The sequence below is a fragment of the Halichoerus grypus genome, chromosome 2, assembly GCF_964656455.1.
Source record: "Halichoerus grypus chromosome 2, mHalGry1.hap1.1, whole genome shotgun sequence".
In the NCBI taxonomy this organism is placed as follows: Eukaryota; Metazoa; Chordata; class Mammalia; order Carnivora; family Phocidae; genus Halichoerus; species Halichoerus grypus.
In genome coordinates, this window is record NC_135713.1 from 142,305,242 (window position 1) to 142,449,420 (window position 144,179).

The following is a 144,179-nucleotide window of genomic DNA, read 5'->3' on the forward strand; positions in this document are numbered from 1 at the left end:
ATACCATCCTCTTTTTTCAAAGAAATGGAACAAATAATCCTAAAATTTGCATGGAACCAGAAAAGACCCCGAATAGCCAGAGGAATGTTGGAAAAGAAAAGCAAAGCTGGTGGCATCACAATTCCGGACTTCAAGCTCTATTACAAAGCTCTCATCATCAAGACAGTATGGTACTGGCACAAAAACAGACACATAGATCAATGGAACAGAATAGAGAGCCCAGAAATGGACCCTCCACTCTATGGTCAACTAATCTTTGACAAAGCAGGAAAGAATGTCCAATGGAAAAAAGACAGTCTCTTCAACAAATGGTGTTGGGAAAATTGGACAGCCACATACAGAAGAATGAAACTGGACCATTTCCTTACACCACACACAAAAATAGACTCAAAATGGTTGAAAGACCTAAATGTGAGACAGGAGTCCATCAAAATCCTAAAGGAGAACACAGGCAGCAACCTCTTCGACCTCAGCCGCAGCAACTTCTTCCTAGAAACATCGCCAAAGGCAAGGGAAGCAAGGCAAAAATGAACTATTGGGACTTCATCAAGATAAACAGCTTTTGCACAGCAAAAGAAACAGTCAACAAAACCAAAAGACAACCAACAGAATGGGAGAAGATATTTGCACATGACATATCAGATAAAGGGCTAGTATCCAAAATCTATAAAGAACTTATCAAACTCAACACCCAAAGAACAAAGAATCCAATCAAGAAACGGGCAGAAGACATGAACAGACATTTTTCCAAAGAAGACATCCAAATGGCCAACAGACACATGAAAAAGTGCTCAACATCACTCGGCATCAGGGAAATCCAAATCAAAACCTCAATGAGATACCACCTCACACCAGTCAGAATGGCTAAAATTAACAAGTCAGGAAATGACAGATGTCAGCAGGGATGCAGAGAAAGGGGAACCCTCCTACACTGTTGGTGGGAATGCAAGCTGGTGCAACTACTCTGGAAAACAGTATGGAGGTTCCTCAAAAAGTTGAAAATAGAGCTACCATACGACCAGCAATTGGACTACTGGGTATTTACCCCAAAGATACAAATGTAGGGATCCGAAGGGGTATGTGCACCCCGATGTTTATAGCAGCAATGTCCACAATAGCCAAACTGTGGAAAGAGCCAAGATGTCCATCGACAGATGAATGGATAAAGAAGAGGTGGTATATACATACAATGGAATATTATGCAGCCATCAAAAGGAATGAGATCTTGCCATTTGCAATGACGTGGATGGAACTGGAGGGTGTTATGCTGAGTGAAATAAGTCAATCAGAGAAAGACATGTATCATATGACCTCACTGATATGAGGAATTCTTAATCTCAGGAAACAAACTGAGAGTTGCTGGAGTGGGGGGTGGGGTGGGAGGGATGGGGTGGCTGGGTGATAGACATTGGGGAGGTTATGTGCTATGGTGAGTGCTGTGAATTGTGCAAGACTGTTGAATCATAGATCTGTACAAATAATGCAATATATGTTAAGAAAAAAGAAGAAGAAGAAGAAGAAGATAGCAGGAGGGGAAGAATGAAGGGGGGGAAATCGGAGGGGGAGCCAAACCATGAGAGACGATGGACTCTGAAAAACAAACTGAGGGTTCTAGAGGGGAGGGGGGTGGAAGGATGGGTTAGCCTGGTGATGGGTATTAAAGAGGGCACGTTCTGCATGGAGCACTGGGTGTTATGCAGAAACAATGAATCATGGAACACTACATCAAAAAATAATAATGTAATGTATGGTGATTAACATAACAATAAAAAATTAAAAGAAAAAAAAAGAGAAGGCTGGGGGCGAAGGGGCTACATTCTCCAGTTAAGACAGACCTTGTTGCTGTAAGAAAACAAACTGACCTTAAGAGTCTTGACTCCTTTGCATTCAATGTCAGGGCACGGAGAAGGTCTCTAACTTATGATAAGGGACCAATTTAATCTTATCTAAGGCCTGTTCAGCCTAATTAATCAATTAATATGAATTGGGTTTAGCTCACTAAGTCAAAGACGCTCTTCAACCTTGCCCATTCTTATCAGAAAGCACACCACCTGAATACACAAAGCAATGTAGTCCAAGGTGACTGCTTCCCTTGCAAACCTCCCCACCCAAACCAGCTTCTACTCTAAATCAGAACAGACTTGATACAATTTCATTTTCCCGGTTTCCTTCTCAAACAAGATACACCCTTTCTTTTAGACCCCCAGATTCTTATTCTGTATCCTCAGCAACACAGAAGGTCAGGACACCTTTCCCAACCTGAAGAAGCTCTGAGAAAAAGGAACGTAGGTAAGACAGTAAGATTTCACTGTGGGGTCCCCCGTAAAATAGGAAATTGGAATAAAGGGACTGCAAGGTGGCTTGAAGGGGTGTAGAGGGGGTTTGAGCGGAGTCTTATCTCAGGTGCTCTAATTCGGTTTCCTGGCTTCCTTCCATAGTCTACAGTAGGCGCATACTCAGTGACACATTCCCTTTTCTGCAAGAACTTCCCTGAAGACTAGAGGCATCCGCTCTCCTAAATACTGTTTAAGAACCTGCAGTGTGGACCAAACCAAATTATTTTATCTCCTAAACCCCATCTCTTTGACGGAGTCTCCCTTCTTCCTGCTGCTGCCCCGAATCCTTACTATTTGGAGCAAAATAATGTTAGACCCTGTTAGAAATAATACAACGAAGTATTGCAATCATGGTCCCTGATTTCCTGTCTCCCCGCCAGCACCCCTGTGTGACGTCACAACAGAAACCACGCCCCCCAGGCTTAAAGAGGTTGAGACGCACAGGAAATTTACAGGTTGATTTTCAGAGACCTGTTTCTCCCTGATCAGCTCTTGTTTCTTTCCAGACCCCACTAGCTGTCTGAGCAGAGGCCTGAACTGACACAAACGAGGGTCCCTGGTAAGATTCCAGCCTATGAGCAAGCAAGGCCCTGCATTCCTTACCAGGGACAGGGAGCCCAAGATTCCATCCAGCTTACACCAGCTCTTGGAGCATGCGCACAGCCTCCTCCTTGTTCTACCCGCGACCTCGTGGAGGCTGTTGGAAGGGGAGCAAATTTTGCCTCATTTTAATGTTAAGTGTCCACGCCAAAGTGGACACAGGATGTATGTTATATAGGTGCTTGCTCAATGCGCATGTGCCATCATTCTTCCTGAGTAACTATCAATGTACCCGCCCTTTCCCAACCCCTGTGCTTATAAAAAACTTGTTCTACTCTCAGTTGGGGGTGACAGATTTGAGCCAGCCTCCTGTCTCTTCTTGTATGACCACTTTGCAATAAATCTCTCTCTCCGCGAAAGACAGTGTTTGGCTTTCCCTTGCACGCCGCCAACGAACTCTTTCCAGTTGGGACAACCATCCTGCTCTGCAGGAAGGTAAAAAGAAGGTAGAAAGACAAAAAAATAGAACAAAAGGACCGAGATCTTTCATAGGCTCTTCTATAAAGGAAATATAGGTAGAGAGAAAAACAGATGCAAGCCTAGATCCTCCAAATTTTGCTGGAATTCCGGGGCAATATTGATAGGGAATCTCACAAGCTATAAATAACCTGAGACTTCTCCACTATCATCATATTAGCAAATCCTGCCTTCTTCTACGTAGTTTCCAGCAGCAAAAATTATTTTTGAAAGTTTTGTGGTGGCTTGAGAGAGCTGAGAGCTTGGGGGGGGTGGCACCTCACCTCAAAGAGGACAGCCCATGGAGCTGAGGACCTAGGAGCTAGGGGAGGCAGGGTGGCTGGGAGCCATGGGGGGTGGCTGAGCTCTGGGAGTGCAGAGTGACAGAAGGGCCAGTGGAGAGCTGCAGAGAGCTACAGGGGGCCAGTCACTCAGTTCTTTCCACAGATATTTATTGAGATCCTACTATGTGCCTGTCGCTATTCTAGGCATGGAGGATAGAACAGTGAACAAAGCAGACACAACCTCCCTCGGATGGAGCTGATACTCTGTTTTGGAGCAGAGGTGGAGAAAAAAAAAAAGATTGAGACAGTACATTTTAGAATCTGAGAGAAAAATAATGGGGAGAGGACCAGGCAATTTTAGATGGGGTGTCCAGGGATGGCCTCCCTGAAAAAGTGTCACTTGAGATGTTAAAAAGAAAACCAGAGGCACAAAAATGGCATCACTTAAGTTAAGGCCCCAAGGCAATAAACTAAGACTTAGTACTTAGCCTGACTGCAGTTTCAGCCCCCTCCCCTGCCCCCAGGAATGTAACCTTTAACCAACCAAACTAGAATTTCCTGGTTAACAACTAGGAGGTAACCCACTGACCTACCCTTCCATTCCCCTTAGGGGAGGGCCACCCTGCCTTAAACAATGGATTCTTTGCTAATAACCGCCCCCCACCCCAACCTCACTCCCTCCACCATTCCCACCCCACCCCCAACCATCCCCTCTTATCCTGGGGGGGGGGGGGGCCACCCCACCCCTCACTCCCTCCACCCCTCACTCCCTCTGCCCCTGCCTTGGAAAACCTTTCCTTTTCTGCAGCCTCACAGAGCTCCCCTCCACTTGCTAGATGGGATGCGGCCCAATTCATGATTCATTTATTAAAGACAATTAGATCTTCAGATTTACTCGGTTGAATTTTTTTTTTTTACCTATACATATTTTTATTATGCTGCTTGCTTTAGCTATTAAGTATTAATGCAGTGTACCATTATTTTAACATATAATGTATTATTTGTTTCAGAGGTACAGATCTGTGATTCAACAGTCTTACACAATTCACAGCGCTCACCATAGCACACACCCTCCCCAATGTCTATAACCCAGCCACCCCATCCCTCCCACCCCCCACCACTCCAGCAACCCTCAGTTTGTTTCCTGAGATTAAGAATTCCTCATATCAGTGAGGACATATGATACATGTCTTTCTCTGATTGACTTATTATATCGGTTGAATTTTTTTTTCTTTTTTTAAGGGTAAAGACCAGAAGGAAGTGAGTGGGTGGGCCATGTGATGCTCCGGGCCAGGGCCACGGAGGCAGGGAAAATTAAAAGTGCAAAGGCCCTGGGGTAGGAGCATGGGCATGCACTAAGGAACAGCCCAGCAGCCAGTGTGGCTGGGACAGATCAGGAGAGCCCCAAACTGTGAGTGGCGCATGCCGGACACTAACCTGCGTCCCTGAATTCCAAACTATTTTTGCACTCATACACGCCCTGCAGAGAATTCTGCTGCTGGTTCGGCTTCAGCTCCACTGGCCCAGGAGCAGGATTTCTACAGCAGTGCATCCCTTTTCATAGAACAAATGCAATGGACTAATGGGAGGAAAAATTCCTTTGCTCCAACTGGGGTCTTGGAAAATGAGATGGACAAAAAACAGATTAACAAGAAAAAAAACACAGACCGAAGTTTATTAACGTGTGCATTGCGTGAACCCCTGGAAGTATGCAGCAGAGATGAGTAAGGCTAAGGCGTTGTTAGAATTTGGGCTTCTCTAGTATCTTCCATGTTTGCTGGGAAGTGACAAGGCAAAGGAAAAGGGTCATCAGCTTTCAAAGGTGGCACGCGGCGGGGAGGTAAATATATAGGGGAAACTAAGTAAAAATTGTTTATTCTTATTTAAAGATTGTCCATCTTTGTGCTGCTTCTTCATGGCCATATACTTTTACCAGAAGAGGAGATAAATGGCAACCCCCTCCCCCCATTTTCCAGAAGTTTCTGCTTTTAGTCAAATGAAGGAAGGCTCGGAAAGACATCTTTCTCCCTCCAGCTCCAAATCCTTATGCCAAACGGCATCTTTTGGGGTAGTATTTCGTCCCCCAGCTGGTAGAATGGAACCAGCACCCCACTTCCCTGCTGCTGTACCCCTTTATCAGTGCAGACTCTCACCTCTCACAGATACAGGGGCGAGGGCCCCTTGACTTGGTAAATCTTGCCAATTCAGCTTGAAGCTTAACAAGCTTACAAGGCCCGGTCCATAATGATTTATATGCTGACAACTTATTAAATGTTCCCTAGCATTTCTGTTCTTTCAACGTGAAGCTCTCCATAGATTCTTTCCCCATGCAAATTTAATCGGCTGTTAGCTCAAAGTAACAAGCATGAAGTTGTAAAAAGGTCTTTCGAAGCAAGGGAGAGGTTCCTCCAAGAGGCTAGTGGGGGTAAAAGAAACTGTTTAAAATCATCACTGCTTTTATCCTCACTTACCAAATTAAGGAAAAAAAGAGCTTTTGGTGTGAGCAAAAATGCTACCAAAATCCTAGGTGATTGATTTTCAGTGTCAGGACAGAGACATGAAAGGGAGAGAAAATTCTTTCCTCTTTTCATGGAGAAATGGAAATTTGCCAATTACCACAGCGAGGGAAGGAAGCTGTTTTGACCAAGATCTCACAAGAGGTTGGTTACTACAACTTTGAATTCACTTATCCTATCCAACTTGTGTTTATTGAAGCTTACTGTCGAAAAGTGGCTCAAAGCAAACTCAAGTCCCCCAAAGAAATAAAGTTTTCAATCCACAGTGAAATTTCTCTGGTCCTTCCTAAATTGCCTGGGGCCAATTATGCCCAGCTTTCCTAGAATGAAAGCTTTTGGTGTAGCACCTTTATTTAGAAGGAGTCATTGATTAGAAAAGTAAAAGTGATGGAGGCCTTCTTTCCCCTCCCCCACTCTTCAGGAATCCTGGTTTATAAGCTGATTGAAAACATAATATATGGACACATGGAAGTTTATAAAGCATATGCATACTAAATAATGACCTAAGACAACAGTGTAAAAGATACCACAAGATAAGCTATAAGGGTCGAATACATGACATTATGCATTCATAGGAGGGAGAGATCTTTGTGGGTTGGTACAATCGCGGAGGGGATCCAGGTGGAGGTGCAGAAGATCCAGGGGTTGTGACAAGTCCAGAAAACAGAGGCAGAGCATCAAGGAGAATTGCTCTTAAAGAGGCAAGTAATGACCCCTCCCTCCAAGGGCTAGAGGAAATGCTTGGGGGGATTTGGGGTTATCACCAAGAATGGGAAAGACCCTCTGCTTTCAAGTGGGTGAATGGAGGCCAGGGGGAGTTAAATCTCCTGAGATCCAGGAAGTCCCATGCCAGGGAGGGCTGTCCTCCCAAATTTCCACCAGCACCCCTCCGTTGAGAAACATTACGGAACCAAGAAGAGATGTTCTGGAACTAAGAGCTTACATTTTAGAAAATAACAGGCAAGCCATTAAATGTTTGGGAGCAAGCAGGTAACTCCTTCCCACCAACCTCCCAAAAAAGTATAAATCACCCAAAAAGACTCATGGAAAATTGCATGATTTTCCTCTGTGTAGGCCAATGCCAAATCACCACTCAAAGGATCCTAAGGGTTCAAGCAAACAAATGTCTCCTTAAAGCAGTGGTCTCCAAATACCTTTTAGTTTGCACCTTTAATTAATATGTTTTAATGTATTATGGCTATTGCTTAAAAAATACAGAAAAAATTAAAAATAAGATACAAAGTAAATAGACATTTCTAACTTTCTTTTGACAACTCAATGGATTCTCTTGCCCACCCAACCTTGGAGATCACTCTCCAAAACCATTAGGCAGTCCTGGTCTAAATTGGTTGGTTCTCATTATGGTTCCATTGATAATTCTATTTTTATTTTATTTGGTCACTGTGCTAACGTGGAAGAGAAAAGGGAAACCCAAAGGAACCTTTACTATCATTTTTTAAAACTAGTAAATGAAGGGTGCCTGGGTGGCTCAGTCAGTTAAGCATCTGCCTTCAGCTCAGGTCATGATCTCAGGGTCCTGGGATTGAGCCCTGCATCGGGCTCTCTGCTCAGTGGGGAGTCTGTTTCTCCCTCTCACTCTTCCTCTGTTCCCTCTCTTTCTCTCTCTAATAAATAAATAAAATCTTTTAAAAAATAAGATAAAATAAAACTAGTAAATGAGGCCAGGAACACTCTGGGCCAAGGACCCATGGCCCCCACACCTGGGAGTACACAGTTCTACAACCTGACTTTCTTTTTTAGGGCAGGTATAGCAAAGCCCTCCCAGAGTCCTCAGGGGAGAACCAGATGATTCCCCAGCAGGGTATAATCTGGCCCCCTGCCCACATAGCCTTCCTAGGGTGTGTAGGATCAAGGGCACAATGAATATTGAGGAGGTTGTCATCCCAAGAAGCGATTCGAGACGATGGCTGGTAGGCTGAAGAGAAAGGAATTCAATGACCACACATGGATTGCCTGCCAAAAAATGGTACGAGTTCATCACACCTGTAGTCCATGGCATATTAGCATCATGAGTCCACATGATGCTCCTCTGTTGCTCTTATTCTCATAAAATCTATGTTGTTTTATAAATGAAGTTTTATTCGACATAATGCTAAGACGCTCTCTGCTACTTCAGTCATCAACATGCTCTTACGATCCATCTATGTCGCTGTTTGTGTACCCACCACATTTTGCCTATCCACTCCTCCAGTAATTGACTTCCAAACTGCCTCCAACTCCCCACTGAAGGATATCAGAATACATCCCCCCAAAAAGATGCCTCTCTGACAGCAAAAATATTGTGAACTGAAGGTAATTAAGAAACAGCAAACACTGAGAAAGCTTCCCCTTTGCTTCCTAAAGGTAAGACAGTCGGCTTCCCCCGGAGGCTTAAAATCGCTTTCCTTTATCCTGTCATTTTCCTACAAATGTACTGCTTTGAGTTTTCACTGAGGTTTCTCCCACGTGCCTTGCACTGCACAAGTTAAGAAACTGTTTTTCTCTCGTCAATCTGTCTTTTTGTTAAAGAACTGAAAACCCGATGTTATCGGTAAAGGTCAAGTTCTACTTCCCCTACGTCATCATCCCATACAACATCACGATGAACCCCCTTCTACATGTCCCCTCCACATTATAATTAAGAGTGGGATTCCTGGGGCGCCTGGGTGGCTCAGATGGTTAAGCGTCTGCCTTCGGCTCAGGTCATGATCCCGGGGTCCTGGGATCGAGTCCCGCATCGGGCTCCCGGCTCAGCGGGGAGCCTGCTTCTCCCTCTGCTTCTCTCATTCTCTGTCTCTTATGAATAAATAAATAAAATCTTAAAAAAAAAAAAAAAGAGTGGGATTCCTGCGTCATAGAATGGAACAACCGTAAGTGGAGAGAAGAGTGAAGGAAGGTCCTATTTTCCTAATTATTATGAACATGCTATGCAAAGTGATCAACTGTTTTAGAAACTCCACATCCAGGAGGATGGAGAAGAGCATGCCACTATCTGCAGTGTCCAAAGAAATGAGGAAGAGAGAGTAAGCAAAGCGGGACACAGAGAAAGGGAAAACAAAGAAGAAAAAATTATCAGAGGCACTCAAAGGGGGCTGGAGTAAGAGGGAAGAGGCTAGTGCTCAAAATTGCCCTTTAAACCCAGCACCTCCTACAACCCACGAAAGAAGCTCCTTGTGCTGAACCCTATGCTTTAAAGTGCCCCACTCTTGCCCTCCTCCATCCATACCCCTACCATCCATACCATCTGCAGGCTGGGTCTCCCCTTCTCTGTAACGCTTGGGGTACAGGGACTCTGCAATTCCTGCTCCGGTGGTCCTAATTCCAATTCCAGGTCCTGCGTGGGTCTCTCCCCAATCCAGCTTCCTGAAAGGCCACCACTGTGTATACCCTTGGCCCAAGAGACAGGCAAAGACAGCTATTGCAATGTGTGTGGGTAGAGCTTGGACCTACAGGCTGGCACGTCCAGCACAAGAAACTCTATTTCAGGGCAGAGTCAGCTACGGAGAGTCAAGGAGATAGACCATGGCCTTCCAGTTTCAGGTTTCTTTGAACCAACCAGTGAAGGAGAAATCTCTCCTTTCTCTCTCCTAGATCAGTGGCAGTGAGTCTTCCTGGAAAGAATCCTGGTCTTCAGCAATGATGAAATGAAATTAATTTGAAATCTGTGCCATCCACAATTATTTGTTAGGAACTTTTGCTTTACACAGTTTTGAGCTCTTCGCTGGGAAGGTATATTTGCCAATCTAGAAGTCTATGACATATGTATTTAAGTTTGCTTATTTGATTTAGAACTTTGAAGAATTTAGACGTGTGGGGCACAGGCTTCCCTTTGCACTCTTGCCTTGGAACCCGCAGAGGGGAAATAAGAATGGCCTGCCATTCTCATCTGGAGGAGCCAAGTGCCAGTCTGTGAGCATCTGTGATGGGCGAGCAACTGGGCTATACTTATGTCATTTCACTTCAACATCCTAGCAATTTTCTGAGATGGAGTAGGCACCTGACCTGAGGACCAAAGAGGTCAAGATGCATAGCTAATAAGCAAGGATCTGGACCTCCAACAAAATTCCTGCCAAGCACAAAGATTTTCTTTCCACTCAATTATGCCTCAATTTAAGTCCAGCCTTGAGATGTGGATACAAATGGCAGTTTACTTGCTCTTGCGTTTTGTTTTCATTTGGAATGGGCAAATGACACCAACAACCATCTGCTAATCCCAATAGAGTGTCTGCTTGGAGAGACCCAGAGTCCAGGAGCTGTGAGCTTGTCTTTCTTTCTTACTCAAGGCTCTGCTGGGAACAGTGTGTTAGACATAGTTCCCTCCCCTCTAGGTCATAATCATCCTCTCCTTCACCAACATCCTTAAAAAGTATCCTCTTATGCAGAGAAAGGGGAACCCTCCTACACTGTTGGTAGGAATGCAAGCTGGTGCAGCCACTCTGGAGAACAGTATGGAGGTTCCTCAAAAAGTTGAAAATAGAGCTACCCTACGACCCAGCAATTGCACTACTGGGTATTTACCCCAAAGATACAAATGTAGTGATCCAAAGTGGCTATGTCCACAATAGCCAAACTGTGGAAAGAGCCTAGATGTCCATCAACAGATGATGGATAAAGAAGATGTGGTATATATACATATACATATACACACACACACACACACACACACACACACACACACACACACAATGGAATATTATGCAGACATCCAAAAAATGAAATCTTGGGGCACCTGGGTGGCTCAGTCGTTAAGCGTCTGCCTTCGGCTCAGGTCATGATCCCAGGGTCCTGGGATCGAGCCCCACATCGGGCTCCCTGCTCAGCAGGGATCCTGCTTCTCCGTCTCGCTCTGCCTCTCCCATATGCTTGTTCTCTCTCTCAATAAAATCTTTAAAAAAAAAAAAAAATGAAATCTTGCCATTTGCAACGACGTGGATGGAACTAGAGGCTATTATGCTAGGTGAAATAAGTCAATCAGAGAAAGACAATTATCATATGATCTCACTGATATGAGGAATTTGAGAAACAAGACAGAGGATCATAGGGGAAGGGAGGGAAAAATGAAACAAGATGAAACCAGAGAGGGAGACAAACCATAAGAGACTCTTAATCTCAGGAAACAAACTGAGGGTTGCTGGAGTGGAGGGGGGTGGGAGGGATGGGGTGGCTGGGTAACGGACATTGGGGAGGGTATGTGCTATGGTGAGCGCTGTGAATTCTGTAAGACTGATGAATCTCAGACTTGTACCCCTGAAACAAATAATACATTATATGTTAACAAAAAATTTTTTTTAAAAAGTATCCTCTTGCTCACCTGTAGGCTTCAAGGGGATTTCACAAAAGGAGAACTTCATCTGTCCTTTGAGGTCTGCTGGACGTCAGTTGGGATGCTGTCAGCTACAGATAATGTAATAGCCTGACTCAAACTAGATGAAACAGAAAGGTAATGTACTGGCTCACATAACTGAAAAGGTGCTCAGGTAAAGCTTGATTCAGCAGCTCACTGATGACACCCTGGACCTGACCTCTTCCTATCTTGCCACTCTGCCTTCAGCATGGGTTTCCTCATCTGGCACCAGCCCCGCTTTGTGGTCTTGAGAGACACGGCGATCCGTAGCTCCACGTGCTATGGGCTCTTTCCTCTTCATCTTGCCGAAAAGAAAATCATAATTGCCCTAACACTCCCACAAATTCAATCTAATTATAATAGTTTAGGTTACCTGGCCACATTTGAACTGCGGCCAGTAGAATAAAATTCACTGATTGCCTGATTGGAATCTCGAAGCTAGAGATAGACCCAGTTTTCCAGGAAACATGTCAATACCCACATGGAAATCTGGGGTGACTGGGAAGAAACAAAGGGGCAGTCGTGGTTGGCAGCCAATGTCCATCATAGTCTGTACAGTGATAATTTTCCCTGAGATCATGACCTGAGCCAAAGGCAGACGCTTAACTGACTGAGCCACCCAGGCGCCCCCGTACAGTGATAATTTTTCTGAAGACACACGTATCCCGAAAAACGTTAAAAGACTTTAACCAATATACTTAACGGCTGTTTAAAAATCTCTCTCTCCAAAGAATGATGCCCTCCAAAACTCATATCCCACCCCCACCCACAAAAGGCAGCCACATTATTCTTTAACAAAGGAGAACTTAAAGATCCCTTCTAGAAAAAGATGGATAATGATAAAGGAGCCCTTTTAGGAGCTGACCCAGAAAGTAATGATTAATTATATTCTTGTAGGCTGAGCTGTCCAATGTCCTGGAGGGCATCATCTCTCTTCCAGCTTCTAAGGAGGTCAAGAGAGTCTTTGCCTGTGGCAGTGAGATATGAATGGAAGGTTAGTCACTTGATCCTTCCACAGAAGCAATAATTCACTGCTTCCAAGGCAAGCTCTCCAAAGGAGCACTTTTGAGGGACTGTATAAGACCTATCCACTCAGCTGAAATGGACAGATTCTTGGACACTGTTGTAATGGGCGCCTGCTTTTACCTGAAGAATTCAGACTGGCTGCCCATCTAGACTAAATTCCCCAGACAAATGCTTCAAGGTGGACCATCATGATCTAAGAAATGATGAAGGTTTATAATCTTAAAAAGATAGCAAGACTCCAGGTGTATTTGTCCCACAACTTTAGGTTGAGATTTCAACTCCAGGTAAAATTGTAATGACACTTGGGGCGCCTGGGTGGCTCAGTCAGTTAAGGATTGATTTCTCAGGGTCCTGCGATCAAGCCCTGTATCCCCCAGATCGGGCTCCCTGCTCAGTGGGAAGTCTGCTTCTCTCTCTCTCCCTCTGCCCTTCCCCCTGCTCATGCTCTCTCTCTCACAAATAAATAAAATCTTTCAAAAAATAAAATAAAATTTTAATTACCCTTGGGGTAAACAATGTTAAAAATGGTGCCTGTGAATTTAGTCTCCCTGTATCCATGCCCATTGGCTATTCCCCTCACCCCCCACCCCCCCCCCACACACACCCAGGTACACTGAGCTTGGCCATGTGACTTGCTTTGGCCAATGGAATGTTAGCAAACGTGATACAATAGAGGCTTGAAGAGTGCTTGCCTGCAAGGAACTCTTCTACCATCATGGCAAAAAGCCCAGGTAGCTTCTTGGGAGATGTGGAGTATGTAGAGTGAGGTCTCTGCTGTTCCAGCTGACCCAGCTATGCCTGGCATCTGAACCAAAGCCCAACTGCATGTGTGAGCCCAGCCTTCAACATGTGGTGCAGAAATGAATTGTCCCAAGTTGAGCCCCGCCCATATTGCCAACCTACAGAATTAAAAGCAAATAAATTGTTTTGAGCCACTAAGTCTTGTTATATTGACATGTGTGCTATGATTGGTAAAACCCTCAGACCTTTGAAGGGGATTAAAGAGTATACTTATGGGGTGCCTGGGTGGCTCAGTCTGTTAAGTGTCTGCCTTAGGCTCAAGTCAAGATCTCAGGGTCCTGGGATCAAGCCCCACATCAGGCTACCTGCTCAGTGGGGAGTCTGCTTCTTCCTCTCCCTCTACTCCTCCCCTGGCTTGTGTTCTCTCTCTGTCAAATAAATTTTTTAAAAAATAATAAAAAAAAATAAAGAGTATGCTTATGATGAGCACTGAGGAATGTATAGAAGTGTTAAATCACCATATTGTACACCTGGAAACTAATATAACACTGTATGTTAACTATAATGGTATCAAAATTAAAAACTTGAAAAAAAAAACCCTCAGACCTTAAAGCACCTACACCCCTTAGTGTACATAGTAGGTGACCAATAAATGCCTACTGAGTTTCTTAAATAAAATAATCTAATTGTGCTGGTCATCCATTTGAATCACATTAAACATATCTGTAAAAAGATTTTCTCATAGAATGTCAGAAAAGATATAACATTTTACTGCAAAATTAATTTTGGTCCCCTTGTTTTATTCAGAAAAAGACATATAGGATATCATCTTTCAGTTAGTCTAGCAAGGCTATAAAATAGGGCTCCAAGAGTAAATGAAGTAATTGACCTAAAATGCTTAGCTCAGTTTCTGACCCTTGAGATATGTTCTCGCTGATGATGTGGAGAATGACTGAATATAATGATGATGACTGTGAACTCCCCAAGTGGAGGGGCTATTTTAGTCCATATTTTATTCATGGTACATTACTTATAATATCACAGATATATATATTTTAAGGTAGGCTCAAAGCCCAGTAGGGGGCCTGATGCAGGGCTTGAACTTACAACCCTGAGATCAAGACCTGAGCTGAAATCAAGAGTCAGATGCTTAACTGACTGAGCCACCCAGGCACCCATATCACGGACATATTTTTTAAAATATGAGGTCTGTGGGGCTCCTGGGTGGTTAAGCGTCTGCCTTTGGTTCAGGTCATGATCCCAGGGTCCTGGGATCGAGTCCCGCATCAGGCTCCACTGAGCAAGGAGCCTGCTTCTCCCTCTGCCTCTCACCCTGGCTTGTGCGCTCTCTCTCTCTCTTTCTCGCTCACTCTCTCTCAAATAAATTAAATCTTTAAAAGAATTTAAAATTTTTTTAAAAAAATATGAGGTCTGCAATGAAGAGGATAATATTAAATAACACAAGAATAGGGAAAGGGTTTTTTTTAATTCTACTTGGAATATACTGTGATTCTCCAATATGACTTACATCTTTTTTCAGTTATAAAAAATTCTTATCCCTTCTGACATTACCTCTTCTCCATTCTCTTTCTTGCATACTTTATACTGCGTATCCTGTCATCTTTATCTATGAACTGCTCTTTAAAAAAAAAAAAATTGAGTCGACATACAATGTATGTTAGTTTCAGGTATACAATGTAGTGAATTGAAAAGTTCGCACGTTACACTGTGCTCTCCACGAGCATAGCCACCATCTGTCCCCATGCAATGCTATTACAATACCATTGACTATACTCCCTATACCGTACATTTTATTCCTGTGACTTATTTACCTATTGATTGCTCTTTCGCTCTTTCCATCTTATCATCTCTATGTCAGACATCCTAGGGATTTTCCCTTTAATGGTGTTAGTTTGACTAATTCTCTCTTCTTCTATACCTAATCCCCTCAGTAAATCACCTCTCCTGCTGTGAATTTCAAGGACTGCTTTTTTTTTTTTTTTTTTTTTTTTTTGCTAGGCATCTGTTTGGTTCCTCTTCTCTAATCCACCTGCTCTTTTTCATACTATTTTGTTCCTTCATTGTGTTTTCTACTATATTTTTTACCTCTACACTCATACAAAATATTCACATTTTATAACATCTCTCTGATTTAAATTGTTTACATCTTTTTTTTTCCTAAGATTTTATTTATTTGTCAGAGAGAGAGAAAGCACAAGCAGGGGGAGAAGCAGAGGGAGAGGGAGAAGCAGACTCCTTGCCAAGCAAGGAGCCCAATGTGGGACTCGATCCCAGGACCCCGGGATCATGACCTGAGCCGAAGGCAGATGCTTAACCAACTGAGCCACCCAGGCATCCCTAAATTGTTTACATCTTTGGGGGCACCTGGGTGGCTCAGTCGGTTAAGCAGCTGGCTCTTGGTTTCAGCTCAGTTCATGATCTCAGGGTCCTGGGATGGAGCCCTGAGCTGGGAGCCTCAGCAGGGAGCCTGCTTGAGGACTCTCTCTCTCCCTCTGTCCCTCCCCATGCTAGCTCTCTCTCTCAAATAAATAAATAAATCTTTTTTAAAAAATGTGTGTCTTTGGATACTAATTATTTTATTGGTTGCATCTGCTGGATCTCCCTTATGTAATTTGTCTATTTTAAACATGAGTTCATCTTCAAGGATGAATAATTATTCCTTAGGAGTCCTTGGGAGTGCTCTGGTTTATAAAATTACTAGAACAGAGGGATTTTGGCCTTGCTTATGCTTAGAGAGTAAAAGGTTTCAATGGTTCTGAATCAGTTGTAATGCCTAAGTACCTAGTAGAATGCCAGGTCCTTTTTGGCTAAACTCTGGACACAACTCCCAGGCTCCATTCAAATTGCACACCTCCATAGTGATCTAACATAGACAAACGTATTCCTCCTCTTCCCCAGATCACATAACTTTTTTTTTAAGATTTTATTTATTTATATGAGAGAGAGAGCACAAGCAGGGGGAGCTGCAGCTGCAGAGGGAGAGGGAGAAGCAGACTCCCGCTGAGCAGGGAGCTCGATGCAGGGCTCGATCCCAGGACCCTGCGATCATGACCCAAGCCAAAGGCAGACGCTTAACGACTGAGATCACATACTTTACACCTGTTGTAATTCCTAAACACACAGTCTGAATCAATTTCTACAACAATGACCCTTCCTCGCATGCTTTATTCAGTTCTCTCTTCTCCACCATCTTAATCTTTTCCCTTCATTTCCCTCCTTTTGGTAACAAGTTTATCCAAACTTCGTCTTCAGCTTTACCTCTGCAGCCTCCTCAAATTCTTCCTACTCCATCTGCATTGCAATGACTTACTAAAATTCTATTTTAGAATGAAGAAGTGAAGATATAATCAAATGACTGATCTTAAATAGGAGTGCACACAGAACACACATAGAATCTGGGAGACTTATATAATGTACTTCATGGCAAGATTTATTTACAAATCTAAAACTAAGTTTTCTGAAAGAATCCAATTAATAAAATCGGTCTTCAGAACATTAGCCTTCAATCTACTTCATAGAGATATTGCCAAAATAATGGTTCTACGGTATTCTAAATTTTAAGGGGTAGAAGAATGATAGTAGCTCCAGAAAAACTAAAAACAGTTTCCTTGTTCTAGCAAGATTCCTGTAAAAGCCGGGGGCGGGGGGGGGGGGTGCGGTGCCTGGGTGGCTCAGTTGGTTAAGCGTCTGTTTTCAGCTCAGGTCATGATCCCAGGGTCCCGGGATCAAGCCCCACATCAGGCTCCCTACTCCGGTGGGGAGCCTGTTTCTCACTCTCATTCTCCCTCAGTGCTCTCTCTCTCTCAAATAATAATAATAAAATAAATAAAATGTTTAAAAAATAAAAAATAAAAATAAAGATTCCTAAAAAAAAAATTGCAGTGTCATGAAAAAAGGGGCCTAATTCTCTAAAAGGATGACAGTTGTATTTCCCATTAAGCAAACTCACTAGAAATATAATAAGCATAGTTTGTTCTGTTTGGGCAGCGAAAAAAATTTTTTTTACTGAGTTTCTGAACTTAGAAAAGAGAAGACTGATGGGCACAAAGCTCCAGGTCTGGAGGACCGCCTTGAGATTTCTCTTTACTAGACACGTCCTAGAAGAAGAGAGTGAATACGTGAGTGAGGGGTTGTCAGGAGCAAAGCAGAGATCTCCACGCCATGACTCACCACATCTCAGAGGAAGAGAGATTGTGGGCAGAAACCCTACTTGTGCAATCTTAGCTACTGGGAAAGATCCAGAAAGGGAAGGATCCAGAGATGGCCAGGGATGTGTCCATTCATTTAGCACCATTTACTGAGAACCTACTGTGTGTGAGGCAGGACACACTAAGCAGGACAGCAGAAGTAAAGCTGTTTCAGATTCAGGGGCGCCTGGGTGGCTCAGTCAGTTGAACAGCTGCCTTCAGGTCATGATCCCAGGGTCCTGGGATCGAGTCCCATGTCGGGGTCCCTGCTCAGCAGGGAGTTTGCTTCTCTCTCTCCCTCTGCCTCTCTGCCCCTGCTCATGCTCTCTCTCTCTCTCTCTCCCTCTGCCTCTCTGCCCCTGCTCATGCTCTCTCTCTCTCTCTCTCCCCCTCTGCCTCTCTGCCCCTGCCCATGCTCTCTCTCTTTCTCCCCCTCTGCCTCTCTGCCCCTGCTCATGCTCTCTCTCTCTCTCTCTCTCCCTCTGCCTCTCTGCCCCTGCTCATGCTCACTCGCTCTCTCTCTCTCTCCCTCATGCTCTCCCTCTCACAAATAAATAAGTAAAATCTTAAAAAAAAAAAAGCTGTTTCGGATTGAGGCTCTACCCTCTTTGATATTCGTATCTAGTGTAAAACAAAAATGAGATCAAATGGCACATAGAAGTCCCATGTGAGTAATACTAATAAAGAGTTTAAGACACCCAGCAGATTAAGAAAACTTTTTTTTTTTTAATTTTTAAAAACTTGATTCCGGTTAAAGGAATGAAGAAAGCATAGGTTTATCGGTGGTACTCCACCCCTCCAGGCCAGAAATTCCCCCAAAGAAGTCAAGTTTTCTTAAACGTGTTGGAAGGAGGAAGAAGGAAGCATCAGAGGAAGAACAGAAGCCTCAAATCCTTATACCCCCCATTCATACCATCAGCACAAAAAAGGGCGCTCTAAACCTTGGAAGCCATAAGGCATCCTCACCACCCCACATGTCCCGTGACCATATTCTAGAACAAGCAGGTGCTTTGTCAAGAAAGCAGCTTGCAGGGCTGTTTCAGCAACTGCTCACATTGGGCCCTAAAATCACCATGGTCAATTTCTTGGGTCTCACGGGAAATAAATAAAATGCCACACAGAGCTTGTAAAATTCTGCAAGATCCGATTCGATACCACCCACCTGCCGGCAACCGTCCACCCTGCTGGGACCTCAAACAACCTGCCAGCAAAACTCAGCCTTGACTCCTCCACCGTCCAGATGTGCCCCCGCCAGACATGGCCTTAAACCTCTCAGCTTTCCTGCCTACGGAGCGAACGGCAGCAGAGCCTAGACGGTCTCTAAAATCCATCTCGTCCTAGATTTTAGGAGACTAGGAGGTTTTCCAGTAGCCAAGTATCTTCCCCTCTCTTGCTGCTCATTTGGTGACAAGTTAATTTCAGGAAAATCAGAGCTACTGAAACTCTCTTAAACAGGACGTTACCATAGATTTGCTCTTTTCTGCTTTTTCCTGGATGTGCTTAGCCCCTGCACTGCCCTCTACTACGGGGTCAATGAGTATCATCTCTCTCCCTTAATCATCACACGGAAAGTCTCCAAATCCAAGTGCAAAATGGTGGCTCCTCAGAGGCGACGACATGCAATTATGGGTCTGCAGCTCTGCATATTCCAAGCAAGCAATTTACAATGTCAAATAGGGAGCAGTTTCTTTGTGCTCCATAAAAAGACACCCTCTAATTCCCCCAGACAATCCGTTTGCAGATTTGCTAGTAAATCAACATAATTTGTTTTCCCTGAGCCTGTGTTCTGCTAGGGAAACCTCCTTCAGAACTGCTGAAGCTGCTGCAATTATATAAAATTATTGCATCTCGCAATGAGGAACTTCCCTATAATTGGTCATGCAAATGAAGGACAATAATACATACATAATTTAGAACAGAGGATTATCCTTGAAAAAGCAGTCTGTTGTTCTCAACTTAATTTCTCCAGTGTCCCCTCAGCTTCATAAAATCCCTAAATTCTACAATTCAGCAGATATTAGCAGGGAAACACGCTCTGCTTGGGTGAAATATATTCAAATATTGAGGATATAACGTATGTCAAGTATTTGCAGTATTTTGAACGCAAATACGCTATCACTGTGACGTCTGTCACTGCAGAATGGAGAATAATTAGGCCTCATTTTGAAGCAGCTGACTTTTTTTTCCCAAAAGTCTAACAGAAAGCCCCCAGGCAAGTCAATAGTATCTAATTCCGCACACCTGGTGCCACCAAAGAAAATGGATCAGAGCCCATGGAGGAGCCCTTTGTAATGCACTTTCCCAGAGAGAGCTGCCCCAAGACAAGGAAAGATTCACCCTTCCTTGTACCATGTTTGTTTATAGATCTGGATATGGCTTTCATCAAAGAATGTCCTTGAAATTCAAAAAGGCAGTTTATTCTGGGGGCAAGAAGTCTGGATCCTGGCATAGCCTTTTGATTAACTAGCTCTGTGATCACTATCAAGTCAACTTGCTTTCATACCCCATCTCCTCAAGTACAGAATGAACGAATTGAATTACACAATCCCTGTGCTCTTCCTTCACTATAAAATATCATGAATCTACCTATGATAAATGTTCGCTATCACACAAAGGGTCACTAAGGGGTTACAGTAGGAAGGTGGCCTTATGACTAACAGGTCGGGCGCGGGATCCCAGTTAAGGTATTAGCTGTATGAATCTATATACAAGGGACCTCTCCAAACCTTAGCTTCTTCATCTAAGAAATGAATTTGTGGGAGAATTAGGTGTTCACCTGATATACAGTTCCCATTAAAAATCTGAGCCCACACCCCGGAATAATTAAAGCAACCCTAGGCAAAATTATGCAATGAGTCAAGATTACCTAGAGCCCCTTCTCCCTGCATTTTTTCATTTTTCTTTAAGCTTACACTCTGGCCTTCATGCTGCTTCCTTCTTGCAAACATGATTACCAAGCCTCACCGAAGTTAGGGGGATACAATGTATGAGCAGCATTTTTTTTATTTGAGTGCTGTTGACATACAATGTTACATTAGTCTTGGGTGTACAACATGGTTCAACATCTCTATACCTTATGCTATGTCTGAACAGTATTTATATGCAACGTAGTACAGAAGCTAATTGCACAATATCTAGATTCTGACAGATCTGGGTTCAAATCCCAACTTCATCCTTGACTAGTCACGTCTCCCTGGGAAAGTTAGTTAATATCCCAAATGTCAATTTCGCCATTTGTAAAAAATGAGGATAATTATATCTACCCGTATACATTTGATGTAAGGACTAATGATGTTGACGTTCATCAATATCATCACGATAATGACAGTGATGTACATGCCACAATATTATGTTAGATACTAACAAGCATCTGATAAAACAATGGTGCTGGTTATATTTATTCTTTGCTGATAATGGCTCAAGTTCAGCCTGTAAATAAAATACAAACTTTCTATCTTTACACAGGAACTTGAACCACACTTCCCCTCTCCTGCCTAACTGATTTGTAAAAATTCATTGCAGTCTTCACATTCTACCTCTTTCAAATTTGCTTTCTTTTGACCCCTCTGTTTGCTTCCCTTACTCTTCCAGCTTTCTGGTGAAAGGGGAGGAGGGGCAGCCTCTCCAGTCCATTTATGTAGGATTCCACCCTCAAATTTCTAGAATCACTAGTCCTTTCTCATTCCTTCCTCCACCCATCCAGTCATGCAACAATCTTTGAAGGAGTACCTCGCATTTGCCAGTCTTGGTTAGGAGCTGGGAATACAAAAACAGCAGAGATTGGGTAACGGGCAGAATTGGCAAAAGCGGCATATTTGAGAGACATCAAGGAGGCAATATCAACAGGGCCTGAGGATCGATAGATATGGCAGATCAGGAGGGAAGTTCACTCCCTTTGATTCCTCCCCAGGTTCTTCTCGAAACTTTTGTATGAATATGCTTCTGTCTGCGTATTCTCCTCCACTAAGCACCCCTATCGGGTAGATTGTGCAATATCAGGAATATTCATGTGATAGGGAGAAATTTAACTTTTGGCAATTCTGAGAAACAAATTTTTCACCTGCTGAAACTGGCAGAAATTGATCTGGGGAAAGACAAGTTTCAAGTACTTGACTCCACTTACTAATTTGGTTTGGGACCTTCAAAGTCTTTAAGAATAACTCATCCTTTTAAGAGCCAGGGCTGTGCTGGTGAAAAGTACAAAACGGAAGGAACACCTGGTGTGCTTTACTCTACAAAGGAAAACAAAGGCTATTCTGGAACCACACAGTTAAGTCAACAAGCAGCCAAACTTAAACTGTAAAAAGCTGATGATTAGGAGGTGATTTGTTTATTGCTTTCTTCTAAGGCAAATCAGGAAGCGGGTTGGGGCCTTGAGACCCCCAAAAGCAGAAGTGAGAAAGTGCACGAGAAATCAATGGCCGCCAGCAACATGGCCGAAATCCAGAACCAAGAAGAAAAACGGTCAGAAGGGGGCCTGTAGGTTGTGCATGGACAGACTCCAGAAGCAAAATAATGTGTATCCAATTTTGTTTTCCTTTTCTGCAGTATAATCCATCTCTCCCGCTCCTCCTTGTTGCCCTACGCTCAGTAAAGCCAATTAAAACCTTCCAGCACAGGGAAGCAGCTCAACAATATGGAAAAGCTTTCCGGAGGCAGAAAAAAAAAAAATTGCAAGAGAACCCCTTACCAGTGACATCCCTTAGAGATGCAGGATGTGCTCCCATTCCCGGAGAACCCCATTAAAGAATGACAGAACCTCACATGCCTGCCAACGCTTTGGCTAAATGTAAGATGGGAAATCTCTCATTTTTCTTCATCACTTCCAGCCAAAAGCTCTTCTTATCAACCCCATTTCTCTGACAGCAATTCTAGCCCCGCTCTTCTTCCTCCGGTCTTGCATGGGGATGAAGAGCCGCTAGTCAACCTTCTCCCTGTACTTCTTTATAGACATGACTACAAGGATCTTACACAGGCTACATAACATCATGAAATGTGCCCCACGGAACCATTCCTCTAATTCACCCCTTTGAGAATCTCTACCATTCTAGTCTCCCTGGTTGCCTGTGCCATTTTTCAATAAAAGAGCAAACTGGAGACCATAGGTTTGGAACCAGTAAAAAGGCATACTAAGATAATGCATGGCTTCACTTTTCGATCACAGTTGTACCCATGGCATGCTCGTTCCGAAACCTTCTTAAAACTGTCATCGTTCTGGGTGCCTGGGTGGCTCAGTTAGTTGAGCATTTACTTTGGAGGCCCTTAGTGACCTGACCAGAACAAGAGTAGCTTGCTGGACCAGAACTCTGCTTTCAGTTTTGAAGGTCATTTTCAGTCCTGTGTGGCAGATTCCTTGAGCAACAACTCCAACACCTGGATTTTTTTTTTTTTTAGAACAGAACATTGTTTGACAGAATTGAAAATTTAACTGTTTCAGCACAAGGCAGATTCATAGGACTGACAGAGGTTTCCAACACTGAGCATTAATGAAAGATGACTTTTTTATTTTTATTTTTTTTAATTTTTTTATTGTTATGTTAATCCCCATACATTACATCATTAGTTTTAGATATAGTGTTCCCTGATTCATTGTTTGTGCATAACACCCAGTGCTCCATGCAGAACGTGCCCTCCTCAATACCCATCACCAGGCTAACCCATCCTCCCACCCCCCTCCCCTCTAGAACCCTCAGTTTGTTTTTCAGAGTCCATCGTCTCTCATGGTTCTTCTCCCCCTCCGATTTCCCCCCCTTCATTCTTCCCCTCCTGCTACATTCTTCTTCTTTTTTTCTTTCTTAACATATATTGCATTATTTGTTTCAGAGGTGAAAGATGACTTTTTTAAAGATTTTTTTATTTTTATTTGAGAGAGAGAGGGTGTGTGTGCACACACAAGCAGGGGGGGAGCAGAGGCAGAGGGAGAAGCAGGCTCCCCGCTGAGCAGGGAGCCCGATGTGGGACTCGATCCCAGGACCCTGAGATCATGACCTGAGCCGAAGGCAGATGTTTAACTGACTGAGCCACCCAGGCGCCCCAAGAATTGTAAGATTTCTAAATGAGTGAGAAATAAACCCTAATTGTGTTAAGCCACGGAACCCTTGGTTTTTGTTTTCTGTGGTTTTTTATTGTGGTTTTTTTTTATCAGAACACAGTTTAGTCCATCCTGACTAATAGCCCATTTAGTTGCATTGTTAGTCAATCTTCTGTCATCTTGTGTTGTTTGATGACTGGCACCTAGCACATTGTCTGACGTCTAATGGGCCCTGAGAAAATATGTGTTGAATAAGTAAATAAGTGGGTAAAATACCAGAGGGTACAGACTGACAGTGATTTCCTTTCGGAGAGAGTTTAAAAAAAAAGATTGAAGACAACAAAGTATAATTCTTTGTTCGCGTTCATAGAAGACTCTGTGGAGATTTAGGGTCACCTGCAATAGGACCTGACACCTTCCTCTTCTTCCTGGGGTTAGGGAGGATAAAACACAGGGAGTTATAATTCCCTGAGAGATTCCCTTTCCAGAAGATAGACTAGAAGGGCATCAGAACAACTGTATCTTATGCTTGCTTTGCACAATGACGTGTCTAGATTAACAACGCTCAGAGAGATTTCGTGAGTGAGGGGGAGAAAATTATTCACATCCCTTTTCAGCTACAGACACAAATATAGAAGACTATGAATGAAAGAAATCATGTTTTCTTCTTCTTTCCTTTATTAAGATATCAGCTTAATAAAATAGCTCATCGATCATCTTAATAAGACGATAATAAATAATAGAAATAAATACCAATCCTTTTTTTGGCTTGAACATGGTACAAATTCTAATTGTACCTCGGCATCTTATTTCTGTAAATGGTTACTTTAAAAGCGCCATCTCGGTTTATTTTTACGTTGGGTCATTCTAGTCGTTTCTTTTTTTTTTTTTTTTTTATTTTATTTATTTATTTGACAGAGAGAGAGACAGCGAGAGAGGGAACACAAGCAGGGGGAGTGGGAGAGGGAGAAGCAGGCTTCCTGCTGAGCAGGGAGCCCGATGCGGGGCTCGATCCCAGGACCCTGAGATCATGACCTGAGCTGAAGGCAGATACTTAACTGACTGAGCCACCCAGGTGCCCCATAGTTGTTTCATTTTTAAAAAGTAGTATTTCTAGTGTGAAGATACAGGGGAGCAGCCTCCACTAGCTCTGGGAGGCCACCCGCCAAATCTTCAGGTGGGCAGAGGCCTGGCTGTGCACCTACGTCCCGGGGCTCTGTCTGGCCCTCTGGAAAAGCACCAGGAAGTCAGAAGAGCAGCTCCCTAAAGGCAAAATCTGCAAAATTAAGATGGCAAAATGACAGTTCATGTCACAGTCAAGACCCAGAAAATAAAATTAAGAGAATTACTATGAGAAAAACTATGGCAATTACAAGCCACATCAGCCTGAAAGGACATCACATCAAAGGCTGTCTGGCTCATGTTAAATGTCCACAACCTCAGGGGTACCTGGGTGGCTCAGTCGGTTTAGCGGCTGCCTTTGGCTCAGGTCATGATCCTGGAGTCCTGGGATCGAGTCCCGCATCAGGCTCCTTGCTCAGCAGGGGGTCTGCTTCTCCCTCTCCCTCTGCCATTCCCCCTGCTTTTTGCTTGCTCTCTCTCAAATAAATAAATAAAATCTTTTTAAAAAATTGTCCACAACCTCAAGAGGGTACAGAATCCATGCATCCTTGACATCTATGAGCAAACAGCATGGGCAGCTCTCCTGCCTCAGCACCACGAGAAGTAAATATACCATGGAGGCAGCCTATGCATAGAGAACATTTGCAGTGAAAAGTATAAATAGCCTAAGCTATGATATGGCAGCAAGGGAAGATGGGAAGACCATGAGACCGGGAATGAGGAGACTTGGCTTTGAACATGGAGTAGCCACCAGCTCCTCGGGTGACCTTGAACAGTAGACTTCTACTCAACTGGTTCTTGGTTTCCCTGTGTGCACAAGGAGAGCCTTTAAAAGGATCCACGGTTTTAAAACTGTGTTCCCACAGCTCCAGCCCAAAAGTCCTTGGAGGCCTCCATACTCCCTTTCCCCTTCACCCAGAGCAGCTCCATCTTCACATGTGAAGACCTAGAGCTCAAGGTGAAACTTCCTTTGAACAAAGGATGTTTACATAAGATTGACTTGCTTCCATCCCCTTTGGCCTCATACAACCAGTGGGCAGAATCTGCTCTGTTGGCTGGCTGAGTTGAGTCAGATTCAGTTCAATTGTGCCAGCCCTCCAAAAGAAGCCCCAAAGAGGACACCATACCAGTGAGGTAGTTTGCTTTTTGATTTCAATCTGTACGGGCAAGCAAGCATCTTCCTACCAGCAAGCTGCCCGGGGCAGCAAACAAAGGTGTAAAGATTATCCAAGCAAGCCTACATTACTGAGAGGTCCCACCTGTGCTGTGTATCTTCTGTTTGCTTTTTCATGTCCTCTCTCCAACCTTCTCTACCCCACTCTCTGCTCTAAGAGGCTGACTTGCTGGGTACCAATAGCCCTTGCTCTCCGCTTCTCATTGGATGTGGCAGTCCCAGCAGGAGGTGATATTCAGAGAGGAAAGAGACATTGGAATAGGTATCTTCCATCTTCCTCCTTGTAGGGTAGAACAAAAAGTCACAACTCCTCTCAAGGTGGCCTTTTCTAAATGACTCTCTTCTTCTGGTTCCAATGGTAGTTCCTTTACCTTCTTACTTTTTCAATTTTTATTTTATTGTGGCAATGACACTGAACATGAGATCTGTCTTCTTCACAAATTTTTAGTAACAAACTGTACAATACTGTATTGTTAGTTACAGGCACACCATCGTACACCAGATTTCTAGAAATTATTCATCTGTCAAAACTGAAACTGTGTATCTGTAGATTACTAACTCCCCATTTCCTCCTCCCCCAATCCCGGCAAACACCTTACACTCTCTGGTACTATGAGTTTGACTATTTTAAATACTTTATTTATTTGAGAGAGAGCAAGCGAGCACGCATGTGCGCGCACATGCTTGTGTGGGTGGGAGGGGCACAAGACGAGGAAGAGAGAGAATCCCAAGCAGATTCCCCACTGAACACAGAGCCCAACGCAGAGCTTGATCTCACGACCCTGAGATCATGACCTGAGCTGAAATCAAGAATCAGATGTTTAACCTACTGAGCCACCCAGGCACTCGAGTTTGATTATTTTAGATATCTCATATATTTGCCCTTCTGTGACTGCCTTATTTCACTTAGTATAACATGCTCATCCATGTTGTTGCATATTATAGAATTTCCTTCTTTTTTAAGGTTGAATTATATATATATATTTTTTATCCATTCATCTGTTTATGAATATTTCGATTGTTTCCACCTCTTGGCTATTATGAATAACACTGCAATGAACACGAGCTTGCTAATATCCCTTTGGGATTTTGATTTCAATACTCATGGATCAATACCCTGGATCATATAATAGTTCTATTTTTAATGTTTTGAAGAAACCTCCATACTGTTTTCCATAGCAGCTGTACCACTTTGCATTCCCACCAACAGTGTACAAGTTTCCAATTTCTGCAGGTCCTTACCGACATGTGTTGTTTCTTGTGTTGATTTTAGCCATTCTGACAGGTGTGAGGTGATCCCATTGTGGTTTTGATTTGCATTTTCCTGATGTTTAGAGACAATGAGCATTTTTTCATATACCTTCTGGCCATTTGTATGTTTTCTTTGGAGAAATGTCTATTCAAGTCTTTAGCACATTTTTAAATCAGGTTATTAGGAGTGTTTTACTATTGAGTTGTAAGTGTTCCTTGTGTACTTTGAAATTAACCCTTTATCAGATATGTGGTTTGCAAATATTTTCTCCCATTCAGTAGGTTGTCTTCATTTTGTTAATGATTTCCTTTGTTGCGTAGAAGCTTTTTAGTTTGACATAGTCCCACTTGCTTATTTTTGCTTTTGTTCCCTTTGCTTCTGGTATCATTCCAAAAAATCAGTGCCTTGACTGATGTCAAGGAGTTCAGCCCTATGTTTCTTCTAGAAGTTTTAGGCTCAGGTCTTAAATTTAAATCCGTAATCTATTTTCAGTTGATTTTGGTGTAGGGTGTAAGACAGGAGTCCAGATTCATTCTATTGTATGTAGCTGTCCAGTTTTCCCAACACCATTTATTAAAGAGACTACTTTTTCCTCATTTATTAAAGAGACTACATGTTGTGGGCTTTTCATATATGGCCTTTATAATTTGGAGGTAATCTTCTATTTCCAGCGTTGTTGGGTTTGAGTTTTTATCATGAAAAGGTGTTGAATTTTTTCACATGCTTTTTCTTCATCTATTGAGATGGTCATGTGGATTTTTATCCTTCATTCTATTCATGTGATATATCATGTTTACTGATTTACATTTATGATTTCCTTGAATCCCAGGAATAAATCCCACTTGGTCATGGTGAATGATCCTTTTAATATACTGTTGAATTTGGTTTGCTAGTATTTTGTTGAGGACAGCTAGTATTTTTATTAACTACTATTTTGGATTTGTGTTCATCAGAAATAGTGGCCTGCACTTTTCTCTGTGTAATGTTGTCTGGCTTTGGTATCAGATAATGCTGGCCTCATAAAATGAGTCTAGGGTGTTCCCTCCTTTTCGATTTTCTGGAAGAGTCTGAGAAGGATTGCTGTTAATACATCTAAAAATATTTGATAGAATTCACAAGTGAAGCCATCTGGCCTTGGGCTTTTCTTTTCTGGAAGGTTTGGAATCACTGAATCCATCTCCTTACTTATTATGGGTCTGTTCAGACTTTATTTATGATTCAGTCTTAGACAGTTGATGTTTCTAGCAATTTGCACATTTCTTAGAGGGTGTCCAGTTTGTCAGGGTATAACTGTTCACTGGAGTCTCTCGGGATCCTTTTTAATTTCTGTGTTATCAGGTGCAATGTCTCCTCTTTCCTTTCTGAATTATTTAGCCTTCTCATTCTTTTTCTTAGTCTAGCTAAAGTTTTGTTAATGTTCTTACCAAAAAAAAAAAAAAAAAAAACCCTCCCTGTTCTGTTGACTTTTTCTACTGTCTCCTATTCTCTATTTCATTTATTTCTGCTCTAAATTTTATGATCTCCTTCTACTGACCCTGGGTTTAGTTTGCTCTCTGTGTTCCTTGAGGTATAAGTTGTGTACCTGAGATCTTTTTTTTTTAATTGAGACATAGTTGCCATATGACATGACATTACTTTCAGGTGTACAACATATCGATTCAACAACTCTATACATTACTCAGTGCTCACCACAAGTGTAGCCACCATCTGTCACCATACCATGTTATTACTATATTATTGACTATATTCCCTAGGCTATACTTTTCATCCAGGTGACTTACGTATTTTATAACTGGAAGTGTGTACCTCCTGATCCCCTCCCCCTATCTCACCCATCCCCCCCATTCCACCCCCCTCTGGCAGCCACCACTTTGTTCTCTGCATTTATGAGTCTGTTTCTGTTTAGTCCGTATGTTTGCTTTTAGATTCCACATGTTTATTGATTCCTGTTTTAATTTTTTTTTTACATCTTTTCTTCCGATTTCCCATGGTAGGTTTTTTCAAATTTCTTGGGTAGAATGCATATTTTATTTCCATTCTTCATTGTTTAGGAAGACTGTACAGCTACAAATTCTCCTTTGAACTCATTAGTGGTCTTCGCTATGAGTTTCTATAGGTAATATGACAATTACAACTATATTCTTAATGTTGTAATAATACTTTGAATTTTCTCTTCTCGTTCAGTAGGTCTCCTGGATTTTGAAATTTTCAACTGGTTGGGAGGGGTTTTTGTTTGTTCCTATTTTTGTCATTAACTCCTACTTTTATTGCATTGTGATCTGAGAGTAAGCTCTGACAATTTCTACGTTTTAAAAAATTTATCAAGGTTTTCTTTGTGACCTAACAGAACCAGCAAGGGTAGACCAGGAGGCTGGAGATCCAGAGAGAACCAGCAGTTTGAGTCTGAACCCCCCTCAGGGGAGGCCAGTCCTTCCTCTGTTAAGGCCTTCAACTGACTAGATTAGGTCCACCCCCATTAGGAGGGTAATCTGCTTTACTCACAGCCCACTGATCTAAACGTTAATCTCATCTAAATACGGCTTCACAGAAACATCTAGAATAATGTTGAACCAAGTATCTGGGTACCGTGTTCTAGCCAAGTGGAGATACAAAATTAACCATCACATCCATACTTCAGAACAATCTAAAGAAGATAATATTCTTCTAGGCCTGTGGTTTTCAAACTTTACCACATGTAAGATCTATCTAGGAAATGTGTTCAATGCATATTCCCAGGCCTAGAAGATGCATAAGCCCGTTAGTGTCAGCTACCATCAAGTTATTATGTTTTAGTGCTGAGGTGGAGCCCAGGAATCAGAATTTTATTTCCTCAGACATTTCTGACTCAGATGATTTGATGACAGATTTGTGAAAAACAGCTCCAAGATCTCCTCCTAAGTGTTTTCAAAGGGGCCTGAGAATATTCCTGGGGATAGAGGAAAGCCCAGGAGAAAACTCTATTTCCTCAACATTTTCATACACATGAAGTGAGGTTAAAACAAATACTGAGTTTAGGGGCACCTGGCTGGCTGTCAGTAGAGCATGTGACTCTTGATCTCAGGGTCTTTAGTTCAAGGCTCACATTGGGCATGGAGCCTACTTAATTTAAGAAATCAATTTTTTTTTTTTTTAGTTTTATTTTTACTTAAGTAATCTCTACACCCCATGTGGGGCTAAACTCACAACCCCAAGATCAAGAGTCACACACTCTTCTGACTGAGCCAACCACGTGCCCGGAGCCCACTTAATTTAAAAAACAAAAACAAAGATAAATTTTGAGCTTGGACTTAAAAAGTCAACAAGTCAGGAAGGACAATATGCAATCAGGCAGGAAGTAGAGAAAAGTAGTTTTACACCATCTTATCTCAAGATAGAAAGGACTTAAGAGTCATTCATATACATAGGAGTGTCTCCAGATTCTTCTTGTAGAATCCCGTTGGAAAAAATACATCCTTCCCATCTGCTGCTCCACCTTGAGAGGCTCAGTCCAAAACTAATGGCTCTGGAGAATTGAAGGCTGTGCTATGTGCCACAGATCTTCCTATGGGACCGAAGTATCTGATGCTCTGGGGGAGCATGGAAGCTGACAGCTCCCCATGGTCAGCTCCAGAAATTGGCTGAAGACAGCTCCTTACCCCAGGCCACACCTCCTTCTGGGAGCAGCATGAATCCAGTGACTGGTCAGCACAGGAACACATAGGGGATGTCCTTTGCCATGTGGAATAACACCCTGTTGGTTTCAGAACTTCCTGTGAGGTTAGCTGAGAATTTCTTAAGATTGCTTTGCAGCCCAACTTCCTCTGACCACTCCCGCTTCCTTCCCTTTTTCTCTCTTCCCCTAGTGTGCAGTATTCCCTAAGAAATCTTCCACACACCAATATCCATCTTGGGGTCTGCTGGGACATGGACATGGGTGGGGAACCCAATCCGTAATGACAGGGAAAGGCTTGCAGGATGGCGGTCCTTTCTGCCCCAAACAGGATCCTCTTCCTCCGCCTCTAGAGTTAATCAGCTACTTCCACTGAATCAGAATATTCCTTCCTGCAGTTGCAAATGAAGTTGTCTCACTGGAGACACTAAAGGGAGGAGGTGACAGAACACCATCTGATTTGCATCAAGGACCAGAAGCTGCATTCAGGGAGACCCACTCTGCTTGCTTCCCAAAGCACAAGTCAAGTCGTAGGGTGCAACAGTTGCCCCGAGGTGCATGTGTACTGATCGAGATGATGCGGACAGTAGACCCTGCATTGAAGGATGCAGGTCTTCGCACACTGGGAAACCAACAACCTCTACTCTAATAACTAAAATGGAAACCCTTAAGCTAGCTGTTGATATTATCTTATTATTTCACATTTAGATAGCTCCAGAGAGCAAAGGCCTTTAACACATCTGCGAAAATGGAAATAATCCTCCTTTACTGCCAGTGACATTCGCAGAGCCATTAAAAATTCAGTTGTCAAATGAATAAAGGCTCGCTGACGTCCTAGTTCAGAAGAAGCAGGGCAGGAGGTACTATTTAAATCTCTTTGCTGGAAATCTGTCTTATCAGCTTTCAATGACATTGGATTGATGTGTTTATCTGGAAATCAGAAGTGATTTCTGTCGATCCCTTGTTACAGTCACATTTCAATTAAAAGCCTGAAGGAGCCCTCTTATCAGGCCCCAGCATTTGGTCTGAGTCATCACCAAATACACTTTCCCTGGAAACAGGATTTGTATTTTCCCTTTCATTGACTACAGAAGTTATTCCAGCTTAAGTGTGGTTTTGCTCACCAACTTTTCAAAATGAGAGATAAGGTTTTTATAGTTAGCAGGATACCTTGCCTTCCTCTACCAACATAAACTCAACAGCTCATGATTAGATTTTCCATACACACCAGAAAAATTGAGATTCACTTAATAGTGATTTGTTGAATAAATTAGTTTCTATTAGGGGTGCCTGGGTGGCTCAGTCGGTTGAGCGTCAGACTCTTGATTTTGGCTCAGGTCATGAACTCAGGGTTGTGAGATGGAGCCCCACACTGGGCTCTGCACTCAGCATGGAGTCTGCTGGAGAATCTCTCTCTCCCTCTCCCTCTGCCCCTCCCTCAGCTCGTGCATGCTCTCTCTCGTTCTCTCAATAAATAAAAATCTTTAAAAATAACAATAATAAATACATTAGTTTTTATTAGAGCATTTAAATGCTGGCCCATAGTAAAGCCCATCAATCCAATAAATAAAAATGATTATTAATGAGATTATTTATTCTATCTCACAGAAAATGTACCTAATATTTGTAATGTCCATTACCAAATAATAACCAAAATATTTTCTATAGTTCCAAGGAAAGCTACTGTTAATGGCACTTTGAGGGGGGTGCAGTTTCTAAACCTCACAACTTCTAAAATCTTGGTTAAGCTTCTAAATATTCAGGGGCGCCTGGGTGGCTCAGTCGTTAAGCATCTGCCTTCGGCTCAGGTCATGATCCCAGGGTCCTGGGATCGAGCCCCGCATCGGGCTCCCTGCTCTGCAGCAAGCCTGCCTCTCCCTCTCCCACTCCCCCTGCTTGTGTTCCCTCTCTCGCTGTGTCTGTCCGTCAAATAAATAGATAAAATCTTTGAAGAAAAAAAAAAGCTTCTAAATATTCAATAGTAAAGAAGATATTCTATATATCTATATTCATATATAAACATATGTACATATTCACATGTAAGTAAAGTCCTTTTCTTTTAAACATACCCACTTTATCCAATGTATTTAAATCAGGAGTAGGGATGCCAAGAATTTTATTTCCCTGTAAGATTTTGATTAATCTTAGAATTCATAAAATTTAGAGTGTCAAGGCATGGAAATCTCTTGGTGAGCTTACTGGCCAACTTCAGTTTAACAACAAGAATGTGGAGACTCAGCAAGATCATATTTGAGATACAGTCCAAAAAGAGCAGCTTTAAAGCCTCAAGTACCTACCTGGGTTCAAGTCCTTCATCTACCACTTAGTTTGAACAAGTTACTAAAACCCCTTGACCTCAGTTTCCTCATCTATAAAATGGGACTCATAAAAGTTCACTTAGGGGGTGCCTGGGTGGCTCAGTCAGTTAAGTATCTGACTCTTGGTTTCCACTCAGGTCATGATCTCAGATTCCTGAGATCAAGCCCTACGTTGGGCTCCATGCTCAGTGGGGAGTCGGCTAGAGATTCTCTCTCTCTCTCTCTCCCTCTCCCTCTGCTCCTCCCCTGGCTTGCTCTCTCTCTCTCTCTCTAAAATAAATAAAATCATTTTTTTTAAGTTAACTTAGAAAGCATTTTAAGATGAGTGTGAACATTACACATCAATTAATTATGGTACCAATTATTATTACATATGCCTAGTAACTTAGTAGGTGCTGCAAAATGTAAATGTAAAGTGAGGTTAACTTAATTTTTTTTGAGGGATAATTGACACTCAATGACATTAGTTTCGCATGTACAACACAGTGATTCAACAGTCTACAGGTAATGTTGTGCTCACCGCAAGTGTAGCTCCCATCTGTCACCATACAACGCTATTACAACCCTCCTGACTATATTCCACAGTTAAGGTATATTTAAAGGGTCCAAAGTTGAGAAAATACTGGATAAACTGTGAAATGGGGTGGTGACCCTGGACTAGGGCAGTAACTTTGAGACAGGGAGGAGAAATGTTTTTTCAGTTGATACAAAAAGCTCAAGAGATCAGGCCTAAAACCCATAGAGCCTCTGATTAAAACAAGAGCAGACTGACTTCCACCCCTGTGTGCACATACATTCCCCAACCTCCTAGGGACCCACATGAGCTCATTTTCCCTCCAGCACTATGCATCATGTTTCTCATTAACCGTGTTTCTCATGAGCCACAATTTTACCAGGATTAAAATCTTAGAAAGAGGTTGGGTAACCTGCAGTATGATATATACAGGCCCTGAACCTGATCATTTTTCAGCCTATTGATCCGATTTCCATCAGGTACTTTATCACCGATCCTAGTGGAAATTTTGCAGAGCCATTAAAATCATGGAAGAACTGAATGTACTTTTCAATTATTTGCAAAAGTGCTAATAAATGAATCTATACGTTGTGTGAAGTCAGAAGACTGTAACACTCCAAAATAAAGGATTTTTTTTCAACAAGGACTTTTATCTGTAAAAGATGCTTTTTATTTTTTATTCATTTGAGAGAGACTGAGAGAGCACAAGCAGGGGGAGAGGCAGAGGGAGAAGGAGAAGCAGACTCCCCAACAAGCTGGGTGCCCGACGTGGGGCTCGATCCCAGGACCCAGAGATCATGACCCGAGCCAAAGGCAGATGCTCAACCATCTGAGCCACCAGGCACCTCTAAAAGATGCTTTCTAAATACTACCATCAACTAAACATTTAGAACATACTCTGGGCCCAATATTCTAGCAAATATAGATCACAGAAGGATAAGCGCTTACAGGATGTTTACAACCCAACTGGAAATTTGACTAACACACATAAAACCATTATTGAACTAGTAAACTCATTAGGATGTCCGTGTGAGCTGAGGAGATCAGACAATAATGATACCCCTTTCCATAGCTCTTTTATAGGTACAATTTCAGCTGCCATACAGAGAGATCCAGTGAGCAGAGCATTACTATTCCCACTTGACAGGCGATAAACTGAAACTCAAAAGCACTTAAGGCTGTGACTCCAGTCTCACGACACCCAGCTCTATAGGGACCCCATAATGCAAACACGGAGCTTTCCTACCCAGCATCCATTTCCCCCTTTTTCTCTCTAAAGCCAGGATTTTGTGCACAGATGGGTCTTCTGGGAAGCTGGTCCCAGTTCCACCTCCAGGGGACACCTGTTGGGTTTGTGATGATGCATTTCCCTTGCAGGCAATTGGATTAGGAGCAGACTCTCCACCCAATTCTGTCCAGTTCTGTTGTGATGCCTGCCAAGGGCCTCCTGAAAAACAGCATGTGAGTCCTGAGAAAGAATTGAGAGATACATAGTCTCTCTCTTCCCCCGGTCACTGCTGTATGTGAATGTTAGGTGTGGGAACGGCACGGCCGCCTAGCTGCTGGTCTGCCGATGAAGCTGACACAAAGGTAGAAGAATGGAGGGATGGCAGGACCTACGTTCTCGATGGCGTCCCAGCACCTCCAAAGCCCTTCCCGCTTTTGAAAGACCCATTAGGTGAAATGAGCAATTAATTACCTTATTGGTACACCAACTGAGAGCATTTTGGGGTGTTCTGATTTTTATTTTAACTCGCCACAAAAAGCATCCTAAAAATGCCTTTGAAACACAGAATCAGGATTCAAATGCAGGCCCTTCAGAGGGCCTTCCACCTGTTTTCCCACTGTGCCATGTTCTTCCTCCTCCTCCTTGGAGGAAACAGGACTCTCACTGGTGGGTCGGGACTGAGAATTTCCTGGGGAGCAGCAGTTGGCTGGGAATGAGTTGGGAACATGAAGCCACACCCACAATGCTCTGCTCCTACGACCAGCTGAGCATTTCCTTTATCCTGATTTTAGTATTCTGAGTGACGGGCAATATTATGTGCTCCAAAATTCTGTTTGTTACCATCGCCAGAATATTACAGTCTTTCTTACTCCTCCCCCTCCTCCTCTACCTTCTCTTTCATGATCCGGCTGGACAGATTGTGTTCCTGTTCTGCAGAACTAAGGTCCCGGGTTAGTTCGTTCATCCACCAGTCACTGATCCCACAGTATTTCTTAACACCCAGAGCTCCCATTCAGCGCTATGATGACTATTATAGAGAACACGGCCTGTACCTTCGGGGAGACCATACTGTGCTCAAGACACAAAATAGAGATGAGAATAAAAATAACTATCATTTATTGGTTCATATCAAGTGCCCGATATAATACCAGATGTTTTACTGACACTTCTCCCCTATACACTTGGGTAAGTAGAAAGTATTAGAAGAATATATATAAGCATTTAACAAAATGGCTCTTCATACTGATATTTAGCAAAAAAAAAAAAAGAAAAAGAAAAGAAAATCAACATCTATTCCCAAAAATACGTATTGCATAAGGGCACTGAGATAATGAGCGATTCACTACTTCCTTTGTCCAAATCTTCTGTAATGTTTTAAAATTGTTTTTAAAACTAAAAAATGCATGAGTCTGATTCAATGTATGAGTAAATTTTTCTGAGTCTATCTCATTTGAAAAATGAAGAGGACTCAGCTACGTACGGGGTCTATGTGAGGACAATTTTAAATGATAAACTACACACAGAGAGCTTATCTAAGAATAGTGAATTCTTAATCAACATTAACTCCCTTTCCTCTCTGGCAAACGAGTGCATTTCATTATTCTGCCTAGCAAAATGCCAGGACTAAAATTTGGATAACCCAATCTTATTGATTCCTAATGGAAAGCATTAGCATAGATGAAAGGAAAATCCAACTTTTTTTTTTTAATCCACTGCAATAGTTTAAAGCCACGAAGCACATCAGAGGGAAATAGTCTATGACACAAAGAGGTTTTTTTGATCATAAATGATCGTTCCATTTTTTAAATTGCCTCTCAAGTCAGAAGGTAATTTCTCTTACCCAAGCAAAGCTGCTAGAACATCAACACCAACAATAATATATACAAATGCCGAAAAACCATAGGATCATCTCAACAGGCGCAGAAAAAGCATCTGACAAAATTCAATACCCACAAGAGGTAAAAATCTTTCAGCAAAGCAGAATAGATGGGAACTACCGGAATCTGATAATGACTACCTTAAAAAAAACTTCAGCTAATATCGTACTTAACGGTGAAAGACTGAATTCTCTTCCCCTACGAGCAGGAAGAAGATGCCTGCTCAAAACACTTCTACTTAACATTGTATTCGAATTTCTAGTCACTGGGTAGCTCAGTCGGTTAAGTGTCGGACTCTTAGTTTCAGCTCAGGTCATGATCTCATGGGTCATGGGATCCAGCCCCACATCGGGCTCAACAGGGAGTCAGCTTGAAGATTCCCTCCCTCTCCCCCTGTCCCTCCCCCCATGTTCTTGAGCATATGCGTGCACGCACAGGCTAATAAATAATCTTAAAAAAAAATTTCTAGTCACCGTAATAAAGCATGAAAAAAAAGACATACAGATTGGAAAGAAAGAGGTGAAGAGGTGAAACTATCTTTATTCCCAGACAGCATGTCTACATGTAAAATCCTAACACGTCAACAAAAAAACTTTTTAGACCTATTATACAAGTTAGTAAGGTCACTGGATACTAGGTGAATACATGAAGAGCAATTTATATAGGCTAGCAAAATTTGAATTAAAACAGGAATTTAAAAAATACTATTACCAATATAATCAGCATCAAAAAACAAGAAATATTTGGGGGCAAATTTAACAAACTATGTGTAAGAGCTACACCCTGAAAACCAAAAAACCTTTTTTTTCCAGTAAGAAATTTTAAAAGACCTAAACAAATGGAGAGTTCTGTTCGTGAATGTTAATAGTCAGTGTTATCAATTCTCCACAAATCGATCTGAAGATTCAACACCCCAATCAAAGTGCCAGGAGGCTGTTTTCGTAGCTACTGACAACTTGATTCTAATATGTCTGTGAAAATATCAAGAACTTAGAATAGCCAGGATCATTTTGAAAAAAAAAAGTTGGAGAACTGACACAGTAACTGAGTTATGAAAAAGCTCCATTAGTCAAGACAGTTTGGCAGCAGGGAGAGATCTGACACAGAGATCAACAGAACAGAGCTCAGAAATAGACCTGCATATTTACAAGCAACTGATTTTGACCAAGATGTAAAGGTAATTCCATGGATAAAGTCTGCTGTAACAACTGGATCTGCCAAAAAAATAAAAAATAAAAATATAGAGCATTGATCCTTACCTCACCCTCATTGCTCGGCTTCCAAAACAACCCCGTTGTGACTTGAGGAAACAACTCCAATCACTGGAGCCTGATTCTCAAGTTGTTTAAACAGAAAGACCTTTCTCTTGCTCTTCTTTCTTAAGTTTTTAAAGTATGCCTCACTTGCTTGACATTTAACGTCGTCACATACCTTCTCTCCTGTTGCTTTGTTTTTTTCAAAAATGCAAATAAAAAAAGCCCAGGCAATATGTTTGAGTAACCAGGTATTTTCACAAATTACCATAATGCTGAAGGGCATGTCTCCTCCTCGGGCTTTGTTTTTCACCCACATAGGGAGATGGTGAAGCAGACCCCCAGATGTCCTCTCTTAAACTAACTCACAGACTGGCCCACCTGGTCATCAGGAGTTAAATTCGTCCCTGCTCTTTCTTTGGTGTGACCCTCTGAGTGGGTACTTTCCTGACAATCAGAATCAGCTGAGGTGCTTTTATTTTTTTTTTTTAAGATTTTATTTTTGAGTAATGTCTACACCCAACGTGCGGCTCGAACCCACAACCCGGAGATCAAGAGTCGCATGCTCTATTGACTGAGCCAGCCAGGCGCCCCCAGCTGTGGTGCTTTTAAAAAAGAGCCCATCTGAGCTCCGCCCAGAGTTACCGAATCAGAATCTCTGGGGATGGCTTCAGGAATCTCCATTTACGACGAGTTTTTCAGAGAGTTGCTCTTACTCAGTAAGGTTTGAAAATCACCAGAAGGTTGGATATATAAAGACTGTGATTACGTGAAATGATCTGATTTTAAATATTTTTCTAACAAACGTAAAACCATAATAACAGAAAGCAGACTATAGAGTGAGTACTCTATTGGTGGGACTCGGTGAGGGGACTAGGCTCTCCAGTTTGGACCACCTGGAGGGCTTGTTCAAATATAGACTGCTGAATCCCATGCCCAGAGTTTCTGATTTAATAGGCCTGGGGTTAAGTCAGGTCATTTGCATTTCTAACGAGTTCCAGGTGGTGCTGAAGCTGTGGGTCTGGGGGACCACACTTTGAGAACCACTGAGATGCTTTAAGATACTAAGAGTGAGAGTAACATAGGGGCGCCTGGGTGGCTCAGTCGCTTCTTCCTCTCCCACTCACCCCTGTTTGTGTTCCCTCTCTTGCTGTCTCTCTCTCTCTGTCAAATAAATAAATAAAATCTTTGAAAAAAAAAGAGTGAGAGTGGCATAATCAAATTTACATTTAAAAACCCCTCTGGTGCAGTAATTTTCAACTTTGGCTGCACATTATAATCATCTAGGACAGGAGACCCAAGAGCTCTTAAACAGAAGCTCTTAGGGGTGGGGGGGGGCAAGTCTCAAGCATCAGTATTTTTTTTTTTTTAAGCATCAGTATTTTTTAAAGCTTGCAGGTGATTTCAGTAAGTATCCAAGTATACCAATCGTGCTTTGGTGATCTATAGCAAAGGTGTTGGAGACAAGCGAGACTGGGAAGCCACCTGAGACAGTGCTTTATAAACCTAGTTACCGGGAGGGGAGGGGGACAACCCTGGGTGGTTCCACCGGTTAAGTGACCGACTCTTGGTTTTGCGGCGGGTCATGATTTCATGGGTCATGGGTTCCAGCCGTGTTGGGACTCCACGCTCCCAAGGGAGTCTGCTTGAGCGTCTCTCTCTCTCTCTCTCTCTCCTTCTGCCCCTCCCCTCCACCTGCTCACACATGCACGTGCTCTCTCTCACTCGCTCACTCTCTCAAATAAATACATCTTTTTAAAAAATAAAAATAAAGGGGCGCCTGTGTGGCTCAGTCGTTAAGTGTCTGCCTTTGGCTCAGGTCATGATCTCAGGGTCCTGGGATCAAGCCCCACGTCGGGCTCCCTGCTCAGTGGGAAGCCTGCTTCTCCCTCTCCCACTCCCCCTGCTTGTGTTCCCTCTCTAGCTGTGTCTCTGTCAAATAAATAAATAAAATCTTTAAAAAAAAATAAAATAAAATAAATAAAAATAAACCGAGCAGCCCAGAACTTAAGGATAGGCAAGTGGGCAGGACTCCAGGCCCCCTTCCCTGATGACAATAAAGCAACTATGCTTTCATCTTTTCAACTGTTCATTTAAAGGGAAAAAAGCAAAAGGTTCTGCGGCTCTAAAATAAAATACACAGGTTCGGGCAATTACTGAGTTAGGAGTGCACATAAATCAGCTTGGCTCCAATCTTGTCGGGAGTCACTGAGAGTGGCGCAGGGTGGCCGGGATTTTATGTCGCCCGAAAGGTCAAGCAGCAAATGGTAGCTGCCAAGTGAGAAACGTCGTGTGGAATGAGGAGCTTGGGCAGGCTACCCTCAGGGTCTGGCTCGGGTGCTATACTTTATTAGGATTCCCTAGGGAGGAGCATCAGCGCTAATGGAACCGGAGTCTGATGTTGGAAGGGAGGGGTTGGAGATTTCATGTCTACGACTGGGGTCATTCATCCAGGAACCACGTGGAGATGTTGTTATGGGGGGTGTTTTCAGGGTACACTCCATGGAAAGCAGAAATTCCTCTGGAGCCAGGAATATGACCATTTTTCCTTCTCATGAAACAAGTGAAGATAAATTCTGTGAGCATTGTTCATCATTCCCAAGGAAAGGATGCCAAAAAGTCACACAGAACTTGTTATGAATGGTAATTATGTATTTACCTTGAAGAAAACATATAACAAATATGGATATTAAGGATTTTGGTGGCATGCCCTCGAGGTGTGCCCTTTCCAACTGGAAAACACAGACTTCCAGAGGGCCATTAAGTATTCCCAAGGGAACATAAGCATGGTTGGTTTTGAGGGAATCAATTCCAGGCTCCACTCTTATCTCTTCCTTCGTAAGTGGATCAGCTGACCGCCGTATATACAAATATTGGATTATTATGTTGTACACCTGAAACAAATAAAATGTTCTGTTAATGAGATCGCAATAAAAAAATGGAGCAGCTGAGAATGTCTCTGGAGTGGAGACATCTTGCTGATTCTCCCCACTTCCTAGTCACCCTTTGCCCTTTACAATAGGAAAGAGTACCTCTCTCCCCCAGTCCTACCAGGGTGCATCACTTTAGGGTTTCAAAAGTTCCAGGAGGCCCAAGGATCTGACCTCTTCCACACCCCACAATTATGTCTCCTCCCTGAGAGGGAGTCCCTGGAGTTCAAAGCCAGGAGCACACCAGTACAGAAGTGACAAAAATGTTCGTAAATGAATAATATCTCTGTTTCCCAACCCTTTCTGAGGATATATTCAACAAGGTCCCTAAGAGTCAAGAATCATGGGTACAATTAATAATCATTGGTAAGTCTTGATAAAACTTTTTTGACATACATTCCAGAAATGGGGAAGGAGGGTGGTTCTGATGAGTTGGTAACAAATCCCCTTGGAAATCGGATGGTTTTCCATGCCTTAATTTCAACAAAACTGAAGGAGCACCGAATCAAGTTATTGGCTGATATATTATTAAAATCATTTTTGATGATATGTAACTGTGTGATTTGGATGCATAATTTGGAAGGAGTTCAAAAATTCATTGCAACTTGCATAATGTGACTCCTTCCACTTCCATATACTTTATTTATATGGGGATATGGCTTTTGGTACTCATATCTAGAAAACAAAAATATAAATAAAAGTGATGTTCAGCCCTATTTTGATTCCAGCAATGAGTAATATTTATCTATGGACTCATAAACTAACTGGACAACAAGTCCTAGTAGTTTTATCAAGAGATACGTGTCCTCAAAAATTTTACCATTTGTGTCTAAAAGTCACTCATCAAAATTTTTATTTATTTTATTTTGATTAATTGTGCAGGAATAATTGGTTGTTATGGTAATCCAATCCAGAAGAAACTTTTTTTCCCCCCAGAAATCATCTACAAAAAATATCACAGTAAAGTCAAGTTTGGGAAGAACAATTTAAATTCCAATTTATATAAATATTTTTCTTGCACAGACATGTGGTAGAATGATCAATAATAGGATTCCAAGCCTGAAATATATTATCTTGGTATAAAATTCTCTGCAGGAAGTAGAATGGAAATATGAGTCCAGGATAAATGGAATGATGTAAAATTTCTGTTAAAGGAAACTTCTTACATATCTTGTAAATTGATAAGAGAATCAAATCACCAAGGCTAGAAACATTTGCGAGCAATGGAACAATCACAGTGCACCAGAAATTACAAATCATTTCAAATATTTAAACTGATATTGGAAAAAAAGAGTTATCAACATAAAAACGGTAGGGTGCAGTTACATAATTTTTCAAAATTCTTTTAGTGGCTATGTGAGGAAAAAAATGAAACTGTCATTCTAGTGAATGTTTCTCCCCACTATTCTATTTAGAAAGAGGTGAATCGTTGGCTGGTCAAACAAGACTGTCTTTTTTTTTTTTTTAAGATTTTATTTATTTATTTATTTTTAGAGAGAGAGAGTAGGGGGAAGGGCAGAGGGAGAGAATCTCAAGGAGACTCCCCACGGAGCATGGAGCCCAACGTAGGGCTCCATCTCCTGACCCTGAGATCATGACCTGAGCCGAAATCAAGAGTCAGATGCCCAACTGACTGAGCCACCCAGGCGCCCCCAAACAAGACTGTCTTGGATGGCATTTGTCTAATGGATTTAAGCCCAAGAGGAGGGGAATAAATTTCAATTTTAAACTACCACCCTGCCTTCTGATGCCCAGGAAGGATGTCTTGTTGTAAAGACATGAGGAACCATGATCAGAAATCCCACGTGGAGGCTCAGCTGGAGGCCAAGAGCATTGAAACTTTCCATTTCAGAGGCTGGAAGCAAGGAGGTAGTATTTAAGGATTGTTTAGATACTGCACTTACTGAGAAATAAACAGGGCTCATTCTCAAAGAGATTTAAAAACCTGGAGCAGTCTGACACAGAGAAAGGGAGCCCCCCCAAATTTGGGCAGTATGTAGATTTAGGAAGGCATTTTGGTTTGAAGGTGGGGGCCATTTTGAAGTCTCCTACTGAAGGACAGAGCCTGTGCAGATGATCCGAAGGACAAGCTTACCTCTTCCAAATGGCAGAGTCATTTTGGAATTCTTGGGAATCTTGAGTTTCACCCATCTATAAAACCTGTGGCTCGTAGAGGTTAAAGGTCTTGCCCAAGGTCACGTGGTATTTTAGTGACAGATATAAGAACAGAGTCCATGTCCTCTCTTCTCAGCCTTTTGCTATTTCTACAGTATGACCAGAAAAATGAAGCCAAAAACTGTGTCTCTAGTCCTAATTTCCCACATCATGTAATATTTTACACATAAGGAAATGTTGTTAAGATCCCCTTAAATGCAGCTAGCATAGCTTACAAAGCTTAAGGAGAAAGATGCCAGGTCCCTGAGTGCATGATGCATTCCCTCACTGGATGTGAGGAAGAAAATCGCTTTTAAAACAATAATGAAGGCGTGCCCGGGTGGCTCAGTCGGTTAAGTGTCTGCCTTCTGCTCTTCGCTGGTGTCTTGATCCCAGAGTCCTGGAATCGAGTCCCACATCAGGCTCCCTGTTCAGCAGGGAGTCTGCTTCTCCTTCTCCCTCTGCCCCTCCCCCTGCTTGTGCTCTCTCTCTCTCTCTCAAATAAATAAATAAGATCTTAAAAAAAAAAAAAACACTATTAGAAACCCCTCTTTCTAATGAATACTTGTACTCCTGTTGAGATAAAAGCTTGGTCTGGCAAAATTTCCCTCTTCTTTTTCCTGGAGATAGGGGAAGCATGGGGCTTCCTTGCCTACCCTTGCTGCCGTTCACAGCAGAGGAAAATTCCCCTGTGGTTGTATTGCTGCAGACGACACACAGCACTCTGCCACACGCAAGGCTGAAGAAGAGGATACAGGATGCGCTTGTAATTAAATCTGTAGATTACAGGTCAAGAAAAATAAATCCAAACCTTCATCAGAAGACTGAACGGACGGGGGAGGGGGGGGAAGATGGCGGAGGAGTAGGGGACCCTATTCCAACTGGTCCCCGGAACTGAGCTGGATATCTACCAGACCACTCTGAGCACCCACGAAACCAGCCTGAGATGTAAGAAGATCTGGATCTCTACGAACAGAATATCGCAGGCAGTTGGTTTTGAGGTACGAAGCAGAGAGCCGTGATTCTGCGGGCAGATATCGGAGGATAAACGGCAGCAGGAAGGTGCCTGGCCGTGGGAATCCTACACCGCCGGTGAGTGACAGCCTCGCGCGCTGCGGACGGGGCACAGACTCGCAGACCGGTAGCGGCAGGAAAGGACTTTAGGGCAGCCCCCGGGGGGAAAACCAGACCGGCAGGGTCGTGCGCACGCGAACTGCAGCCCCCCGGACAGAAACCGGAGCGACGCTCACACGCATGCGAACTGCAGCCTCTGAGACGGAAACCCGGTGCACTGGGGTCAGGCCGGTGAACTGCAACCCCCAGGGTGGGAACCCCGAGCGGCGGAGTCCCGCGCGCGAACTGGGAGCGGCTGGCGGTTTTAGAGGCACAAAGGGCAGAGACATGCCCGACCTGGAGGCAGGACTGGGGGCGCTGCGGAGGGGCGCACAACCCAGGCCGCTGCAGTTTATAGCAGCACGGACAGAAACGGAGACGGTGTGGCCTGGAGAGCTCACTGAAGAACAGACTGCGATCTCTCTGCTCTGAGGCAGAGGGTTGGAAACAGTCTCTTCTGCTTTGACTCGCGGAAGAGACGCGGAAAGTCTCCAGGGAAAGGCGCCAGAGAACAAAAGCCCCAAAGACTGATTCCCACTGAGCCCATCCCCCGCCACAGGGGCGCAGGGCAACTCCGCCCGAACAGGGTTGCCTGAGTAACAGCACGGCAGGCCCCACCCGCAGAAGACAGGCTGGGAAAACAAGAGGCCAGCAACCCTAAGGTCCCAAGAAAACAGGTGCATCTTGCTTGGGTTCTGGTCAATAATTTGGACTCTATACATTCCCTCAAACACCTATCAACAGAATGACTAGGAGGAAGAGGCCCCAAAATAGAAATGACTCAGAGATTATGACTCATGCTGCAGATTTACAAATGGATGCAGATATAACCAAGATGTCAGAGATGGAATTCAGGCTAGCAATTGTGAAGACAATGGCTAGAATGGAGAAATCAATTAATGGCAACATAGAGTCTCTAAGGGCAGAAATAAAAGGGGAATTGGCAGAACTTAAAAATGCTATCAATGAGATCCAATCCAATCTAGATAATCTAACAGCTAGGGTAACTGAGGCAGAAGAACGAATAAGCGACCTGGAAGACAATATAATAGATAAAAAGGGAAAAGAGGAGGCCAGGGAAAAACAACTCAGAATCCATGAAAATAGAATCAGAGAAATAAGTGACACCATGAGGCGTTCCAATGTCAGAATAATTGGAATCCCGGAGGGAGTGGAGAGAGAGAGAGGACTAGAAGATGTATTTGAGCAAATCGTAGCTGAGAACTTCCCTAATCTGGGGAATGAAACAAACATTCGAGTCCTAGAGGCAGAAAGGACCCCTCCCAAGATCAAGGAAAACAGGCCAACACCCCGGCATGTAATAGTAAAGCTTGCAAATCTTAGAACCAAGGAAACCATCTTAAGGGCAGTTAGGGGGAAGAGATTCCTTACGTACAGAGGGAGGAACATCAGAAAAACTTCAGACCTATCCACAGAGACCTGGCAAGCCAGAAAGGCCTGGCAAGACATATTCAGGGTACTAAATGAGAAGAACATGCAGCCAAGAATACTTTATCCAGCAAGGCTTTCATTTAGAATGGATGGAGAGATGCAGAGCTTCCACGACCAGCAGAAGTTGAAAGAATATGTGACCACTAAGCCGGCCCTGCAAGAAATATTAAGGGGGGTTCTATAAAAGGAGAAAGACCCCAAGAGTGATCTACAACACAAATTTACAGGGACAATCTATAAAAACAATGTCTTCACAGGCAACATGATGACAATTAATTCATATCTTTCAATAATCACTCTCAACATGAATGGCCTAAACACTCCCATAAAACGGCACAGGGTTGCAGATTGGATAAAAAGACAGGACCCATCCATATGCTGTCTACAAGAGACTCATTTTGAACTTAAAGATACATCCAGACTGAAAGTGAAGGGATGGAGATCTATCTTCCATGCCAGCGAACCTCAAAAGAAAGCTGGGGTAGCAATTCTTATATCAAACAAATTAGATTTTAAACTAAAGTCTGTAATAAGAGACACAGAAGGACACTATATCATTCTTAAAGGGTCTATCCAACAAGAAGATCTAACAATTGTAAATATCTATGCCCCCAACATGGGAGCAGCCATCTACATAAGCCAACTGTTAACCAAAATAAAGAGTCATATTGATAACAATACGTTAATTGTAGGAGACCTCAATACTCCACTCTCAGCAATGGACAGATCATCTAAGCAGAAAATCAACAAGGAAACAAGAGCTTTGAATGATACGTTGGACCAGATGGACCTCATAGATATTTACAGAACACTCCACCCTAAAACAACAGAATACTCATTCTTCTCGAGCGCACATGGAACTTTCTCCAGAATAGACCATATACTGGGTCACAAATCAGGTCTCAACCGATACCAAAAGATTGAGATGATTCCCTGCATATTCTCAGACCACAATGCTCTAAAACTGGAACTCAATCACAAGAAAAAATTTGGCAGAAATTCAAACACTTGGAAGCTAAAGACCACTCTGCTCAAGAATGTTTGGGTCAACCAAGAAATCAAAGAACTTAAACAATTCATGGAAACCAATGAGAATGAAAACACATCGGTCCAAAACCTATGGGATACTGCAAAGATGGTCCTAAGGGGGAAATATATAGCCATCCAAGCCTCACTCAAAAAAATAGAAAAATCCCGAATTCACCAACTAACTCTACACCTTAAAGAACTAGAGAAAAAGCAACAAACGACGCCTAAGCCACGCATTAGAAGAGAAATAATTAAAATTAGAGCAGAAATCAATGAATTAGAAACCAGAAACACAGTAGATCAGATCAATGAAACTAGAAGTTGGTTCTTTGAAAGAATTAATAAGATCGATAAACCACTGGCCAGACTTATCCAAAAGAAAAGAGAAAGGACCCAAATTAATAAAATTATGAATGAAAGGGGAGAGATCACGACTAACGCCAAGGAAATAGAACAATTATTAGAAATTATTATCAACAACTATATGCCAATAAACTGAGCAATCTGGATGAAATGGAGGCCTTCCTGGAAACCTATAAGCTGCCAAGACTGAAACAGGAAGAAATTGACAACCTGAATAGGCCAATAACCAGTAACGAGATTGAAGCAGTGATCAAAAACCTCCCAAAAAACAAGAGTCCAGGGCCTGATGGATTCCCTGGGGAATTCTACCAAACATTCAAAGAAGAAATAATACCTATTCTACTGGAGCTGTTTCAAAAAATAGAAACAGAAGGAAAACTTCCAAACTCATTCTATGAGGCCAGCATTACCTTAATCCCCAAACCAGGCAAAGACCCCATCAAAAAGGAGAATTTCAGACCGATATCCCTAATGAATATGGATTCCAAAATCCTCAACAAAATCCTAGCTAATAGGATCCAACAATACATTAAAAGGATCATCCACCATGACCAAGTGGGATTTATCCCCGGGATGCAAGGGTGGTTCAACATCTGCAAATCAATCAATGTGATAGAACACATTAATAAGAGGAGGGAGAAGAACCATATGGTCCTCTCAATTGATGCAGAAAAAGCATTTGACAAAATACAACATCCTTTCCTGATTAAAACTCTCCAGAGTATAGGGATAGAGGGAACATTCCTCAAGCTCATAAAATCCATCTATGAAAAACCCACAGTGAATATCATCCTCAACGGGGAAAAGCTGAGAGCCTTTCCCTTAAGATCAGGAACACGTCAAGGGTGCCCACTCTCACCACTGTTGTTCAACATAGTACTAGAAGTCCTAGCAACAGCAATCAGACAACAAAAAGAAATAAAAGGTATTCAAATTGGCAAAGAAGAAGTCAAACTCTCTCTTTTCGCAGACGACATGATACTTTATGTGGAAAACCCAATATACTCCACCCCCAAATTACTAGAACTCATCCAGCAATTCAGTAATGTGGCAGGATACAAAATCAATGCACAGAAATCAGTTGCTTTCTTATACACTAACAACGCAACTGTAGAAAGAGAAATTAGAGAAACGATTCCATTTACAATAGCACCAAAAACCATAAGATACCTCGGAATAAACCTAACCAAAGAGGTAAAAGATCTATACTCTAGGAACTACAAAACACTCATGAAAGAAATTGAAGAAGACACAAAAAGATGGAAAAATATTCCATGTTCATGGATCGGAAGAATAAACATTGTTAAAATGTCTATGCTACCCAGAGCAATCTATACCTTCAATGCCATCCCGATCAAAATTCCAATGCCATTTTTCAAAGTGCTGGAACAAACAATCCTAAAATTTGTATGGAATCAGAAAAGACCCCGAATCGCCAAGGAAATGTTGAAAAAGAAAAACAAAGCTGGGGGCATCACGTTGCCCAATTTCAAGCTATATTACAAAGCTGTGATCACCAAGACAACATGGTACTGGCACAAAAACAGACATACAGACCAATGGAACAGAATAGAGAACCCAGATATGGACCCTCAACTCTATGGTCAAATAATCTTTGACAAAGCAGGAAAAAACATGCAATAGAAAAAAGTCTCTTCAATAAATGGTGCTGGGAAAATTGGACAGCCACATGCAGAAGAATGAAACTCGACCATTCTCTAACACCATTCACAAAGATAAACTCAAAGTGGATGAAAGACCTCAATGTGAGACAGGAATCCATCAAAATCCTAGAGGAGAACATAGGCAGTAACCTCTTTGACATCGGCCACAGCAACTTCTTTCAAGATACATCTCCAAAAGCTAGTGAAACAAAAGCAAAATGAACTTTTGGGACTTCATCAAGATAAAAAGCTTCTGCACAGCAAAGGAAACAGTCAACAAAACAAAGAGGCAACCCACAGAATGGGAGAAGATATTTGCAAATGACACTACAGATAAAGGGCCGGTATCCAAAATCTATAAAGAACTTCTCAAGCTCAACACCCATAAAACAAATAATCAAGTCAAAAAGTGGGCAGAAGAGATGAACAGACACTTCTCTGAAGAAGACATACAAATGGCTAACAGACACATGAAAAAATGTTCATCATCATTAGCCATCAGGGAAATCCAAATCAAAACCACATTGAGATACCACCTTACACCAGTTAGAATGGCAAAAATGGACAGGGAAAGAAACAACAAATGTTGGAGAGGTTGTGGAGAAAGGGGAATCCTCTTACACTGTTGGTGGGAATGCAAGTTGGTACAGCCACTTTGGAAAACAGTGTGGAGGTTCCTCAAAAATTTAAAAATAGAGCTACCCTATGACCCAGCAATTGCACTACTGGGTATTTACCCCAAAGACACAGAGGTAGTGAAAAGAAGGGCCATATGCACCCCAGTGTTCATAGCAGCAATGTCCGCAATAGCCAAACTGTGGAAAGAGCCGAGATGCCCTTCAACAGATGAATGGATAAAGAAGATGTGGTCCATATATACAATGGAATATTACTCAGCCATCAGAAAAGATGAATACCCAACTTTTACATCAACATGGATGGGACTGGAGGAGATTATGCTAAGTGAAATAAGTCAAGCAGAGAAAGTCAATTATCATATGGTTTCACTTATTTGTGGAACATAAGGAATAACATGGAGGACATTAGGAGAAGGAACGGAAAAATGGGCAGGGGGAATTGGAGGGAGAGATGAACCATGAGAGACTATGGACCTGAGAAACAAACAGGGTTTTAGAGGGGAGGGGGGAGGGGGGATTGGTTAGCCTGGTGATGGGTATTAAGGAGGGCATGTACTGCATGGAGCACTGGGTGTTATACGAAAACAATGGATCATGGATCACTACCACTACATCAAAAACTAATGATGTATGGTGACTAACATAACATAATAAAATTTTAAAAAAAAAAGAAGAAGATTGAATGGACGGGATGGAAACATAAATTCCACCAAGCTACTAATATATCGTTTTCTCAAAAACACTTATGATGCAGCCTATTGGTTCCTATTGGCTCAGGCTGTAGAGAAAGAACTGAAGACAAATAAATAATTGACTTTTCTAGGATCTGGTTTATAAAAACGGGTGTGGGGGATCGGGGAGGAGGGTCCTTAAAATACGTGTTCTATGAGGTCTGTATGCAGACACAAAGTAGATTTCATCCAGACTGAAGAAGAGAAAACTGACCATCGGGAGAGGAGAGGAGGAACAGATTGGCAAACTCAAGTTTTGACAGGAGAATGAAACAGAAAGAAGGAAGGTATAAGAGGAGAGGACAGCACAAAGCACTGGCCAAGCTTGACAACAGGACATCCTTTGTGTCCTGGAGAAAGGAAAGTAGAATAGATTTAAAGGAGGTTTTTTGGACTACTTAGAATTTCCAAGAGGATTGTGATCTCCAGGGAGAGGGAGTCAAGCTTAAGTGGAAACCCTGAGGAGCCAGCGGGCAAGTTGAACCCCCACCAGAACCAGGGCACAGCAAGGAGGGGACCATGAGAAGGACAGGCACCAGTGACCCAGCGTGGCTGCTTTGTCTCTGCTTCCTATTCCAAGCATTAAGATGTAAAGGGGAAGGGCGCCTGGATGGCTCCATGGGTTAAGCATCTGACGCTTGATTTCAGCTCAGGTCATGATGTCAGGGTCGTGAGATCCAGCCCGAAGTCAGGCTCCAAGCTAGGTATAGAGCCTGCTTAAGATTCTCTCTCTTCCTCTCCCTCTGCCCCTCCCCCTTCTCTCTCTCCCCACTTCTCTCTCTAAAAAAAAAAAAAAAAAAAAAAGATGTAAAGAGGAAACAGAAGACTGAACAGATGAGCTGACCGTGAACTTCTCTTTGCCTCCAAAAGAGACTCTTGTCACTGAGTCTTCCTGGGGACTATGCCCAGGGCATGCCTGTGCACCTTGGGAGTTAAAGTATTGTCAATAAACAGTACCATGAGGTGAGTCTGATTATGTCTTGTGTCTAAATAGTTGTGCAGTCATACGGGAGGTTGCTTTAAAAACTGTGGGGATTATCCTATCAGTATCCAAAAATTTAGGAACACAGTGGGCGTCCCGGGGATTGAGTGATCCCTGCAGTCAGTTCAGCCCTTGGGCAAAGCTGTAGTTACTCCATGCCTTGGACTGAGGTCTGTGTTTATGATGAGGGATAATTTCCCTGGGAACAGAACTGACTGCATCTCACAAACACCACGCTTCCGCCCATCGATTTCAGGGAATATCCTGGACAGGACTTGTAATGACTTCCAAGGTCCCCAACCATAGCTTTTAGTTTCCCCAGAGAATCGATGGTTCTAACTTCAGTCTCTTCCAGTTCTTCACACTCCTTCCCTCGGGATATCTTGAGACCCCATGGCTTTGGAATGGGGCTGTTGTATATTTATACGTCCTTTGTATTATACCATCTCCTTCACGGAGACCATGACCGAGATGCATCTCCAGGCATCTCTAGGCTCCCCTCCTCGGACAGCTCTCTGCATGCCCACATCCAAGGGGGACAGCAGAATAGCTCTGCCCTGCTCGAGGTCACTCTCCACCTCACTTCCTTCCCTTGGGAATATGGAGGTGAGACTTAGTAGCTGCAGGCCTGTGAGCTTTGACTATAAAGCTTCTTAAGTAAGCAAAGACCTTGACCTACCTACTTTACCATGTCCTCCTCATTTAATCCCTCAATGTACAACCTTCTAGGTGCAGAGCCTGTGAACTCCTGCATGACCTCATCTTGCTTGTCGACGGCACTTGGAAAGGCAAATTTCCACTCTTTGTGAGGATCCAAATATCTCTGTGATGTTACCACCATAATCAAGAACCAAGATGTCTACCTAATGGAGTGGGAATTGTGTATATTGATGACTAACAGGCCTCTCCGAAAGATTTTATTTCCATTAACAGTTGAAACCAAACCAAACCAAACCAAATGGGAGTAGTTAATGCTGATTCATTTTGACAAGTCAAGAACTGATCCTTGAAACCTCACTGAATACTTAAGATATGTTCGATCCTCTTTGAACTCTTATCACATATTTCATCTTTGAAAACTTCTGCAGTAAAATCAGCAACCAGAATATTAGACCCCAGGACCCTGAGTTTTTATAGTTTACACTGAGGGGGTAACGGGTGGCAAAAACTCTCCAGACAAAATACTGCATTTCTTTCATGAATATTGCTTCAATGTCAGCATTCTAAGGGAAATAACTAACATTTGCTAAGCAGCCATAAAAGATAGAAAGTTTGGTGATTATTTATTGAGGGTTTCCCATTGCCTGAAAAAAAAAAATGAGCATAAAATAAAAAAATTTAAAAAAAAAAAAAGAGAATTGAAGGAAGTCCTAGGATTCCCAAAAGCCTTCACTATCTATTGTTTCACGTAAGCTGACAACAGGTGAAGCAGGTAGTGCTATGTCCACACGACAGGCGAGGAAACGGGGCTCAGAGAGGTAAAGTAACAATACCAGAACACACGGAGAGAAATGTCCAGTCTTCTGTTTCCTCTTTACATCCTAATATCTTGAAATATAAAATGGAGACAAAACAAGAGCTCACACTCCCCAAAGCCAGGTACGTCACTTCCCACTATCCAACCAGGGTTTACTCTTATAAGAGCTCACACTTGAATTTAAAGGTATTTTTCACATATGAGCAGCAGATAAAATAAGTGTTTGAATTCTATCAACTTCTTTAGTGTTTTGTTTTTTTTTTAAGTTTTGTTAGTGGTTGCTCTAGAGTTTGTGGTATATGAATCTATGTGTGTTTTCAACACTATGGATGGTACCTCATAATGGAGCATTCACAATCCTCCTTCTCATCCCTTACAACATGGCCTCCATTCTTTGACTTATCCATAAGCTATATCCACCCAATACATTATTGCTATAATTACTTTGAGCAGTTACCTATTAGACCAGCTTCCAGGTGGGTGAAACAGACCACATCCACATGCCACATTATGGGCCCTAAATTCCAAGGGGACAGAAGCTCCTTTGTGCACTTGCCCTATGTATCTCTTTATCTGGCTGTTGATTTGTATCCTTTAATATCATTTATAATAAATGGGTAATCTAGTGAGTAAACTAGTTTTCCTGAGTTCTGGAAGCTCACCATCTGGAATCACTCCAAACCACATCCTTTTGGGTTTTTGTGGGTTTTTTTTTAAGATTTTATTTACTTATTTTAGAGAAAGAGAGTGAGCAGGAGGGAGAGGGAGAGAAAATCTGAAGCAGACTCCTCACTGAGCACAGAGCTCGAAGTGGGGCTCAATCCCACAACTGCAAGATTATGACCTGAGCTGAAACCATGAGTCAGAGACACTCAACTGACTGAGCCACCCAGATGCCTCCACCCCTTTTGGATTTCTATGGAGGCTTCAATTCATTGGCGTGATTGATTAAATCATTGGCCATTGGTGACTGATTCAACCTCCAGCTCTACTCCTCTCCCCCTAACCCTCTAGTTGCAAGGTTGGTTTCCCCAGCAACCAACCCCCATCCTTAAGTGGTGTCCAAAATTCACCTCATTAACATAGCAAAAGACTCCCTTATTGCTCTCTAAATGGGAGTGAAAACCAAATATGTATTTCTTATTATAAATCATAATATTACAATAGGTACAGTTTCCCACACTCTGGCTTCATTCAAGATTCTCTCTTTGTTTTTGGCTTTCTGCAGTCTAAATATGATATGTTTAGGCATTGATTTTTTTAAATTATTCATCCTGCTTCTTGTTGTCTGAGATTCCTGGATTTGTAATTTGGTTTCTGTTATTAATTTCGGAAAGTTTTAAGGTATTGTCCCTTGAGGAAGGAAGGAAGATGTAAGTTAGGGAATAAGCCTGTAGAGAAATGGAATCAGAGCAAGAGGTACAAAGCAGACAGGATATACCATTTCGGACATTTGACCAAGATTGTGTTAAGCCTCACAGAAAAGCAGAGCCCTGATGGAACTCTCTAAACACACCACAACTCCCAGGGTACCTGTCCATCCTTAAGAATCTCCTTGCTTTGTTGACTCTGGATGTGCTTGACTGACAGCCAGGTGAAGTGGGTAAGGGGGACAGTCTACAGTGGAACGTGGCTCACTTTCCTCTACTCACTACAGCACAACCAAGTGGGCCTCTGTCCTTACCCTGAGTCAAGCTATACTCTGTCCCTTCTCAGGGCCATTATCTGTGCTATTCTTTCTGTAGTGATCTCCTCCTCCTCCCACACACTTCATAGTTATTTATGTTATTTGCATGCCTGTTTGATTTCTGCTTTCCCCACTATGTATAGTCTCCGGGGGGAGCCACTATCCAGCCGACGGTGCTTGAAACATGCTAAGAACCCGTAAGTGTTTTTTTAAAAGATTTATTTTATTATTTATTTGAGAGAGAGAGAGAGAGTGTGTTCACGCACAGAGAGGGGAGGGGCAGACAGAGAGGGAGAGAGAGTCCCAAGCAGACTCCACTCTGAGCATGGAGCCCAACACAGGGCTCGAGCTCATGACCCTGAGATCATGACCTGAGCGGAAACCAAGAGTCAGACGCTTAACCAACTGCACCATCCAGATGCCCAGAACTCTTAAGTATTTAATAATGACTCACTAACTTGGCCACTATGGTCAGTGAGAATTCCTGCCCCTTTTGCACAGTCACCAGAACAGGCCATGGGATGAAAGATACCATCAGAGCTGAGGGAGGAGTGGGAGTGAAGTGGGGGCAGGTGGTAAGAGTGTGGTAGAAGAAGACTCAAGGGACAGCTGAGACAGACTGGAGCATTTGTCAAGGAAATGAGGCACTGGAATAACCATGAATACATTCATAAAACTAGCCATGGAAGCCAAGTGGGTTGAGAGGGAATAGGATAGAGTACAGAATGCTTGGGGCAAGGCAAGGTACAGATACCCAGGGGCCATGCAGTGCCAGGTGGGGTATTTTTTAATGGCCTACCATTGACAAGCCACCAAGAAATCCGGTTCCCATTTGAATTAATTGACTTCACAAAGTCATGTCACCATATTGGAAAACCAAATTCCCCAATAAGACAACTAGAGGGGCTCCTGGGTGGCTCAGTTGGTTAAGTGACTGCCTTCAGCTCAGGTCATGATCCTGGAGTCCGGGGATCGAGTCCCACATCAGGCTCCCTGCTCAGCATGGACTCTGCTTCTCCCTCTGAACCTCCTCCCTCTCATGCTCTCTGTCTCTCATTCTCTCTCTCTCAAATAAATAAAATCTTAAAAAAAAAAAAAGACAACTAGAAACACAAAGATTTGGACTTGGGGGGCCCAAAGGGTGTGTCGTTTTCCATATACAAACATAATTATCCTGTTGAGAAAGGAAAGATTAAATCTTTGAATGAAGTAAGAGTACCTCAGAAAGAGCAATAAAGCTCCTTCCAAGTCAGAACCACCTGGAGGCATTATTTGAACTTGGTTATGTAGGTTGGAACTAGCAAAAATTTAGATCTCTCTCCTGGATTGCATATCAGTTAAATTTATATACTTATTAAGATAATTAAGTTTAAAAAATTAATTGCAAAACTGAAACTTGATTTGATTCAGTTGATCCAATAAGACTTTTGTCTATGATATTGTCAACATTTGACTCTGGTGAAGTCAATTAGACACTAAATCCTTGAATTCCTGCTCCTGAAATACAGAGAAAGTATATTTTTCTCCATCTTATTACATATTTGTTGGTTATGAAATACCACATATATGCCTCCACTAAGGGCCTTAAAAGGATGGTTATCCAAATTGAAGGTATTACGTATATGCATACCTAATGAGTAACTTTTTTTCCCTAAATTGAAAAATGAAAGTCCAAGATCACCCAGCTACTAAGTGCCCAAATCGCATTTTACCAGAATCCAGTTTTGCCCATTTTGTCATTCCAGAGTATCCTCATATCACACATTTAAGGTCATCAGTTGAATGCCATCAATTTCTAAACATATTCATGGATGAATTTCATTGGTAGAAAATTAGAAAGTTAAGGTCAGTTTTATAAAAATATTTTAAAACCTTGAAGTTCATCTTTCAAGTTGCTTTCTCTTTCTCTCATCTGATAGAACTGAAATGAAAATTTGGTTCCATTCACCCTAAGGAATTATATGACCAAATGTTAGCTTATTTGATAAGATAAAAAAGATAGTTCCCCACCTCATTCTCTTGATGGTATCTTTGCTCTCGCCTCATGTTTACCAGAGATAACACTTAACACCTTTCCAAGCAATTTTTTCTAAATTCTCCTAGCTGATAATCAGAGCAAATTCAGGGCTTTGAACATATAACATAAACTAAATAGAGAGAAACTGGAATGATTGCAAGTGCAGACACATGGCACAATTCCCAAGATTATTGGGTGTAAGGAAAGGAATTGAGGAAAAAAGTTAAAAAGGTCCTGGATGTTCACCAATGTAAGTGATGGCTTAAGGAGTCAAGACACAGAAGGAAGAAGAGTGGGACTATGGATAATCTGGCTGAGGATCTAAAACAGCAATGGCTAGAGACATTTTTGGCTGTCACAAAGAAGTGGATGCTACTAGCATCTAGTGGATCCAGGCCAAGGATGTTGCTAAATATCCTACAATGCACAAGACAACCTCACCCACCAAAGAAAGAATTATAAGGTCCCAAAAGTCAAGGCTGGGAAACCGTGTTCAAAGAGATTCAGGGTGCTGCTCTGGTCCCTTTTACCTCCCCTAAATGTGTGGGGAAAGTTTACCTTTGGGGTTCCTCCTTACCACTGTCAACAAGTAGGACTAAAGTTTCTGTACTGCCCTCATGTTTCCATAATGCCAAAGTATTGCAGAAGATGGTAGACTGCTGGTCACCCTTTTTCTGTCCCCAACTCCCCTGTACAACCTAATCCCCCAATACAACCGAATCCTAATGCCCAGTTGGCATATTTATGTGCCTGACAACAATAAGCAGGAAATAAGCTTCTTTTTTTATGTATACATATTTCCTAAGAAACTGGAGACTAGACCACATCTTCCTTGAATGACAGTCTACACTGCAGCATCAGTTCAGGGGTTTCCAAGGCCTAGGTATAGCCTAGGGGAAGAAGAAGGAAGACGGTAAGGGAGTATTGACATCATGTCCTGATTCAGAGTCCTACTAGTTCCACCAAAGGGATGCTCTGAGCACCAGGCAGCTGCCAAGGAGAGGATAAATTTGCCATTTCCCACCCTCCCCTACCCGCTCAACCCACAGGTAAACTAGGTTATTCCAGAGCCTTCAAGGCTTCCTTGAGGACCTCATCGGATTATTAAGCATTAGCAAGGACTGCTCTGGAATGAACATTTCCACTTTATCCAAGACAGAAGATAGGCAAGAGTGAAAAGAAACACTTCACTCATGACCCGCAGTCCTTGGTTTCCCAGGATCTCATCCAATCTGATTTTAGACTTTAAATAATAATAATCTTAAGCATTTTTTAGGGACTAGAAACTTGATTACAAAAACATGAACAAATATCCGCTTTATACCCTTCGGCTTATGATTAGGAACATAACCATTGCTATGTATCAGATTTTGTCATTCACCAGCTTAAACTCCTTTACTGGCATCTTACTGCTCTATGAATAAAATCTAAATTTCTAAAAGCTCCTGCATGACAATGATTATTTCCCATGCTCCTCCTTGCTCCCTATGCTCTGTCTCCCTAATCTCCTGCGACTCATGTATCCCAAGCTCAAGTGCCACCTCTTCAGAGAGACCTCCCAGACCATTATATCCCCACATAATTATTAACTTTTTTAAAGTAGGCTCCACACTCAGTGCAGAGCCCAACGTGGGGCTTGAGCTCATGACCCTGGGATCAAGACCTGAGCTGAGATCAAGAGCCGGATGGTCAACCAACTGAGCCACCCAGAAGCCTCTCCCCACATCGTTATTATCACGAGACCCTGTTTACTTTCCTTCCAAGCACCTATTACAATTATCATGAATCTTTTCAGTATGCTTTTTACTACTCTCCACTAGAATGTTAGCTCCAGGAGCATAGAGATCTTATCTGTGTGTTGACTGCCGCCCAGAGCTTCACAGAGTTCCTGACACATGACAGCCACTGACCATATTTGTTGCATAAATTAAGGAATAAATCCATATAAGCAAGACATTCTCCACAAGCTGGAATTATTCAAGCTATATCCTCCAGAAATTTCAAATGTAATCACATGGCCCAAGCTATTTAGAGGAGTCAATATAAAGACACAGAAGTATGAGCTCCCCGAGCTCTGAAATGGAGCAGGACATAGAAACCAGCCAATACACTGACATCACTGATTAAGCCACACAAATAACCCAGTTTGCCAGATGAAGGCTGTCAGCGGTACTCGTCCAGTTCATCTGGGAAACTAACACAGAATGGCCTCATTTCCTCATCAGCGTAGATCAGATTTGGATGTTTTTCATAAAAGCAAACATTTTATAAATCACTTCTGCTAAGCTGAAATTAGAAAGGAATAAAATCAAAATTATTCCACAGGATCCTGTAAATATCATGCCCTATAGGAAAGTTAAATTATAACAATGTGTTATAACAAAGGGAGGTAATTGGGAAAGTCATCACATAAGCATAGATGTGTATTTGTGTCCATCTATATGCAAGACTGAAGAATTTCCAAGTTACACACTTCAGTACAACAGCAGTCTAGACACAGGAGGAAAGAATGCACCAATTATGGGGGAACCTTCAACTACCATCTGATAAATTTCACTGTGAATAAAAGCTATGAGTGAAAATGCTTCACATGGGTCTTTTAAATGTAACAATAATAATATCACACTTCCAAGCCCGTAAGGCCCTTGGGTTTAAATGTGCCTCAACTTATTTCTCACCAGCATCATGATGTGGGTTACAAGATGACCAGTGTTCCACCACAAAATGGCGGCTCTGCTCCCCAGCAGCTCTGGAAAGGGTATTCTTCCTTGCTCTAGGACCCTTGTCTTAGTCAAGTATTTCATACATGGGAGGTAGGCTGTGAAATTACTGATGCTTTTCATATTTTTAGTTTGTATGAGGATCTTGTTTCTGAACCTAGATCCTTCTCTTCTCCTCACTGTACCTGCTATGCTCAGCCTCACCTGAAATGTTGCATTTGTTTTATAGTATACTCAAATATCACCCCAAAGGTAGCAATACAATTGTTAGCAGCTACAAGCAAAAAAATATTTTTTTCTTTTTTGAGAAACAAAGAGAGTGCATCAGTGGGGAGGGGTAGAGGGAGAGGGAAAGAGAATCTTAAGCAGGTTCCACATCCAGCTAAGAGCCCCACTTGGGGCTCATCTCAGGACACTGAGATCATGACCTGAGTCAAAATCAAGAGTCAGACACTTAACCGACTGAGCCACCCAGGTGTTTCTCAGCAAAAAAAAAAAAAAAAAAAAAAAAGTGTATTAAAAGCTCCTATTTGTTGTGTTTGTACCACAACTAGCTAAAGATCCAAAGAGAAGAATTTTAACACCAGAATCCAACCACCCTCTTCTCCTTTCTCCCTTATGATTTATTAATTTTAAGTCTTTCTGTTTTAGAGTTCCCTACTCATGACGACTTAAGGTCAACAAAGCATTGACTTCAGCGACAAACTTTGCTTACAGATATATAGGTCATGCGTCATGCACAATACCAACTGTACTTCTCAGAATTCAGACCTGTGAGGAGGGGTGCTGCGGGGCGGGGCTACTACAGCCAAACAGGCATGATGAGGATGGTTCTCAGAAAGTGGAAATAACAGCTGGAGACTCAAACCACGTACACTGCCCGAGTGAAGAGGCAGGAATAAGGAACACACTGGACAGCGTGCACCTTCTCCCTCCTCCCGCCTTCTGGTTGCTCTCTAGCGCTGCCTATAGGCAGACCTAACAGAAAGCCAGCAGACAAAAGAGGTGTTTTGCAGCGTCCAGGCCCCAGCATTACAAAGAGGGGGGTGGGGGGAGCGGTTAGACAGGTGCATTTGCAACTGAGAAACAAGATCACACCTCCCTCCCACCTGGTCTCAGGGCTCAGGTACGTGCTCACTCCAGCGACTGCTTGAGGCTGCTCAGTGGAGGAATTCAACTTGTGTACCTCCGGAAACAGATACGGACTTCTGGTTATTAATACTGAAACAGAGCACACAAGTCACCCACTAAATCTCCACTAACAGAAGCAAGGAGGCCGACGCCAGAGATAAATAAACACAACCTTGATCACATGAAGCATCTTAACTGACAAAATATAAATATAAATTGGGCCATAGCACTCTGAGACTTCAAAGAATAACAAAATCAATCCCAATAAGTCATTTTTTCCCAGTATAAATGGTCTGCCTCTCTGCTCTAAAGTGAATACAGATTTCTCAGTAATTCAAGGACTGATGAACCGGTTGGTAGATTTTCCTAGTTTATTCCTCTTCTCCGCTGCTGCCTTTCTCTTCGGTGGACCTGAACGCCCACTCATCTGCTTTTTCCTCTGCTCTCTGAAACGTTCAGTGGGAATAAACATAGGACCACTAACTACAAATTCTGAGGCCTACCAGCCAAATCCTGTGAAGTCTGGGTTAAGACAAGGGAGTGAGCAGAACACCCGACCCATGCCTCCAGCAAGATAGTTTCGGGAGGAAGAATTTCCTCTGCCCTTCAAGATTCTTCCAGCTGGACTATGAATCAAATTGACATGAGACCGATTAACAAGAGAAAATAAAATTTAATAGCATATGTACGGGGATTCCACACAGATGTGGAAATTCCAAAGACAGGCAACATGACACTTACATGAGCTAAGGAGAGGGGTGGGGTCTGAGGATACAAATGGGAGAAAGACCATTAGCAGGAAGGTGAGAGGAGATGTTTGGAAAACAAAGGGGTTGCCCTGTTATGTAGATATGTTTCTCCCATAAAGGGGAGTATCTGTTAATAGCTCTCTTCCACGTAGCAGGCAGTTGAGGGGGAGGTAAAGAGTTTTTCCTGAATCTGCTGGGTTTTGATTGCTTTTAACTTAGAATAAAGTTCAATGCCAAAGTGGCCCATCTTGGGGTGGCCTGCTCTTGGCCCCTACAATACAGATTTCCTCAAAAGTTTATAGTCATGGGGAACCGTCCTACACTGTTGGTGGGAATGCAAGCTGGTGCAGCCACTCTGGAAAACAGTATGCAGGTTCCTCAAAAAGTTGAAAATAGAGCTACCCTACGACCCAGCAATTGCACTACTAGGTATTTACCCCAAAGATACAAATGTAGGGATCCGAAGGGGCACATGCACCCCAATGCTTATAGCAACAATGTCTACAATAGCCAAACTAGAAAGAGCCCAGATGTCCATCGACAGATGAATGGATAAAGAAGATGTGGTATATATATACAATGGAATATTATGCAGCCATCAAAAAATGAAATCTTGCCATTTGCAACAACATGGATGGAACTAGAGGGTATTATGCTGAGTGAAATAAGTCAATCAGAGAAAGACAATTATCATATGACCTCACTGATATCTAATAAAAAATAAAATAATTAATTAAATACAGTAGTATATCGAAATAACAAGACACTGTGACCAAGAAGTATTTTATTGGAGGAATGCAAAGACATTTAGGAAACCAGTGCCATGCATTAATTACACCATCAAATTGAAGGAATCCAACAGTCATTTTGGATTGACATGACACATGACAAGATAATCTACCAATCTATCAAAATCAATATTGACATATCACATGTATGTTAGTATTTCTCCTGAAATCAAGAAATGTTTTTTTAAAGAATTTATTTATTTATTTATTTGAGAGAGAGAGAGAGAGCACACAAGCCAGGGAGGGGCAGAGGGAAAAACAGATTCCCCGGCTGAGCAGGGAGCCCAACGTGGGACTTGATCCCAGGATCCTGGGATCATGACCTGAGCCAAAGGCAGCCACTTAACCCACTGAGCCACCCAGACGCCCCCATGAAATGTTTGAATGTACAACTCAAAAGGCTATACCAGGTGCTGTGAAAAGGACTGAGTGCTCGATTCTGAAACATGTATCAAGGAAGTTTCTGGGCTTCAAGCTCATAAAAAAATTGTATAGACATTCACACCTATAAATCAAGTCCTACAGAGCAAAAAAAAAATCAGAGTATTGCTAGTGATGTCCACAAATTTCTAAGGGAAAGAAAGTTTGACTTAAGACTTCTTCTTGCATAAATAGGCATTTTCAATGTATGTACGAATTAGGGATTCTGGTCCCAAACACTCATTTTTACAAATACACGTGTGCACACACCTGCACACACACACACATGAATACACATGCACATGCAAACACATCACACATGCCACATGCATACATACAGACATGCACATACATGTATATCTTCATTTTTCCAAATCCTAGAGAGTGAAAAAATATTTACTGGATTTCAGCAATTCCTTCGGTTTAACATTAGTGTGTTTTCCACAGAACCAAGTGAAAGTCAAGGCCAGTTTATTTAATACATTTCATATAAATTAGCATGTGTCGTATGATCTCAGTTTTCCAAAAGATTCCTACCTGTCCTGCCTGAATATATGAATTAAAACCCCTACAGCCTAGGGTTCGCCAAACATTAAGAACATTCTTTCTGAATGGGACTGCTGAGCAATTCCGTTTTCTTTTTCGTTATGACTCAAATTTCTTATAAAGTTTATATCCTTTTTACAAAACCAATGAAGTCCACTGCCTGCAAAATGAAAAATAAGAAGAGGAGTAAAACGAGAAGAAAAGGAGAAAACAATTAGCATCACCATGATGAGTTTTCCATTATAATGTGTTCAGTGTGTCTGTTGGATGAGTCAAAGAAAACCCTCTAATGGAGTTTCCATTCCGTAAATTTGATTTCACTACAGGAAACACGAGCTGAGACAGCCATTTCCATCACTTAATGGGCATCCCTGCCTTCTCCTTATTCAATAAGACCGGTTATAGCTAGAGAAGGCCTCCCATCTCCTGTCCACATTTCCTGTGTATATTCTCCTGGGTTCTTTCAGTTCAGGATTAAATGACTCAAGCATCAGGGTTTCGTCTCTTTCCCAGTATAGAAGCCAACCATTTCCTTACCTCTATGGGGTGACAGATGCACTAGGATGTGAGGAGAGGCCATCTGTGCCTTATTATTGAGCTCTAAGGTGACCTCCCGGCCACACCACAGCTCACTGGACTCTGATTAAGCAACAGGGATGCCATAGATGGGGCTCACTGATGGATAATTTGAGTCACAAGAAGAAAATCTAGGAACCATGTCTCAGCACTCACACACCCTTGGGGAGGCTGACTTGCTAACGGTTCATAGAAGCTTGTGAAATTGGGGCACCTGGGTGGCTCAGTCGTTAAGCGTCTGCCCTCAGCTCAGGTCATGATCCTAGGGTCCTGGGATCGAGCCCCGCATCGGGCTCCCTGCTCCGCGGGAAGCCTGCCTCTCCCTCTCCCACTCTCCCTGCTTATGTTCCCTCTCTCACTGTGTCTCTGTCAAATAAATAAATAAAATCTTAAAAAAAAAAAAAAAAAGAAGAAGCTTGTGAAATTATAAATGGTAATTCAAGAAAAAGAGATGGGCCGATTCCTCCCTGGCCCTACTTTACTTGGAAACAGAATTCCAAAGCCTGCTGTCCAAGATCCACCTCCACTTTCTGCTCACTTTGCGTCTCCTTCCTAAATCATGCACACGAGGAGACCCACGCTCACAGACGCCCACCCTCACATGCTCACGCACACACCCCACAGAGGCAGCTTGCTTCCTGAGAAGCAGAGTGGCCGACAGGGCTCCAATGGGAACATGGCATTTGTCTTCAGGCCCAGACAGTCAACATGAAAATCCACAAAGTGGAGGAAGAATACAAGAGGATCACAATTAGTAAAAGGGGCTAAAGCAAAATCTAGAGCACTCAAATATTAAGCGATTATTGCTTTAGCTTTGGATTTTGGATGATTTCTAGAAGAAGTTTTTTTCAAGAGTGATTTTCTCCCCTTTTGGCCTTACTCCTCTTCCTTGCCTTCTTTGCAGAGAGTTCTAGTAATTAATCCCTGTTCCTTTCATTCCTTTCTAAAAAAAAAAAAAAAAAAAAAAAAACTCTAGTAGAAAGCAAACTGAACAGCTCTGGCTGGGCCTAGATGCACGGGGGGCCCAGGAGCAATGAGCACATTTACCAGCCAGATCCTGATTTCTATTACATTCCTCGATAAGAGGAAGCAGGACAATTTGAAACATGGCCATTCCTGGCCTGTGGCAGAGAAGGTACTAGATGAGTCTGGAACTTCATCTTATGCCAGAAAGCAAGGAAGTCCTCAAAAACAAAGGATGGGGCACATCACAAGGACACAGGCATCAGCCTGTAGGTAGGGGCTACCTCAAGCCAAATACGAGACAAATACAAGACAATTTCAGTGCCAAAGCAATTAAAGGCATTAATCAACGGTAAGCCTTTGGTGGGGAAATGGGACTCGCTGAGTCTATAATGATAACCAACAAGGCAAGAATGATGCAGCAGAAGGGTGGACACTCGCTTCCAGAAGAATGCCAAGTACCAAGTGGTAAACGTGGAGAGAATGTTGGAGTTAAGGAATCATTATTTTGTAACCACCACAATAATGGTTGGTTCAGGGCAGAATCATAAATAAGGGCTAAATCTAGGAAGGGAATTGCCAACGTTATACAGGAAAATTTGCACATAACAAAATGCACCCATTATTGGTAGAGTTTGATGAGTTGTGACAAATGTATACACCTATGTAGCCACCACTCAAATCAAGAGTAAAATCTTTTCCATCACCTTAAAAATGCCCACATGTCCCTTTGCAGTCAACACTCCCCACACTCCTGGCCTCAGGCAACCACCCATGTACTTCCTCTCATTAGACATTAGTTTTCCTTCTCTAGAATTTCACATAACTGGAATCACACAGCACACATTCTTGGGTCCCTGGCTACTTTCATGGAACATAATGGTTTTGAGATTCATATATTCTGTTGCACATATCAGAATGTTGTTCCTTTTAATGGCTGAGTCGTATTCCATCATATGGATATGCCATGATTTGTATACACGCTCACCTGTTGACAGACATTTGGGTTGTTTCCAGTTTGGGCCTATTATGAACAAAGCTGCCACGTCTATTTGTGCACGAGGCTTGGTATGGACACATGCTTTCATTTCTCTCAGACAAATAACTGAGAGCAAAATCCTAGGTCATCTGGAAAGTGCATGTTTAACTTTCTAAAAAAACTCCCACATATTCTGCAATTCTTACACTATTTTACATTCCCACAGCAATGTACGAGAATTATAGTTGCTCCGGATCCTTGGTATTGTCCTTCTTTGTTTTATTATAGGTATTTCCAGTGGGTGTATAGGGAGTCAACTTTGGTAAGAAGCAGGGTACTTGCATGGCCTGAAAACACCTCACCACAGATTGCTTATCAGGAGCCAGGGCAAATGATCTAGACAGTGGTGAAATCAGTCGACACTGATCAAAATCACTATAAATAGAGGCAATGGAGACTGTGTCTCTGGATGACATACCCTGAGAAGGACACAATATCACTTTTGTAGTATTCTGACCAGGGTGGGGGGTTGGTGCATAACCCAAAACTGATCATGGCAAAACATACACAAACCCTCCATGAAGAACGTTCTGCTTTGAAAGGGGACTGCAGTCTTCAACATTTCAATGTCATAAAAGAAAAAGAAAGACTGAGGAATTGTTCCAGATTGGGGATCCTAAAAAGACAAGATAATTAAATGCGTTACTTCATCCTAAACTGGATCCTGTCGTGCAGGAGGAAGGTACGTGCATATGCACAGAAAGACTACAAAAGGCGTCACAGAGTGAATTGGCAAAACTGGATCATGAGAAGGGAGATCAGGTAAAAGTATTGTATCACCGTGAAACTGACTGAGATTGATCACTGTACTGTGAATATATAATAGTCTTATTCTTAGGAAATCTATACTAAAGTATTTAGGGGTAAACAATTATACACTATGCAGCTTTCAGTTGGTTCCAAAATTAGATAGACAGGATGGATAGAAAGATAGATAGATAGAGCAAAGGACAAAGCAAATAGATCAAATGGTCTAAAATGTTAACAATAGGTGAATCTGGGTAAAGGTATACCGAAATTCTTTGTACTATTTCTGTAACTTTTGCTGTTTGAATTTACTTACAAACTTAAAAAAAAAATTTTAAGTAGACTCCATGCCCAGCATGGAGCCCAACATGGGGCCTGAACTCACAACCCTTGACATCAATTCCTGAGCTGAGTTTAAGAATCAGATGCTCAAAATGTCCACAATAGCCAAAATATGGAAAGAGCCCAGACGTCCATCAAGAGGTGAATGGATAAAGAAGATGTGGTGTACATACACATACACACACACACACACACACACACACACACACACACACAAATGGAATATTACGCAGCCATCAAAAAGAATGAAATTTTGCCATTTGCAGCAATGTGGATGGAGCTAGAGAGTATAAAGCTAAGTGAAATAAGTCAGTCAGAGAAAGACAAATACCATATGATTTCACTCATATGTGGAACTTAAGAAACAAAACAGATCAACGTAGGGGAAGGGAAGGAAAAATAAAACAAGATGAAAATAGAGAGGGAGGTAAACCATAAGAGACACTGAACTCTAGGAAACAAACTGAGGGTTGCTGGAGGGGAGGTGGATGGGGGATGGGGTGACTGGGTGATGGGCATTAAGGAGGGCGCTTGATGTAATGAGCACTGGGTGTTATATGCAACTGATGAATCACTAAATTATACCTCTGAAACTAATAATACAGTATATGTTAAATAAATTGAATGTAAATAAAGAAAAAAAATAATAAAAATAATAAAAAATTAAAAAATAAAAGAGTCGGATGCTCAACCAACTGAGCCACCCAGGCACCCCCAAATAAAAAAAAAATTTAAGTCACTAGCGACTTAACCAACAGGTTAACTTAACCAACCAGGTTGGCTCAAGATGGGACCTACCTTGTCTCATATCTAAAATCTCTAGAAATTAGAAAAAAGAAAAAGATGAGATTTAAAAAAAAAAATCAGTAACAGCCATAGGAAGAAATAAGGAGGAACATCTGTGGACCAAAAATGGTGATGTCCTAAATAACAATAAGCAAATTAGAATAGAAGTCATCACTCAAAACAAAAACATAAACTTTCCACTCCTCCCTGCAAACACCAAAATCCAGATCTAAATAATGGCCAGCTGGCTCCAAGTTAGATGCAAGTACATAAAAGTGAACCTTGAACTCTTACACCATAGCCCAGGCTCCAAGGAGGAACCATTTACAAATTCCAGGATGCTCAGTGATGGCAGTAACGTGGCTCCGTCCTCTGTCCTGATGAGGGGTGAAGCTCTTCTGAGGGTCCTGACCCGTCCCTGGCCACAGTTAACAGCCAAGGGCCCAGAGGCTCCATGACCAACAGGAAATGGTGCAGGGGGCCCAGAGAATGAACAGCCTCTGTGTTCAGAGCAGCTATTATTTCCACTGTGTGGTGCTGCTCTCCCCAAACCTCTCTGACCACCCCACCCCATCTCTCATCCCTAGGGGGTCTTACCCCCTCAGCTTACTATCCTGCCCGCTTCTCTCTGACAAAGCCATCCCTAAGTAGTTGACAAACCCTACGTGACCAAACCTGCCCTGTTTCCCCCTAAGCCTTTACCTGGAGTCTCCATCTTACTCTGGTTCATGTATCCCCAAGGCTCGCATTCTCAGGCTCAGGTCTGCTAACCTGCCTCCCTTGTGAACATCCCTTCTTTGGTTCTTGGCACAATAAATCACGTTTCTGCTTCACTTCCAGGAGTTATAAGTCTTTCATTAGCCATTTATAACCTTATCATCCGTTTTGATCCTCAGAAGCCAAACTTTCTAATTTCGTAGATAGTTGCTCTCACTCTCTCTCTCAAATAAATAAAATCTTTTAAAAAGAGAAAGAAAAGAAAGAAAGAAAGGAAGGAAGGAAGGAAGGAAGGAAGGAAGGAAGGAAGGAAGGAAGGAAGGAAGAAAGAAAGAAAGAAAGAAAGAAAGAAAGAAAGAAAGAAAGAAAGAAAGAGAAAGAAAGAAAGAAAGAAAGAAGAAAGAAAGAAAGAAAGAAAGAAAGAAAGAAAGAAAGAAAGAAAGAAAGAAAAAGAAAAAGAGGAAGGAAGGAAGAAAAAGAAAGAAAGAAAGAAAGAAAGAAGAAAGAAAGAAAGAAAGAAAGAAAGAAAGAAAGAAAGAAGAAGGAAGGAAGAAAAGAAAGAAAGAAAGAAAGGAAGGAAGGGAGGAAGGAAGGGAGGAAGGAGGGAAGAAAGAAAAGTCTCATATGATTATTTCCCCGTTGTGCTAACCTCGGTTAGACTCACTGTTGAAAGATCAATCTAGCATCTGTGATGAAGCACTATTTTACTCATGCACCAATGTTTCTCTTGAATGACAAGCCCTAAGAAGCATCCCAGAGGTTCTGGACCTCTCCTAGGTTACCAACCTCCGCCATACACCTGCTCTACTCAGCAACCGGATGCCTGTGGAGAGGAAATGTCTAATGCAAAGCAACAAAGATTTCAGGAAAGCATTTCCACTGGTTGACCCCTTCTGGCTCACTTATCATGGTGCCTGTAACAAAGCCAAGTTCCAAGAGAATTACAATAGAGCAATGTCAGTAAAATGATCATGAGACACCATGTGGAGCCCTTTATTTATTTTTTATTATTGTGATTGCATCCCAAAATATCAATTAATGTGGGCTGGTATGATTTCTCCTTTAATAATTGCTATTAGATAACATTTATTAAGAAGGGGCGCCTTCTTAGTGGCTGGCTCAGTTGGTTAAGCGTCTGCCTTTGGCTCAGGTCATGATCTCAGGGTCCTGGGATCGAGCCCCGAGTTGGCTCCCTGCTCAGCGAGAGTCTGCTTCTCCCTCTGCCTCTGCCTCTGCCTCTCCCCTGGCTTGTGCTCTCTCTCTCTCAAATAAATAAAATTAAAAAAAAAAAAATGAAGGCTCCAGCTAAGTGCTTTATTTGAATCTCTACAACGGTGTTCTGAGATACTAGGTCTTCATTTTACAAATGAGGAAACCAAGGCTCAGCCACATTAAATAAGTCGGCCACATTCGCACAGCTAATAAATGACCACGCAAGGACTCTAAAGGCAGGCTGGACAGAACCAGTTACCGCCGCTCTCCGCACGCTTCTTACTTCTCTCCTCTTTTATACTTCAGCACCTTGCACATGTCTCCAGAGTCAATACAGTTCAATTTATTAGAACCTACCCTCCAAGAACCGTTCTACTTAAAACTATCTCCAACTGCTCTCTCTCCCACAATGTTTTCAAAATGAATTGCCAACAAGCATGTAAGTTAACTAAGCCACGTCCTCGGGATGGAAGAGCACGCATCTGCCGCCTCTGCCGCTTCATATCTCTTCCAATTTTGCCAGCGCTGCCCTGGGCTTTACCCATCGCTGTTTTACAAGATCTTCATTCCTTCATCATTGTTCCAGCTTCTGCATTAAGTGGTCCTTGTGAAGACAGATGGGCTGCACGCTTGTAAAGTTGGAATAATAAAAGGAAATGAGAAGGCTCTCCCAGGGCATCCTCCACTCCCAGTACCAATAAATCACAAAATTAAATGTTCTTATTCCAAAGCCTTGTCAGAGTGCACCACCTCTGCGGGGCAACTTATAAAATTCTGCAGGGCAGCAGGAACCAGGCACAGATGAAGAGAACACTCATCCATTTTATTAACCAGGATGTGTGTCTACCACAGAACTAGTCTCTGCAGCCATTCCTAACAGGAACCCATATACATCATCACCCTGGGGCTTAGCTGGGTCAAGCCACAGGGTCTTGAAGTTAGAACATTCTGGGATGGATGGAGAACAGAGAAAGGGGAGATGCATCTGGCAGAGGACACAACACCAGCTTTATCTTGTTGGGTGTTGAATACTGTGTATGTCTGTAAATATTCGTGAGCTTTATTCTGGGACCCAGTTAAGTTTCTTGGCAGCACTGTGATTCTTGTGGATCTTATATTTAAGCTTTGTTTAAGGCAAAACCAGAGCAACGTGGGGTCTAAAGTTAATTTTGTTCCATGATGGGGGCACGATCTTTCTCAGTATTAGACCCAAAACCCTATGACTTATGAGACTTCCAAGTAGGGCTATGGGGCGCCTGGGTGACTCAGTCGCTTAAGCATTTGACTCTTGACTTTGGCTCAGCTCATGATCTCAGGGTTGTGAGATCGAGCTCTGCGTCAGTCTCTGTGCTGAGCGTGGAACCTGCTTGGGATTCTCTCTCTCTCTCCCTCTCCTTCTGCCCCTCCCTTAAAAAAAAATCTATTTCCCAAGCAAGCCTGAAGCTTACCTGCATTCTGTGCCCCACTCACACTTTACCTCCATGTAGAGAGTTATTTCACACCTTTCCTTGCATCTTCAGCTCCTACTCTGCAGGCGAGACCCAGCTAAAATACCACCTCCTCCCATGAAGTCTTTCCTGCATCCACCAGAAGTAATCTCCCTTCTCTGAACTCCGTCGGCAATGCTCACCCTCTAATATGCCACATACCACAACGTGCACGTTTATCTCCCCACTAGACAGGAATCTCCTTATAAGGAGAAATCATTTCCTCAGCAATACCAGCTACTACCCATCCCTACTATCTGTTAGTAACTGTGAACAGATGAACAAATAAAAGGGCAAAAACTGTCATCCCATCACAGAGCACTTAATTCAGATTCACTAGACACATTTGGCCAAGTGCAGAGAGAGAGAGAGAGAGAGAGAGATCACAATTTACATATGGCAGGGAGTTCCCGCCCATCATTCAGGAATATCCTAGAGGTAAAGAGAACGTGGGACACGTTATGCTCTCTTTCCAATCCAAGTCTCACCAGGGATGCCCCTAATGTTAAAAACTATCCTTTTATGACATGGACCCTATATGTAATATAAGCCATGAGCCAAATGTTTCTTCAAGTGCCTAACTAAAGAAATAGTTGCCTGATTCAATGCTGGGAGAAAAACCACGTGGTTGAACTGAGAGTTGATGCATAGACAACAAACATTGTGCCTTCCTAGGGAATCTCAAGGGTAATTTTGACCTCCTGTGTCAGTTCACCTTAATCATGACTTCAGAACCAGACATTGGCTTCATATGTGACTCTCTTGATTTTCTGAAGAATGAACCATGCGTAACCCGTCTTGTATCCCCCCGTGCCTGGCAGCATGTCTGATACGCTACAGGGGATCAATGTATAAATGGTTCTGGGCTGAACCGAACACAGCTGCAGTGTGAGCATGCATCCTAGGGCAGGAACGTTGTGGTTCGTAATTATGCCTCTTCCCTCCAAGAATTGTGCAAACCCTCTGCCCAAAGTAAGTCGTGTATTGATTAATATACAATGGAGCTGTTAGGTTGCTACTAGACTTTTTAAGTATCAAAGAGCTGAGTAGTATAGCTTCAAGTTCTCCTTCAGTTGGCCTTTAGGCCTTTTTTCCCATCCCGTCCTTCATATACCTTAGGGTTCACAAGGGAGGCACCTCGACTCACAGCAATTCTTCTAAAACTCTGAACTGAACTAAGCCATTTGCAATCAGCTTAAGTTCCATATTGGTGGGATAGTATGTTTGAATCTTTATAATTAACATTATTGATATCATTTTGAGTTGTGTGCTCATTGAGATGTAAAAAATTGTCAAGAATCACTAAACTCAGGCCAACCATCAACATACCAAGGTCTGGCTTCAGGGACAGTTACCACAAACTCAGTGGCTTAGAATAATAGAAATTTCTTCTCTCCCAGTTCTGGAGGCCAAAAGTCTGAAATCTGTACCACTGGGCCAAAATTATGGCATCGGGGGGTACTGCGTGTTTCTGGAGGCGGTAGGGGAGAATCCATTCCTTGCCTCTTTCAGCTTACGGTGGCTGCTGGCTTTCCTTGGCTTATGGCCACATCTCTCTGATCTTCAAGGCCACCATCTTCAAATATCTCTCTGCCTTGTCTTCATATGGCTTTCTGTTCTGTGTTTGTGTACTCTCTCTCTGCCTCCATCTTCTAATGTTTTTTTTTGTTGGTTTTTTTTTTAAAAGATTTTATTTATTTATTTGACAGAGAGAGACACAGCAAGAGAGGGAACACAAGCAGGGGGAGTGGGAGAGGGAGAAGCAGGCTTCCCGCAGAGCAGGGAGCCCGATGAGGGGCTCGATCCCAGGACCCTGGGATCATGATCTGAGCCAAAGGCAGACACTTAATGACTGAGCCACCCAGGCGCCCCTTGTTGTTGTTTTTTTTTAAGATTTATTTATTTATTTGAGAGAGCAAGTGAGCGAGAGAGCACAAGCAGGGGGAGAAGCAGAGGGAGAGGGAGAAGCAGGTTCCCTGCTGACCAAGGAGTCCAATGTGGGTCTCGATCCCAGGACCCTGGGATCATGACCTGAGCTGAAGGCAGATGCTTAACCAACTGAGCCACCCAGTTGCCCCTCTCTCTGCCTCCACCTTATACGGATACATCCAATGGCATTTAGGACCCACCTGGATAATCCAGGTTATCCTGGATTCCCACCTCCAGATCCTTAATTTAATCATATCGATAAAGACACTTTTTCTATATAAGGTAACATTTTCAGGTCCCAGGGGTTAGGACCTGAGATCTTTGAGGGACTATTTGGCCTATTGTATCTTCTCTGCAAATTTTAGATAAATTAAGAATATTCTGGAGGGTTCAAGTAATGGATGCTTACTAGAATCTAATATAGCCAATGCTATGTCCATTAAATAGATCAAAGCCAATTTTCTCCTCATCTCTGACATATGTCAGGGGATTAAAGGAACTGGTTTCCTTGAATATATAAATGTATCTCATCTTCCATGAGCAGTCTTGGCTCATGTGTTCACCACAATGCCACACTGAGCCTTTTGTCACACTCCCAACCAAGCAAAACCAACTTCATTGTGAATAACACACATTTTACTGAAGACTGAAGGAGAGTGGGGGATGCAGGGGTGGTGGAAAAGGGAGTTTACAACATGCAACAAAATTTCATTTTAAAAAATTGCTGGGGCACCTGGGTAGCTCAGTCAATTAAGCCCTCCACTCTTGATTTCAACTCAGGTCATGGTCTCAGGGTCGTGGGATCGAGCCCCGCATCAGGCTCTACCTTCAGCGGGGAGTCTGCTTGGGATTCTCTCTCTCCCTCTGCCTCTGCCCCTCCCCACTCCCCTTGCTTGAGCTCTCTCTCTCTAGGATAAATAAACAAATCACTAAAAAAAAAATTCCTCCTTAAAATGCAAATCAAAACCACAGTGAGGTATCACCTCACACCTGTCAGAATGGCTAGCATCCAAAACACAAGAAATAACAAGTGTTGGCAAGAATTTGGAGAAGGAATCTTGGTGGTGGGAATGCAAACTGGTGCAGCCACTGTGGAAAACAGTTTGGAGGTTCCTCAAAAAATTAAAAATAGAATTACCTCCCCCACACACAAAAATAAATAAATAAATAATAAAATAAAAATAGAATTGCCATATGATCCTAGCAACTCCACTTCCGGGGTATTTACCCAGAAAACACTAACTAGAAAAGATATATGCACCCCCTAGGTTTATTGCAACATTAGAGCCAAGATGGGGCAGCAGCCTAAGCGTCCATCGATAGATAAGTGGATAAAAAAGATGTGGTATAGATATATAATGGCTATTACTCATCCATAAAAAAGAATGGGATCTTGCCATTGACAACAATACAGATGGAGCTAGAGATAAATCATGCTAAGTGAAAAAAATCAGTCAGAAAGAGACAAATACATTATTACACTTATATGTGGAATCTAAAAAAACAAAACAAGTGAACAAGCAAACAAACACAAAAACAGACTCTTAAATACACAGAACAAACTGGTGGTTGCTGGGGGGGTTGGGGGGGAGAAGGGCAGAGGCAAAATAAAAGGGATTGAGAGGTATAAACTTCCAATTATACAATAAATAAATCACAGGGATGAAAAGGATAGCCTAGGGAATATAGTCAATAATATTGTAATAATGTCATATGGTGACTACACTTCTCATGGTGAGCACTGGTTTATGTATACAATTTTCGAATCACTAGGTTGTACACCTGAAATTATTATAACATTGCATGTTAACTATACTTCAATAATAAAAATTTTTTTAAAAGATCAGATGTAAGAATAAATTATATATTTAAAAAAATCCTCCAGAGACCATGCTTTCTCCTCCTTCACTTCTGCTCTGGTCACTAAACACTTGACCATGCTTCTCTCCCTTCTTCTTCTTTTTTTTTTTTTTTAAAGATTTTATTTATTTATTTGAGAGAGAGAATGAGACAGAGAGAGCATGAGAGGGTCAGAGGGAGAAGCAGACTCCCTGCCGAGCAGGGAGCCCGATGTGGGACTCGATCCCGGGACTCCAGGATCATGACCTGAGCCGAAGGCAGTCGCTTAACCAACTGAGCCACCCAGGCGCCCCTCCCTTCTTCTTTTAAACCCCTCCCTATTGTCCTAAGCATCTCAATTCTTGCACAGAGCTTGCAAACTTCAGTCAGCCAACCAAGAGCTCTGCCGTTACCTAAATCTACCATCCTCAGAAAGGAACTGATAAGAAGCTGTGAGTCACAAACATGCTTTTGCATGCCTCACATACTAGCTCCAGCCATTCATCGGCTTACACATCAACCAAACACTGTCCCTTCTAGAAAGGAATCGGCTGCTAAGTAAAATACAAATTTTAATCATTAAATTATGACAGTTAATCAATCACTGTTTGTCCCTCTCTTCATATATCTTATCTATGATAGTCTTCAATATCTTGTGTACTGTATAAGTTGGGGGGAAAAGAGTCCCCTGTTTCACCAAAGACTCCATACACATGACAGTTTCACAAAAACTAATTCTAATTTCTGTTCCTCTCAAAAAACTAACCTTACTGCTTTCTTGTTATCACCAGAAAACATTTTTGTAGTAAACACATTTTTCCTCTTCAGGCATTATGAGAGTTAAGAAAACATTCTTCAGCGTTTGAAACATTTCCTCTGGACCTTTCCTTTCAGGAGCTAGTAGGTTTCCGAGAGTTTTCCAAATTTCTCCAAATATGCCTGGCAACGTTTTGGAAAGAACAGAACCCTGGAGTGATTCCCTGGATCCACTTCTCCATCTAGTTTTGCTGGAGAGATTAATCTTTCCAATCAATAGTTTAGTAGCTAGAAAGCCATAAATGAAATGGTTTTGCCCTTTCCAATTGCGCATGATTCACTTCCCCAGCTCTCTGACACATCACACTTTTTATATGAATTAAATTAAATTAGCTAAAATCCCAATCTGTCTACCAGTCACCATAGAGGGTATGAAAATGAGTGAGAACATCCGTGCCACCAAGAAGAATTCGGGACGGGAGAGGGCAGACAATGTAGCAGCTTACCCGATATTGACAAAAGCACAGGCAGATCAAGTCACTGGTAACAAATGTTACACTGGGAAGCTGTTTTTATCAACCCGTTTCAGGACCAAACTGCTTTCCTAGATTAGAAGACCCACATAGATTTCCACGTGGATTATTTCCACATAGATCATAATCAGGTAGTTGGAGCATGCAGCCTAGCATTTTTTTGGCCAGATCCTCCAAAATATCTATCTCAGAAACAACATCAACAACAACAACAACAACAAAGTGGGTCATTTGTTGGGTTTAAAACCTGTGGGATGGATTGAAAATATCCAAAAGGACGAGAAGGGACAGGAGATGGAGAAAGAAAAAAAGGAGGAAGAAAAGCAGAGAAGTATAAAAGGATCCTAGCTCAAAGAGAGAGCAGTTAAAAATCTTGTGAATATATAACACTTGTATAAGCCCAAATTCTGCACTTGAAAACAACCAGGTTCAGCTCATGAATCCCTCATTAGAGTCTACTGAGGAGCATCAAAGGACCAAGAGCCCAGAGTCTGGTTCTAACGAGGGAGACCTTTTCCAATTGTAATCCTAAATCCTCCGGTCGCTGGTCTTCACATATGCTACCAGCCTGAAGATTTAAAAAAAAAAAAATGAGGTCAGCCCCCTGGGTAGGGGAACGGGGGCGAGGAGCCATATGTCATAAACAGAAAGCCTATGAATATTTTCTGACAATCTCTAAAAATGAAAATGCCTTTGGCTTCTCCCTGATCATTCCAAAACCTGCCCCTCTGAGCAAGGACAGGGCACTCTTCACGGCTGACAGCTTTCGGGAGCAGAATATTGTGAGAAAACGATTTCTCTTCTCACAGAGGGGGAAAAAAATCGGATGCCTCCTGACAGAGACTGCATCCAGGAACAGAAGGGGTGCCCGCTAGCTGCTGGCCCGCGGTGAAGGGCACTGGCGAAGACAAAAGGTGTTTTCCCTTCTGCGGCAGAGAGAAGCCCATCTGTTATCCTGCCCAGGCGCCGGGCCGGGGAAATCCTTCATGAGCAAGATGCCTCCTGCCAGAGCTCCCTGGAAACACTCCCCAGGCGATCCTGCCCACGCACGCTGCTTCCCAGCCTGCACTTTTGTATTTTTCTTTTTTATTGCTCTAGAGTGCTGGGCAGAGAAGGGGGCCTGTGATTCACAACTAGCAGGAGGGGTCTGCCTTCAAAGCTGTCAGAAACGCATAGCATCGTTTCGCACTGCAACAGCACTGACTGCCTGAATTCAGAGACACACACACCTAAGGATGGGCATCTGGTAGCCACCCTTACGGGAGGTGGGAGCTAGCCAAAGCGGAGACCCTCCCAAGATCACGGAGAGAGGATCTGCACAGAAGCAGGGTCCCTGGGGTTGATGGATGGGCTCCTGCCACAGCCACCCTGTCCTGCTGATGGCCAGGTTTCTCTGAACCAGAGCCAAAGTGACAGTCTGAGCACTGGATGCAGGAAGGACTTCTCCTCCTCTGGCCCCAGGAGGAAAGAGGAGAGAGAGCCAGCCTCACTAAGAACCCTGTGCACCCAACAGCCCCCACGGTGAGCCCTCAGAACGGGGAGAAACAGTAATTGTTCACTGACTGGGGCCACCCAAGGCGCATTGAGCCCCCCCCCCCCGCCCCCGGAGGCAGGTGTGTGCATCTCTCATCTGCCTTTGGAATGCTTCTGCACAAAATACCTATACGCCTCTCTGCTCCTAGCCTTTGGGATTAGAGCAATCTAACCACTCCACCCATTTGTAAGGCTCTACTCTCCTTGTGCTTTCCTTCAAGAGTTAATTCATGTTTTCCCTGACCTGATTTGTGCTTTGGGGAATGTTGGAGAGCTTTCTGGAATGAATGACATAAGTCCCGGGTTTGCCTCCACAGATCAGACTATCCATCGGTTGCCAGGATCTGATGCCTGCCTGTAAAAGTGACACCAACCCAGCCCGTGCACCTGGTAATCTTGCGGGAGGCCTGGCACGGGAGCCAGGAAGACACCGGGCAGGTCCTCCCCTGACCTTTAGAAGTCCTTGGCTGGAGGCATGGTGTTGAATGGCGCTCTCTTCTTCCTTTACCTCGCGGCAAATGTTGATGACCCAGGGAGGGGAGAGCCCGGAGCTGTTACAGTGAACAGGGAAACAAGAATAGGGCAGCAGCACCACCGTTCTCAAACTTGCAGAACTGCAGGAAAGAACATGAAAGAAAACCTGGGTGCGTGAAGACAAGAAACCTTTACCCCGCTGCGGACCACAGGAGGTCACGTGGCTCGCTTTGTAACTATCACACCAAACCAGGTGAGTTTCATTCGTTACCCATTGACCCTAACCAAATGCAAGCAACCCATCTGGAAATTCCAGTAATCAAACTACAAGGAAGATTTTCGGCCTTTTAAAGGGTTTGCAGCCTTTCGATGATCTACAAAGATCAACAGAGTCCTATGGACACACCTCGTTGTAGCGCGCTTCGCAGATACTGCGTTCTTTACAAATTGCCACAAACCCTGCCCCCACGAAGCCTATCCGCACCGTTTTTCTAACCGCATTTTCCCCACTTAATGTCTTTGTGTCTCCTTTTGGTCATTCTTGCGGTATTTCAAACTTTTCATTGTTACGACATTCGTTATGGTGATCCGTGATCAGCGATTATGACTCGCTGCAACCTCAGAGCATGGCTAACATCTTTTAGCAACAAAGCATCTTTAAATTAAGGTGTGTACATCATGTTTTAATACACAATGCCACTGCACGCTTAACGGATGACAGCTGAGTATAAACGCAACTTTTATATGCGCTGGGAAGCCAAGGAACTCAAGTGACTCCCTTTACTGTGATACTTGCTTTATTTGCTTTATTGTGGAGTTCCGGAATTTAACCTGCAGTACCTCCAAGACACGCCTGTATAATGAACAGATCGTCACTTTATTTGACTCTGTGTAAACACTGCGTTTTAGGCTACCGAAGGAAAGTGCTCTGAGAAAAGAACAGAATTCATTCTTGTACAGAAGTTCTGATGTCCGGTCCATCACGGCAAGCACCGTATATTTTTGTGCCAGAGGCCAAGCCAGTCCCCAGCCCATAGTGGTCTCTGGTGTATGGCATATGGCTTTTGCAAAACTGAAAAAAAGTCCGAGTCAGAGAAGTCTGAAGAACAGTGTTTCTGCCCCAGTGTAGACCAGATTGAGAAAACTCCACCAAACTGCCAGTCCGTCTTTTCTCCAAGTCTGTGAAGCATAATTGAGGACTGGCTCCCTAGGGCATAAAAACAACAAAGAGCCCGTGGGTGGGGGTGGGGGGTAGAAAGGTCCTTTCTGGAATATACAAGCAATGAAACATTTGCAAGAGATTAGAAAGAAATTTCCTAGTGCAAAGAAATACCTAGGATATCGCATATTCTCCCACATTGCCTGCTCTGGCATGAAAAGAAATCCTATGTTCCGAATCTTGATGAGCCTTCATTCAGAGTCTTGTCATTTGAATTAACCATGTGTTCCCAGTGAGGAAACTAGGCAAAGATGCGCACACAGAAGACATTTGCAGATTATCCAGCCCCACCCCCTCATTTTACGCAGAAGGAAGAGAAGCCCAGAGAAACCAAGTGATTAATACAAATCATCAGAGCAGTGAGATCAGTGCTGACACTCCCAACTCTGGGCTTCGAAGCCAACAGCCCCCTCAAGGTCCGTCTCAGGCTTCCTCTGGAAACCATATGACCTCCTCCAGCCCTGCCTCCCCCACCAGGCTGAAGGGACCAGCGGAGGTGTCCCTCTTTTGTCTGTCTGACAAGTTTATCCTTAAGGCCCATCTCAAGCCTCCCCCAGTAGATCATGGCTTCCTGCAATCTCTCTCCCTGCTGGAGAGAGAGAGAAATAATGGCAATTATTTCTCATTCAGATTTACCTCTTTCTCTGTCCTCCCCTGTGACCCTTCAGATATTGTCAGCAGCAAAACACCTGCATAATTGCTACCAGAAGACTTGACCTTTCCATTTTGATTGCTGCTTTGTTCCTGTCTTCCTCTCTAGACTATAAACTCCTTAAGACCAGCATCTTAATCCCTAACCCAGTGCCAGCGAACGATACTTGGTAAATAAACAGTGTTGTTATCTAGTGTTGTTATTTGCCTGTTTATTTCACTTTTCGTGGTATATGTATTATCTCTCCTGACTTCCAAGCAGATTTCCAGTTCCTTGATTTCAAGATTCTTTGTTTCCTTTATATCCCATGATTATTGGGGTATACAACAGGGAGGTGGAGATAAGCCAGGGGGGATTGTCAGGTGCGTATTCTATACCTCAGATGCTCTGGCAAGAGTCTGAGTGTCCCCCCAGGCTGTGTTCTGAATTCCGCCACATTCTACCCCTGTGGTACAGCAAGAGGGAAGAACTTCTCAACCCCAATGCCATGGCGCAGAGTGGACTTGATCTACCAGGTGGCTCTGGAAAGGAACATGGCCGCCACAGACATGGATGAGTCAGCTCAGTTCGCTGGCTATCCCAGGACAGCTCGGCTTTCTGTTAGGTGAGCCCGACTCCATTCCTTAGCCCTGCAAGGGAGGAGGGTGACAGGCCCCCAAAGAAATAAAGTAGAACAGAAGACTTAAGGTCATTCCTCATTTCCCTCATCCTAACTATAATGATTTTACAGCAAACGCAAAGGGGCAATCTTCTGCAGGACGAAGGCTGGAGAATGGGGTGGCCATAGTCATATTTCCAGAATGATTTGTCTTTAGATTTACTCATAATGTTATTGTCTTCCAGATTGTTTTGGTTCAAGAGTCAAAAAAGGATAATACACCTATCTGCACTCATTTTTCTCTGTGGTAGACACGTTGCTAAGTACTCTACATATTTTATCTCATATAATACAATCACCAGCTCTATGAACTGGGCCTTTTTTCATCTGTTCTACACTAGATGAAACGGAGGCAAATGACATGAGGCACCTTGTCTGAGATCCCATGACTAGTAAATGGCAGAGAAGGCAGGTAGCTCCAGGAGAGACCATGTCTCCATTGTTTCCAGCCATAAACACTCCCCCCATTACACACACACACCATAGTTCCTAGCACATAGCAGATATTCAATTAATATTCTATTAATATTTGTTGAAGGAACAGAGGCTCCTGGTGGCTCAGTAAGTTAAGCGTCCAACTTGATTTCAGCTCAGGCCATGATCTCAGGGTCTTGAGATCACACCCTGCATCCAGCCCCACGCTCAGTGCAGAATTTGCTTTTCTCTCTCTCAAATAAATAAATAAATAAAATCTTTTTAAAAAATATTTGTTGAGGGAACAAATAAGCAAATGAGAGGAAAAAGGGGTGCCTCAAGAGTAGAAAGACTAAGATTTCATAAGTAAATCAATCTTTGGCCAACTTATATTTTTTTATTTTGTACTTTTGACCAAAAAAACTCCCAAACTTCTATCACTTCATAAGAAATACATAAAGTTAGAGTAGATTTATTTTTTTCCCAGCCATAGTAGAACATGAATAAAAGAACGAAAAATTGACCAAAATTTGAAATCCCTCCCCCTACCAGAGAGGAAGGAGTCTCTGGACCATGGTGATCAGGAATGCACAGAAATTGGACTTTATGAGGAAAATACTAGAGTTCTAGGACTGGAATAAATTCTCACTGTCATCTGGTCCACATCCTAGTTTCCAGCACAGAAATACCCAAATCAGCCAACACAAAACCTTGATTCTAGATAAGAGACTTTATAAACACAAAGAAGGCCAGCAAAGACACTCTTCTTACTACAATTTCACTTCTCACAAAGTTGGAAGAGACTTTCAGGGATCAGTAGTCATTCATTAGTTCATCAAATATTTGGAACACTGAATACTTTTTCCCATAGATATAAAAGATGCCTTTTTTTTTTTTAATAGCTGTGAACTTCAGTTGTGACGCCCGAAAGGTCTGTGAGAGAGATCCTATGTTCTTTGAGTTTAAGAGTCAGGGGCCACTGGGTGGCTCAGTTAGTTGAGCATCCGACTCTTGATCTCAGCTCGGGTCTTGATCTTAAGATCGTGAGTTCAAGCCCTGCATTGCGCCCAGCGTGGAGTCTACTTTAAAAAAAAATTTAGAAGTCATTTTGGGGCTCCTGCCTGCCTCAGTCAGTAGAGCGTGCAACTTTTGATCTTGGGGTCGTGAATTCAAGCCCCATGTTAGGTGTAGAGATCACGTAAATAAATAAATCTTTTAAAAAAATTGGAAGTCATTTTAATAGGTTTTGCAGTATATACCTCCTAAAATTAACCAGTGTCTCTTGTTAAAGAACCTTCCTGAGCCTCACTGAAGTTCCATACCCCCTGTGTGTTGTGGGTAGAGTCTGCTCAAGGTCTGGCGAATTCAATTTACCTGTAAATGTTCCCTTCAGGAACTATATTATTCTTCTGAAACTACCTCGGATTTCACTGCTACTTTCACCAGAATCACTGAGAATGAGCTCCAGCTCTTTGTTGGGAATGACTGATAAACAGTTAAAAATTTGGCACGAAAGCTAGCATTAATTAGGCTAGCTCCTTGCCAAATCCAGTTAGTAATTACTGAGATTCCTACGTAGAAATCCTTCCAATTTTCGGACCCATGTAAATCAGCCCAACCTAGATCCCACACTAAGAAATGGATGTCATCTAAAGAATTGTCTTTTCATGACAATAAACATTTCTTAACTAGTGTTTTATCGAAGCTTTCAATTGTCAATGCCAGGAGGCTTATCATGAGGCTCAAGATTCGGTCTTCTTAACTACCCCGTAAACACTTTGTCAGCTTTTAGTCGCCATCACCGTGGCCACCAGGCAGTGCCACTTAATCATGCAAAACCCATGGTGTCTATAAGACCCTTCCACCCCTGCCCACAGGTGCACCAAGGTACAGAGCTCCATGGTGATCCCTACCACAGTTATTTCTTGCTTTTACCAACCTCTCTCCTATCATCAAAGAGGCAGATAAGTATCCACAGGGCTGGGGAGGAAACAGAACCGATGGACAGACTGCAGGCAGTATTCGAATTCACCCTTTGGATGAGTTCTCTCCCAGAAGTCATCCTCAGTCTTCACGCAGATGCCCTTCCAGGCTGCCTCCCTGTGTTCTAGGCAACACAGACCCAACTAGCAGCTGGGTGTTCTTTTGTCTACACCTGGGGCCCCTGGGGATCCAAATTTACATCAGAATCAATGGCAGGATAAAGAGAATTTCAATCCAACTGCTTCGGTACAAAGGAAAACTGAATCTCCGAGTTTTAGAAACTTCAATCCCATATGCCAATATGCAAATGTCAGCCTTTGTCAATTTACAGAGAAAAAAAATAAAATGATCATGAGTGAAGAGAGCGGTTCATAAGCAAAGCATTGAACTGACAGGGCCAACTGAGGTTGTGCTTAACAGAGGGCACGGGTTGCAAAAAATTCTCTGGAATGTGTAATTGGGTTTTGTGTTGAGTGATAAGAAGTAGGATAAGTATTTCTGCCTGAAAGATGAGAGTAAATGTTAAATTTATTAATTGGATGAAAGGAAAAAAAAACACCATTGAGAGAAAGAAAGAATATATTCTTTGTTCCACTGCCATACACAGACAACAGTGAATAATATCAGGAATAAGAATGGATTTGAGAGCCCCTGGCAAATTGTAAATGCCATTCAAACAAAACATATTATTATGCAAATGCAAGATCTATGTTACAATACTTTGAAAATTAATCATTTCTTTCTCTCTACCCTCAGATTTAATAAGGTAAAAAGAAGGTACCTAAAGAATGTGGATCCTGAGGAATAAAACCTAAGTGATCAGGGTTCGTTTTCAGTTACCTCTGTCTAATTTATAGCAGAGATATAGATTATAATTTATAATCTATCTTTTAGCTGATAAGATTATAAAAAAGGATTTACACAGCTTACTTTTCCTTAATACTTAACCATAGCATATCCTCACAATGTATCACTTCTTTTCTTGTTCTTCTTTTAATCTAGCTCCTCCCCTCCATACCTTATTTAAAAAAAAAAAAAGGCAAAACAAACTATGGTCCTAACAAAAAGTACCAAAGTCAGTTTTGCTACTCATTCTCACTGCTTTTACAAATTTCTCTCTCTTTTCCCTTTTTGGCCAATTTCCTTCCTCCCTCCCTCCTTCACCACTTCTTCCCTCCCTTCCTTCCTCTCTTCCCTCCCTCCTTTCCTTCCTCCCTTCCTTCCTGTTACTTCCAACTCCTCAACTTCAGCAACAGACCTGTAAATTCCAGACTCCCAAGGCTCTGAGAGTACCTTCAGAGTCCTCTGAAGTTAGATGCAATGCTCCCTGGGACACCTGGATTTCCTGTCAGTCACTAATCATCCCTAATCATAATAATCATTATAACCTTCCAAAAATATAGGCCTTTTTTTATATAAATTATGTTAAAGGGCAGGAGCAGAATAGTTGTTAAAGTAATTGGTTTTCCAATTAAAACCAAAGTCTCCTGTGCTAAAAAGTCACAATGTTGAAAATCATTCTGTCAAAATAGTCCTGGGCTCTAAATAAAATTTGTATTTTTAGCTCTGACAAATGTTAATTGAAATCAGTGTTAGAAACATGGGTGAATCCATAAACTGGGGATTTGAAAGCTATCCCATTACAACAGGACAGAAACTGAGCAGCTGTCTTCCATATTGCAATTTTGGAAATTACTTTCTTAGTGGACAATATGAAATTGTAATGGAATCATGGCATTGGAAGGAAATTTAGTGATTTAATAATTAACCCCTGATTTTATTTTGTATTTTTATTTATTCAAAATAAGATTTACTTTTATTGTATTTCATTTTTAACAGATAATGCATTCACATTATTGAACAATGTAAAAATACTCAGTGAAGGGTCTTGCCCCCACTTTGCATCATCTGACAGTTCCTTTACACATATATACCCACCCCATCAGGCAACTACCTTTTAATCTAACAAAAGCTGGTTCCGCCAAGATCACCAACACAGTTTGTTGATTAGATGAAGCTTGAGTTTGTTGCTTACTGCAGGAAGCAAGAGCACACGACATCCCAAAGCTTTGTTGTGTCTCAGAGAGGGTAAGGTAAAGTCAAAATTTATTGAGAAATGGAAGTTTGGCTTAAGGCTTGTCTTTCAATGTTCGGACTTGACTGAGACTGGGTAAGAATCACAACATAACAGCCCAGGATTAATGAAGCCATCAAAGTGAGGATTTTGAGACTAAGGGATTCAGAATCCTAATGCACAAATTGTTGATGTTTTCCAGTGAAGACTGGATGGGTCTTCTGAGAAGCTCCTGTAACAAGCATTCAAGCCATTGGCTTGGGCATGACAACTGCCCAAGAGGAAAAAATATGGTACTAGAGAGAGTGGAAAAACAAAGTGGTGTCAGTTGAGACAGTAGGGTGTGGTTTCCACTCTCCATGATCAGGCTCAGTAAGGGAGTAGATGGTTTTGGTTCTCAATTAGCTTCTCGTGCCTCCTTCCAAATTTTCTCCGTGCAAGTAAGATCAAGCATTAACATATATTCTTGTTTCTCCTCCCTTCTATTAAACAAAAGACTGTACATTATACATATTCTTCTGAATCTTGATTTTCTCATTTAACAATGTATCCCAGACATGCATGTCAGCATTGGAGTTTCTTCTCTCTTTCATACAGCTATATGAGATTCTATAGTACAGATGTACGAAAACGTATTTAACAATCTCTATCGTGTTGCTCCCAGGCTTCTGATAATACAAACAATGCAGCAATGAATACCTTTTGATGTCTGTCATTTCACAATCTGAAAGATGAACTCTCAGATGTGCGATTGATTGAGAGGTATCTGCATTTGTAATTTTTTTTAAAGATTTTATTTATTTATATGAGAGAGAGAATGAAAGAGAGAGAGAGCACAAGGGGGGGGTCAGAGGGAGAAGCAGACTGCCTGCTAAGCAGGGAGCCCAATGTGGGACTCGATCCCGGGACTCCAGGATCATGACCTGAGCCAAAGGCAGTCGCTTAACCAACTGAGCCACCCAGGCACCCTGCATTTATAATTTTGATAGCTATGGTGAACTGACCTCAACAGGGTCAGTGTTGATTTTCTCTTCTCCAAGCCCCCCACTTTATAGACTAAGAAGACTGCAGCCAAGAAAGATCAAATCACCGTTTTAGTTCACCCAAACTGTTAAAGAGTTTGTGGCTCTCACACACCTACACCTCCTAAATTCCAGTACAGTGTTCAAGTTCACCTGAATCTTTCCAAATATGAAGGCAGCCATTGCTGACCTCCAGGAATCGAAAGGAAGATCCCAGAACCCTCTTGACAAATGACCGGTGTAGGCAAACCAGGTACATTTCCTATTCTGTGCTTCCCAACCCAATTGCAGTAGCTGAGTGGATCCTACCGGAAGAAAAAGAGAGCGGAAAAGAAACATTTAAGTGGAAGGTGAGAAAAAGGAGAAAATAAATAGAGAAGGAGCAATAACATAAAAGTCACCTTGTGCTATGAAACAGATTGGCTGTATTAGTGGGTGTCTTTAAAAATAGCAACCTCATTAACAAATGCCATAGTCATTTGCATTTTCAGACATTTCAGAATCTACTTGGTTTAATACCATCTCCATCTCTTGCCATCCAAGTTGGTTGTGCTGTCATTCCTTAAACTGTAGCTCACATAAATTAAAGCCAGTAGGTACATTTTAGAAACCGTAAAACTCCATATGCACAGATCATTAACAGACGTATTTGTTTGCTTGATCTGCTTCTCAGTCTGGCCTCCTAAACTGCGATTACTTTACACCAGCTCATCAAAAATCAATCCTCTTGATGACAGGTAGTTTGGCCAAAGGACAAAAAAAAAAAAAAAAAAAGCCATAAAACACCCAGTCCCTACAACATCCAAGTATCTTTGCTTACATGGTTCTGCTCAAGTCTAAAGCAAAGGGCATAAAGTATGCATTTCTCCCTGGTCAAAAAAAGCTGGAAATAAACGCTGAATGTTTTACATAAAGGAGGCATTTAGTAAATGCTAGTTTATAAGGTCTATAAAGCAACTAAAAATTAGGGGAGTCTGGCTGGCTCAGTCAATAGAGCATGCAACTCTCGATCTCGAGGTTGTGAGTTCGAGCCCCATGTTGGGTGTAGAGATTACTTAAAAATAAGATCTTTTGGGGGGCACCTGGGTGGCTCAGTCGTTAAGCGTCTGCCTTCAGCTCAGGTCATGATCTCAGGGTCCTGGGATCGAGCCCCGCATCGGGCTCCCTGCTCGGCGGGAAGTCTGCTTCTCCCTCTCCCACTCCCCCTGTTTTGTTCCCTCTCTCGCTGTGTCTCTCTCTGTCAAATAAATAAATAAAATATTTTTTAAAAAAAGAAAGAAAGATTCTTATCCTAAAATGTAGCTGACTTGGTTCCAAGTGGGAGTTGAGGCCCCAAATCCACTGAGTCTCCATCCCACCCCACCCCCAGAAAGCCCTTTTGAACTCTGGGGAAGACTGACATGTGGAGAGGCATAGAAGCTGGAGAGCTTCTCCATGGTTTGAGGTGGAGGAAAACACCCCACCAGAGACGGTACAACTTGCAACCTCTGTACATCAGTCTACAGATCAGATGATCAAAGAGAGAGACTGCCTTGTGCCAACAGAAGAAGCAACAACCTAAAGCACCTGATCTTTCCAAGTGAAACCCAAATAGCTATAAAACTAGCAAGGTATTTTTTCATCTGTAACAACAATAACTGGACACTAATTTGGAAGGTAACGCCCCTTCTCTCTTCTTTACCATAGATACAACCAGTCTCTAAATTGAGGTTATGACTTCCATGAGAAATCTGTAGCTTATCTAATTTTCTCCAGGCTTTAGATCTCTAAAATATCTGGCTTTAATATTATGCATATTCTAATTTGGATAATTAATTCAACTAGCTGTGATTCCTCACTTTAACAGAGGATGAAGGAAAATGCAAAAATTTAACACATATAGAAAAGGTGTTAATTTCTTAAGGTATCAACCAGTCAAAGGAAAACAAGTAAGTTGCCTGCACTTTTTATATGTAAGCCAAAAGATGTGACTTCATGACTTCATGGTCGGGAGACTTTTTGTGTGTGTTGTGTGGGATTTGTCCTATTAGTTTCTGGTCCCACAAACTTTCACACCTTTCACATGAATAGCTTGAAAATCACCTTGTAGAGTTTTGCTCCTTTAAATATCTTAAGTAATTCAGGCAATTCCTCATTATACAAACACTGGTTTTCAGGTGTGTAGATTACATAAGGTCTCTGTTATTCTCCTTCATTGCAGTCATTCCACTGCTTTCAAAACCTGCAATGAAACCAGATTTTTTAGACAGAGAGTTTGATCCCATATATGTATAAAATTAATGAAAATAAGAGCTCAGGGGGCAACCTGGGTGACCCAGACAGTTAAGCATCTGACTCTTGATTTTGGCTCAGATCATGATCTCAGGGTTGTGAGATGGAGACCCGCTCTGGGCTCCAGCTGGGCATGGAGGCTGCTTAAGATTCTCTCTCTCCCTCTCTCTCTGCCCGCCCCCCAACATGCACACATTCTCTCTCTCAAAAAAAAAAAAAAAAAAAAAATTTTTAATAAATAAATAAATAAAAGCTCAGTATATATTCACACATGTGTGCAAATCTAAGGGAAACATCTGGAAGAACACACTCTGTATCTTATTGTTAAAAGACGTGGGAGAACTGGAAGGGGCTATGCTTTTCCTGTCAACTCTGTGTACTTCACCATTGTCTGAATTTTTTAATACCATGAGAATGTATTCATGTACGACTTGTAAGGAATGATCTGAAGGGAAAATTATTTGATTAAATTTCAGTTACAAAATAAAGTTTCAATCGTCACCGCGAAATCTAGATGCTACATTGTGGACCCGTAAGAGTATAACCTACCAGAAAACCTTTTTATTTTATTTTTGCATGGAGAGATATCATTTGTGTCCAAGGGAAGAATCCAAGAAGAATCTTTTATTTAAAAAAGATTTTATATCAAATGGGGGGGGGGGGCAGAGGAAGAGAGAGAATCTCAAGCAGACTCCCTGTTGAGAGCAAAGCCCAACATGGAGCTCGATCTCACCACCCTGAGATCAAGACCTGAACCAAAATCAAGAGTCAGACGCTTAACTACCTGAGCCCCCTAGGCACCCTGAACAGTCTTTTTGAACAACTTTTTGGAAAAGTTCAGCTGCTATAAACATCAGCTACTTTTGTCACTTGTATTTTCCTGAAGTGAAAGAGGAATATTATCCATCATAAGTGCTTTCCACTTGCCTTCTTCTTTTACACAGTAGAGATTCTGTACAATCAATTCCAATCAAGTTTGTTCCTGTGTCCTTTTGGATTCTTTCAAAGAATATTCTTTCTCAAAGCCAATATTTTTGTGCTATTAACCTTTGAACATCCTCTTTGCCGGGGCCCAACATCAGATTGAATTCTGACTGCTCCCTCCTCAACCTACGGCTTCTCTCTCATCACTCTGCCTGGCTCCCATCCAAGTTTCTGGACACCGAACCCACAATCAAACACTGGCCAGCCTATACAAACTGTTCCAGAAAAACAAGCCTTTAAAGGCATTTCCCTGTATTTGGTCAGGAAATCTACTCACTTCTCTCCTCCAAGGACAAATTAAATTGAAAAGTCCTGTAGGCCACCATCTAATTCAATTCAGCCAGGATTCATTGAGTTGAAGACACTCTGGTAGATACAGTGGCATTGACAATGACAGCTTAACACTCCTGTCCTCAAGCAGTTGACAATCTAGTGAAGGCAAAATCGTTCAGACCCCTGTGTCCCCTCCGTGAGAATGACACACACTCTTAGAACCTTTGGAGATTTAATGTGTGTGATTAAACATACGTGACATAAAATTTCCCATTTTAACTATTTTTAAGGGTATAGTTCAGTAGCATGAAGTACATTCGCAATGCTGTGTGACCATCACCACCGTCCATCCCCAGCACTTTTTCATCATCCCAAACAGAAACTCAACCCATTAAACAAAAACTTCCCATTTCCCCTACCTCTTAGCCCCTGGTGACTTCCATTCTACCTTCTGTCTCTATGAATTTGTCTGCTTTAAGTACCTCGTATAAGTGGGATCATACAGTGTTGGTCCTTCCGTGTCTGGCTTCCGTCATGGAGCATAATGTTTGCAAGGTTTATCCATGTGGTAACAGGTGTCAGCTCTCATTCTGTCTTCAGGCCAAATAATATCCTGTTGTATAAATATACTACGTTTTGTTTATCCATTCATCTGTGGATGGACACTTGTTTAACCTTTCAACTAGAGATTTTCCATTAAGTAAATCTTTCTTGTTCAGATTCCTACAAACCCGATGTTTGGATTCCTTTGAAAGACCCAGAGTCATCTTTTTCAAGTGTCCTCAGTCTCTCTGATAGGATTACAACATTCTGTAGAATCAAAAGCAAGTCATTGGCACAAAAGAGTAAAACCATGTTCAGGGTCGGTTTCAGCGTGAAGAGGGCATAGCTGCTTCTGCTGCTACAGATATTTCCACCTTTCAGACACATGCACACACGCACACGCACACACATGCACACACACACACGCACGCACACACACACACACAAACAACATCCAGTGAAAGGCGTGTCAGGGTTGGTATTAAAACTGAACAAGGAAAATGTCTTCCATTGGGATATTACACCAGAAAAAGTTGCAAAGGGTGAAGAAGGGTGTTGTCTACTTCTCTTCCAGCTTCCTCGGTTTGACCCCCTCTTACTAGGAGACTGAGAATTATCAGGTAGAATATTGCTTAGAGATTTTTCTGTGAGATTTTCAAGACAAGAAGAGTTGCTTTGGGCCCACATGACACAGTGCACCTCAGAGCTGGTGAGGCCTTCACATCCCTGAAAACACCCAACTTTATGGATTCGGGAGACTCTGAAGACAATCCACAAGCACAGACAGGGCTGTCCTCTTGATGGGCAATGGCAGGAGTTCTTCCTTCTTCTAGCACCTTTGTGGGCCAGGGAAAGCTAAAGTAAGAGCCCAAGAGTGGGCATGGTGCCCACAGGTGACAAACTGAGGTGTGGACATACGTGCAGCATCTTTGAGGAAATTATTGGTAAACACTTTGTGGAGAAATAGGATTCTGCTATCATGGATGGGGACCATTATCTGATACTACAATGTCGTTGGTACAAATAGAAGTGCCTCTGGGTCCATTTTACCCACAATTCTGGCATTTAACAATCAAATTCCGAGCCTGGGTATGAATCTGAGTAAATGTTTACACAGACCTTCTGAGAAAACTGTGGGTCCCTTTGCCAGCAATATAAAGACCACTATTTTCCAGAGTCCTGTACTAAATCTGCTCTAAATGACAATACGGTGACCAGCTGTTGATGTTATTCGCCACATGGAAAATAGTGGGCTTGCTGGAAATGGTATCGGCGTGGACATAATTTATTAGTGGGTGATGAATAATGATTTACAAATCTAAAAGATGCAGCTCTTTAAAGACATGACCTTAAAGAAACAGTTAACCAGGGGCTCCTGGGTTGCACAGTCGGTTAAGCGTCTGACTCTTGGTTTCAGCTCAGGTCATGATCTCAGGGTGGTGAGATCAAGCCCCGCATCGGGTTCTGTGCTCAGTGGGGAGTCTACTTGAGATTCTCTCTCTCTCTCCCTCTACCTCTGTCTCTCTCTCTAAAATAAATAAATAAATCTTAAAAAAAAAAAATACAGTCAACCTGTTTCAGCAAAAGACATACCATATGCCTCAGCTATAAGGTGAAATATATTCTCAAACTATTTTCTTTTTTTCTTTTTTTTTTTAAGAAATACACCGTGGCATGACATCATTTTCATGGTTAGTGCAGAAGAGCTTAACTCTTTTTTTTTAGATTTTATTTATTTATTTGAGAGAGAGAGAGATAGCAAGAGAGAGCACGATCAGGGCGCAGGGGGAGAGGGAGAGGAAGAGGGAGAAGCAGGCTCCCCGTTGAGCAGGGAGCCCAATGTGGGACTTGATCCCAGGACCCTGAGATCATGACCTGAGCCAAAGGCAGATACTTAACTGACTGAGCCACCCAGGGGCCCCTATTCTCAAACTATTTTCTTACTACATTGGGAGTGAATTTTTATTCAAGTCTAGACAATACATCTCACAATAGAGCACTCTCTCTGTTGTTGTTTGGATTGTTTTAAGATTTTATTTTTAAGTAACCTCTACACCCAAATGGGGCTCCAAATCATGACCCCAACTGAGATCAAGAGTTTCACACTGTACTGACTGAGCCAGCCACGTTCCCCAGCTGTTGTTTTACCTTATTTGTTTCGAGAAGACATATAGGTAGTAAGAGTAGGCAAGGGCATGCTGTGGTAACAAGTTAGCCTCAAAGACTCCGTGACTTAACACAACTTGTTTATTTCTTGCTCACGCTTCATGGACCTTGTGAGTTGGCAAACCTCAGTTCCACATGATCACTCAGGAATCCAGGACAACAGAGCCTCCACTATCTTGTAAGGGCACCATATGGAATGTGTGGCTTGCCAACAATGGTACTAGAAGCTCGCCCATGGATTTTCCACTACCATATGCCAGAAAGAGACACAATCACCGCCCTTCATGTTGCCCTTGCTAGGACTCCCTCTCTGATTCTCATCTCATTGCAAGAAGGCTGGGAAATATAGGAAAAGAAATGCTGTATCTGGTGAGCATTACGGTCTCTGCCACTATAGCCTGACATGACCAAAGTCATGGGATGTGCAAGAGTGCTCAACTGACAAAGCTGATTTTTTTAAAAGCAGAACAATAAATGTAACGAAATCAGTGGGTTGTTTTGGTAAACAAATATTTTCAAGATTACCTGAAAAGCAACACACTGAGTGATTACACGGTACAGATCTCAACAACACACTGAAAAGACATTTTTTTAAATAAGTTTTTCAATGTGAAGCAAATGGGTATGTTGGACCTGACCACTGACAGCATCATACAAGGATTTAGAAGGGTGATGTCTTCAGTAACTAAGGCAGAAGTGAAAGTGTTGTCCTCTAGAAAAATACGAGCCTAGAAAAAAGCAACATCTCTAAAATCGTCTCGTGTTACATATGTATTTTTAAATTTATAGTCTAAGCAAATGAATAATTCAATATTGTAACTACAGAGTTGACCATGTTATCGATATCCTAAAGTTCGTATACTCAGCTTGGCCTTCAGACTCATTTTTAAAAGCCTCTCATAAGATAAATGATCAATATTGCCCTAAATTTGTGCTTATACAGTTTATACAGTGGATAAAAGAGACTACAAAGGAGAACTCGAATAAACTGATTTAAGGTAGCAGCAATACATACTTGAGGATGCTGGCATCTGGTTAAATGCATCTAAGAAAAGAAGTTTTAAGATGAGCTTGAATTCTGAACCACACAGACTCATATTGACTATATCCCCTCTAGATTTATGGGCCCCCTGCTGCATTTTGGATTGCTATGTCCTGCCTCCCCAAATGGCTGTAAATGGGCAGGAGTCAGGATTGATCTGGTTCAATTATCTTTTTATCCCAGGGGCCCTGGCACTGTCCTGGGTGCAGCGCAAGCCCTATTCTATTAATATGTCTGAGGTTTTTGCAGGGCTGTTACTGGCAATGTGACAACAGCACAAACTCATGCAGCCTCGGCCGTTTTGGATAATGAATGAATTTCGACATCGGTAGTCAAATTGATTGCCAAGTAATTTGAAAATGCCAAAGTGCCATACATTTTTATCATCCTCATTCCCCATCTCTTACACCTTCCCTTCTCACATGTATCTTCCTCTCTCTCATTTGTCTCAAATGAGAGTCCATTTCTGAGTCCTTTCTCTTAAAAGGAGGCCAAAAGGAGGAAAGAAGTTAATATTTTCAACAGTGACTCGGCAAGTTTTGGGATTTTTGTTTTCAATTGTGAGAAAAAGATCAAAGTATGTTTTGAAATTAAAATAAAACCATTTGAGTTCTGTGACTCAGCAAGATCAATCACACTCAGCGTAAGTCATCGTGTTAAACAGGAATGCAGATTTTTTTTTCATTTATCAGTATTTTCTCAACTTACCAACAGATCAATGCTTGTGTCATTGTAATACTTTAAGATGTATTTCTTTAAAAACTGTAGGATCTAAGGACATCTCCAAGAGAAAGAGATAGAGAATACCGATTAATAAATACCACATGTGCTAAATACTGATATAAACTCCAGACAGTAATTGGTGGGTTTTCCCCATGTTTATCTAAGGAAGGTGAGAGAATTCTGTTGGTATTCTGGTTATTAGAAAAGTACATTTAAAAAAAAAATGCAACACCACAGAGTTATTTCTGCTTAAATATGTTCCACATATAGGACTCCAATAGAAACTCCAATATCAAGGGTTTTTTTTTTTAAAGATTTTATTCACTTATTTGAGAGAGAGAGAGAGAGCAGAGAGAGCATGAGTAAGGGGCAGGGCAGAGGGAGGGGGAGAAGCAGACTCCCCACTGGGCAGGGAGCCTGACATGAGCCACCCAGGAACCCCTCCAGTATCAGTTTTTTAAAGGGGAAAAAAATTAATCCTTCCAGAGAAATTGATTGGTCCCACATTACCAAGGATGAGGGATAGCAGAGCATAGAAAGAACCTGATGTTGGAATGGACACACCTGGGTCCTCATCCCAATTACATTACTTACTAACCACGTGACTTTGGACAAGTTACCTGGTTGGGTCCTCTTAGCTTCATTACTCATCTGAAACCTCCGAATAGGACTACCAGATAAAATACAGAACACGTAGAGAAATCTGAATTCCAATTAAACTATGAATAATTTTGAGGTACCTGGGTGGCTCAGTCAGTTGAGCCCCCAACTTTTGACTTCGGCTCAGGTCATGATCTGGGGGTTCTGGGATTGTGCCCCACTTCGAGTTCCAGGCTTGACGGGGGGAGTCTGCTTGAAGATTTTCTCTCTCCCTCTCTTTCTGCCCCTCCCTCCCTCCTCTCTCTCTAAAATAAATAAATCTTTTTTAAAAAGATGAATAATTTTATAGTAAAAATATGTTCCACGCACTACTAGCAAAGAACATGAAAATGCAGGGTCATACAATTGTATATATGAAATGCAAATTTAACTGGGTGTCCTCTATTTTTATTTGCTATTTCTGGCAACCCTACAAAGAAATAACCATCCTTACTCACAGCATTTAGGTAAGGATTCAGTAAGTCTCTGTTTCCTAGAGACTGTACTAGTGAGCTTTTCAATTATTTTAAATCTCATTTGATACTGACACTAGCCCAATGAACAATGGAAACTTATTTTCATTTTCCAGATTAGCAAAAAGATTGAAATCAGGAACTGGTCGAAAGTTACACAGTTGTAATGGCAGAGACAAGATTCAAGATGGAGCTGTTTCACACCAAAGCTGAGAAACCTAACCTTGGTGTTGCTGCACCCTAGCGGACTCTAAGCCAAGGGTGGGTGATAGTCCATGACCAAAGACTCAGAGACATTGAGTGAGACATAGGTTTATGAGGGGAGCTCACATGCTGGGAGTCCAGGAGCGGCAGGCTGGACAAAGCATCCGTGCGTGGCTAGCTCTCATAGAGGAGCAACTAGCCTAGCAACTATCTATAGCCTTTCTCCACCTTGCATGGCCAACGTTCCAAGGACATCAACGCCTGCCATCCAGACATTCTTCATTACAAAGGAGACGCTCTGATTGGCCAACACTGGAACCCCTGACCTTGAACGCTAAACCAACACATTCTTCTACACATTCTGCTCAATGGGAATATAGAAGGAGGATGGAACCTCTACCTTCTCAAGATAGTGATTAACAAGGGCATTCAGGGTTTGCTTGTACCATCCAGCCTTCTAGCACATACCATACAACCTCTATACCAGCTGCGTAAAAACTTGAGCATTCATCAGAATTACCGAGAGAGGGCGCCTGGGTGGCTCAGTTGGTTAAGCGACTGCCTTCGGCTCAGGTCATGATCCCGGAGTCCTGGGATCGAGTCCCACATCGGGCTCCCGGCTCAGCGGGGAGCCTGCTTCTCCCTCTGACCCTATCCCCTCTCATGCTGTTTCTCTCTCTCTGTCAAATAAATATAAATAAACAAAATCTTTAAAAAAAAAAAAAAAAAAAAAAAGAATTACCGAGAGAGCCTGTTAAAACCAGACGCCCAGGTCAAGACTCTGAGTTTCTTTTCTTTTTTTTTAGAGATTTTATTTATTTATTTGACAGAGAGAGACAGCGAGAGAGGGAACACAAGCATGGGGAGTGGGAGAGGGAGAAGCAGGCTGCCCGCGGAGCAGGGAGCCCGACGCGGGGCTCGATCCCAGGAGCCTGGGATCATGACCTGAGCTGAAGGCAGGCGCTTAACCAACTGAGCCACCCAGGCGCCCCCAGACTCTGAGTTTCTGATTCAGTAGTTCTGAGTGGGCTTGATAATCTACATTTTTCACATGTTTCCAGATGTTGCAGATGTTGTTGGCAAGGACTATGCTTTGAGAATCACCACCTCGGGGGCAGCACTGTGTGTCAACAAGCAAGATCACCCCTATAAATGAAAGTTACATGCCACTACTCATTATGAGCCACAAAAGAACTCCAGTGCCCAATTATCACCTACTGGGTTTTTTTTAGTGTATGGGGTTTTTAAAACTATCATTATGACTTTTATTATTACAATTATTATTTTCACATCTTTCAGATCTTTCATATCTAATAATTTTAGTACTATCCTTTTTTTATTAAAGCATGATTGAATGTAACATGATATTAGTTTTGAGTGTACCACATAATGATTTGACATTTGCATCCATTGCAAAATGATCACCACAGTCTAGTTACCATCTGTCACCATGGAGAGTCATAAAATTTTTTCTTATGATGAGACTTTCAAGATCTACTCTTTCAAATACGCAATACAGGGGCACCTGGGTGGCTCAGTTGGTTAGGCATCTGCCTTTGGCTCAGGTCATGATCTCAGAGTCCTGGCATCGAGTCCCGCATCAGGCTCCCTGCTCAGTGGGGTGCCTGCTTCTCCCTCTGCCTCTGCCACTCCCCCCACTTGTGCTCTCTGGCTCTCTCTATCTCTCTGTCACATAAATAAATTAAATCTTTAAAAAAATCAAATACACAATACAATATTATTGACTGTAGTTGCCATGCTGTTACAGTACATCCCCATGACATATTTATTTTATAACTGGATATTTGTACTTCTTGATCCCCTTCAATAATTTCACACATTCCCAACCCCCTCTCTTCTGGCAACCACCAATCTGATCTCTACATCTAAGAGTTTTGTTTTGTTTGGTTTGCTTGGTTGGTTTTTTAGATTCCACATGTAAAGTCATACAGTATTTGTCTGTCTCTGTCTGACTTATTTCATTTAGCATGATTACTGTCTAGCTCCACCTGTGTTGTTCCAAATGTCAAGATCTCATTCTTTTTTATGGCTGAGTAATGTTACATTGTATATATATATATATATATATATACCAAATCTTCATTATCCATTCATCCATCAATGGACACTTAGGTTGTTTCCTTATCTTGGCTATTGTAAATAATGCTGCCATGAGCACAGCAGTCCATATATCTTTACAAATTAGTGTCTTCATTTTCTTCAGATAAATACCCACAAGGGGAATTATTGGATCATATAGTAATTTTATTTTTAATTTTTTGAGGAGCCTCCGTACTCTTTTCCACAGTGGCTACACCAATTTACATTCCCCCCAACAGCGGATGAGGGATTCTCCACATCATTGCCAACCCTTGTTATTTCTTGTTTTTTTGATGCTAGCCATTCTCATTGTGGTTTTCATTTGCATTTCCCTCATAATTAGTGATGTCAAGCATCTTTTCAGGTATCTGATGGCCATATGAAGGATTTCTTTGGGAAAATGTCCATTCAGGTCCTCTGCCCATTTTTAATTAGATTATTTGTTTTGGGGGGGGGGGGTTGAGTTGTATGCGTTCCTTATCTATTTTAGAAATGAACTCTTATCAGATATATGATTCACAAATATCTTCTATTCAGTAGGTAGACTTTTAATTTTGTCAATGGTCTCCTTCACTGTGCAGAAGCATTTTAGTTTGATGTAGTCCCAGTTGTTTATTTTTGCTTTTGTTGCCCTTGCCATTGGAAGCGGGTCCACAAAATCAACACCAAGACAACGTAAAAGGAGCCTACTGCCTACGTTTTCTTCTACCAGTTTTATAGTTTCACATGTTACATTCAAATCTTTAATCCATTTTGAGTTTATTGGGTTTTTGTTTTGTTTTGTTTTTTAAGATCTTATTTTTAAGTAATCGCTCCACCCAATGCAGGGCTAGAATTTACAACCCTGAGATCAAGAGTAACATGTTCTACCCATCAAAAACCAGTGATGTATTGTATGGTGACTAACATAACACAATAAAATTAAAAAAAAAAAAAAAAAAGAGTAACACGTTCTACCAACTGAGGCAGCCAGGTGCCCCTTGAGTTTATTGCTGTATGTGGTATAAGAAAGTGGTCCAGTTTTATTCTTTTGCATGTCACTGTCCAGTTTTCCCAATTCCATTTATTGAAGAGACTCTCCCTTTCTAACTGTATATCCTTGCCTCCTATGTTGTAAATTAATTGACCATATAAGCATGGGTTTATTTCTGGGCTCTCTATTCTGTTCTAGTGATCTATATGACTGTTTTTATGCCAATATCATATTGTTTTAATTACTATAGTTTTATAATAGAGTTTGGTATCAGGGAACATGAAGCCTCTAGCTTTGTTCTTTCTCAAGATTGATTTGGTTAATCAAGGATTTTTTTGTGGTCCCATACAAATTGTAGAATTGTTTGTCCTAGTTCTGTGAAAAATGCCATTGGAATTTTGATAGGGATTGCAATGAATCTGTAGATTGCTTTGGACAGTATGGACATTTAAACAATATTAATTCTTCCAATCCTTGAACACAGAGTGTCTTTCCCTTTATTTGTATCTTCAATTTCCTCTCACCAATGTCTTACAGTTTTCAGAATACAGGTGTTTCACCTCCTTGGTTAAATTTCTTCCTAGCTATTTTATTCTTTTTGATGCAATTGTAAATGGGATTGCCTTCTTAATTTTCCTTTCAGATAGTTTGTTGTTAGTATATAAAAACACAATAGATTTTTGTATATTGATTTTGTACCCTGAAACTTGACTGAATTCATTTATTAGTTCTAACAGTTTCTTGGCTGACCACATTCAAATTCCTATTTACAGCCATTCTGCAGATAAACAACAACAACAAAAAGCCTGTCTAGGATGCTAAGGGGTTCTCCAGTTTTTGTACAAAATAACTTGCAGCCAAACAAATCTAGCTAATAGAACTATTAGGATATTTTCTCTATCCCCTAGTTTTTTACTTCTTTGGAAAAGAAGTAAATTTCCAGGGATTTCTGTTTACAATAATAGGTAATCTAGGATGCTGCTACTCAGAGGTTGGTCTGTGGGCCAGAGCATTGGCATCATGTGAGAAATGCAGAATCTCAGGCCCCACCCCAGACTTAATGAAACAGAATCAGCATTTTAACAAGATTGCCAGGTGATGCATATGTACATTAAATTTAAGAAAACCTCGTCTGAATCATTTTAAAACTCTTCCATGCAAAGCATCTAGGGGACCTTGATAACAAAACTCCACTTAAATGCATGCCCAAGGACACAAAAATAAAAGAAAACCCCCCAAAATGAAGAGGAACACCAAGAAATTTTTTTTCTCTTTTTCAATAGAAGCTAAAATGGTAAGTGGGAACGGAAGCTTATTGACAAGAGGAAATGAAGGGTGAGGAGTGGTAACACAAGGATAGGCATATTAATAGCCATAAAGAGATGAGCTTTGGTCCAGGGAAGGTAGGAAGAGACTCTGCATCAAGCTGGGATGCTCAAAGGGATCCACTCTCAGGACAGATGGATTAGGAAGAGATCCTCCCGACCATCAGAACAAAAGGACAAACATATTAGTTGAAGTATAACACACAGAACTTTAGGAGATGAACACCTTAATGCACAGGCAGAGCAGCAGATCTGAAATCTGAAGAGAAAAGCAGTTAAGAGGAAGACAGAGGTGGGGAAATGATTAAGGATGAACCAGGATAAGTGGAGCGAGGCAAACCATGAACATGAGGTTAGGGGGAAACAGAAGAGAGAATGAGAAGGTCTAACATGTATCTTTTAAGAGACTGGGAAGAGAGAACAGAGGAAATGGGAGAGAGGCAATATTGACAAAGATAATAGCTGTGATTTTTTTTCACAACTGGTAAAAGACATAGCCTGAGTTTCAGGAACCACAATAAGCCCAAGTAGAATTAATACCGCTAAATCTACACATCAACCCTCATGGTGAAACCACAAGAAACCACAAAAAGTAACAAGGCCAGAGTAAAAACGATCAATTATTTATAGAGGAACACTAATTATACTGACAAAAGACTTCTTGATAGTAACAACAGAAGAAAATAATTCATTAACACCTTTAAAATGCTGAGGGAAAAGAGCCATTATTCCAAAATTTTAAATGCAGCCAAACCATTATTAAAGAATGAGACATTTTCAGACAAATGAAACTGAAGAAGGAAAGCTCTCCCTGTTCTTCCTTATTGACAGTATAATAAAACTACCTCTCATAGCTTACTGAAATCAATAAAATTCTGTTCTCTAAACCTGTAGCCTAAAGAAGAAAAAAAGGGTATCTATGATTCTCTCCATCCATGCCCAGTATGATCATCTATGTGCTCCGTGTTGGTGGGGGAAGCCTGCACAGGATTCTCTCTCTCCCGCTCCTTCTGTCCCTCCCCACTGTGCACTCTCTGTCAACAAATACCAATCAGCAGGACAGAAAGTGTTTAGATCAACTTCTCCTAAAAAAAAAACAAAAAAACTAAAAGTTCAAAACTCCAAGTCAGTTCTCTCCCCACTGTCCACCCAACACCCACACCAAAAAGTCACAACTCTTCTGGCCACACATTTCAGCAGATGAGAACTCACCAAGACTCCTATGAGTCTGGAATTTCTAACCTCTTGGTACCATCTCCAGCAGCCTTAGTTCTTCCTTCTAAATACCTCAGCACTTTCTTGGTGTTTCCAATTCCCACTCTCTTACTTCCAACAGAGAAGGAAAAGATGATTTATCATCTTTCCTTTAATGACCACAAGAAATATTGAATTCTTCTGGCCCAAAAGAACATTTCCCACAGGGCATCATCTTAAATCTTAATTACAAGTTTATGTATTATTCAGGCAATGCTAGAAACTTAGCTTCGGGTCAGCATTATACCATCAGTCTTCAGTGACTCTCGTTAGTCTTTCTCCCCTCACTTCCAAATGATGGTCATTCCAGTCCTGTTGCTTCTTTAATTACCCTTCAGTTAGAATCCGCTTTTCCCTAGAGTGCCCGACTTTCTCTGTCAGAATGCCCACCACTTCTCCAACTGAAGGACTTGACTCTCTGCTAGGCTCCTTGCTGGCAAGTGTTAGGGATGCAAACAGGCTATTTTCCACCCCCTAGAAATCCAGCAGAAGTGATCTCTCATAGAAAAGGATTATCAGGTTAATACAAAGATTGTTCTCTTCTTGTACACATGCACACGCACGCATACACATACACCCATACCATGCAGATACATACACCCACACACACACCCTTGCCCAGAGATGAAAATAAGGCCAGATGATTCTTCAGCAGTTGCTCAGAGATGCTACTGAGTTAATCAAAAAACTTATGATTTGAATAAGAGTAGCTATTACTTATCAAGTGCTGTGTGCAGGTCATCAGACTATACGCGTATGTCATTTAGCCCTGCTCCATGTATTGCTTCATTGTCTCCCACTTATGCTTCCAAAGTGCCCCCAAGCACTTCAGCCCCCACTTGCCGTGAGATTGTTGTGGATGAGTCTTTTTCTTCTTCCTGTGTATGCCGAGGTGTGATGAACAAATTCCCCGTGCCCTTGCACTCTCTCAGGGAGTCCTAAAATTACAAGAGTTCAGTTTGACATTAATGCCACTCCTCACAGGACACAAAAATGTCAATCTAACAGCCACCACGATTTCTATTGTTTCATTCTGTTGTGTTTTGCCTGACGCTGGGCCCATCAGGAGGACAAGAAAGAGCCCAAGACTTCTCAGCACAATCATGGGAAACCCATTGTTTCTAAAGCACGAAGCCAGGAGCATGCAAACAAAAAAATATATACGTTATTTTCTTTTTTAGCTTTTTTTTAAGTTTTTATTTTAAGGGCACTTGGGTGGCTCCATCAGTTAAGCATCTGCCTTCGGCTCAGGTCATGATCTCGGAGTCCTGGGATCAAGTCCCGCATCAGGCTCTTTGCTCAGCGGGGAGTCTGATTCTCCCTCTGCCTGCCACTCCCCCTGCTTGTGCTCTCTCTCTCTCTCTTTGACAAATATATAAATAAAATCTTAAAAAAAAAAAGAATGGAACCACAACATTATCAAAGCTAAGACACCTGAGACAAAGTTTCTCATCACTGGGAAGAAAAGCTGAATCCCAGAAGTCCTTACAGGAAATGTCTACCTAGTGGAATCATGTCTGAGAATGAAGGTTGTCTCAAAGCCTCATTCAGAAGGGTGGCTAGAGCTGAGGACTCACTCCCTCAACAATGTCAGGGGCACATGGATCTGGAAATTCTCTTATGCTATTCTTCCCTCGAAGCCAGTATGCCCCATGTCCAGGCAGGAAGCTGATCTTCTGCTAGGAAATTCTGGATGCCACCCTGATTTATGTGGGAAACACTGAAGCCCTACGGGGCAGTCATAGTAATAGCAGTCATCAAACGGATTCTCTACAAGGTGAGGATATTAGAAATTACGACTCCTGAACATTCCCATGATTTGCATCCAAATCAAATTGTTTGCCTATATTTTTGACATTTATTCACAGATAATTATTGATGGCAGGCATTCTGCCAGGTGCTTAGGACACGGTGGTGGAAAAGCCACAGTACCTGACCTCACAGGGCTTGCAGTCTATTGGGGGACAGCGAACAAGAGCTGATGCCAACCAGCCAGCCACGTCCTGCCAAAGCTGAGACTTCTCATCTGGGCTAAACTGCGGGACAGAGAGGAACCAAGGTCTACTGCAACAAGGGTAAGTTGCACCTGGGCACTCGAGACACAAATAATATCCTACTTCTTTTTTTTAAAGATTTTATTTATTTATTTGTCAGAGATGGGGGAGGGCAGGCTTCCTGCGGCGCAAGGAGCCCAATGCGGGACTCGATCCCAGGACTGTGGGATCATGACCTGAGCCGAAGGTAGACACTTAACCGACTAAGCCACTCAGGCGTCCTTTTTTTTTTTTTCCTTAAATAATATCCTATTTCTTTGTTGTAAATATGTAGACATAATTCAATCATATTATACTCCAGGTCCAACCCACTATGATGAAAATGCACACCCTGAATATTTGACTTCATCTGGTGGCTCCGGAAAGGCTTCCCAGAGGAAGCAAATTTTAAGACTAGAGATAAAAGCCATTATATGATGGGTAGAAGGAGAATTATAGGCATCATCATGGTTAAATGACTTGTCTGAAAAAAGAACATGGGAAAAACTGAATATGGCTGGAACGCAGGAAGCGAGGGAGTAAGTCCACAAGACAGACCAGGCACAGAAAAGGGGTCCGGGGCCAAGTACGCAGGGCCTGAAGACCGTTAACGGGGAGTTTGGACCTTATTCTGAGGAAGCAGGATATGATCACATTTTCATTTGAAGCAGATTACTCTGGCCACAGTGAGGACAACTGATTTTCACACAGTGACATTAAATACACGGATTCCACAGAAAGCTATTGTAGAAGAACAGGTGACAAGTACCGGTGACTTAGAATGGGGACTGCAAGAAAGAAGTGGATGGATCCCAGGGATATTTAGGAGGTGGTAATAATAATAGCTCATGGGCGTTAAGGAAGAGGGAGAGGCAAAGCCGACTCCCAGGTCTCTGGCACAAACTTCTTCTTTTTTTTTTTTTATTAACATATAATGTATTATTTGTTTCAGGAGTACAGGTCTGTGATTCATCAGTCTTAAACAATTCACAGCACTCACCATAGCACATACCCTCCCCAGTGTCCATCACCCAGCCACCCCATCCCTCCCACCCCTCACCACTTCAGCAACCCTCAATTTGTTTCCTGAGATTGAGAGTCTCTTATGGTTTGTCTCCCTCTCCGGTTTCGTCTTATTTCACTTTGTCTTCTCTTCCCCTATGATCCTCTGTTTTGTTTCTTAAATTCCACATATCAGTGAGATCGTATGATAATTGTCTTTCTCTGACTTATTTCGCTTAGGATAGTACCCTCTAGTTCCATCCATATTGTTGCAAATGGCAAGATCTCATTTTTTGATGGCTGCATAATATTCCATTGTGTATATATACCACATCTTCTTTATCCATTCATCTGTCGATGGACATCTTGGCTCTTTCCATGGTTTGGCTATTGTGGACACTGCTGCTATGAACACTGGGGTGCAGGTGCCCCTTCGGATCACTACATTTGTATCTTTGGGGTCAATTCCAGTCGTCTGGCACAAACTTTTTTTTTTTTTTTTTTTTTAAAGATTTTATTTATTTATTTGACAGAGAGAGACACAGCGAGAGAAGGAACACAAGCAGGGGGAGTGGGAGAGGGAGAAGCAGGCTTCCCGCGGAGCAGGGAGCCCGATGCGGGGCTCGATCCCAGGACGCTGGGATCATGACCTGAGCCGAAGGCAGACGCTTAACGACTGAGCCACCCAGGCGCCCCTGGCACAAACTTCTGAGTGGGGGTTGCTAGTCATTTACTATAAGAGAAAGCACTAGAGGACCAGCAGTCTGGAGTTGATGATCATGAACTCCTGCAGGGGAATATTAAATCTGAATTGAGTGTGATACACCCAAGTGGAAAGTTCAAGCAGGCACAACAATACTTAGAAGAAAGCCCAGACAAGAAAGATTTTGGAAGTTATCAAGATAAAGCTAGCAAGAGAAGCCATGGAAACAGATGGCATCGCCCAGAAAGAGAATACAGAGTAAGGAGAGGAGAAGGACAAGAAAGGAGCTTGAATGAAGAGAGGAAACAGACAAAGCAAAGAAAATGGCGGAAGAGAAGCCAGAGAGGCAGGAAGAGAGCCCAGAGTCCTCCTGACCACATCAGCATGTGTTACTGAAACAAACCAAAAGGAATCCTATTCTATACCCATGTGAACTTAATGGTGAGAACATTAGGTGAGGTAGCGGAGGGGAGGAGAAGATGCCAGGTGGAGCAGGTGGGGGCATATTTCAGGGTAGGATATGGCTCCCTCCACACACTGCCTCCTCCCTCCATGCCCCTGCATCCTGCCCCCACTCTCAACTAGTTCTGCTGACAGAGGGCATCTTGCTGGCTGCCCTTCTTTTTCTTGTGGCTGCACTGAGCCTACCTCTGTGTGGCTGACCCTCATTCCTCTGGGTCCAGGTGACCAAGAAGGGAATAGAAGTCCCAAGAAGTGAGAAGGGAAATGCCTGCAGCCTCCAGGAAAGAAAGTGGTGAAGTCTGTATCTCTGAGCTCCTTCTAACTAACCACTCATCAGATTACCAGAATCTACACTTTGGGGGCACCTGCGTGTTTCAGTTGGTGAAGCGTCAGACTCTTGATTTTGGCTCAGGTCTTGATCTCGGGATCATGGGATCGAGCCCTGCAACAGGCTCCACACTCATCCAGGAGTCTGCTTGAGATTCTCTCTCTCTCTCTCTCCCTCTGCCCCTTCCCTCTCTGGAAGGAAGGAAGGAAGGAAGGAAGGAAGGAAGGAAAAGCAAGCAAGAAAAGAAAGAAAGAAAGGAAGGAAGGAAGGAAGGAAGGAAGGAAGGAAGGAAGAAAGGAAGGAAGAAAGAAAGAAAAGAAAAAAAAAAGAAAAAGAAAGAAAGGAGGGAAGGAAGGAAGGAAGAAAGAAAGAAAGAAAGAAAGAAAGAAAGAAAGAAAGAAAGAAAGAAAGAAAGAAGAAAGAAGAAAGAAAGTCTCTATTTTGGTAAGATCCTTGGATGACTGGTGTGTATGTTCAAGTTTGAGGCACACTGATGTGTAGTAAGGGTCAGCAACCTTTGTAAAGAACCAGAGTAAATATTTTAAGTTTTGTGGGCCACATGGCCTCTGGGATGACTACCCAATGGAGCCGCTATAGATTAAAAGCAGACACAGACAATACATGACAAATGGGGTGGCGGCACTCCATTAAAGTTTATTTATGGATACTGAAATCTGAATTTCATATAATTTTTTCCATGTCACCAAAAAGTAATTCTATTCTAGGAGGATGTTAGAATTTTGTAGGTAGGAGTATTAGATGATTTCATAAAACCTAGGGAGTAAAAGAGACATACAATTTTAAAAATAAGATCCTGTGTGAAGACTGTGTTTATTCTACATGGAAATAAAGCCGCCAAGCTCAACATTAGTCATCATGCAGACAGAGTCCTATGCAGATGTAGTTTGGCCTCACACCTAAAAACTGAAGACCAAGAGCTTCTGTGAGTTGATTTCACATAAAAGTTTCATATTTTCTTAATTGCAAAAACAGTTGCCTCACTGAGGTGTCTCAGACACCTGCAAAGTTCTTGTAGGCATTTAAACCAAATATTGCCTTCTTAGGATTCATTTTGTGAGTTTTTTTGTATCCTTGTTGGTTTACCATTCTCTCTCTAGACAGGTGGGTCAGAGGGTTGTGTGAAATGCTGGCTGTATCCATTAATTTAAATAAAGAATAACCTGTTCTTCATATGAAAAATAAAACCACCAAAATGTCTTTCTCACCAGAATAAATGAGGTCTTTTCCTTAATATTTGAACTGCTCTACCTTAAAACAGATTATTTTTTTCGTTAATCCATTTTCTTGGCATTTCACACGACGTCTTCCTACTCTTCTTGGATTTCTTTTCATCATATCTTGCCAAAAGAATTAAAAAGTGAAAGCTGAAACTTTTCATTTCATTTTTAAAGTCATTTGATGAGAAGATGAAATGAAATTCCATCAACTGGCCAAAGTCCATCTCTTCCAAATACTTCACTGTACACATACCTAAGTCACACACAAAGTTGTAACAGTTAAAAAAAAAAAAAAAAAAGATGTTCTATATAATACAAGGTGGTATAATTTAAGCAACCATGGAGAATCTGAAACTATTCAAGCAAAAGTCAGTCAAAATCTGCAATCAAGACCCCCATTTCTTCATGACCCCCTTTTTAAAAACAACCTGTTTATTTAATATCAAAAATGAAAATTTTACGCTTGGAACTATGAGCTATAAAACATTTAGTTCCTCATTCAACTCTTTTGTTTATTTTATTTTTTTATTTTATTTGATTTTATTTATTTATTTGAGAGAGAGAGAAGAGAGAGAGAGCATGCACAAGGAGAGGGAGGGGCAGAAGGAGAGGAAGAAGCAGGTTCCCCACTGAGCAGAGAGCCCAATGCGGGACTCGATCCCAGGACCCCAAGATCATGACCTGAGCCAAAGGCAGACATTTAACTGATGGAGCCACCCAGGTGCCCCTTCATTCAACTCTTAAAGAAGGAAGGATAAGGTGTCTTGATGGCTTCCATTTCTTTTCAGGTGTATAGAGACTTAATGATCATCATCTCCCCCAAAAGAGTGAGGAGTTGTTACCTACCTGTGGTAAAAGAAAGTTGGAAATGGGAGATGTCCTGTTTCTCTTCCCCTTAAATGCAGAAAGCCACAAAAGAACTGATCTTGAACCCACCTTGAAGGCAACAGAAAGCTGGATAATTAACAAAATCATGATTTGCCTTGAGCCCACTGGAGGGCTGAAGCAGCAAGGCAGACAGGTGAACTAAATTTCAGATGACCGGCCCCTGGGAGAGGCCAGATGCTTGAACTGCTTCACCTGTGGCAAAGCACAGCCTAAAGAAACAACCGCCTTAAAAGAGGGTTTAAACAGAAAATGGATACATGTTTAAGGAATTCTTCAAGGCCAAGTGTGGGCCAGAGGCACATTCACATCCCTGGTTGCTCCAGACACAAGAAGTCTGCACACCTTCACCCCACCTCCCAACCCCCACACCAGTGCACAGGCACATAAGGCCCTACCTACTTTCCCTTTGTGAAGAGAGACCTTTCTGGAAGCGGGAGTCAAGGACTGTGGGTCCTGGGGAAGGGGCAGGAAGTGCTCCCACCCACACAGCCTAGGCAAAGAGTCACTGCCTCTGGGCAGGGATAGAAGCCAACATCACTTGTGGAGGTGTAGAAAACCCTCCCCCTCTCCCCCAACCCAGGCAAAGATGAACTCCGAGGGCAGAGTCAGGCAGTCCCCCTCAAACCCACCACCAACCATGTACTAGCAACAAGGGCTAGCAATCTCCCACCAGGGCTGGGGTGTGGAGCAACAAGGCAACCCACCTGTCACTCATCTCAAGCAAAGGTCCAGTGCTGCTTCTGTGTTGACACAAAGCAGAGGTCAGCTGCCACTCGGGGAAGAGCAGGGAACTCTCTTCTGCCCCAAATTCTCCGTAGATACTAGCCAGAGTCTGGCTGCCATTTGAGGGACAAGAATGCTGAAAAAGCCCTACTCTTGAGATCCATGTACCCAGGGTCTGGCTCAGTGAGCCTGGACCAAGAGAATGAAGAGCCCCCACTTCACCCCCATCTTTAGCTTCCCACCCAATAACCAACAACTGGCAGGATACAACATGAGAAAGATAAGAGCCATAGAGACAGACCCTGTATGCAGTCAGGGCTGCTTTAAGTTGCAGGTGAACTGGGAACACAGAAAAATCCACCAGCACCCTAGAATCCACATTAAGTACAAGGTAGCGGCAATCCGCCCCCCCCCCGACCGCCCAGAGGCATTAAAAGACTGTGATACATTAATAGTAATTATAGCAACAACAAAACCTACAATCAGCTTGAACCGAAGCTGCATTGGCTCAGTCTTCTCTCATGAAACACTGAGAAGAGTCACGCCCATTTCTGGGCATAAATCCTATCTACCTCAGGCTCTACTATTCTTTTTATGCAAAATGTCCAGTATTCAATCAAAAATGACAAGACACACAACAATAACAAGAATGTATATTGTGCTATTGTTGGATGTATTCTATATGTCAGATAGGTCAAGTTGGAAGTGATTTTCTTTTATATTCTTACTGATTTTCTATCTAGTAATTCCATTAATTAGAGAGGACTATTGAAATCTCCAGCCATTATTGCTGAACTGTCAACTTCTCCTTTCTATTCTGTCCTGTTGCATCATGTATTTTGAGACTGTTGTGAAATATATAATCATTTATAAATGTTAGAGCTTCCTGATGCATTGAATCTTTATGATTAAGAAATATTCCTCGTTTCCAGTAATATTCTTTGTCAAAAAGTCTATTTTGTCTGAAATTTATATGGTCACTCCAGCTCTCTTATGGCTACTTTCAGCAAGCTGTACCTTTTCTGTTCTTTTATTTTCAACCAATGTTTGTCTTTAAACAAATATGTATCTCTGATACACAGTGCATAGTGGGGTCTTGCTTTTTTATCCAGATGATCTCTGCCTTTTAATATAACTATTGACGTAGTTGAACTGATGTCTGACAATTCACCATTTGTTTTCTATATGTCTCTTGTTCTATTTATCCTATTCCTTTTTACTGCCTTCCTTTGCATAAATATATATTTTCTAGGATACTATTTTAATTCCTCTACTACTTCTTAAGCTTTTCTTAGTTTTGTTTTTTATTGTTGTTGTTTTTTTTTTTTTTTGGAGGGGGGGTTAGATAGTCATCTCAGAATTAATAATGTACCATTAATTCATCACAATCTACTTCAGATTAATACTGACTTAACTTTTTTTTTTTTTTGACTAATCTCTACACCCAACGTGGGGCTTGAATTCACAACCCCCAGATCAAGAGTCACATGCTCGGGGCACCTGGGTGGCACAGTTAGTTCAGCGTCCCACAGTTTCAGCTCAGGTCATGATCTCAGGGTCGTGAGATTAAGCCCTGCATCAGGCTCATCCTCAGTGTGGAGTCTGCTTAAGATTTGCTCTTCCTCTGCCCCTCCCTTCTGTTCGCTCTCTCTCTCAAATAAATAAATAAATAAATAAATCTTAAAAAAAAAAAAAAGAGTTGCATGCTCTACTGACTGAGCCAGGTAGGCACCGACCACAATACTGACTTAATTTTGATAAAATATAGCAAATTTCATCCAGTAAGCTCCATTTCCTCTCCCCATCTTTTATGGTACTACCATAAATATTAAATCTATTTATGTTATAAACCAAAATCACTCTTACATTTGCTTTAAACAATGGTATGCTTTTTTTTTTTAAGATTTATATTTATTCATCTGAGAAAGAGCACAAGCAGGGGGACGGGCAGAGGGGGAGGGAGAAGAAGACTCCCCACTGAGCAGGGAGCCCGACACGGGGCTAGATCCCAGAACCCTGGGATCATGACCTGAGCTGAAGGCAGATGCTTAACCAACTGAGCCACCCAGGTGCCCCAACAATGGTATGTTTTTAAAGAAATTCAAAGAAAAGAGAAAAAATGTATACAGTCTTTTATACTGACCTACATTTTTATCACTTCCTGTGCTCTTCATTCCCTCTGGTGGATCTGAGTTGCTATCTATTGTCATTTCCTTTCATCCTGAAGGACTTCCTTCAGTATTTCTCATAGGGCAGGTATACTCTCAGTGTTTATTAATTTAGGAAGTCTATTTCACTCGTTTTCTGAATAAATAGCTTTGTCGGGTAGAGAATTCTTGAACGACACTCTTTCTGCATTTTAACTTGTCATTCTACTGCCTTCTGGACGCCATTATATCCTGATAAGTCAGACACTCTCCACACCATTGTTTCTCTTTGACGATGAGTCATGTTTCTCTTGCTGCTTTCAAGACTTGCTCTTTAGGTCTTTCCACAGTTATACTGTGATGGGACTAGATGTGCTTCTCTTGGTGTTTATCCTTCGTGGAGTTTTTTGAGCTTCTTGAATCTGCAGATTACAGGTTTTCATCAAATTTGGGGAAGTTTTAGATCAATGTTGCTTCAATTTTTTTGTTTGTTTGTTTGTTTGCCCCTTTCCCTCTCATCTCTCCATGACTCCTATCACAAATATTAGAGACTTATCCTGATATTATCCCACAGGTCTCTGAGGCTCTGTCCTTTAATCTCATTTCTTCCCTCTGTTCTCTGAATTGGGTAATTGCTATCTTCAGGGTCAGTTATTCTTTTATCTGCCATTTCAAATCTGTTGTTGAGCCTATCTGCTGAATTCTGCACTGGGTTATCTTACTTTTCAATGCCAGATTGCCTTTTGTTTTTATATTTTTTATAGTTTCCATTTCTCTTTTGCAATTTCTTACTTGCTTTCACTTCCAGTTTTTTCAAATAAATAAACCCAATTTCCTTTAATTTTATTGAACATATTTATAATAGATGCTTAGAGGTCTTTGAGCCCGTTTAGAATTAGTTTCTGTTGATTGCTTTTTTTTTTTTTCCCTGAATATTCATCACACTTTCCTGCTTCCTTGTATGTCTCATAATTTTGGATTGAAAACCGGATATTTTAGATAATAGGTTGTAACAACTCTCATTCTGTCTCATTTTTCTGAGGATTTTTTTTTCCCTTTTCTTTGTAACTTGCCTGGACTTACACTATAAAATCTGTCTCCCCTGTGGTGGGCAGTCACTGATGTTTCTGGACAGATTTTTTAAATTTTTATTTGTGTCCTTTTTTACCATGGCGTCTTCATGGTTTCCCTTGTGTCTACAGAGCATCATGGGTCAATCAATACTTGGAGTAGAAGTTGAACTCAAACATCTTATGCCCAGAAAGTGTACAACCTCTCCTGATTGATAAGTCTGGGAATGTATTCAAATTTGCAATCAGTGAGGTCTTCCTTGGGATTTCTTTTCTTCTCAGTTCTCTCAGGTCTCCTTTGTGCATCTCTGTGGTTTTCCATTCAGCCAGGGAGATCTGAAGAGCTGAGCTCATTTCTATGATGTCTCTATTAAGTTGCTAACTGGCCTAACACTCACCCCAAGAACTGCAATGTCACATTAGTAAAGCAGATGATTTTTCCTGTTCCCAGCCACATTCATCACTGTTAGCCAACAAATCCACAGGTTTTCATTCCCACTTCCCACCCCAAATCAAGTACACCCTCTCTGGCCAGTAAAGCTACTGGTTTTCCCATCCAGCCCCACATTCTTGATTCCGCTGTTGGGTTGTGGGGTGGAGTGGACAGAAGGGGGAGACAGCCTGATTTAGCAAAAAAAAAAAAAAATACAGGATATCCAGTTAAATTTGAAATTCAGGGGCGCCTGGGTGACTCAGTCGGTAAAGCATCTGCCTTCAAGTCAGGTCATGATTTCAGGGTCTTGGGATCGAGCCCCGCGTCTGGCTCCCTGCTGAGCAGGGAGCCTGCTTCTCCCTCTCCCCTGCTTGTGCTCTCTCTCTCTCTCTCTCTCAAATAAATAAATAAAATTTTTTTAAATAAATAAATTTGAAATTAAAATAAATCATGAGTATTTTTTAGTATATATCCCATGCAATATTTTGGATATGCCTATGGTAAAACATTAATTTTTGTTTATCTGAACTTCAAACTTAACTGGGCACCTTGTATTTTATCTGGCAATCCTAGGGAATGCAGGGAGCCTCAGACAAGAGGGCCACATAACCTGCTGTTCTTCCCTAAAACGCTCTCATTTTCAAGGATAAATTGTTCTCTGTTGTCTGCCTTTGGTCAATTTCAAGTGCCTCTCAATGATTATTTTTGACAGTTGTACCCAGTTTTGTACTTGCTTTTGCAGAGAGGAACTACCATCATCTTTATCCCACCATAATAGGAAGCTGACCTCCCTCAAATTATAAATATTAATATTTTCAGAAAATTTTAGTTGATCTCAGCTATGGCAAGAGACTAAAGGGAAAAAATGTCAGTTCTCTTCATAATTGGACCCCAGTTTATGGAAAGCATTCTCAGATCTTTACGAAATGGTCCACAGAGAAACTCCAAAGATAAAGTTACCTAGGGAGGGTGTCGGGTTTCTTGTACAGTTAATGCCAGTTTCCCCACAGTGAGGTGGTCCTTCTGGACTCTTTGCTGGTGGTGAAAACCACAATTTCCAAGTAGTGAATTCTCCACCAGCATGGGGCATCCGGGGAAGGTCTGAGCTTAGTAACAGTGGAGTACCCAGCAGTAAAGTAGGAGAGAGGCCAGCCCAAAGATGGTTCAGGGTGCAAAGACTGGCAAAAAGCAATGATTTGAGCTTCATTACTTATATTTTGTTTTCCCACTGAACAAGCAAACAAAGGATGCAAAAATACATGCGAGACCAAGGGATTTCGATATTGTGTATGGATACAGTTCTGCTGCACCTCCCTTGCTCCTCAAGAAAGTGCATCTGAGTTTTAGTATTTTCAGCAGCCTGTGTGAAACGAGGGACCCTCTCCTGAGATCCAGAGAAGCCAGCCACTGCAGATTTACCACCTCTTGTTTCATTGTAGGCCCACGAGCTTGCATTGGAGGTAGGCAGGATACATCAGTATCAGTACCCACACATGTATTACCGTGCGTCAAGCAAGCTAATATCCAAGTTCAGGTTCAAAATGTACCACTGCATGACAGTAACATAACACAGCTGTTAGCACTGACAAAGCACTTTATACAACATAGCTATCAGCACACTTGATTCCTTGCCAGGCCACTGGGCTTCCACAGAGCAGGCCTGGTGATGGCCCACCACAGAAAAAGACAGATTTTTGAGGTCAAAACCAGGCTTCTAGGATGCCTGGGTGGCTCAGTCAGTTAAGCATCTGTCTTTGGCTCAGGTCATGATCCCAGGGTCCTGGGATCAAGCCCCATGTCAGGCTCTCTGCTCAGCAGGGGTCTGCTTCTCCCTCTCCCTCTCCCCCAGTGCCTCATGCCCTCTCTCTCTCTCTCTCTCTCTGTCAAATAAATAAATAAATAACCAGGCTCCACCGCTCATCACTTGTGCAAAAGAGACATAAAAGGAAATGCAAAGCATAACCCAGGTCTTGAGGGCCTGTTCGAGGTTTTCTTAAAATTAAGCAACAGTTTCATTCCTTAAGCAGTTCCCCATTTTGCCTCTGTGCACCTCCAACTCTTTCTCCCCACATCACTCAGAGCAGAGTACTTTTAAAATCCCAGATCTGCTCATTTTGTGCTCTTAATGCATGGATCAGGTCTCTTAGATCCTTTGTGCCATGCTTAGCATACAGTTGGTAATAGGTAATAACATCTAATACAGACATACCTCATTTTATTACATCTTGCTTTATTGCACTTTGCAGATTTTGCAGTTTTTACAAATTGATGGTTTGTGGCAACCTTGCATCGGGCAAGACTGTCAGCCCCGTTTTTCCAACAGCATGTGTTCACTCACTTCATGTCTCTGTGTCATATTTCATTGATTTTCGCAATATTTCAAACTTTTTCATTATGACTCTATTTGTCATGGGGATCTGTGATGAGGGATTACAACTCACTGAAAGTTCAGATGATGGTTAGCATTTTTTAGCCATAAAGTGTTTTTTTTTTAATTAAGGTATGTACCTTGTGGGGGGTTTTGAGACGTAATGTTATCTCGCACTTAATAGACTACAGTATAGTGTGAATACGACTTTCATATGCACTGGGAAACCAAAAAATTCACTTGACTCACTTTACTGTGATACTCACTTTATTCTGGCAGTCTGAAACAAACCTGCAGTATCTCTGAGGTCTGCCTATACTTCATGAGCTCTCAGTATATGCCAAGCATTGCTCCAAACAGTTTAACATGCAAAAACACATTAAATTCTTAAAACAAGCCATTAAAAAATGGTATGAACTATTATCCCAATTTTCTGGATGAAAGAAACGAGAAACAGTGAGTTAAGTATCTTGCCCAAAGGGAAGTAGCTGAGAAATGTGAAAGCTGGAATTCAAGCCAGGTGGACGCTAGATCCAGAGCCTACCCGCCGACCATGAGGTCCTACCACCTTGCTTTAAATAAAAGAAGGAGCATGAAGAATGACTTTATAAAACAAACAGGTGCAATTCACTAGAGCGCGGCACTCCTCAGATCAAAGCAGTGCTACATTTTATACAGTTGCCTTTTTAAAGGGGACACTTCATTTCAACACCCCCATGGAAAGAAAGTTTAATTTACTCTCCTAGATAATCGTAAAAAGATTAAAAGTAGATGCGCTAACTTGACATAAAGCTCCTGGGAACAATAAAATTCAAACCAAGATAAATTATCATTTCATTGCTACTACATGTCATACGGACTTGCTAGTTAATATGCCCGGAGTGTGCTGTTTCATTTATCCACCCCGTGCCCTGCAGTTCAAATACCCAATCACAGCCATCGGCACTAATTTGCTGTTTGTATCAGGACTTCTACTCTCAATCCATATACTAATAACTTCTGTTTTTACAATGCTTTGCAACGTAGCAATTACCTTCTTATACATCATCTCACTTAATCTTCACAACAACCCTATGAGACTGGCATTATAATTCTCATTTTTTTCACTCACATCGAGTGACAAGCAGGGGGTTTAAGTAATTTTTTCAAGCTCACACAGCTTGTGAGTGGCAGACTACAGACTCAAGTCTCAACCCAAACTTCAAGTGTAAGCCCTTACCTATCACACAAAACTAGACAAAAAGAGACAGGCTTTTACCAGGATATCAAATTCTATGACTTGTGGGGCTACACAGACTAAAACGGAGTAATAATATTTATGGTTATGTTAGAATCTTGTCTCAGAAGAGCTCAAATACTTTATGCTTCATTAATCTTGCCAGATGTCTCTAACGGGTCCTAAAAGGGAAGGCCAAGGACTGGACGAGAGCGCCCGTCGGTCCTGATGCCAACAACCCACCCAGCACGCCCAGCTCTCTGACTCCCCAGTGGCTCCCTAGTCAGGCAACATGGCCTCGGCTTTCTTTGCTTTCCAGGCACAGAACACAGAGGAAGAAGTTGAAAGTAACCTCCTTGTTTCCAAGGAAGATGTGTTTAGGTATCTCTCTAACAAAAAGAGCAAAGTGGAAGAAAGATCACAGATTCACAGAAGAGTAAGCAGAAGAGGTGACAGATCTCATTTTTCCACTCACTAGTTGACTAGCTTTGGGCAAATCTCTCCCCTAGGCCCCCGACGGCTCATCTGTTAGAAAAAAACAGGCGTCTAGGGGCAGCTGGGTGGCTCAGTCGATTCAGCATCTGCCTTCAGCTCAGGTCATGATCCCAGGGTCCTGGGATGGAGCCCCGCGTCGGGCTCCCTGCTCAGTGGGGAATCTGCTTCTCCCTCTCCCTCTCCTACTCCCCCTGCTTGTGCTTTCTCTCTCTGTGTGTCAAATAAATAAATAAAATCTTAAAAAAAAAAAAAAAACAGGTGTCTAGGTCAGGCCTCTGCAAACGAGGGCCTGTGGGTCAGATCCTGCCCAACGCCCGTTGTATAAATCAGGTTGATTCGAACACGGCCACATCCATCCATCATTTATCACTGACGGCTGCTTTCAGACGAAAGCAGAGCTAAGCAATTGAGACAGAAACCATCTGGCCTGCGAAGCCTCAAATATTTACTACCTGGCCCTTACAGAAAAAGGCTGGCAAAGCCTTTGCCCTCTGGCTACAAATCTCTGGCCATAACAGAATATTTAAAAAAAACTGTATTTGAATTCCAAAATAGCCATGAGAAACAAGGAGGGGGATGCTTTGGCACATACATTTCTGAGGACTCCGTGAAAGATAGAAGATGACTGGGATCCAAGGAAATGGGAAGCCTTGGCCCATAGCATACACAAGAAAGGGGCAGCCACAGAAGGTAGGGACGAGCCCAGGGAACGCCTCGCTCACACAAGGAGGCCAGAGAGGACGGGGGTCCCTGCACAGCAGGCAGCAGGACTGGGTAGGCACCCTAAGCAAGCGGTCCATGCCCAGCCTCAGCAGCAAAAGGCATCCGCCCCCAGACTGGAGCCCTGAGGTGGAAACCGTGAGCTGGGACATAAGGACAGTGTCCCCGGTGACTGGCCACCCGCACCCCCCCCAGAAAAAAGGGGTTTGTATTCCAGGGAGAATAGCTACTGGTATATTCTCCCCACCGGCATAGTCCCCCAGTCCCTGGAGAATGGTGTCATAAAGAGATGAAGCATCCACAGGGGAGGAGAGAGGGAATTTAGCTACGGGGTGAGTACATGTTGCCTACCCTTAGCACCATGACTGAGCGGCCCCAGGTACAAACACAGCCTCATGTCTGAGTAGACAGTGTTCCTAAAGCAAAGAGAACAAGACTTTAGATAACAGCATAAAATATATAAAGACCCCTCTGGAATAAATTTAAAAAGACTATGAATCTAAAAAAAAAAAAAAACAACAACAACAACCTAGCCAAAGATATGAAAAGGCAAGGCAACTCGCCAAAGAAAAATCACCAATGGCTGTAAATACGTTTAAAGGTTCGAATTCGAGTAACAGGAGGACTCAGACTCAAACAACAATTACCTGCTACCCGTGCCCCCTGCCCCTATCGGACCAGTAAAACTCTGACAGGGCAAACAACTGTTGTTGAGGGAGGAGGTGCACTTTATCAGCCTAGTTAGCATTAAATATGCATATTTCCTTTATTTTTTTAAGGATTTATTTATTTTAGAGGGGGCAGGGGGAGAGGGAGAGAGACTCTCAAGCAGACTCCGAGCTGAGCCTGGAGCCCGACACAGGGCTCAATCTCACGACCCCGAGATCATGACCTGAGCCAAAGACAGACGCTTAACCGACTGAGCCACCCAGCCGCCCCTAGAGCATATTTTTAAGTAAAGAATGTAAGTTCCATGCCAGAGGACAGAAAATGACATAATTCGTGTAGGGACATATATAAAACAAGACTACGTATTTCTCTGTGTGCATACGTGTGTGTAAATTCAGAGAAACAGATGAAAAAGGAGGCACACTACATTGAGGACAGTGATTGAGGAGAAGAGCAGGGAAGAGGGGCCAAGGAGACATCTCACTTGATCTATATTGTTAGAATTCTGAACAGTAAGTATGCACTTAGTTATTACATGTTTAATTATAAGATCTTGAAAAAAAAAATGTCTGAAGGAAATAAAATATTCACTCTGTATTTTTATTTTTTTTAAGTAGGCTTCATGCCCCATGTGGGGCTTAAACTCATGACCCCGAGATCAAAACCTGAGATCAAGAGTCAGATGCCCCACCAACCAAGCTACCCAGGCACCCCCATTCTATATTTTTTAATGACTGGCATAAACAGCATTTCTTTAAAGACACACAAAAGTATTAGTAGCCATTAGCATTACACGTGATCTCCGTTTTCTCCTTTTTGTCTTCAGTTTCCCAAACCGAAAATTACATGACTTTTGTAATTATGAAATGATTTACATCATGAATCGGATAAATTAAGTGGAGAGGATTGGATCAGAAAGATGATCTCTGAAGTTATTTCCGTTCTGAGTTCTGGACTCTCTGATAGTTTGCTTCAACAACAAAAGTGATCCAAACAGCAGAAAACGACAGGAAATTGGCAGTTTGACCAAGTGGTTCCTCGGAGAATACATGAGGAGACATCTAACTATTCACAGTGGGGAAATATAGAGTGGGGCCATCGACAGGCACAAAAGTGCTCGGGTGAGCATGTGGGCGGAGCAGAGAGGAGCACCCCACAGTCAGGGGGGAGACTAGACTGATAAAGACCATGGCCTTCTCTCCGTTGGTAAGGCTTCTCGTACTGGCCCCTGGAGGAAAGGGCACACGGATCAACCCATCCTCCTCCAGCAGAGTCGGGAGGCGAAAAAAGAATTGAGAGGGTGTCCAAGGCCCAAGGCCAAGGCCCAAGGTCCAAGGCTCATGCATAACTCAAAAGCAAATTGACCTGTCCTCTGGACACGCATAAGAAATTGGCTTATCCTTTTGGCCAAAAGCGAGTGCCAGAGCAAACAGGTGATGAAAGCAATTGGCAAAAGGAAGACTTCCCTTCAACTGCTGGAGAGCCCCTAAAGGCCATGATAAAACAAACAAACAAACCAAAAAAACCTTGATTTTATGGAAGAGGTAATTGGGAAACCTCAGCTGTGTTCTGGGGACAGAGACACACCAGAACACACTAAAAAGAGATGTCCACTGAGCCCTGACCCAGGCCCTTGGGGATGAGAATGCAAAAGGCAATTAAACCAAAAAGGATGATGTCTTTGCATGAATGAAGATAAGAGTAGCAGAATCCTAAGAATAAAACCACAAAACAGCTGTTCTGTTCTATTGGGGTTTAAATTCCCGGATCCCTGATCACTAACTGCGTGACCTTGCCCCACCCTCTCATTCTGCGTATTACAGGCGCAGGTCTGGTGCGTGGAAGATTCGCGATCAATATTAGCAGCCTTCCCCCCACCTCTCACTTTTCTCCTTCCCTCTTATATTTATAGATTTATGCAGATACCAGAGATATTTTTAGTACTGCTTCCAACCCACTGAAATAAATTATGCTACAGGAAGTAATTTGTTTACAAAGCAGACCCACGAATCTGAATGCTAAAAAGGAATTCCCTTCCCAAGTATAAAAATAACGAGTCACTTATTGATTAGCAAATAACCTGCTGGCAGGCAAAAAATGGGAGCTTGACTTAAATACACCTTGAATTTTTCCACAATGCCCCCCGCACCCCCACAACCTGAAAACCCTACAGAAGACCATGCAGCAGTTTTGTGGGGACAGAAAGCAGGATCGGTCATCAGAGGAAAGTCAGAGCCTGGAAACTTCCTAAGGATCATCATACAACAATCTGCCGCTCTGTCATTCCAATTCTACCTCCATCTGGTAAGTGTCTGAGATCGGCTTCCCCAGAGGCAGACCCTGAGATGCGGAGTCGTGTGAAACTGATTTATTAGGAAGTATTCTGAGGAACAAACAGTGGGGGAGTAGAGGAGGAGACAGGATAGGGAAGGAAGCCATGCAAGGATGAGATTTCACGCCAAGTCTTAGAGAATTAGGATTCGCTCAACCCCACAGGAGGAAGAGGTGGGGAGGGGGGACCTCTGGAGACAGTGGAAGCCACTGTCCCATCAGGAGCAAGGGACACTGAGTATTTATTGTCTCACACCTGCCCTTCACCAGGTAAGGGCTGGGTTGGGGGCACTGGATTCCCAGGCACTCCCTGCTCTCCTTGCACTAAGCAAAGGTATCTCCAGTGGCCTCAAGGACAGCCCTTCCTGAGAGAAAGCAGTGCACAGGTCAATGGAATTGACACTGAGGAGATCTGGGCAGATATTGTCAGCATATGCGGGTATTTGTCCTGAAATCTATCCGCAGGACTTCTCCTGCTAACTCATTTTAAAAGAAACAGAACATATACCCTGGCATTTCTCAATAGCATACATTTTGTTTCCATACACGAGCACAAATTAATCCAAATATTCATCTGAACAGATTCCGTTGTAAAATGCAAGTTCATCTTAACTCCGGATGTCAGAAGAAATTCTACATTCTTCGCTTGTACAGCCGCATTTGCAAATGCTTAAAAGAGATCCTGTTCAAGTGTTGTTCTGGAAAGCACAGAGGGCATAAGCCGCCCCAGCGACTGGATTCCATGGTCCTCAGAAAGTCTAGGAATATGTCTGAGATGATCACAAAAAGTGCACGGCACCTTGTTCAAATGAATTGTTTGGAGAATTGATTTATTTAATGGGTATTTTTATCAATGTAATCCAAACACAGAGTTGAGGAATCAAACACACTACAAGGCCAATCGAGAGGAACCACCCACACTTCTCTCACTTTCCCCAAATGTCCACTCGACTTCCCAGGATCTAACAGTTTCAACTGTGCCAAGTGTCTCTTCCAGTGTTCACCTTCCATGTTTCTAAATAATATGTTTCTTCTGCCATTTGCTCACTTCAAAATTTGGTATGTTATTGACTGATTTCCAAATATGGGAAATGATAATTTAGCTTTTAAATTCCTACCACCTATCTACAAACCTCCAAATCAGTATAACGTGACAACTTACGTTTAAATCTATTGTGAATGGGGCACCTGGGTGGCTCAGTTAGTTAAGAGCCTGACTCTTGATTTCGGCTCACATCATGATCTCAGGGTCCTGGGATCGAGCCCCACATCAAGCTCCATGCTCAGCACAGAGTCTAGTTGAGATTCTCTCTCTCCCTCTCTCTCTGCCCCTCCACCTGCTCTCTCTCTCTCTCTCTCTCTAAAATGGATGAATAAATCTTTAAAAATAAAAAATAAAAAAACTGTAGTATGTTATAATTATATCAAATTGAAGTGCATACGATATTATGCTAATTATATAATCATAATGCAATCTAGTGAATATATATTAATTATAACATAAACAGTAAAATATTATTTGATTCCATTTGTTACAAAATATTTCTATTTCAGATTATAATTATATATTTATGTTACTTGTTATATTGTTACAGGTAATCATGTTGTGATTTTTTATTTTTTAAAGATTTCATTCATTTATTTGACACAGAGAGAGAGAGACAAAGAGAGAGAGCACACACACAGGTAGACAGAGCGACAGGCAGAGGGAGAGGGAGAAGCAGATGTGGGGCTCAATCCCAGGACCCTGGGATCATGACCTGAGCTGAAGGCAGACGCTCAGTGACTGAGCCACCCAGGCGCCCTGTGTTGTAACTTCTAATATTGTTATTACATGACTATTAAATCATGTTATAATAGGGTTTGGTTTTATATCCAAGTTTTCCTATATTATATTGGTTTTCTAGATTATAAACAAGAATAGCTTGCTTTTTTGTTCAATTATTCAACTACTGTTAGTTAAACTCCCCTGTGCACCAGCTCCCATGCTAAACACTTGGAATAGAGTTGTGACCAAAGCCCCGTGGCCCCCTGGCTCTGACATTCCAGTAGGAGGCTATAAACCCTATAAATAATTAAATTCAGAAGTTGGTAGGTGTGTTAAAAAACAATAACAACAACAACAGGATCTCCTTAGTTTTCAAAATACTATGCTAGTTTTCTAGGTACTGTGCTTAATTTTTCTTCACATACTCCATTGTATCTGTCAAATGCCTACCAGTATTACTTTTCAAATGTTCAAACATAACCAGATAATCTGATTTTTCTTTTTTTAAAGCCCAGTATGGAGCCCAACACGGGGCTTGAACTCACGACCCTGAGATCGAGACCCGAGCGGATATCAAGAGTCAAATGCTTAACTGAGTGAGCCGCCCAGGTGCCCCTATAATCTGATTTTTAAAAATATCTCTCCACCAGCAGAGAGTTGGGCATTTACTGAGGTATGTCCAAATATCAGTATTAGGAATTTTTTATTTTTTTTTTTTTATCTGAACACTTCCCCTCTCCTCCCTGGTTATCGGTGTCTGAGAAGAGAAACGGGCAGCGTGATTCTCAGTACGCAGCCTTTTGTTTACCCCTACTGTATGCAACCATGAGCTCTGCCCCTGCCATCCACGGTGACAATATCCCTCAAGCTGGAGCACAGGCTCCCAGTCAGTTCTCAGTGAGGATGTGCCGTCTTCAGGATGTGGTATCCACATGGCATCAGAGATCTCTAAGAAGAATACATGGATCCAGGAACCAAGGCACAGAAGCAGAAATCACCCCTTTATCTTCATTCCCAATATCCCACTGCAGCATTTCAGCTCTGGGCACTGTTTAGCTCAGGGCTAAACGTCCTGGTCCACAGATGGGGGGCACACTCTCGCCAGAGAACACAGCAAAGGTCTCTACAAACTGCAGGTTGAGACTGCATCCTGGGTCCTTTGAACCCCTGGTGTCCAGGGAACAACAGACAAGAAGAGCACTCACCACCAGGGCAGTTGTTATTGCCCCTGATTATCAGGTGGAGATGGAGACGAGGAGGAATATGTGTGGAATTCAGGTGATCCACGAGGATACCCATTGGGACTCCTCCGTCCAGTTGTGAACGTAAATGGACAAGCACGACAGCCCCAACCAGAGGAGAACAGATTACCAGGGGCTCAGACCCCTCCAGAATGAGGGCCTGGGTCACACTCCCTGGTAAAGCACCAAGGACAGCTGAAAACAGGGGAACTTAGAATGGATAGTGTAAGAGGAAAATGATGACTACCAGAGGCAGCCCCAAGACTGTCCCACCACCTCCCTGCTGCTAAGTCTCCCCACATGAACAGAGTCAGCTGGAACCCTGAGGGACCTGCCCCTTGAGCGTGTGGATCCATAAGACATAGGGTGTCAATGGTGGCAGCTGTGGAAGGATGCCACTCAAACCTCCCTTCAAGAAAGAATTTGCTGTTCAGCTTCAAGGAGTGCATCCAGGGGACATCCTCTGGCTGACAGCACGCTCAAGATCTGCCTCAGCTTTTGATTGGAGGCCACACTCTTCCCAGGCTGCCATCAGCCCACGACTAAGCATCTCTGCCCAGGGTGGGGCTCTAGAAGCAACCATTGCCCTGTTGACTTTGTCAGATGGCCATCGAGGTCTGCACCTTGCCATCCCCCATCCTCCTTCCTCTCTTCTTTCTCCACAGATGTGAGGTTCCATCATAGCCTGAAAGCTTTCCATACCTGATCCCGTTTCATCCCCCTTTAATCTTTCAAAAGCTTTATATCCACTTCCAGTGTTCATTCTCAGAAGCATCTATTTCCTGGAGGACTTGACTGACACATCAGTCCAGCAGCCTCTGAATGATAAGGGATGAAGTATGGATCCCATGGTCATATACCTCCTGCACACCCTGTTTTCTATACAGTATGTCCCTTGGTGCTACATGATGCAATGCAGGACCCAGTGATGGTGAGTCATTCTTTAAGCCCTTGAACAGCGGTTCTGATGGAGACGTTACCGGTGGAAAGGTCAAACCCATAATCAGAGTGTCTATCCCAGCCACGATGAAGTGTTCCTCCTTCTAGTGTAGAAGGAGTTCAATTTAATCCATTTGCCACCAAGTGGCAGTTTGCTCACCTTGAGGAGTATCAGGAGCTCAGCATCAGGCAGCGGCAGTTAGCTAAGTCTAAATGGAGAGAACCCACACTGATGGGTCCCTACCTAGCCTTCGTACTCCCACTGTGATTACTCCATTCATTAAGCTCATTGCCCAAGCACTGGGATGGTCAGCAAAAAAGGTTGGCTGACATCAACTGGCTGAGTCATTGTGTCCCCGTGGCCAGTGACTATTGCCCAGTAGATGCTGTCTGTGGCATGCTAGCGTGTGTAATTCACACTTCAAGTCTACTCCCAGATGTCCAACCATGTGCCTCCTCCCAAAAATCCCTCAGGCCCCTGACTAATTAGCTAAACCATTGCCGCTGCTCATCAATCCTTATATATCCTTACCTGGGGCCACTTCTCCTTCCACACAGCGAATGACTACACTGCCCAAAGCTCTGCCCATAGGTAGTATTTCCCCACAATGCTGTGTATCAAAACCACCCCTCAGTGGGGATAAGATATGAGAGCAATGAATTTTCACCTTCACCAAATATAGCAGGGCTACTCATCCATGAACCCGGCTCAGGTTTTCCCACCTTCAACAGCTGAGTGTAGGGGACCTCCCGTGAAGTCAAGGCAGGTGTGAGCTAAGGGAAAGGCTTCATTGGAAATCTTACAGAGTCATTCCTAGCAATTCTGGCTTCTCTACCCAATTTAGTGGGGCCATATTGTCTTCCAAGCTTCCAAGACCCATCCCGGCAGAATATTAGACTTATCTCCAGGGTCCTTGCCAGGCTGTTAAATCCTATATCAAAGAAGAGTATCTTGTAGTTTAAAAAAAAAAAAAATCTCCCCTATACAATTTTAAATTCCATATCCCCCAATCCAACACCTCACTATTCACTCCCCAGCACGCTCTCCTGGTCGCCAGTCGGTCCTGTGGCACCTTCTGCATTTAACACCCCTCCCTCCACTAGCAAACCGAACCTTTCCCCATGGGGTTATGCTAAGGCTTGGCCTCAGCTATTGGTCTGGTGGCTAGGAAGAGAGAAGGGGCAAATCGGGGCGCCTGGGTGGCTCAGTCGTTAAGCGTCTGCCTTCGGCTCAGGTCATGGTCCCAGGGTCCTGGGATGGAGTCCCGCATCGGGCGCCTTGCTCAGTGGGGAACCTGTGCGCAGGCACACACGCATGCTCTCTCTCTTTCTCTGACAAATAAAATAAATAATCTTTAAATTCATGGGTAAAGGGGATCGGGGCAGGACACCAAAATCGTCCACCAAATCCCCCCACTCACTAAATGTTTCAAACACGAGCACTGCTTGGCCAGATTGATACGTAGCGGATTTAAAATATCTATTTCAAAATGAAGATATTGAGACAGGAGTTGTGCCCATCAGGAACCCAAAAAATTATGCCCAACCATAAAAAGAAACGTATCATTTGCACTCCAGGGACTCTGAATGAGAAATCCAGATGGTGCTGCAAGCTCAGAAAAGGTTAGCGATCATAGATCATCCAAGAGGAATCAAGTGTTAAAAAAACAAAAACAGAAACACCAGGCATTGATTGTGAAGGAGGCAAGGGAGTCCAGGCCACTGATTGTATAACAGAACGCACATGGGGCGCCTGGGTGGCTCAGTTGGTTAAGTGACTGCCTTCGGCTCAGGTCATGATCCTGGAGTCCCTGGATCGAGTCCCGCATCGGGCTCCGTGCTCGGTGGGCAGTCTGCTTCTCCCTCTGACTCTCCCCCCTCTCACATACCCTCTCTCGCATTCTCTCTCTCTCAAATAAATAAATGAAATCTTTTAAAAAAAAAAAACAGAACACACATGATTAAAATAAATAAACTGAAAAATAGGGATTCGAAATAAAACACACCTTCTATTAACTTTACATAAGGCTAAGCATCTCATAATTCATTATATCAGAAAATTAATGTACTCTATAAATTCTAAAGAGAAAATGTGCAAAGAAGGGCTTTAAAGACATTTTTAGCTCGTATTTCTCTGTTTGAATTCATCAGCTCCCTTCTGGTTTCCAATCTGTCACAAGAAAAAGTACCTAATTGACTGCAATTTCAGCATTGGTGGAAAACAGAAACAATCCAAAGGCCAATAATAGAGTCGAAATGTCTTTCTCTTTTACCAAAAAGTAGGTTTGCATCCAAAGACACGGGCTTTGAAAAATGCATTATTTATTTAGCACCGAGAATAGGGAAGCCAGGCTCTGTTCGGGAGTTCTCTTGCTTTCTGTTATCAAAATGTCATTCTACTCTACAGCCACGCTTCCTACATAAGAGGCTTGCTATTTCCATTTAAAATGTTTAAACCTTTTCCTCAGAGAGCAAAAGAGAACTCACACAGTAGAGCCTTCTGAGCCTTTCAATATGGAAATTGTCCAAATAAGGTACAAATTCAGCACAGTGATTTGGGCAGGGGGAGAAGGACCTTGAGAAAACATTGATATATCTGCATTTCAGTTTCCTTCCAAAAATCAGAAATTTCCAGCACTAACAGGGGAAGAAAAGTAAAGCTTTGCACGATTCTGGCATACCTCCAGAGCATCCACAATTACCAACATGTGGTCTGGTCACATATTTAAAAAGAAATGTAGGAAGTTGAGGTAAAAAAGGGAACAAAGATGGATGTGAAGGAAAGTTTAGAACCTTGAGGAATATAAACACCGCGTCTTGGGTTTTGACAGATACGTACCGCTTTTCCAGTGAAAGAAATACTTACACGTGGTTGAATTTCTATACTCTAATCTCAAAAGCAAAGAATGTCGTATGGAAACTATAAACTTTCTCGAGTAGAGTTCATTCGAAAATATAAGGGAAAAGCTTTGAAGAAGCCCAGGCCTAGAATCACAAGATTTTGAGCTGAAGGGGTGAGAAAATCATTTCCCAGATAAAAAGGTTAGTTAACAGGCACTTCACTTGGATGTTTCTTATAACGTTTACAAGATAGTCAGAGCTGTTCACTAACACGTTCCTTTGGATAGTAGATGCCAGCCCAAAATTGAAATTTCTTAGAGGCAGAGAAATTTTCAACCAAAGAGAAACCTTGACCACAATCCAGAGGACTTGCTGGCTATCCCATGAAATTCAGAGCCAGGATAAAGACATTTACCAATTCTTTCGCAAGAAATGCCAGTACAGGGGCGCCTGGGTGGCTCAGTTGGTTAAGCATCTGCCTTCGGCTCCGGTCGTGATCCCAGGGTCCTGGGATCAAGTCCCGTATCAGGCTCCTTGCTTCTCCCTCTCCCTTGCCCCTCACTCATGTGCTCTCTCTCTCTCTCTCTCTCAAATAAATAAATAAATTTTTTTTTTTAAATGCCAGTACAAATCATCTAGGGGGTCCACTGTTGGCATCTCAAATCAGTGTAGAAAATGGTTGTCTTTTAAATAAATGGCATGGGGATGACTGGCCAAACTGGGGGAGAAAAGGAAGTTAGACCTCTATTCCATCAGAGTTATAAAAATAAAATACAGAGCCATGAAAGAGGTCATCTTTAAATTGAGAGTTCTAAATGTAGACAATTCTGTCGATACCTACTGCTATACTTCAGAGTATCTGTAATGAGAAGGCAGGAGCCACGTAAAGATCTGGGTAAAGAAAAACCTGTGCAGAGGCCCGGATACTGGAAAGAGCTTGCCACGCTCAAGGTCAAAGAAATCCAACGCAGCTACAGTGAAGAGAGCAAGGGAGAAAGCAGAAGAACGTGAGGTCCCAGAGCTGGGAAAGAACAAGATTCTAGGTCATGTCAAGGAACCTGGATTTTATTCTAAGTATAATGGACATTTTCGAGTGTTTTCAGCAAGGTGATATGATCTGATTTATGCTTGAGAAAGACGGGGCAGAAAAGCAGAGCCGGGGACTGGAAATAATGTACTGATTGCAGGGACTTTGACTAATTGGTCATCGAGGTAAGAAAGCAGTGAAGGAGCAAGCCCAGGCTGCAGCCAAGACTGGATTGTGTGCCATTTACCTGGGGGGCCGGGGGGAGGGGGGTTGACTTGGGAGGAGAGGAGTGAATGGTTCTATTTTGGACATATTACATCCCAGATGCCTAACAGGCATTCCTATGGTAAGAACCAGTTCGATATCTGAGTGGGGAGCCCAGGGAAGAGATTTGGGGCTAGAAATAACAATTTGAGGATTCTCCAACACATAACTGGTATCTGAAGCCATGGGATGAGGTCGGATCAGGGAGGAAGAGAATCTGGATAAAGAACAGGACCAAAGACTGAGCGCCTGGAGGACTCTTACTTTCAGAGGTCTGGTCAGGAAGCATCAAGACTGAGGAGGAGGGGCCCAAAAGGTGGGGAAAACCAGGCTTACCATGTCACAGAAGCCCAAAGAAGAAAAGCATTTCGAGGAGGGAATCATCAACCATGTCCATCGCTGTTGAGAGGTCAGCGGTGGGAACAAAGGGAGAGGGAATGGACAACGGACCCTGACAAGGTATAAATCACTGGTGACCTTGACCAGGAGCTGCTTCACTAGAGCGGTCTGGATGAAAGCCCCATCCATTGAGTTAAGGAGAGAAAGGAAAATGAGAACAAGACAGCAAGTACAAGCAACTCTTTCAACCACTTTTGCTGCAAAGCAGAGATGAAAATGAGGCAGGAGCCGGAGGGGAACAAGAACCCGAGGGATATTTGTTAATGCAGGACAATGATGACAATGAGGCATTTTTTTATATGCTGTTGTAAATGATTTTTTTAAAAAGATTTTATTTATTTATTTGAGAAAGAGAGAGCATGAGCGGGGTGAAGGGCAGAGGCAGAGGGAGAAGCAGACTCCCCACAGATCAGGGAGCCCGATGCAGGGCTCGATCCCAGGACCCTGAGATCATGACCTGAGCCGATGGCAGACGCTTAACGACTGAGCCACCCAGGCGCCAGAAAATGATTTTTTTTTAAGATTTATTTATTTGAGAGAGAGAGAGAGCATGCAAGGGGAGGAGCAGAAGGCGAGGGAAAGAGAGAATCTCTAGAAGACTCCCCACTGAGCGTGGAGCTGGACACAGGGCTTGATCCCATGACCCTGAGATCATGACCTGAGCTAAAGTCAAGAGTGGGAGGTTTAACCGACTGAGCCACCCACACGCCCCGCAAATGATTTTTAATAATCTGCTAATTAACATTTACTCAGCATTTACACTGGGCCGGGCACTGGCCCCCATACTTCCTTATATTGCTGATATAATTATCAAAACTATCACCATTTTAGAAAGACACAGAGAAGTCCATTAATCTGCTCAAAGTCACACTGTTTGTTAGTTGCAGAGCCAAGATTTGAAAACCAACAATAAGAGCTGTTTACCACCGCACTAGAAGATGCAAGAAATAAAGCAAATACTTGTAGAAACATGGTCCCTGAGAAAGTGAGAGAGGGTGACTCCAGAACGCAAGCAGAGGGATTGGTCTTAGAAACCGAAGCAGGATCAAGTCCATGTCAGGATCCCTGCTCAGCAGGAAGTCTGCTTCTCCCTCTCCCTCTGCCACTCCCCTCTGCTTGTGCTCTCTCTCTTTCTCTCAAATAAATAAATAAAATATTCTAAAAAATAAATAAAATTAAAGCTAATAATTTTAAAATAAAAACTTAAGACTTTCCCTGCCCAATGGGGAGACAGATATGTAACCGGCAAGTGATCTGGGTAAGCGCTCCGAACAGATCCTCGAACACAGGAGGGACCATGTGGTGTGGGGTTCAATTCCATCACGCTCCATAGTGTGACCTAATGCTCTTGAGAAGCACATGCAGGACACAGCGGGGACTTAAGTGAGGAACCACAATTCTACTGTGGGAGGGAGCAGGAAGGTCTTCAAGGCAAAGGATTCTTGAGTTCACACCACGGACGGGGTTTTGAAAACGGAGTAGGTTAGTTAAGGCAACTAGATGGAGTGGATGGTGAAGAGCATTACAGAGAGAGGGCAAACAGGAGCAACCAGGGGTTCCAGAAGGATCCACAGCAGCTGTTAAACTTAAAGATCCACGAACAGTTCCTTATGGCTGGAACAGAAGTTGCGAGGTGGGTCAGTACAGGAAACGAGGGTGGGAGAGATAGATGAAGGGCCTTGTACACTAGGACAAAGAGCTCCCTCAGACTCCAAAATGTGGAAGGAGGGTGAGGGCACAAAACTGGAGCCAGGAAGACCCACTATTCACCTCACAGAAAGAAGAGGGTCTAAGCGAAATCAGGTAGCTGTAACAGAGAAGAAAAGCACAGGGCGGCATGGCTGGCTCAGTCAGTAGAGCACCTGACTCTTGATCTCAGAGTTGTAGGTTCAAGCCCCACGTGGGGTGTCGAGATGACTTAAAAATAAAATCTTAAAAAAACAAAAGAAAGAAAAGTGGAGACAAACTAAGCAGAAAAATAGGGAGTGTGCAGTATTAACAGAAATAAGTGAGAGAATGATGAGCTGTAAAGTATAAAAGAAAAACAAAGGGCGCACCTCAGTCGGTTAAGCATCTGACTCTTAGTTTTGGCTCAGGTCATGATCTCAGAGTCCTGGGATCAAGCCCCATGTCAGGCTCCCTGCTCAGCAGGAAGTCTGCTTGAGATTCTCTCTATCTCTCTCCCTCTCCCTCTGCCCCCCACCCTGTCTAAAAAAGGGTGGGGGAGAGCCTCTGCCAAAACCAAACCAAAAGTATATGGAGAGTTAAAGAAGAAAAAGAAGGAGGAGGAGGAGAAAGAAGGAGAAAACAAAACGAAAAAAGATGGGTCAATTACAGCTAACTTCAGAGAAATATAATGAGCAGGGGAGCATCTATCTACTCCTTACAAAGTTTTGGTTGCAGAAGCAAACCATTTGGAAGGAAATCAACTGGCCTTTGGGTTATTAGAGGTTACGACCAAGGAAGGAACAGCTGGGTAGGTGCCAAATAAGGATACTGGGCGCACCCTTTATCAAGTATGAAAATACAAGGGCGCCTGGGTGGCTCAGTTGGGTAAGCGTCTGCCTTCAGCTCAGGTCATGATCCCAGGGTCCTGGGATCGAGCCCATATTGGGTTCCCTGCTCAGCGGGGAGCCTGCTTCTCCCCCTCCTGCTGCCCCTCCCCCCACTCGTGGGCATGCTCTTTCTCTCTCTCTTAAAAATAAATAAATAAAACTTTTTAAAAAAATAAAATAAAATAAATATGAAAATACAAGGAATGGGAAGCAGAAGGTCACATGCAAATAGGTAGCTCTGCAAGTCTGCCCCAAGGAGGTCCCAGATGGGGACTACCAATGTGCTAGGATGTTCCATGGCATCGCAGCTCCGAAGGGTTCCAATCCAGTCCATGTGGACAACACACCATCTCCATAACACCAGGCGTAGTTTACCGGTTGGTTCCACAGCATGGAAGGAACCAAAGGTGAGGAAAAGGGGAACGTTAGTGCTCCTGAGGCCCTGGGGCAGACCTAGGCCAAGGGACCAATTGTAGCAGTGACAGAACTGAAAAGGGGGATAGGAGAGACAATCTACAGGATTTGGTGCCTGAATGGATTTGCTGAATGAGGGGGAGAGAAGGGTCCAAGTTGAGATGCGTGGAGAGGGGTGGATATGAATTCCCAGGGGATATGATGCCTCTGGGGAGGCTAGCGAGGCATCGGGCATATGTGGGGGTCAGGGGTTCCGGAGAAAGGTCTAGGCTAGAAAAGTGGGTTCTAGACATCGGGACACCATGCAGGGAGCCGCCAGATCCAGCCACACGGCAAGAGCAGATAAAAGAAGAGGATCCAGCCAGAGGGACCTGCAGACATCAGTCCAGGAGATAGAGTATCTGGGGGAGGACTGGATTTCAAGGAGACCAATTAACTAATAATGTCAGGGTCAAAGCTGGTTTCGTGCTTTCACGTTAACATAGTCAATGAACAGAAATCATTTTAATAAATACATTACTGTTCACTTAAGACAGCCGATACAAAGCAGGCATGATGAACATTTCTAACGGGAACACATGCATAACAATAGCATGACCTTCACGGGAGAGCAGCTTTTAGAGACAAATCCTCCCCCTGTACTCTCCCTTCTCTTGCAATTTTCTCCCCTGAACAATTTTGAATCATTAAGAGGCACAGCTTCTAATTAACCTAGTAATACCTCCTAATTACTGCATGTGCTCAAGTCAAGACTTTGAAATCTCTCTAGATTGCACAGTCATGAGATGGCAAAAAAAAATTTTTTTTGAGTTAAATACAACATAATCTTGATCAAAAATAGATACCTTCCTTCTCTAAGCTTAAATAATAATTAATAATAAAGACACTCCTCATATACACTCTTCTTCTATCACCAAATTTCATTGCTTTTGAGGGAAGTGAAGTAGAGAAAGAAATATTAGGGACCCATGGGAAAAGCTAACTGATAAGTTAACGATTGACCAACTGCTCTTGCAAAAATAAAAAACTGCATCAAGGGGCACGGGGCTGGCTCAGTAGGTAGAGCATGCAGCTCTTCACCTCGGGGTTGTGAGTTCAAGCCCCATGTTGGGTGTGGAGCCTACCTAAAATTAAAAAATAATTAAAAAATCAATCAATAAATTTTTTTAATTGTGCATTGAATAACTAGAAAGAGATGCATCATATTTCTTCTGACTTTCCATAACCTCAGAAGCCGAATATAAGTGCTGAAGACCCTAAAGTGTGTGTTCTCATTTCCTATAATCAAACCAGATTTACAACAAGTGGGAAATTTCTTGACTGCAGTGGACATGATATTTAGATCACATATGTTTGTTTCTACAGTTTCATACAACCTCTACACAGGGAAGCCCAAAATACTCTCCTACCCGACCTCATTAAGGGTCTTCAAGGTTGATACTTTCTGCCGAAACAATTTTGTGATTTTTGAGACATTTTAGGGTCCCTAGGACATAGGTTCTCAAAGTCTTCCCCAATGCCTTCCTGAATATTCCTGAGGGATAATGACCCCCTCCCATCTGTGAAGCAGCTCATACAGAACCGATCCCCAAAGGGCACAGGTGTATCAAGGATCTGAGCGTTTCATCTGACCCACTATTACCCTCCCAACTTCTAGGCACTTGTGGGACATAATTTTTTTTTTTTTTTTTTTGAGAGAGAGAGAGAGAATGAGCATGCGTGCACACATATGAGCTTAGGGGAGGGGGGAACCGGGGAGGGGTGGGGGAGAGAGAGAATGTTAAGCAGGCTCTACGCTCAATGTGGAGCCCAACACAGGGCTCAATCTCACAACCCTGACATCATGACCTGAGCTGAAATCAAGACTCCGATACTTAACCAACTGAGGAGCCAGGAGCCCTGACATTTTTTTTTAGGTAAGCTCTACATCCAACGTGGGGCTTGAATTCACAAAGGATAGAGTACAGTGAAAAGCACCCCCCGCCCCGAAAACTTTCTGCTTCAACCCTCTTTTCTCCACTAGCTAAAAGTTCGCTGACATTCGTCCAAGTCACTGGGGAACAAGGACAGCTTGCATCCCATTATCATTTTTCCTCAGCTTCCATCTTTACCCCATGCTCACTGTGAACAGAGAGCCTGCTGAGGAAACCAGACAGGAAGGCAAACCAAATAGAAATACTGTACGTGTTTACCTGGCCACATGATTTTATTCCTCCACAAAAGTCTCACGTGACACCAGAACCAGAGACGGCTTTAAGAGAGGGCATGATATGATGAATCACTACGGAGTCGATACCATCTTTGTTATTACTGGCAAACAGACACAACCTTGAGAGCATCCTCAGGAGCCCCAGCATAACCGAGGCTGACAGCCCGCACACAACGTGTCCAAGCTGTGAAATTGTACATTCTGCTCCTGGGGGATTAGGACTCATGTCTCAATAAAAACCATTTCTCTGCTGATCTGAGCCCCAAAGTGGTGGAGGGGAGCTTGGAACCCAACCGACAACGACATGGTCACCTTGGAGTCAAAGCGATTCACCCTTCCCTTTTTTCTTAGAGGGGAAAAAGAGTGGCAAGCCGTGGAGAAAACATAGACTGTGGCCACGGCCATCGAGGGGAACAAGACTACCTTCCCCTTAATCTAAAGAAAAGCTTTTCCTGTGGGGTCCTTGGAATTGAAGTGGGCAGGTGGAGTCTGTCTGCTGGGAAGCCGCACTTTAGCCTCTGGATCTGCGGATTCTGCTTCTGGCATTTCAACTCCCTGGGAGCCAATTTTTTTTTTTTTAAGTTTTTTGTTTGTTTGTTTGTTTGTTTGTTTTAATTTGACACAGAGAGAGACAGCGAGAGAGGAAACACAGCAGGGGGAATGGGAGAGGGAGAAGCAGGCTTCCCGCCGAGCAGGGAGCCCAATGCGGGGCTTGATCCCAGGACACTGGGATCATGACCTGAGCCGAAGGCAGATGCTTACCAACGGAGCCACCCAGGGACCCCGGGTGCCAACATTTTGTACTCCCCACCAGACGAGAAGCTCAGCCTTTGGCTCTCCCGACTCTCTTCTCCCCACTCCCACCCACCTTCTCCCACACAATTCAGTTCATCACAGCTTTACTGAGGACACCCTATGCGGTGAAAAGTGCACAGCCTGGCCAACCTGACTACTCTGCAGTCAGACATTCCTGCACAGGACCAGCTGGGTTGATCCCAGTTCCCTCATTTCGAGGGAATCCAAGCTCTGAGAGTGAGAGAATGTAGTCCACTCACGCGAAAAATGAGGTTTGTATATGTGCTTACGTATTCACATATGTGCCCACAAATATATATATATACACACACACAGGTACACAAATACACCAAGCATATAGAAATACCCACAATGATCGCTGACCGCCTCCTTTACCTAGAGGACTATGGAGCGTCACCACCCCCACTCAAGTACCATTTCAGGACATTTTTGCTTTTTTTGTGACATCTTTTTCCCCATCTGCATTAACCCTGACGCTCATCTTACCCAGATTTCATCCCTAGAGCAGTGCTGCAGAAGAAACAACATTTTGTAACATACTCTAATTTGTCCCATGTTGGAGCCATGGAACTATACTGTTGTCCACGAGGAATTTATAACTAACCCAAAAAGCATCTCTACCACTGGAGAACCAAGGGCTAAACACGTCACAAAACACCCAGCCTTGGGGGTTACTTGTCTCCTGGCAGGTTCTGCTAATTCAACCAAGAGGACGTTGACACACGGTTATTAGTGACTTCAAGTATCCCGCTAAACACTCAGCTATGGTACTCGGCTCATGTCAGGTGACTTTTGCAAAGGTCCAGGGTTTTTGATAGAAATGATCTCCGTGATCATCAAAGTGCTAAAGACAGCTACCAGTCAGCCCAAGGCTCCTTTTGCTTCGGCCTTCATTCCAACAGAGCTCTGAAAAAAATGGCTGGGATTTTAAAGGACAAATTTCCCAGGCAGGCAGCACGAAAAGACAACAGATCGCAGGTGGGTCTTTCCTGCCCCACTCACACTAGGCAAGCGCGAGGATTTGTCTCTGTGGGGTTTCCTAAACTGTTGTTTGCCTTATAGGAAAAATATTAGCCTTGCCTTAAACAGCCTGGCTTAATACTGATGGCCATTCTCAAGGGCAGAGCATTAGAGTAAGCTTCCTGTCAGGGGTCCACATAGATTCATAATGACACCATCTACACAAAATGAACCCCCAACTGTACACGGGGGCACATACATCCAGCCACATCCAGCCCAGAGGCACACACACCATCCAGAGAGCTCATGCCTAACCACAGGAGGGGACTGCAGGCTGATTTAGCCGTTGCTCCGTAGGATTTCAAAAGCCACTCCGTTTGGCTGCTTTTCCATCAAATGGAAGAAAACCGCTTAACCTAGATTTTAAGCTTTAAATCCCCATATTCCTTCTCTGTGAGAGAGAGAGAGAGAAGTGAGGACTCTGCCTTGTCTGGTTTTACTGTATTGCTAAAAATCACCCATTAAAAAAAAGACAAAAAAAGCTGATTTCTCTTTTAGAAAAGGCTGGGTTAAGAATAAGCTTTTAAAGAAAATAAAACCGGGCAATCAGGGAGACTATCCCTGATTAAGTCCTGGGTGTTTTGGAGGGACAGGGAAATTCACAGCAAGGGGGCAGAGGAGACTGAATTGGCGAAGCCGCAGGATTAATGCGCTGGGGTGGGGGCGGGGGGGACGGAGGACCCACCCCCCCACGCCGGGGACGCGCGTGGGGTGGGGGAGGCGGGGTTCCACCCGCCGCCTGAACTCCAAGCAGGGGTGTAGCTGCCTCTTACCTTACCACCCTCTTCCGTCTGCATCCTGATGTTTCCCCGGCGATTGCCTAACAGCTTACCTGTTTAAAAACAACCATGTCCTTTGAAACACTTAAGCCACCAACAGGTGAAAGTGATTGGTTCGACCTTAACGAGGAGGGCGAGGGTGGGGGGTGTTCTTTAATCCTTCTGTTTAAAAAAAAAAAAAAAGGCTTTCCTGAATCAGAACTAAGGTAAAAATGGAAATCTGTGCATACTCTGGTTACTGGGCAACCTGAACCTAAAGGCTGTGTCTGCCGGCATCCTAATGTCCAACGGCATGAAAGATGCAGTCAAGAAGGGGTTTCCCTTTTGTGCAGCCTCTTTAGTCCCTGGTCCATTCATTCATCCCTATTATTTGGTTTCCAAGTCAGTAACCCAGATTTCTGCGGGTTGTAATACTCGTCTCTGCAGGGAAGGAAGCAGCCGCTAGGGAATTCACCATCACACCTTTTAAGATGAAACAGTGGTTTGGTTTGTTGTGTGTGTGTGTGGTTTTTGTTTTTTGGGGGTTTGGTTTTGTTTTGTTTTGCTTTGCTTTGTTTGCAAACCCCTGGGAAACTTGTGTTAAAAGGAAAAAAACAAGGACGGGGGAGGCGAGGGGAGCATTGTTCCTGGCTGCCCGGAGGTTCCTTCCCCTGGCTCTAGGAAATCTGCAATGTCATGCGGATTTCACCGGAACCTCGCCGCCTGAGGCTTGTCACACTGCAAATCCATCTATAAATAATCAGCCCCAACTTAGCAACTGCCTGGAATAACAGTACAAGAGAAGAAAGGGGCTGCCGCAGGCCACACCTTGGCTCCAGCTTCTTGGAGGCTCCAGCCCCACCCCCACCCCAGGCCAAGCCCCTGGCGGGGTTCTTTCTGGTTCCTTCTACTCCCTGGAGTAGAGATAATATCCTAGGCTTGCTTCTGTTGTTGCCGTGTTGACTTTGCGAGTTAAAGGAATAATTTGGAGACTACTGGAGAGCCACATGCTGAAATCCAAACTAGAAACATTTTAAGTTACTGTTTTACTCTTGTCTGCAGAAAAAGGCTGCATTCTCTCCCTAGGTTTTTAGGCTGAATATCAGTGTTTCTTACAGTGATTCTGTTCATCCCCAATGACTTTTGTCGATTGCAACTTGTCAATTGCACCTGGACCACCTTCTGGAACTTTGGACGGAAAAAGAGATAATGTAACATCTTAGCTAAATAGCCATTGGTGCATTAGTCAGTTTAACTCTGCCAGCACCAATCCTAATTCCTTCAAAATGTGTTATGTAACCTAGCAGTTTTTGCCTTTATGAGCCTGCACTCCCTGCTTGTGTCCAGGGCACACTTTGAACTTCAGTCCAATCCCTAAGACCCCAAATGAACGCTTTAGTTGCTTTATAGCCTCTTCTCCTTGGTCAGTAATGCTTTACTATAATATAAGAAAAATATGGTAAGGACCTAAGGGGACATAAGCAATATGCTATGAGAACTTTTTTTTTTCTTTTAGTTTATTTATTTATTTGGGGGGAGGTGAGGAGCAGAGGGAGAGAGACTCTTAAGCAGACTCCATGCTGAGTGCAGAGCCAAACACACAGGGCTCGATCTCATCTCACATCCCAGAGACCGTGACCTGACCTAAAACAAGAGTTGGACCCCTAACCAACTACGCCACCCAGGCACCCCGAGAACCTTTTGAGATACAATTATTTCCATCTATGGTGATGAAGAAGCCAAGAAGATTTCAGGGAGATAATGGCATTTGGTCCAGGCCAATGGATGGGTAGAATTTTGATAGAGATGTAAAGGATAATCAAGGCGGAGGAAGTGACCAAAAGCATAGGGGGCAGGAAGGTGCAAGTGACATCCAGGAATTGGCCAATGGTCCAGTTTGGTCAATACACAGGATACAAGATTACCAATTTCAAATGTGGAATATCGATTAATCCATAATGATGCCTTCCACATTTCATTCACTCATTCATTGGCCAAATATTTACCAGGTACCCACTCTGCTTGGCAGGGACTTAAGAGAATTTTTTTTTTAATTGTAAACAAGGGGCGCCTGGGTGGCTTGGTCAGTTGAGCGTCTGACTCTTGGTTTCACTCTGGTCATGGTCTCATGGGTCGTAGGATGGAGCCCCATGGCAGCAGTGGGCCCCATGCTCAGCAGAGGGTCTGCTTGGGGATTCTCTCCCTCTGCCCCTCGCCCCGTGCTCACTCTCTGTCTCTCTCTCTCTCTAAAGGAAATAAATAAATCTTTAAAAAAATAAAATAAAAGGGTGAGACTTAGCCATTTCACTTAGAACTAGCCATTCTCTCAATTCACTTAAGAGCTGGACATATACTTTTCATTTGAAAGGAAAACAATAGTATCCTCAAACAATACTGTCCAACTTGATGGATAAAAGAGAAATAAAAACACTTGCTGGGTCTACTTCATGGATTTAATGTAAGGATAAGAAATGAGGCAGCAAATGAGAAGTAATCTGTAACCCACAAGCCCTAAGCAAGTATTAGTCGAGTCAGAGCCTCCACGACCCTCTCCCTGAAGATGGCCCCGGCATGCACCATAGATCACGCGTGGTATTACACCAGGTTGGAAGGCTCTCATAAGCTATTTCTTCAGTTTCGGAAGAGGGTGGGGGACTGTGTTGGTCCCCAGTCAGTCCAGGGACGCAGGACCAATCGCAGCAGCAGTGAAACTGGGCGGGTATGGTTGAGAAGCTGCAAATCCGCTAATTGCGTGGTACTTTCATGGAGATGTATCCTTGGCAGTAACATTGAGATCATGTGGCCTCTAGTAGGAAAACTGAATCCAAGGTACGGTAATAGCTGTAAAAAGTGTGTCCATCCACGTGGCCTGACCACAGGAGTCATTTGAGGCTTTATCATTGCTTTAGAGTTATCCCACACACATATTTTGGCTACACTAGTTGAGCCACCAAATGAACAAGGACATTAGGTCAGCATAACTCATTATAGCATCATATTTGCTGAAACTGAGTTACCTAATATTTTTCTAAACCATCTTTGCTGGTCAAAGGTTATTAATTAAAGACAGACAGATAAAAAACAACAGTCACTAACTGGTTGCTCTGTGCCAAGCACTCTAATTGGTATTTACGTGTTAATTATCTCGTGTCACATCCAAAAGACAGATGCACGTGCCAAGGGGTGTATGATAAAATGCAATGCTTTTGTTTCTTTTAAGTTGTTATAAACATAAATCTCTGGTTGGGACTCGCCCAATGTCCCTTGACCTCTTTTCTCCCAGCATTTTCTAGGACTTTTAGAGGTCATCGGAAAGACTAGAGCAGAACTGAGGATGAGGCCAAGTTTGCAGAGGTTTGAGACTGCTTCTCTGGGGAGTCAACAAGGAGGGCCAGCAGAAACAATTACTGAGGGCAAATAGAAGGGTTTCACCGCAAACAGATCAACATGACATCCTAGCTTCTTCCAGAACGAGGAGAATAAAAGACACAGCCTCAAGATTCTCATGGCCTTCTGCAGGAGAAGAAAGAGGTAGCTACAGCAGTAACAACAGATATGTTAAATAACACTCAGATTTAAAGGGCTCCACTCTATGGTACATTCTCCAAATCCACATGGGTGGACACAAAGGTTAAATTCACTTTGTGAAAGAGCTTGCCTTCTTGAAAAATCCACATCGGTGGAATGCCATGGGTTGGCATGTTCTAGAATAAGGAGGTAGACCTCCTGGTTTGTAGATAACCGACAAATAAGAGATCTGAGGATTTTTTTTTAATTATCATTAGCTAGTTTCACTTATTCTTACCCATAAAAGACCTTCTCTTTTCATCTTCAAGCCAGTGCTACAACCTCAGCTCCACCATGACGACCTCCCCACAAAGTTGCCAAGCCCAAAAACCGCATGATGAGACCCCTGAACCACACTCCCTTCCCAGAACCAATAACCTCCTCCCTTCACGGCTTTTATAAGAAAACTGACATCTTTCTTACTGGGTGTATGTATTGGAGATATTCAGGAAAGACATTTCTTTTAAAGCATACGTTTTAGGATGTGGAAATTATTCATCAAAACCCCAATATAACCATTAAGTGTAATACATATAACGCTATGATCATAACAAGGTATTTCTTTATTATTTAACCATTTTAAATATTTAGACTAATTAGAGAATCAATTTGAGAGAATATCCTAAGTATTAGCAAAATGGCTTTCTAAAACTGAAGATCCCATTAAGAGATTAGATGTTTTATACACTGATGGAAACTGTTCATTTTTTTGTTGTACCCTGTAAGGAGCACAAATATCCTTCTGTGAAATGGATTTTATTTATTTATTTTTTAAAGATTTTATTTATTTGACAGAGAGAGACACAGCGAGAGAGGGAACATAAGCAGGGGGAGAGTGAAAGGGAGAAGCAGACTTCCCGTGGAGCAGGGAGCCTGATGCGGGGCTCGATCCCAGGACCCTGAGATCATGACCTGAGCCGAAGGCAGATGCTTAATGACTGAGTCACTCAGGCGCCCCTGTGAAGTGGATTTTAGGGTGGTCTGAAGAGCAAATGAGATCATTCATATGAAAACATTCTAAAACTACAGGACATAATGCAAATGTAAAAGATTGGCTCCCTTCCTATCTTGACTATTCTTCAGATGAGACTGACTCACACAGTCAACAGAGATAAAATCTGAGTCTGTCCCTCTCGTAAATAACATAATGTCTCAATTGCTAAAACATAGTCACTACTGCTTTATGCTAAGGTTGCATTCAAATCAATGTGGCATCTACCAACAGCATCAAATTGAATTACGCAAAATTGCCAATATTCAATGGTTTTTAACCTACGAGAGTGCTCATTTCCTGGTTCAACAAAATACAAAGCATTAGCTTTATTTTTAAGATCCTGTAAAACTACAGACTTCGTAAAAATTCATTATTATGGGGCACCTGGGTGGCTCAGTCAGTTACACATCTGACTCTTGATTTCGACTCAGGTCATGATCTCAGGGTCATGAGACTGAGCCCCATGTTGGGGTCCACGCTCAGCGTGGAGTCTGCTTGGGATTCTCTCTCTCCCTCTCCCTCTGCCCCTCCCCCCGCTCATTCTCTAAATAAATAAATAAATAAATATTTTTTTAATTCATTATTATGATTCTGATAGGATTTGTATTTATAGATGAATAAGCGCTATACTGTTCTACCAAATGGGTCCTCCATAAGAACTTGGAGGAAGGAGATAGGAAAGGGGCAGCTTTTTCAATTGAGTCTGACTGGAACCTACACACCAGGAGGGGACCAGCTATGTAAAGGAAACCCCAGACATAATACTATCTATGCAAACATGTCATTTGGAGACATGTTGCGATCACCCTGTAATAGGATGTTGAAAGACTCTCTCTTGTCTCACAATTTCAACTAAAGCCCAAAGCTCGGGATAGTAGGCACTAAGAACCCCCACATTCTAAAAAGAACTGACAGACACATGTCTACAGAACTTAAAAGTCATGCAACTATCACCTTTGACTCCCCCCACCCTGTAGAAGTGATAGACTCGAAATTCTAGAATTCTCATGTGTTACTGAGTTGTTGGCCTAGCAATGGTTCTCAAACTGAGTGCAAGTTGGAAATGTGAAGAGGCATTTCTGGGAGTGACCTTGGCATTGAATGGGCAGAATCCAAGGATGCTAAATATCCTGCAATATAAGGGAGACCCCTGCACAGCAAAGATTTTTCCCACCCAAACTGTCAGTAGCACTCCTATTAAGAAATACTGGCATAACTACTGGGTATTTACCCCAAAGATACAAATGTAGGGATCTGAAGGGGTATGTGCACCCCAATGTTTATAGCAGCAATGTCCACAATAGCCAAACTGTGGAAAAAGCCAAGATGTCCATCAACAGATGAATGGATAAAGAAGATGTGGTATATATATACAGTGGAATATTATGCAGCCATCAAAAGGAATGAGATCTTGCCATTTGCAACGACATGGATGGAACTGGAGGGTGTTATGCTGAGCGAAATAAGTCAATCAGAGAAAGACATGTATCATACGACCTCACTGATATGAGGAATTCTTAATCTCAGGAAACTGAGGGTTGCTGGATTGGGGGGTGGGGTGGGAGGGATGGGGCAGCTGGGTGATAGACATTGGGAAGGGTATGCGCTATGGTGAGCGCTGTGAATTGTGCAAGACTGTTGAATCACAGATCTGTACCTCTGAAACAAATAATGCAATATATGTTAAGAAAAAAAAAAGATAGCAGAAGGGGAAGAATGAAGGGGGGGGGAATCGGAGGGGGAGACGAACCATGAGAGATGATGGACTCTGAAAAACAAACTGAGGGTTCTAGAGGGGAGGGGGGTGGGAGGATGGGTTAGCCTGGTGATGGGTATTAAAGAGGGCACGTTCTGCATGGAGCACTGGGTGTTATGCACAAACAATGAATCGTGGAACACTACATCAAAAACTAATGATATAATGTATGGTGATTAACATAACAATAAAAAATTAAAAAAAAAAGAAATACTGGCATAAGGTGAAAGTCCTGTGGCTTCTCCATTCCCCTCAGGAACAGGGCTATTCTCCAACCCTAAATCCAAGCAGTAGGGATTCAAGAAATTAGCAGTGGCTGCAAAAAGGGGGCGACTGGTATCCATTCCCCATGTGGACTCTACCTATGAGTGGACTTATTGATCTGCCTCTGTGCCTTTTGAGGAGAGAATTAAAGGGAATTAACTGTGGGAAGATGGCTGACTGAAAGAGGGGCAGCAATGGAATGGACTGCCCCCCACCTTTAGTTTTACCTTCTCTGGGCCAAGTGGACACCAAGGAGGTCATCCAGGCTTAAGCTGTGTAGCCAGAGGGATGCCCACTGAGCAATAAGAGCATGGTCATTTGATGTCTGCCACATGGAGGACATGGCTAGCCAACAAAGAAACACAGCACTCCTCTTATGTAGGAGACATCTGTTTTTCCTCCATTCTGCCTCCCAAAATCTAATGCACTAAAAGAAAGGCAAGTCCCAGCAGAGGGAAAGAAAGAGGTAGAGGAGACAAAGAGCAAGCCAGCCTTCCACCAACACAGGTCTTGTGAGCACCTAGCCAAGCCTGTTGAAGAGGGGTTCTCTATTAGATAAGAGGCTGAAATTGTAGCCTGATTAAATTAAGCTGGACTGGACTTTTATGCCCAAAAGTGTCCACAAAACAATGGGATCTCTCTAAGATAGTGCTGAGATGGGAAAGACTTGACAGCTCATGTTTGATGGCAGAAAGAAAAAAAATAGAAATAAGAAAGAAAGCTGTTTCATACTTGCATCTTACCAAATCCATGCTAATAAGGAACATTCTTGACTGATAACTTTTCTATATAAAGTATAGCAGTAATGCCAATATATGAAGAGGAAGATTTTTATTCTAAAAACTGCTTTTAAAAACTTAATAATAAGAGCTATCTGGGGGCACCTGGGTGGCTCAGTTGTTAAGCGTCTGCCTTCAGCTCAGGTCATGATCCCGGGGTCCTGGGATCGAGCCCCACATCGGGCTCCCTGCTCAGCAGGAAGCCTGCTTCTCCCTCTCCCACTGCCCCTGCTTGTGTTCCCTCTCTTGCTCTCTCTCTCTCTCTGTCAAATAAATAAATAAAATATTTAAAAAAAAATAATAGCTATCTGTGTTGGCCAAGTTCAATAACCACAAGCAACAAATAGATATTAGCTCTCAGGCAAACAGCAAACTTACCGAAGAATATCACAAGCCTATAGTGTTCATTTATTCAATAAATACCTACCAAGTACTACAATGTGACAGGTATTGTTCTGGGCATCAGGATAAAACAGTGAACAAGGAACAAATTCCCGCCCTTCAAAAAGCTCAATTTCCAATGGGAAAGTCAGATAAAACAAATAAGAAAATATACAGTATGGTAGATAACTCTTAAAAAAAAAAAAGTACAGATGAGAAGGGAGTTTGCTTGGGGGATTGGGATGTATATTGCATATTGTTCCTTTAAATAAGAATGGTTCTGGAACATAACCTAAAGTTGATATTTTGGCAAAGACCTAGAGGAGGTGAAGGTACTGAACAATTTGCCACTCGGTGAAATGCCACCACCACTAGATGCTGCCATCGCTACAGATAAACACTGAGGGCTGCGGCTACCAACAAATGCTAACCATCTCTTCATTTTTGTCTCTCCCATTCGTTCCACCCCCTCACTTTTGAAGGGAGAAAGAACATCTATGTGGCTGAAGGAAACTAGAATATTTCACCCCAAGTATGCCTCTTTGACATAAAAAGATTTTGAACTGAACACAATTAAGAAACAGCAAATGCAAGAAAAGTTCTCTCTATCCTCCCTGCCCCCTTCCTGGAGACAGAATCTTATCAGCCCAGAGACAGAACCAGAGGAACCTGCAAACAAATCTCACTCCATTAGTTTCCTCCCATAGATTTATCTTCCCATGGTTTGCTGCCCTTGGAAGCCTAAAATCCCTTTCCTTTCCTTGTCACTTCTCCACAAATGTATTGTTCTTTGTTGAAGATGTTACACAAGCTGGAGTTCTAAGCCACCACTTTGAGTTACTCTTTGTAAAAGCTGTGTACTGCACACATTGATAAGCTGTTTGTCTCTTGCTAATCTTTTTAGAAAGAGTCCCAG

General features: G+C 42.6%; 1 long non-coding RNA gene across 1 annotated transcript; it reads right to left on the bottom strand.

Annotated features, from left to right (window-relative positions):
• Nucleotides 1–40,592: 40,592 nt before the first annotated feature.
• On the bottom strand, nt 40,593–87,728 carry LOC118519013 (uncharacterized). Its single transcript, XR_004908966.2, has 3 exons — nt 87,558–87,728; nt 77,431–77,593; nt 40,593–40,823 (listed from the first exon to the last, which is right to left on the bottom strand). It is a non-coding gene; the product is annotated as an uncharacterized LOC118519013 (long non-coding RNA).
• Between the last annotated feature and the right edge of the window lie 56,451 nt (nt 87,729–144,179).